The sequence below is a fragment of the Chiloscyllium punctatum genome, chromosome 15, assembly GCF_047496795.1.
Source record: "Chiloscyllium punctatum isolate Juve2018m chromosome 15, sChiPun1.3, whole genome shotgun sequence".
Taxonomy (NCBI): domain Eukaryota; kingdom Metazoa; phylum Chordata; class Chondrichthyes; order Orectolobiformes; family Hemiscylliidae; genus Chiloscyllium; species Chiloscyllium punctatum.
In genome coordinates, this window is record NC_092753.1 from 56,088,286 (window position 1) to 56,197,013 (window position 108,728).

At 41.5% G+C, this 108,728-nt stretch overlaps 2 protein-coding genes across 4 annotated transcripts; one reads left to right on the forward strand and one right to left on the reverse strand.

The window, feature by feature from the left end:
* Positions 1-17,527: 17,527 nt before the first annotated feature.
* slc35a5 (solute carrier family 35 member A5) lies at positions 17,528-46,167 on the reverse strand. Of its 3 annotated transcripts, none has more exons than XM_072585175.1 (7): positions 46,079-46,167; positions 41,028-41,174; positions 35,740-35,838; positions 30,795-30,928; positions 28,823-28,890; positions 21,965-22,751; positions 17,528-19,390 (listed from the first exon to the last, which is right to left on the reverse strand). In XM_072585175.1, exons 2-7 carry the CDS (start codon positions 41,149-41,151, stop codon positions 19,322-19,324), a joined length of 1,281 nt encoding a protein of 426 aa, XP_072441276.1. In that variant the 5' UTR covers positions 41,152-41,174; positions 46,079-46,167; the 3' UTR covers positions 17,528-19,321. The 3 variants fall into 3 exon arrangements, with proteins under 3 accessions (XP_072441276.1, XP_072441277.1, XP_072441278.1); XM_072585176.1 differs by lacking the exon at positions 46,079-46,167 and adding an exon at positions 45,952-46,065; XM_072585177.1 differs by lacking the exons at positions 41,028-41,174; positions 46,079-46,167 and adding an exon at positions 38,611-39,213.
* Positions 46,168-46,246: 79 nt separating this feature from the next.
* atg3 (autophagy related 3) lies at positions 46,247-83,021 on the forward strand. Its single transcript, XM_072585178.1, has 11 exons — positions 46,247-46,440; positions 53,663-53,704; positions 59,214-59,263; positions 62,468-62,538; positions 62,808-62,915; positions 64,315-64,449; positions 68,331-68,368; positions 73,446-73,598; positions 74,006-74,133; positions 78,171-78,239; positions 82,559-83,021. Exons 1-11 carry the CDS (start codon positions 46,369-46,371, stop codon positions 82,638-82,640), a joined length of 948 nt encoding a protein of 315 aa, XP_072441279.1. The 5' UTR covers positions 46,247-46,368; the 3' UTR covers positions 82,641-83,021.
* Positions 83,022-108,728: the final 25,707 nt, after the last annotated feature.

Genomic DNA, 108,728 nt, shown 5'->3' on the forward strand with positions numbered 1-108,728 from the left:
AATTGTACCAGCCTCCACCACATCCTCTGGCAGCTCATTCCATGCACGTACCACCCTCTGTGTGAAAAAGTTGCCCCTTAGGTCTCTTTTATATCTTTCCCCTCTCACCCTAAACCTAATGCCCTCTAGTTCTGGACTCCCAACCCCGGGAAACGACTTTGTCTATTTATACTATCCGTGCCCCTCATAATTCGTAAACCTCTATAAGGTCACCCCTCAGCCTCCGACGCTCCAGGGAAAACAGCCCCAGCCTGTTCAGCTTCTCCCTATAGCTCAGATCCTCCAACCCTGGCAACATCCTTGTAAATCTGCCTAAGGAAGAAAATGGGACAGCAAACAATAGGACAGCAGAAAATAGCTGCAAAACCGGTGCCGAAAATAATGAGCCTCAGTGTTAGTCACTTTTTAAATTTATTCATTCTATACTTGAAGCAATGAATTGTCCCATCCCTGCACCCTACAGAAACAATAAAGTAGGGTTAACTTAAAAACAGTATTCTTGAGCTTCCTATGTATTGACTACTGAAGTTTGATGAAAGATTTGCAAGGACCGCAGTGTATACCCAGCATTTCACCAGTCTTAACTGAAGTTATAGCAGCTTCCTTTGCTTTGCTTCTGTCATTTTTACCCTGAGAAAAGCTATTAATGGATTGAATTGTCTATTGATATTTTCTATTGTTTTTTCTGAAACTTATCCCTTGTTATGACACTCCCCTTTGATGGTTTTTTTTAATAATTACCATTTTCAGCTCAATGCATGCTAAAACTGGCTGACTATCTGTGCTAATATGCTGCCCTAGAAAACTGGAAGGAGATCCACTTGTTGACATTTTCTCAAACTTGCAAAATATCACTGTTGTCAAAATTACTGTTGTTATCATTGTTGCTGAATCCCCTAGGACTTCATGTTCTTTGAAGTATTGTTGAAGATTTTTCAACTTGTTTCCTGAAGTCAAATGTGTCAGCCTTCTGTTATTGAAACCTCCTTGAAGTGGTAACATCTCTGGGTTAGCAATCCAGATGCCCAACATCTGGGAACACAGGTGCAAAACCTGCTGGTACACCATCCTCTCACTTCCATTCGGGGCTTCAAACAGTCCTTCCAGGTGAGACAGAGGTTCACCTGCTTTTCCTCCAACCTGGTTTACTCTACCTGGTACTCCCAACGTGATCTTCTCTACAGCGGGGAGACCAAAAGTAAACTAAGGGAGCACTTCACTGAGCATCTCAGCTGGGCCCACAGGGGCTGACCTGATCTCATAGTCACTGCCCATTTTAATTCCCCTTCCCACTTCCTTTCTGACATGACCATCCTAGGCCTCCTCCATTGCCACAACCAATTCAAACCGCAAATTGGAGGAACAACACCTCATCTTCCTCCTGGGCAGTCTACAACCCTGAGGACTCAACATTGAGTTCTCCAATTTCAAATAACCTCCCTTCCCATCCCCCAAGTCCCTTCCCTGTTCCTCCTCCTCCCTTCCATTCCTCTCACCCAACTACTGGATTCATTCCTCTCATCAGCCAACCAGGTCGTACCCTCTACTTGTCTCCACCTATCCCCACTTCACCACCCTGCCCCCCCCACCCCCTTTATCTGCAGCTCCCCTTACACCCACCCGCAGTCCTGAAGAAGGGTTACACCCAAAACATCAACTTCTCCACCTCCTAACGCTGCCTGGCTTGCTGTGTTCACCCAGCCTCCTGCTTGTCTACCTCAAATCCCACCTCAGCAATAGGTGAAATTTACAATTATTAAAATCTAGTAACCATGGCAAGTATCACTAATTGTTGTAGAAACTCATCTGATGCCCTTTAGAGAGGGAAATCTGCCATCCTTTCCTGGTCTGGCCTGGTTGTGACTCCATGCCCACAGTAATATAGTTTATTTTAACTTCTCTCTGAAATATCATAGCAAGTGACTTAAATCAAGGGGAATTAGGAGTAGACAATAAATGCCAGTCTTGCAGATGACACTCATATCCCATGAAACATTAAATTAAACTGATGAAAATCAGAGTGCTTTTCAATGAGTGGCCGATTCACAAGGGCAGAATTACACCAGGTGACAAGTTGTTGTTTTAGATCCAGTGAACAATCACTGAGGTAAAATGGTCATAATGAAACAAAGTACCAACTAACTAAGAATTCTGCGCCAAACATTTCAGTAGTTCACATGAAAAGCTGACTCTGTTCACCTGATTTAAGATACATTTATTCCCTAGTAAACAGGTCAATCTTATATAAAAGAACTCCACACCAAGTCACCCTTTATTTACATGTGGAGAGTCCTGTCAAGTTCTGTTCACGCTGAGGGCCAGCTGATAGAGTGAACAGAACTTTTTTAATAAATATTTTTATTGAAAACCTTTACAAAACATTTATGTACAAATTTTAAAAAAGCAGTACAAGCAAGGCTATAACACAATATCATTGTTAGTAAATAACCTACTATTCTACCAAAACAAACATAGCTACTTAACTTAAACTGCAAATATATTAAATAAGTACTAACTTAAACTGAATTTAAATAAATTAAATAATATCTCATTACTTTATTCTATCTCACTCGTCACTCTTCCAGTGAGGCTCCCATCCCTGGGAGCACCATCTACAATACCAGTATTCTTTATCCCCCAGTCTCCTCCTCCCAGAGCCCCACAGGCACCCACACTGATTCCTACAGCTATTCCACTGCCCTAATTAATATTGCTGATAAATCTGCATAAATATAATTTAAAAAGGACACCATGTCTTGTAAAACTGCTCCATTTTGTGGTGCACCATGTTTGTGAGGTAGTCTTGGGGTAGATGCTCCATCACCAGCCTACGCCACCCCATAAGACCTGGGGGGTTTTCTGATGTCCAGCTCACCAGAATGTTCTTCCTCACAGAGGGGGTGGGAATATTACAGAGAGAGGGCAAATTTGGCAACTCCAGAAGAAGAAATACCTAATCCATGTTAATTTCAATGCCCAGATAGCCTTCAGCTCCCTTACTCTAGCATTCCATTATCTCTGGATCTTACACCAAGACCAGTAGCAGTGTGTGAGCGTGTCTATACTAATTTTACATTGGGGACACCCTGATGATTCTCCTCTCTTGAACTTGGCTAGCCTCGCTGGCAACATATGAGCCCTGTGCAAGCTCTTCAATTGCATGACCTGCACTCTGTTACGTACTGAGATTTTCCTTACATTCTCTCATACCTCAGATGAAATATCCTCTCCTAACTCTCAATTCCACATCCTACAGTGTCCCTCCATGTCCCCCAGGGTGCGACCTTTCTGTAAATGATATAAAGTACTGAGTGAAAGAGCACCTGTATACCGGAGTATTCTTTTCTGCACATCTGATTTGTAACACTGGACCAGGAGCGTGGTCTTCATCTGTATATGGTCCCTTATCTGGAAATATCGGAAAAGGTCCCTATTAGGCAATCCATATTTCTGACTTAACTAACTAAATTACATCAGGACCTCCCCCTCAAATAAGTCTCCCACACAGAAAATTGAACAGAACTTTTGATGCTCCTGTTTATATCTGTCAGGCAGGGCACCCTGATTAGAACAGGTTAACAGCCCCAGTCAGGGAACTCATACACTTTGAGGTCCACCTGGCTGACCTCATTACAATCACTATGTTGAGAGCTCAATTTGCAAAAAAGATACCAATAGCACATTTCAGAATGACTCTTGAACATATGCAGTAGAATTTTGTCCTGCGATATACTGACAACAGATGACTACTTGAAAATAAGCTCATTGCATTGAGTCCTTCTGTCAATTTGTTCAATTTTTGGCCTTTTACAGCAAACCAAATTTGTTTCCATTTCAAATCACAATTCCCTACAATTTATAAAGACTTCAATAAGTGAAAGAGAGCATGAAGAAAGCTATGTTGCAATTGTTTAAACCATAGCTCACTAGAGCTACTTAAATAGCTCACTATTACACCTGTTATATGTAAATGTTTCTGGATTGAAGATGCAAGGTAGAATCCAGTCAACTGAACATGTTGTGAAGCATAATTATATTACTCAGTGCAATATTCTCATATTCAGTTCAGTCTAATTACTTCTTTTCACTTAAGATAGCTTTTCAAGTTAGTATAATTCTTCAAATCACCCTGAGATCAATCCAGTTAATAAAAGGGTTGGAATTTGGTTAATGCGTGATGTAATCATACAAATAACTTTGACTGAAAAAGTGATACAAATCAAATCTTCTGTGTTTTACATCAGATTCATGAAAGTTAAGACAAGTAATCTGTCTAAATTTAATCCAGGTTGTTACTTGCATTGTTAGTAATGGCAGCATAGTGTGAAATATATGATGATCATAAATCATTGTAAAATTATTTCTAACATTTATACAAATGTACACATGGAAATTAATCTTGTGAACTGCCTACATTATTACCCTGTTCTAGAATTGTAATGCAAATTCCAAAGAGAGTGAGATTGTCAATTTGCAATGGTCTTACATCTCTGACTTAAACATGCCTGCCAATCAGACTGCAGATTCTAGAGTTACACAGTCTCTCTTATATTCATGTGTATTTGAAAATTCTTCAGAAATAGTATATCTTAACAGTCACACCATAGATGCTATGTTTTACCAGTGTAGCCATTTTCAAACAATGTTTTATACTTGTTTAAATAAACCTCACAGGTTATTGTCCAAAGAGCTAAAATGGAGGCCACCATTCAGTAAACAGTGTTTTATTTCGGCAACCTGCTGCACTTTGTACTGACGTCTATCATAGAACATTTCTGTTATTCTATTCTAAGGTTAAGGTATAGGCTATTTAAAAATATTTTCACCCAGAGAGTGGTGAGCATGTGGAATTCTCTGCTACAGACAGCAGTTGAGGCCAAAACATTTAATGTTTTCATGAAGGAATTAGATATAGTTCTTAGGACTAAAAGGATCAAAGGGTATGAGGTGAAAGGGTATGAGGTGAAAGCAGAAACAGGGTACTGAGTTGAGCTATCAGTCAAGATCACGTTGAAAGGCAGAGCAGACTCAAAGGATCTAATGGACTACTCCTGCTTCTTTGTTAGAAGTTTCCATTTCATCTCGACAAACCATCTGATTCATAGCTTTGCTCCCCCCCCCCTCCAATACCAAGTGCAATCTGACCATCTGCTGCCTCATGCAAACTCTGATACTGTTATCATCTTCCAAATCCAACTTCATGACAGACGTTAAGTTCCAATAAAGTAAAACAATTAACTATTGGTACTAGAAATCTGAAACGTACAAAAATGGACATTGCTGGAGAAATTCATCAGGTCTGGCAGCATCTGTGCAGAGAAAGCAGAGCTAACATTTCGAGTCCTGGTCTGTTCTGAAGGTTCACAGTACACAAAACATAAACTGCTTTCTCTCCACAGATTCTGCCAGACTTGCTGAGTTTTTCTAGCAATTTCCATTTTTCTTTGTTTTGTCCCAGTGTCTGTTTAGAAATCAAAAAGTGAATCACTTTAACAAATTGAGCTTTGTTTCACGTTTGTGCAATGTTTCTTTGATTTGTAGTGTATTCTAAAAGGATGGTTAGTTGTCTGTTTTATTTACAAATATTATCAAGGGAATATTAAAAAGAATAAAGGAACGGCCAACTTCAAGGAGAGAATACCTGCAAAGACTGTCCCACGAATAGAAGGAAGAGGAAAGTTCTGACTATAAAGTCCTTAAATTAAACAGGTTATATGTCTTACATTTGCAAAGGTGATTTATATGTGGAGCGAAATAGATTGGTTTAATACTTCTGCAATCGTTTTTTTGGTTCTTATTAATCTGTTACCCTGATGACAAGAATCTGCTAGTTTGATAACTAATACAGTCTGCAGAGAATGAAAGTTGTCCTTAATTGCACTTGATTGATGCCTGGGTAAGAAAGCAGATTTGAAATAGTCATTGCAGGAGCTCATTGTAGAATATTCATTGGAACCATGTAGAGGAGAGAACTAAAGGACAGTACTTATAATTACCAAGGAGAGGCAGGTTTGGGTGCTTGTTAAATCTCCTCAGAGTCTAGCCTAATAAAGAACCTGATATCATCCCATCCTTTCAGTGTTTCACCAGGCAAATTAGAAAGAGATTGGCAATAGCCTTGAAGCAGTCAGGAAGGTAAATAGATTATACGAACAAATATCACTTCAAACCTAATTTCTGGTTTCAACAGTCAGCAAAACAAACTCTGGAGCTGTCAGTAACTCCATAGTTGCAGCTAGGTGAATGCACTACAGGGAGTGCTTCTTCATTCAAACCAGCAAGATGAAAGGGTTGGCTTAATCAGACTGAAGAACTCGGCATGCCCAAGTGAGAGGCTACTGTGTTTGTAGCAATCCTTCTCAGACGTGCTTATCACTGCTTGGCATACCCACTTCTGATTGTCACCCTGTTTTACACGTGACTCAGTTACAGATCAGCTTTCTGTATGACATTGAGAGCAGCACAACCTCACATCTCTGATGAAGAGCAAAGCGATCCGGAACACCAGTACCAACAGTACCAGAGATAAGAGGAGCGATGTCAATTCCGGCACCAGGTACATTCTCCTCAGCCATTTTCTGTTCCATTTAATAAGACTGTAGAAACATAGAAAATACAAGCAAGGGAAGGCCATTCAGCCCATTATGTTTACTCCACCATTCAATATGGTCACAACTGATTATGTATCCCTATACTCCCTGTGTTCTTCCCAAACCCTTCTATACCTTTAGTGCCTAGAAATTGGTGTATATTTTTAAAATAGTGATATGGCCTCCACAGCTTTCTGGGCAAGGGAATTCCATCCTGTAGGTGAAGAGATTCCTCCATATCTCAATCCTAAATGGGCTTCCCCATACCCTGAGACTGTGATCCCTTATTCTATCCCTGCATCTAGTTTATTCAGCACTGTAAGGATTTTGTGTGTTTCAGTGAGACCTCCTCTCATTCTTCTTAGCTACAGGTCAAGCTGACCAAATCTCCCCACACACGACAAACTTGTTATTCAAGCCTGGTAAACGTTCGCTCTATCTCAGGTGTACCTTTCAAAGAGTCATAGAGATGTACAGCATGGAAAAAGACCCTTCGGTCCAACCCATCCATGCCAACCAGATATCCCAACCCAATCTAGTCCCACCTGCCAGCATCCGGCCCATATCCCTCCAAACCCTTCCTATTCATATACCCATCCAAATGCCTCTTAAATGTTGGAATTCTACCAGCCTCCACCACTTCCTCTGACAGCTCATTCCATACATGTGCCACCCTCTGTGTGAAAAAATTGCCCTTTAGGTCTCTTTTGTATCTTGTTCCTGTCACCCTAAACCTATGCCCTCTAGTTCTGAACTCCCCGACCCCAGGGAAAAGACTTTGCCTATTTACCCTATCCATGCCCCTCATGATTTTATAAACCTCTATAAGGTCACACCTCAGCCTCTGATGCTTCAGGGAAAACAGCCCTGGCCCACTCAACCTCACCCTATAGGTCAAATCCTCCAATCCTAGCAACATCCTTGTAAATCTTTTCTGAACCCTTTCAAGTCTCACAACATCTTTTCGATAGGAAGGAGACCAGAATTGCACGCAATATTCCAACAGTGGCCTAACCAATGTCCTGTACAGCCTCAACATGACCTCCTAACTCCTGTACTCAATACTCTGACCAATAAAGGAAAGCTTACCAAATGCCTTCTTCACTATCCTATCTACCTGCGACTCCACTTTCAAGGAGCTATGAACATGCACTTTGTTCAGCAACACTCCCTAGGACCTTACCATTAAGTGTATAAATCCTGCTAAGGTTTGCTTTCCCAAAATGCAGCACCTCGCATTTATCTGAGTTAAACTCCATCTGCCACTTCTCAGCCCATTGGCCCATCTGGTCAAGATCCTGTTGTAATCTGAGGTAACCCTCTTCGCTGTTCACTACACCTCCAATTTTGGTGTCATCTGCAAACTTACTAACTGTACCTCTTATGCTCACAAACTTAGGTAAGGAGACTAAAACTGCACACAATACTCTGTGCATTCTCACCAATGTCCTTTATAACTGCAGTGCGATTGCCTTGCTCCTCTACTCACATCCTCTTGCAATGAAGACCAACATACCAGATTCCTATCTAGCTGCTTGCTGCACCTGTATGCTTGCTTTCAGCAACTGGTGTACAAGGAAACTTGCCTTTGTATATCAACATTTCTCAATCTGCCACCATTCAAACAACACCATATCATTGTTTTTTTCCCTTCAGAATGGACTTGACACACCCATATAGTTGACATCTCAACTTGTCTAAAGTTTCTTTAAATCCTGCTCTCCACTTACAGTTTCTCCAAGTTTTATGTTGTCAGCAAATCTGGAAATATTTGGAAATGAATCCCTTATCTAAAAGATTATGATATATTGTGAATACCTGGGGTCCAAGCACTGATTCTGTGGTGCCCCCCCCCCCCCCCCCCCCCCATAGGTACTGCCTTCCAGTCTGACAAAGAACCATTATTCCTACTGTTTCTTGTCTCTAACCAATTCTCAATCCATGTCAGTGTTTTGTTATTAATCCCATATGCTTTAATTTTGCCCACTAATCTTGTTTTTGACTTTGTCAAGAGCTTCCTAAAAATCCAAAGGCCCAATATTCCTCATCTATTCTGAGTTATATCCTCAGGAAGTTCGAATAGGTTTGACAAACCCATTTCATAAATCCAAGTTGACTAAATCTCATCTTGTTGATAGCTTCTAACTATTGCATCCTTTATAACAAACATCTGTCTCTGATATTAGGCTAACCAAGTGTGTAATTCCCTGTTTTCACCCTCTCTTTTTAAATAATGAGGTAATATTTACCACCATCTAAACTATTGGAACTGTACCAGGATCTACAGATCATGGCTGACCTTATTTGTCACTTTAAATCTACATCCCATTCCTACTCCTGATAACCTTTTGCGATGTTGTTTATCAAGAATCCATACCTTTGCCTTAAAAATACTCAGACTCTGCTTTCCCCACCTTTTCAGGAAGAGTTCCAAAGACACAGAAAATAGTTTTCTAAATCGTGGGCCGAAGGGCCTGTTCTGTGCTGTACCTTTCTATGTTCTAAATGGATGACTGTTTATTTTTAAACAATGACACTTACTTATGGATTCCTTCACAAGAGGAACCCCCCCTCCACGGTCAACTTGTCAAGATCCTTCAGACTTCAATCAAGTTGTTTCTTACTCTTACTCAGGCTCAGCACAAACCTAGCCTGACCAAACTTTCAAAGTATTAGTCTAATAAACCTTCCGTGAACTGCTTTCAATACGTTTGAACCCTTTTTCATAGTTACTTTACCAAGTAAAATGCTGCGATTGACAAGAATGTGAAGTGATAGCTTTTCCTGGTCATGGTCACACAGGTTATCATTTGGGACTTTGATTAGAACAATTTCAGAACTGTTGCAGGAAGAGAAATCTTACCAGCAGGATTCGGACGTGAAAGTTCTGGAAAACGTGGGCACAGACTTTAACAATGCCTTTCTGTTGGCTGACTGTAACTAATGCAAGATTAATGGTTAGATTGTTCTCTGCCTGAAAAAGGTATGACAAGGTATGTTGAAAATAGGAATGGCTGTATTAATATTGAATTACTTTGAAGCAAAGGATTATTTCAGCTAATAAATAGGTAGGAAGATCTATCAACATTTAATCTGTTATGATGGGGTTCACCGAAGGAAGAATGTTAGCTAGAACAAGAGCCAAACTCCCCATTCTTTGAACATTGCCATGGAAACCCCATGGTAGGCTTATGCAGAAAGTCAGGAGGCATGGGATAGAGGGAAATTTGGCCAATTGGATAGAAAACTGGCTAACCGGTCGAAGTCAGAGAGTGGTGGTAGATGGTAAATATTCAGCCTGGAGCCCAGTTACAAGTGGAGTTCCGCAGGGTTCAGTTCTGGGTCCTCTGCTGTTTGTAATTTTTATTAATGACTTAGATGAGGGAGTCGAAGGGTGGGTCAGTAAATTTGCAGACGATACGAAGATAGGTGGAGTTGTGGACAGTGAGGAGGGCTGTTGTCGGCTGCAGAGGGACTTAGATATGATGCAGAGCTGGGCTGAGGAGTGGCAGATGGAGTTCAACCCTGCCAAGTGTGAGGTTGTCCATTTTGGAAGAACAAATAAGAATACGGAATACAGGGTTAATGGTAGGTTTCTTAGTCAGGTGGAGGAACAGAGGGATCTTGGGGTCTATGTACATAGATCTTTGAAGGTTGCCACTCAGGTGGATAGAGTTTGTAAGAAGGCCTATGGAGTATTATCGTTCATTAGCAGAGGGATTGAATTCAAGAGTCGTGAAGTGATGTTGCAGCTGTACAAGACTTTGGTTAGGCCACAGTTGGAGTACTGTGTGCAGTTGGATTACTGTGTGCAGTTCTGGTCGCCTCACTTTAGGGAAGATGTGGAAGCTTTGGAGAGGGTGCAGAGAAGATTTACCAGGATGTTGCCTGGAATGGAGAGTAGGTCGTACGAGGATAGGTTGAGAGTTCTCAGCCTTTTCTCGTTGGAACGGCGAAGGATGAGGGGTGACTTGATAGAGGTTTATAAGATGATCAGAGGAATAGATAGAGTAGACAGTCAGAAACTTTTTCCCCGGGTACAACAGAGTGTTACAAGGGGACATAAATTTAAGGTGAAGGGTGGAAGGTATAGGGGAGATGTCAGGGGTGGGTTCTTTACCCAGAGAGTAGTGGGGGCATGGAATGCGCTGCCCGTGGGAGTGGTAGAGTCAGAATCATTGGCGACCTTTAAGCGGCATTTGGATAGGTACATGGATGGGTGCTTAATCTAGGTTAGAAGTTCGGCACAACATCGTGGGCCGAAGGGCCTGTTCTGTGCTGTATTGTTCTATGTTCTATGTTCTATGTTCTATGTTCTATGAAACGTTATTAACAATCTGAACAGCTCAAGTATGACAATTTAACATGTTCTCTGAAACCAGCATAGAACACTTCCGTACAACTTTAAATTGATTGAAGACATTTTTTTAAGGAGCTGTCAGGAATGGCTAAAGATAATAAAGGACAACATAGTGGCAGCAATAGCATTGCAACAGATAAGGCCGACCTCCTTTTATACCAAAATTGGTTTTACAGCCAAACCAAAACTAATTCCAAAGCAAATCCTGATAAATGCAATATAATAAAAGTTAAAAATCTCACAACACCAGGTTATAGTCCAACAAGTTTATTTGGAAGCACTAGCTTTTGGAGCACTGCTCCTTCATCAGGTGGTTGTGGAGAATAAGATCGTAAGACACAGAATTTATAGCAAAAGTTTGCAGTGTGTTGTAAATGAAATTATATGTTGAAAAAGATCTGAATTGTTTGTTAAGTTTCTCACCTTTCAGAATGAACATGTTGGTTTCAGTTCTTTCATATGTAAATCCTAGAACTTTCCTAAAGTTACATTCTCAAGTGAACTTTAACAATTGGTGTCATGGCAGCCCAGATGATGAATTGAAGGTGTGAGGTGCCCTGTGTGAGACTGCCTGTGCCACAATGTTCAGACAGATTCTAATCTAAAAAACGGATTTACAGAATCTTACATGGATTCCTACAGTTTTTGAGCAAAATAAAATGTAATTCTGCAAGTACCAATTCACCCCACAAACTTATATATGTGGGTGTATACATGTGTGGCTGTGTGTGTGTGTGTGTCTGTGTTGGGGGGATGGGGTGGTTAAGAGTGTCTGTGAGAGAGTATGTGTATGTGTGAGAGTGTGAGTGTAAAGGGGTATAAGTCTGTAAGTGGCCAAGCAGAGGTTGGTGGCCAAGTTCGGTACCCTTGGGAATGGCCTCAACCTGGACTTTGCATTCAGGTCATACTACAGGTGACCCCACTGCACTACACATACACAGACACAGACACAGACACACAAACACTCCGACACACACTCCTACAGGCCCATAAATTCATACAGACCCTCTCTCATACACACACATACATTCCCACACTTCTATGCACACTCTCACAGACCTCACAGACTTATATCCCTTTACACTCACACTTATAACCGCTACCCTGCCCCCCCCCCCCCCCCCCCCCCCCCCAACACACACACACACACACACACACATATATATATGTATAAGTTTGTGGGGTGAATTTGTACTTGCAGAATTAATTTTATTTTGCTCAAAAACTGCATGAATTCACGTAAGATTCTGTAAATCTGTTTTTTAGATTAGAATCAGTCTGACCATTGTGGAACAGACAATCTCACACAGGGCACATCACACCCTAAATGCATTATCTGAACTGACATGACACCAATTGTTAACGTGCACTTGTAAATGTAAATTTTAAAAAGTTCTGCAATTTGCAGAGAAAGAACTGAAACCAACATGTTCATTCTGAAAGATGAGAGATTCAACAAACAATCCAGGTCTTTTTCAATATATAATTTCAGTTACATCACACTGTGAACTTTTGCTATAAATTCTGTGTCTTTACGATCTTATACTCCACAACCACCCATTGAAGGAGCAGTGCTCCGAAAGCTAGTGCTTCCAACTAAACCTGTTGGACTATAACCTGGTGTTGTGTGATTCTTAACTTTGTACACTCCAGTCCAATACTGGCATGTCCAAATCGATATAATAAGTTTTATTTAACAGAATAAACTGAATGATTTAGAAGTGTTATTTAGTGCCATCTACTGGATTTTACAGTATTACAATTCACCATGAATGAACTTTTACACACGTTTTGTTGAATTGTATCAAAGTGGATATTATTAGTGGTTAATGGTTGCCAAGATTTCAAAGTGATTAGTTTGAATTTCATGGAAAATCTAAATCCTTTTATTCCTCATCAATGCTACATTCATCCCTTTGAAGGCAACCTCCCAAAAGGCTCCCAAAGTACAGAAGCTTTCCAGCCCTATGTCCCATTAAACCATTAGCTCAATAATGCTGCCTGTCCACATGGCAATCCTAGAAACTGCAACATAACATCAAGAGTTGGTGCATGTGGGTCTTGATAAAATATGCTATGAATGATGTTTATCCAATCATCTTTTCTGGTTGAAGTTGGATGCTGGGTTCTGTCAAATCCATAAGACCATTAGACACAGAAGCAGAAGCAGGTCATTGAGTCTACTCTGCAATTCAATGAGTTCATGACTGATCTGATCAATTCCACTTTCTTTCCTTAGTCCCATAACTCTTGATTCCGATAGATTAAAAATCTGTTTATCTGAGCCTTGGCTGTACTTAATAACCCAGCCACAACAGCCTACTGTGGTAAAGAATTCCAGAGATTCACAACCCTCAGTGAAGAATTTCCTCCTCACGGCCTTCACTCTATCTCAAATAAAAGGCCCCCTATTCTGAGATTGTGCCCTTTGGTCCTAGATTCTCCCACAAGAGGAAACAACTATTTGACAGCTACCCTGTCTAGTCCTCTAAGAACCTTGTGTGCTTCAATAAGGTCACTTCTTGTTCTGCTGTATTCCAATGAGCATAGGTCCAACTTACTCAACCTCAGCTCATACAGCCATTCATCCATAACTGGTTTCAGCCTCATGGACTTTCTTTGGACTGCTTCCAATGCTAGTACTGTAAATCTATCCTTAGATAAGGGAACTGATGAAAATGGGTGCCGTGATGGCTCAGTAGTCAGCACTTCTGCCTCACAGTGCCAGGGACCTGAGTTAAATTCCACTCTTGGCAGACTGTATAGCGTTTTCACATTTTCCCTATGACTGTGTGAGTTTCCTGTCTGCTCTGGTTTCTCCCACAGTCCAAAGACATGCAGGTTAAGTGAATTGGCTGTGCTAAATTATGCAGGCTACATAGGTTCGCCATGGGAAATGCAGGGTTATAGCTTGGGTGGATCGCTCTTCAGCAGGTCAGTGTGGACCTAAAGGGCTGAATGGACTATTTTCCCACTGTAGGGATTCTATGGTCCTATTTAAGGACCCTCTTACTCCTGATTGTTTAACATTTTTCACAAGCATTTCACAAAATGGCAATGTTTTCAAACAATCCCAAAACATATGCTTGAAATGTGAAATAGAGAGTTTCAGGTTGGTGACCTTTCTGTATTTCGCAATGCCAGAACAGCTGAGTATTGAGTATTTCTAGCAAGTTTTGTTTTTACTCTACTTGAAGTTGGTTGAAGGATTGCTTAGTTTTTGTCTGTGGCAATGTTACTTCCATTGTTTAGCACGCATACAATTCTGTGTAATAAATATAGAACATTTATTTTGATGTAAGAGGCCTGATAGGTAAGGCAGATAAACTGACAACATTGATGGGAACATGGAACTGGAATATCATAATTAAACATGACTAAGAGAGGGACAGAACTGGCAGCTTAATGTTCTGGGGTATCGATGCTATAGGAAGGATAGAAGAGGAGGCAAGAGAGGAGGAAGAGTGGTTTTTTTGATTAGGGAAAACATCTTGGCAGTACTTAGGATATTGCTGAGGGAGCATTCAGTGAAGCTATATGGGTGAAACCGAGAAATAAAGGGGGGATCACTTTGATGGGATTATACTGTAGGCCTCCCCAATAGTCAGTGGGAAATTAAGGAGCAAAACTGTAGAGAGATTGCACTCAGCTGTAAGAATAAGAGTTATAATAGTAGAGGTTTTTAACTTTCCAAACATAGACTAGGACTGCCATAGTGTTAAGGGTTTGGATGGGGAGGAATTAAGTGTGTGAAAAGAAAACTTTCTCAATCAACATGTAGATTAGCCCTACTAGAGAAGGGGCAAAATTCGACCTCCTCTTGGTAAATGAAGTAGGGCAAATGACTGAGGTGTTAGTCAAGGAGTACTTTGGGACTGGTGACCACAACTCTATTAGTCTAACATAGTTATGGAAAAGGATGGCCACAAGTTAAGGTTCCAAATTGGGGCAGGGCCAATTTTGATGGTATTAAGACATGAACTTTCAAAAATTGATTGGAGGAGGCTACTCCCAGGTAAAGAGACAGTTGGAATCAGATAACAAGAATTCAGAGATAGTACGTTCTTGTTAATGTGAAGAACAATGCTGACAGGAGTAGGGAACACTGGATGACTTGAGACATTGAGGCTCTAAAATTGAGGTCAAGAAATAGGAGGCATATGTCAGGTTTAGACAGCTGGGATCAAGTGAATCCCTTAAGGATAGGGAATGTAGGAGTACACTTCAGGGAAATCAGGCAGGTTAAAAGTGGACATGAGATTGGATTTTCTTTTACCTTATCCACCAAAGAGATTCTGCAAGTACATTACAGGCTAAAGAATGACTAGGGAGACAAATACATGGAGCGACAGCAGATTGCTGAGATCTTGAACAAATATTTCTAGTCAGTATTTACCATGGAATTCATAGAAGCTTGGAAACTTGGCAAAATAGTGATATCTTGAAAAAAGGAGTCCACATTGCAGAAGAGATGGTGCTGGAGGTCTCAAAATGCATATATTTAACTTGGTACCTGATTAAGCATATCCCAGGACATTTTGGGAAATTAGAGAAGAAATTGCGAGGCCCTTAGCAGAGGTATTTGCATCAACAGCCACAATTCAGGTCCTGGAAAACTGGAGGGTAGTGAATGTTGTGCCATTATTAAGAAAGGCTGCATGGAAAAGCCAGGAAACTACACTAGCGATTCTAATGTCAGTAATGAGTTAAGTTGTTAGAGGGGATTCTGAGAGACAGAATCTACATGCATTTGGAAAGGTAAGGACTGATCAGGGATAGTCAGCATGGCTTTGTGCATAGGAAATAGTGTCTCACAAATTTGATTGAGTTTTTTTTTGGAAGAGGTGACCAAAAAGATAAAGGCAGAGCAGTAGACATTGTCCAGGTGGACTTTAGCAAGGCCTTAGTCAAGGTTCTGCATAGTAGACTAGTTAGTAAAGTTAGATCATATGGGATCCAGAGAAAGCTAACTAACTAGATACAAAATTAGCTTGCTGGAAGGAGACAGAGTACGGTGGTAGAGGGTTGTTGTACAGACAGGAGGTCCGTGATCAGCAATGTGTTGTGAGGAATGGTGCTGGGTCCACTTTTTTATTGTCATTAATAAAGATGGCTTGGATGAGAATATAGGAGGTATGGTTAGTAAGTTTGTAAATGACAACAAAATTGGTGGTATCGTAGACAGTATAGCACAATGAATCTTGATCAACTGGGCCAAGAAATGGCACATGGAGTTTAATTCTGATAAATGCAAGGTGCTACATTTTGGTAACTCAAACCAGGGCACAACTTAGTAAATGGTAGGTCTCTGTGGACTGTTGTTGAACAGAGAAACCTAGGGATTCAGGTACATAGTTCCTTGAAAATGGTATCACAAGTAGACAGAATGGTGAAGAAACAGTTGGCACATTTGCCTTCCTCAGTCAGGGCACTGAGTACAGGAATTGAGACATCATGTTGTGGCTACATAATACATTGGTAAGGCAACATTTGGCATACAGTGTACAATTCTGGTCAGCCTGCTATAGGAGGGAAGTTATTAAACTGGAAAGGGTGTGAAAAAGATTTACAAGGATACTACCGGGACTGGAGGGTTTGAGTTATAAGGAGAGGCTAGATTGTTGGAACTTTTTCCCCAGAGCATACGAGTCGGAGCGGTGAAAAGAGGTTTATAAAATCACAGGGGGCATTGGGCTTATGTCAATTCTCCTGCTCCGGAGATGCTGCCTGACCTGCTGTGCTTTTCCAGTGCCACATGTTTTGACCATGAGAGGCTTATTGTAAGATGTACAACCAAGGTAATTTCTCTAAGGTAGGAGAGTCCAAAACTAGAGGGCATAGGGTTAAGGTGAAAGGAGAAAGAGTCAAGACTCCTGAGGGGCAATTTTTTTTTCTTACACAGAGGATCTTGCATATGTGGAACAAGTTGCCAGAGGTAGTGGTAGAGGCTGGGACAATTTCAACATTTAAGTGACATTTGGACATGTATGTGCATAGGAAGGACTTAGAGGAATGTGGGCCAAATGCAGACAAATGGGACTAGTTTGATTTAGGAACCTGGTTGACATGGATTATTTGGACTAAAGGGCCTGATTCCAAGGTGTATGACTCTATGCTGGTTCCTTCTCTCTCCATATAAGCGAACATTTCATGAAATCACTTCAGAACCGAATTCTATGTCATGGTTTAACGAGATCATTTTTACGAATGTTTGGTGCTGCTCCTCATTGAACAATGTGATTTGATGGTCATGATGTTAAGGGCATGCCTGATTATGCTGGTATACAATTTTGCCCCTGCTGATCACCAAAATGTAAAGAATTCCCAGTTTTGAACTGCTAGTTCTATTATTCTGTCCCACAGAGTGGTTGTGACACATAGCTCAGTGTGAAGTTGGATTGTCGATGGTAGAAATGTCAATTTCACCCAAGCTTTTATAAGAAACAAAGATCTTCCAGTAAGACAAAACACTGATCATTGTAATTAAAGACAAAAAAAACAACGTAACCTTAGTCATTTTATTACAAAATAAGTAATTTAAGAAACAATTTTGTTAGAAAACTTATTGATTCATGCCTATTTAATATTTTTGAGAAGGTAAAATAACTGTTAAAACCATTTCAGAAACAAAAATCAGAGTAATTGATTGTCTTCATTTCGTTTTCTTTTATAGTTAACCTTATACTTTGCATTATTTTCTGTTAATTTGTTCCTGTTGTATACAACCGTATAGTTTCTAACACAATAACGAGAAATACTTTTGATACCATTCCAAAGACCCTATCAATCATACTGAATATTTCCAACATTGTCTTTATTTTAGCATCCAGTACTTGCTTTAGTATTTTTTCAGATCAAAATTTAGAAAATGTTTGAACTGCTGTTTACTGTCAGAAATTTTTACTAAATACAAATGGTTAACACACATTTTTAGAACTCTTTGAACATTTAAGCACTATAATAAAAATTCACAGAATCCATACAGTCTCATGTATATTAACTAAAAATGTTTTTAACAAGGTACATTGCTTTATAAAGTTCATTTAATTGTCATTCATCTAATCTTTTAATTCAGTTTATACGCACTAATTAAATCAAGTACTTTTAATTTTACTTTTCATCTACAATTTAATCCAGAGTTAATGCTTAACAAAACATTCTGGAACTAGTCAACACGGTGGCACATTCCATTAACAAAAACTGCATTATTTTTAATGAACTCAGGGATTGTACCTCCCAAATTATTACTCCACACATAATTACAAGTATTAGAACTGACCTCATTTGGAAATGCTATAAAGCTATACAGAAACAAGACCAACCAAGATATCAGTCTCCTGAAATAGGCATTAAACACTTTGGAGTACTACTTTACAACAGTATATTTGCACAAATCAAGTACAGTTATTTCAATGTCATGTCACAGAGCCAGACAAAGTACTTGTTCAGTTACTTTCATTATTTGTTTTCATGGTAAGAGATTTTCAAGTAATCGTTACTATAATAAGAAATGCTATTACTGAAATACAATAGAATAGAAGCAATAGAATAAATGAGGATATGTAATGGTTGAGATTTTACTCAGGATTAACGGGAAGATTATCAGTGCATGAACAGTAAAACACAGAAACCTGGAGGTTGCTGTCAGAGATGCTCTGCTCCTTAATACGCAGTACCCAGAGGATGTAAAGTTACAGTACCGGTCACTAGTTACCAAGTAAATACACCAGAAAAGGTTCAGGCTTTCACACTCTGGTGTGACATTTTGAACAGTGTAATAAATTTAATGCCAAACAAACTATGAATTTAGTCATCAAAGAATTTTTAAAAAATTAATACTTCCCTTTATTTCAATTCCATGTTAACTATCAAACTCAGTTTTTTTTTCAGCTTTTAGAAGATAATCTTACATTGAATTAAATTTGTATGAAAATACTGTCTGGTTAAAGCTGTGTCTCTCCATAAAGATTTTTCAATCTGGTCTGTTGATGATGTAGTGTTGCTAATCCTGCTCCTTATAGGTCTCAGATCCTTTATAGAGGTCCCTCGCTGATGAGTCTTTAGTAACCATAAGTTGCTATTCAAAGGTCCACAAACAGACCAAGGCAGCCGTAAGATTGAGTGCTGTTCCTTTGGCATCAATTGCGAAATCTGAGTTTGTGCAATTTAACCATAAGATTTTTAGGAGTTAGCTTAATTTAAAGCCAAATCAGTCATTCCGGGATTATTACTTGAAAAGGCTGGGATTGCACAATGCTGATAATGGCCATGGAAGAATGGCTGACTTACACTTTCAAGTCAATGCAAGTTAAGTACTAATTCACATTCATTAAAAACGGAATCATTTGTGATTGTAAACTAAAAACAATTTTTAGAAGGAATCTTCATCTGTTTCTGAATCAGTGTTTGGTTTGGTCAATCTCTCCAACTCCTCACCATCCTAAAAGTTAAAACAACGAAGGAGGGAGAGAAAAAAAATCAGCCTTTATAGTTTAAATAAAATCAAGAGGCAAAAACAAAAAATGCTGGAAATATTCAGTTCTAGCAACATACGTGGAGACAGGAAGAGAGGTAATGTTTCAGTTTTGGCAAAAGGTCATCAATCTGGAATGTTAATAAATGTTAGCTGCTCCACAGATGCTGCCACACCTACCAAGTACTTCCACCATCTGTTGTCATTCAGATTTCCAACATATGTAGAATTTCACTTCTCAAAATGCATTATGTTAACTTCACATTACAATTGCCTCATTACATTTACTGATGACACTCGTATAAACTCTGCAGTTCATGCACAATAGCTAAGAAAAACAATAGGGCATCGATTCATAAGCCCAGGAGATGTCAACTGTTTGTAGTTATGTGTGTTAGCAAGTCTTATTTTTACATGAATGGGACAATGTGAACTCCCAGTTAAAGTGGTGAATCGGAGGAGGATTCTGGAATTGTCAGAGCTAATGGGATGCAGTAGGAGGTTTTGAAGGCAATTTTGGTGTTATTTTGAAAATTAAACTAAGATGGTGAAAAACAGTTCCAATATTACCAAAATGAGAGCATAGGCATTTTTGAATTTAATTTTCAACTTTTGAAGGATAAATTGTATTATTATTCAAAGATCTAATTTTAAAAAAAGTATAACTTGGCAGGCCAAATGTATTGCAAGTTTCTATGAAAAGATACAAAAGGTATCTAGTTACAAATAAAACTATTCTTGCAACAAGTAAAATGCTGAACACTCCTCTGCTTCTGTGAAGTGTTTCTAAATGTCATGCCTCTTTTGCAAAACTTCAGCAAATTAACTGCCATTTTTCAATGCAATTCTTTGGTATGGTTTAGGTTTCACATGAGTGAATAATTTTGTGTGTTCTTGAAACTGAAGCACTACCTTCTGAACTTGCAGATGGAGATTTTACACGAGGGGCTTAAAAATAAGATGCATCCGTATGTATGGTGGCATTGTGAGGTTAAAATTGTTAAGGGAAACCTTTTGCTGCAGTCATAACTGAAGATTCGTCATGTTTACAAAAACACAGGTAAAATGAGCAACACAGAAGCACAGGACAGATTTGTGGCATTGCTGCAGAGGTAATAAGAACCAGTTGGTTCATTTCAATCTCAGGCAGCTAATGCATGATTAAGCAGTCAACTGTCAGAAGTCCCCAGAAAGAATTCTTGCTTGGTTAAAGAATGATATGACATGCAGCAATGTGATAAAAACAATGACTGCAGATGCTGGAAACCAGATTCTGGATTAGTGGTGCTGGGAGAGCACAGCAGTTCAGGCAGCATCCAAGTAGCTTTGAAATCGACGTTTCGGGCAAAAGCCCTTTATCAGGAATAAAGGCAGTGAGCCTGAAGCGTGGAGAGATAAGCTGGAGGAGGGTGGGGGTGGGGAGAAAGTGTGCTAAGTATTCCTACTGTTACTACTAATGTGTTTGGTCTGCAAACCTCGTCAAATTCTATTTGCATTGTATATATTGGAGAACCACAAAAGCTATGCATTGCTGATAAATAAATTCTGTCCTCTTAGTAGCCAACTGAAGTCATTCAGGACACCAGTGAAGACTAGAAGTACTTTCCATTCTGTACCACCATCTAATTCTATTCTATGCTCAACCTGCCTGTGGTTTCACTCATGAAACACAAATCTTGGAAATATGAAAGAAGTTAGTCAGCCTCAATGTAAATGGTTAATGTTTCTGGTAAAACACTTCATTAGAAATAGCAAATAAAAGATAAGCATCTGTAGCTGAAAAAGGAATGTGAGATAGGGAAATAACAGATGATCACAAAGAACATTAATGGGTTTAATGAATTGCAACACTTAAGAGAAAACCATTAGAGATAAAAGACTTTTTTATTGTAATATTTTTCTAATTCTTGAGAAGTTATAATGTATAAAGGAAAAAGGGGCAAAATCTAAATGAGAAAGGTTTTAAAGAGAACACAATGGGAACAAACTGTAGGTTCCCTACATTCTGTCTTGATGTGCATTTCTAGCATTTTGCTGTTTTAGTTTCAGACTGACGTTATCTACAGTTCTTTTTTATTTCTGACCTGTAACTTTTCATAATTAAATACCAAAAACTGATGAGTGAATTTGTTTTAATCTCACTTTCATTTGTGACAGTATCATATGATGGCACCTTGTTTTTTACGTGACTCAATTTATCAAATTTCTGGCCATGTATGAAATCTAACAACTTCAGCAGAGGTCTTGGAGAACATTAAAGTTAACCCTGACCAAAGAAGAGCAAGTTTAAAAAAAAACCCACAAACAAAATTGCTAATGAGTGCATAAAATACATCCATCTTCAGCTTGTATCGCAATATGCATGCAAATACTTCTTACTAACTTCACATTGTAAATCATCAACAGTAACATGAAAGTGAAAGAATTTCTAAGTTTGGTTAGCATATATTAATGCATAAAAAATATAATTAATACGATGGTGAAGATTGGTTTTGTTTCTTTTGTGATTACTTTGAGCAATAGAACATAGGGACTACTTACCCCACTGGAACGTTCCAGAAGTTCACCATTTATAACCTTGAATCTTTCTTGCTGTAGCATGTATGCAGGGTCATTTATTCTGCTGGCATTGTATATAAATATTGTCAGCAATATCACCGGGACTTCTAAGAAGAAGCTCAAGGAAGGTGTAAAATCAAATGTAAAGATAGATACTGCAGTAATAATGAGAGTTATTATTTGGGCAGTGAGGACATGAAACATGTTGTCTTTGAATTTCAGAATAAAAGCCACAGACAATCCAAAGGCAGCAGTAATAAAAATTAAAGCCACAGAAAACATATTGTGTCCATAGAAGAAGCCGCAGTTCTGGATGTGGACACGGGATTTAGATCGAAGTAGTAACAGCAGGCTATTAAATATAACTCCAAAAAGGTACAGTTTACTATTCTGGATAAAAATACTTTCAGTCAGCTGATCTCCTTCTTTCAGCATTTTCTCATTGTAGATGTTAGCCATGGAAGAGATAAAACACTGAATAATTATGAAGAGATGGCCAAATCCAAGGTTAAAGCTTTTTAGTGAACTTATGTTCCATTTCAAAGCTGGTAATAAAATTAGCGTGGAATTGACCTCCAACTGATGCTGTGAATATTTATCCCGCGATGAAACAAATGGAATGCAGCTATTCGAAGCATTAAAGTGCATCGTGTGATTAAATGTGTGCTTTGCCACAACATTTTGGGTTACTCCAGACCCTGCTACGAGAGCTACGATGGAAAGGAATAAAATCACGAGTGATGCCCACTGCACTGAGGACAGGCGCCGCCTATTGGAAAATAGAAGCACATTATTATTACATGCTTAGTTTGCAAGATGTGGATGAAAGAACATAATTAAGGGATGCAAAAAGCCATTTAGTCTCCCGTCACTATCACAAAAAGCAAAATACTTTTACCTCAAAAAACACCAGAATTTTGGAATAACTTAACAATTTGTTTTTAATATAGCCAGACTCTATGACTATGATTTGATAAAAAAATTATCATTTGCGAAGCAAAGACATTTTTAAAAGACTCCAGAATGACTTCAGGGAGCTGGTATGGCACCCACACAATGCAATATTAGATTCTTGTGAATACAATAACTCACCACGGGAGCAGAGCAAAAATGCATAACCAGACTGGTATAAGCAGTGGGTAATAAAGTCACAGCAGTTTTACCAGACCATTGGGCTGGTCTCTCATTACAGAGAGATGACTAGTGGTGGTTCAACCTGAGAGTCACCACACCTAGGGTGAGGGGAGAGGATGAGAAAGAGAATCCTTCATGGTAACCTCAGCGAGTATGGAATTGAACTCACACCATTGGTGTCATTCTGCATCTCAAACCAGCCAGCCATCCAGCCAACTGAGCTAAATCAACCCCCACATTATGCAAAGTAACAGTTTCATTTTTAACGTTAGCAGTCATAATAAAATCCACAAAATAAATACGCCCTGAGGCGATAGAATATAAAGAAAACTTGAGACTATTCAAAACATAAAACTGGTGGATTAAGTTGTTAACTCTTAACTACTACAATCAATTATTACTTTGTAAAAGGTAGAAACTTTAATAAGCTTAATTCAAAATGCAATTTACCAAATATTAATTAAACATGTATCCTTATTCCTTAATTTCTTGAATAATTTTCAACTTTCACGTGTCTATTTTATTGAAATAGCTTGTATCATTCTAAAGTGGCTTTTTAATGACTTGATTTTGTATGTACTCAAACTATTTAAAATTGATTTGTACTCATTTCTCAACAGAATTCTTTGGGAAGGAAAACTAATTTTATTTACATAAAATTAATTTAGGTTCAAATCTAGTTGGTCGATTTACAACTGGATCACGTGCCCCAAAATCGTGTTTAAAGCAAATAATACACAGAACAACCTCAGTTATCCGAATGTCAATTATACGAATTTCGGATTATCCGAACAAGATCTCAAGGTCCTGGAAAAAACATCATCTGTTATCCAAACAATCAGTTTTCTGAAAAGTTCTCTGACTAAAATACATCCCACCTGTCTCGTTCAGATAATTGAGGTCATTCTGGGTATATCAGAATTCATGGTTCACTAACAAAACAACAGCAAAGACCGGTTTAAAGTGTGGCTTGTTAGAGCGCAATAGCCAAAGCAGATTAAACAATGTACCTTTGTTTTATATGGAGAAATTTCAGCCTATAGCATCCAATTTTTGACATGGATTAACTAAACAATGCATGAACCCAGCGTGACTTTCTTTTCTATTGAAGTCATTTACAGGATAGTCAGTGGTATAATGAAAGGTAATGTTACGGGGCTAGTCATCCAGAGCCTGAACCTAATGCTGTGGCTACCATGTAATCACTGTCAGTTGTCAGTAAACCCCATCTAGTTCACTAATGTCACTAATGGAAATCTGCCATCCCTACTTGGTCTGGACTGTATGTGAATCCAGATCCACAGTGGACTGATTCATAACTCCCACTGAAATGGTGTAAGCAATTAAGCAAATCAGTTGTTTCAATCTCGATACAATGTCTTATGCACTGAATGCATCTGGACCAACCATCGATATCAACCTAGGCAAAGGAAACAATGACAGAAAAACCCTGTGCTGTCAAACCTGCAAAGTCCTCCTTATTAAAGTCTGGATGCTTGTGCCAAAATGGAGAGAGCAGTCCAAAAGCTTGACATTGGAAGTCATGATTCTGAGAGTGAGAGTATGGCCCAGATACCACGAACCCGGAGTATGTCCTGTCCCACAATCAGACCAGATCCACCAGAGGTAGTGACACAGTGGTGTACAATTAGGAGGAAGGTTGCCCTGGGAGTCCTCAGTATTGACTCTAGATCTGCTGAAGTATTATAGCATCCAGTCAAACATGCACAAGGAAGCCTTCTGCTGATTATTACCTAATGCTTCCCTCTTGGCTGATGTGACATGGCATTTGGAAGAAAAGGATGGCAAGGACACACAATGTACACTGGTGGGCGGCTTCAATATCCATGATCAGAAGTGGATTGGTAGCACCATTACTAACTGAGCTGCCAGACTGGGCTGATGACAAGTGATGAGGGCATTGAGGGGAAAATCCCACTTAACCTCATCCTCACCAATCAACCTGTTGCAGATAGCCCGGCAGGAATGACAAACACACAGTTATTACGGAGATAAATACTCAGCGTATTCAAAAAGAACAGGTACCCTATGAATAAAGTCCACCGATTAGACACAAACACAAACAAGTAGACAAAACACATCTAGAAACCCTAGCCACTCTCCCCTACATCAATGACACCTCGGAAATGACTGGCAGACTACTCAGACCCATTGGCATCATGGTAGCCTACAAACCCACCAACACACTAAAACAGCAGCTAATGAACTTGAAAGACCCTATACAGACAACAAGCAAAACTAATGTCATTCACAAAGTACCTTGCAAGAACTGTAACAAACACTATGTTGGACTAAGGCAGAAAAGCAGCCATCAGGATACATGAACATCAACTAGCCACAAAAAGACATGACACTCTCTCACTAGTATCCTGACATTCAGATGAGAAAGGACACCACTTTGACTGGGACAACACATCCATCCTAGGACAAGCCAAACAGAGACATGCACGAAAATTCCTAGAAGCACGGCATTCCAACTGGAACTCTATCAATAAACACATTGACTTGGACACCATTTACCACCAGGAGAAAAACAACAGGAAATGACATCACCAACCCAAGGAAACATAGACACATAAATAGAAAGCCGGTCACTAACACCAGTGCTTCACCGGAGGCTCGATGATGATGTTAGGAGAAAGTGAGTACTGCAGATGCTAGAAATCAGGGTTGAGAGTGTATGCTGGAAAAGTACAGCAGGTCAGTCAGCATCTGAGGAGGAGAATTGACATTTCAGGCATAAGCCCTTCATTAGGAATGAGGCTTGTGGGCTGGGGGAAGCTGAGAGATAATTGGAAGGGGGCTTTTGGGGAGGGGTGGAGGATGTTAGCTGAGAATGTAATAGGTAGATGAGGGTGAGAGAAAAGGTGATAGGTCGGAGAGGAGGGTGGAGTGCAAGATGGGAAATGTGATGGTTCGGTCAGGAGGGTGGTGCCAAGTTGGAAACTTGGGACTAGGATAATGTTGGGGGAAGGGAAATGAGGGAACTGGTGAAATCCACATTGATCTGGTGTGGTTGCAGGGTCCCAAGGTGGAAACATGAGGCGTTCTTCGTCCAGGTGGGTGGTGAGGGTTTGGCGAAGGAAAAGGCACAGGACCTGCATGTCCTTGGCAGAGTAGGAGGGGGACTTGAAGTGTTCAGCCACGGGGCGGTAAGATCGGTTGGTGTGGGTGTCCCAGAGATGTTCCCCGAAATGATTTGCAAGTATGCATCCTGTTTCCCTGATTGGACCCCACCATGAGATATATTTTTCCCTCCCCACCCCTATCAGTGTTCCAGAGAGACCATTCCACCTGTGACTCCCTCGTCAGATCCACCCCCCCGCAACCCCCCTCCCCACACCTGACTCCCAGCACCTTACCCTGTCACTGTAGGAAGTGCAAAACCTGCACCCACACCACTCCCCTCACCTCCATCCAAGGCACCAAAGGATTCTTCTACATCTGACAGAAATTTGCGTGTACCTCCACCAATGTCATCTACTGCATCTGTTCCACTCGACGTGGTTTCCTCTACATCGGGAAGACAGGATGCCTACTTGCAGCACATTTACTGGAATTTACCCATGTTGGTACCCACGCTGTAATAGGTCAGGTTCTGAGCACTCTTGGCTGGATCCAAACTGATCAGTAGTGATCCAGATACTGCTGAACAAGTGCCACTTAAAAGCATTAACCAACATTCCCACTAAGCTATGCAGCTGCATGTGTGCACAGTCACTCCTCTGTTCCGTGCACAGGGATCAGTGTTAGCCTGCCTTGGAGGCCCATGCAGCCCAGTCAAGAATATTAGAGGGAATTCAGCTGTGCCCTGATCCAAGTTGCTCCAGTCCAGCTGCAACACTACCATCTACCTGGCACTGTGGAAAATTTCCCATGTCCTGTCAACAAAAAGCAGGACAAACCCAAGCCGGCAATTCATCGCTCAATCAGTTTACTCCTGATCATCAGCAAAGTGCAGGAAAGAGTGTTCACAGTGGTTTTAAGTGGCACTCGTTCAGCAATATCTGGATCACTACTGATCAGTTTGAATCCAGCCAAGAGCATTCAGAACCTGTCCTTATTACAGTGTGAATACAAACGTGGGCAAGAGAGGTAAATTCCAGAGATGAGAGGAGTGATTGCCCTTGCCATCAGGGAAATATTTTACTGGGTGTGGCATCAAGGGGCCCTAGCAAAACTTGAGTCAATGGGAATCATCAGAAAATCTTTCCATAGCACAAGGAAAATGGTTTCACTTGTTGGTGGTCAATCACATCAGTCCCAAGGTATCTCTGCAGGAGTTCCTTCAGTAATTCCTTGAAGCTCTACGGTACTATCACTGAACTGGACCAGCTACATAAATGCTGTAGCTTGGAAGCAGCTCAAAGGCAAGCAGTTCTTCACTTCCTGACTCCACAATCCTGTCAAACATCTATAAAGTCAGGAATACAATGGAATACTTTTCACTTGCAATTTCAACAACATTCAACGCTTAACACCATCCAGGACAAATTTCCACCAAATTTCACATTCACTCCCCTTACCACTAATATAAAGAGTGGCCGTTATGTGTACAATCTGTACTATGCACTGCAAAACTTCAAAACCTGCAATTTATACCACCTAGAAGGACAGCAGCAGCACAGGAACATCACTACCTACAAGTTCCCCACCAAGCCACCCTGTCTTGGTATTATATTCCTTCATTATTGCTCAGTCTAAATCCTGGAATTCCCTGCCAAACAGCACTGAGGGTACACCCACACCAAATGGACTGCAGTGATTCAGGAAGGCATCTCACAGTCACCTTCTCAAAGGCAATTAGTGATGAGAATAAATGCTAGCTTAGCCAGTGATGCAGGTCCCATGAATGAATTTTATAAAAGATTACTATAATTTGTCACAGCCCTGAGGATTAGTTCTTGGCTCTTTCCTATTTCTCATCAACATGCTGCCCCTCGACGACCTCATCCAAAAGCACAGTGTAAGTTTCCATGTTCCCTGATGGCATCCAACCCTAATTCATCATCACCTCTCTTTCAACTTCCCACTGCTGTTATAATATCAGACTGCTTACCATATAGCTTGTACTGGAGAAGCCAAAACATTCTCCAATTAGATCTAGTGATGACCGAAGTCATTATTTTCAGGCTCCATGTCAAACTCTTGTTCCCTAGTTTCCTTCAGTTACTTAGGCCTCATGTTCCAAAGTTCCTTCTAAACTCCTCTACCTGGCTTTCCCTAATTTTTCTGTAAAACATGCCTTTTTGACCAAGATTTTAATCACCTTATCTAATATCTTCTTGTGTGACTCAGTGGAACATTGTCGAACAATTTATTCTGTTAAAGGCACTATACAAACATGCTGTTATTGTTGCTGTTCTACAATGGATTTCATGTTAGGACAAAGCAAAATTACTGCAACACCAAGTTCATCTGTTCCGTTCTCGATCTCGTAATTACATTACCATTAATGTGGAGTTCGTAATTGTGTAATCTAAGAAGAAAGTAATTATAGTTTTAAATTAACTCCAGTGAAAGTCAACAACGGGTTTACTGAAGTCTTACAACAAAGATTTATGTAGATTCAGCCAACCTCTTTGCAGTATAAATAGATATTAGTTTTCTGTTCTACTTCAAGGAAATGTGTTAATCTCTCCCTTTAAATAGCAAGTTGCTACATGAATTAACCAGTTAACTTACTTTAGAACAATCCTGAACAGGAGAGCTGTTGTGATGATAACAAAATTTGACAACAAGACAGCCATCGCCTAAAATCATAAAAAAAGACAAGTTAGCCATTAACACTTTAGCCCAACTCAATCAAATTGCAGTATTTTAAAATAAACTATTATTTCAGTGCTTGAATGAAAGCTGGTTCTTAATCCCATATATATAGTTTATAAAATGTAGAGCTTAAATAAAAACATTAAAAAAGTTACTCGTCCAAAAGTGCTAAATGATATAAAATTTCAACTGGATATTTATGCTAGAATTATAATCACGGAATAAAATGAAAATATTTCATAGCTACATAGGAATAGATACATCATGACAATCTTCAATGGGAAAAGATTTTCAGAAATCATCTAAATAACAAACTGGTCTCACATGAAGTCACACAGTCAAACCAAATCACCCCCTATATTTGCAAGACAGTAAAATTAAAACCTTCAAAGGCCTTCAAAATTGACCACAATGGTTTCTAACCAGAGTTCTTGAATAACTATTCTCAGACTTTGCGAATTATCAATTCTCAATACTGGGCATGTAGCTTACACAAAAGATTTAATATTTATTCCTCCATAATTATGAAATATTTTAATTTTATTCTGTGATTATAACTCTAGTATAAATATACAGTTGAAATTTTATATCATTTAACACTTTTGGATTAGTAACATTTTAAACTTTTTATTTAAGCTCCATATTTGATAATTAGTAATTTATTAAACGTACAGTTACTTAAGTAGAGTAAAAATTAAACAAAATAATCTAATTGGTCCACGTTTTCAACCGACTGCATTGTTTCCAGCTCTATTCATACAAAAGATAGATAAAATAAAACCACAGTTAAGGGATAAATGAAAGAAAATAACAAAACTGGAGGAAAATAACAAAACTGGCCAAATCACTTCAATAGTTTTACGATGCATTATTTCACAGACATGGATAATTTGTTGTTTTACTGAAGATCTCAAACAGGGTCACTCTTTCAGTTCATTCCGATAAAAGCAGTAATACTTCTAACCTGGTTCTCTAGTCTCTGAGCTTCCAAGAGCTAATTAGGGAGGTTACAATCATAGAATCCCTACAGTGTGGCAACAGGCCATGTGGCCTAACCATTCCACATGGACTCTCTGAAGAGTATCCCACCCAGACCCGATCCCCTACCCTAGAACTCTACATTTCCCCTAACTAATGCACCTACCTTACACATCCCTGAACACTATGGGCAATTTAGCATGGCCAATTCACCTAACCTGCACATCTTTGGAGTGAGGGAGGAAACCAGAGCCCCCGGAGTAAACTTACGTAGATACAGAAAGAACGTGCAAATTCCACGCAGACAGTTGCCCAAGGCTGGAATCAAACTCGGGCCCCTAGTGCTATGAGGCAGCAATGCTAACCACTGAGCCACGGTGTTACCCCTACCACTGAGCCACCATGCCACCGGTTAGACAGTTTTTCTTACTGCTGTAGCATCAACAGCCAGATTCCGTTTCTCCCCCCCACTGAAAACAGTCCAAAACCCAATGCAAATCCTCCATTCCTGAAGGACCTACCATATCCTCCACAAAGTCCAAGTTACATTATGTCTACAGTTACCATGCAACACTTGGGGGGTGGATGGAACAGTGTTGGATGGGGTTGGGGGCAGGGCGAACAGGGAGGGTGGGGGCTGCACGGGATGTGCTGTGTGTCTCCTGAATGAGGAGCAGACTTAACAGAAAACTTCGAGCTCCAGAGGAAAGGCATTGAATCAATTAACCAAATAATCAATTATCCGAACGAAATAGTGCCCGCCCATCTCGTTCGGATAATCGAGGTTCCTCTGTAGTTTACTTTGTTTCCAGTAAACGTGAGGAAGTTCTATGTTTAGCGGGCCATATTTTCATTATGAATGCAGGGGGTCACATTTTTGTGCTGATGGCATTTTAAAATAAATACTTACTGGTTGGAGGTAGATCAGCACATAAAAGGTAATTAAATTATCCACAAAGTAGAGAAACCCTGGAACAGACCATTTCATAAATCGAAGAAAACTCCGACAGGAAGAGTATCCCAAACTCTTGCACTTCTGTCCCTCTGAGGAGAAAGAATGTATCAGTATTTGTTAAAAGAATTTTATAAAGATAACGTGTTAAGATTTAAGATACAATATATTCCTAAAGTAGCTTATTGGCGCAGAAGTACACTTTAAAAAGTTTGTGCTTGTTTGTCACACAGTGAGATCTTGATCTCAACTAAATGCTAGGATAAGTAAGCTCTTCCCGAAAGTAAGAGTGTATGAAATTAAAATAAAGTATTGGTTACCATTTTCCGACTGATCAATTTTAAATCAGTATTAGTGGAAAACAGAGACTTCGACCCAGATTTTACTGAGCGTCTCCATAAGGGCAAACATGCCAGAAGACATTTGGATCCCCAAACCAGGCAATTCTAATGTTCATGGGTTCAGTGCGCACTGCGTGTATGTGGAGACAGGTGACCATTTAAATGATTCATTGGTTCCATTCCATTCAGATTTCGCGGCTGAAACTTGGAATATGGAGATCAGTCTATAGAAGAGCCGGATTGTTCTCAGCATATCTTTTTCTGAATAGCCAAGATACTGTTTTGGAGATCTGAGGTACACCTGTGGATATGGTCTTAGGACTACTTGGGGTCCAGGGATCCTTTGAGAATTAAGAGGTCAGGGGCTTTTAAGATTATTAACAGTGAAGCAGATTTTCTGCAAAAATTACATAAATCTTTTGGAATTGTCCAACGAGTCACATCCTGTCCAGACATGTCAACCTGTCAGGAAATGTCAAAATCTGCTTTTATGAGTGAAAGCACTTTTTTTCTTAGTGTCATCTGCAAAGTAGAGTTTTAAGTAATAAAACTTGTATTTTTTAAAATCCTGTATGCATGAGTACTTACAAATACTGGGTGAATTGACATAGTAGGTGAAGGGGAAAGGTTGGTTGGTAGAAAAATGCATGAAGTTTGTATGAGAGTTTGGGGGTCCATGGTGAATGGGCCATAGGACTGAGGGGTAGTGACAGAAGCGTGATAGCTGGAGCAATATTTTACATTTATCCTTTTATTCTAATATCTGTGCACAGCTTTCACCCAAACTGCCTTGGGAACTTGTAGCCTCCTCAACTCTTTCTGGGTCACCTGGCCTGACTTCCAAACCAGCCCACCTCCCCGGATTACAAATGCAAAGCGCGGGTGACCATTTTTAAAGATCGGGTTCACATGAATTATCCAACCTATTTTCTGAGAATTTGATGTGCAAATCCCACTATGGCGGATGGAGATACTTTCGTTTAATTAATAAATTACATTTAATTAATTACAAGATAGTCCATTGGCAATCCTGAGACCATTATTGATTGCCAATAAAAATCTACCTCATTCACTGATGTTCTCTAGAGAAGGTAATCTTTTATCTTTACTTCGTCTGGACTACATGTGACTCCAGACCTACAACAATGTGCAAGACTCCTAAATACCATTTGAAATGGCCTAGCAAGCCAATCAATTGTATAACAAGTGCTGAAAAGTCTAAAGAAATGATTTAAACCAGATGGACCACCCAGCTTAAACCTTGGCACCAGAAATGAAAAATGTAAACCTAGTCCTGCAGGCGCCTCCTTGCTAATATTTGGGGTAGTGCCAAATTTGGGAGAGCTGCTCCACAGACAAGTCAAGCAAGAGTCTAACATAGTTTTACACACAAAATCACACCTTACAGGCAAATTCCCTCACACCACCATCACGCCTGGATTTGTCCTCTCCCAACACCGGAACAAAATGCCTAACTAACTCAAAATGTTCCATTTTAATCAAAGGGATAGGAGTGAACATTTTAAGATAATGTAGAGTAGTAATACAATGAAAATCTTTCAAAAATCACTGGAGTCAGGGAAAGTCCCAGATGATTGGAAAATTGTTGTTGTAACCCCTTTGTTCAAGAAAGGATCAAGTCAAAAGGTTAGCCTAACCTCGGTGGTAGGTAAAGTTCTAGAATCCATCATTAAGGATGAGATTTCTATATTCTTGGAAGTGCAGGGTCGGATTAGAACAAGTCAGCATGGATTTAGTAAGGGATAGTCGGGCCTGACAAACCTGTTCGAATTCTTTGAAGAGGTAATAAGTAGGTTAGACCAGGGAAACCTGGTGGATGTTATCTATCTAGACTTCTAAAAGGCCTTTGATAAGGTGCCTCATGGGAGGCTGCTGAGTAAGGTGAGTGCCAATGGTGTTTGAGGTGAGCTACTGGCATGGAATGAGGATTGGCTGTTTGACAGAAGGCAGAGAATTAGGATAAAAGGTTCTTTTTCAGAATGGCAGCTAGTGACAAGAGGTGTCCCGCAGGGTTCAGTATTGGGGGCCACAGCTGTTCACTTTATATATTAATGATCTGGTTGAAGGGACTGAGGCATATTGGCAAAGTTTGCCAATGATATGAAGTTAGGTGGACCGACAGGTAGTTCTGAGGTGGTGGGGAGGCTGCAGAAAGATTTAAGGTAAGCATCTGCAGTCATTGTTTTTACCTTGTTGATTTTAACCCTACTGCGAATCCTCTTGCAAGGATGCCTGCCTTGAAGAAGTTTTCCTCCTCTCTCTACAAGAATCTCAGGGAGTCCCTCTCCCACTGCAACTCCCAGGTCATTTGCTCTGCTCTGAAGCTCTTCAACCATGTTCTGAAACAAACTCGGTACCACAGCCACATTTGCTTCAACCCCAGGGCATCAATGTGGACTTCAACAGCTTCCTCATTTCCCCTTCCCCCACCTCATCCTAGTTTCAAACTTCCAGCTCACTTACTGTCTCCTTGACTTGTCCGACCTGCCTATCTTCTTTTCCACCTATCCACTCCACCCTCTTCTCTTTGACCTATCACCTTCATCCCCTCCTCCACTCACCCATTGTACTCTATGCTACTCTCTCCCCACCCCCACCCTCCTCTAGCTTATCTCTCCATGCTGCAGGCTCACTGCCTTTATTCCTGATGAAGGGCTTTTGCCTGAAACGTTGATTTCGCTGCTCGCTGGATGCTGCCTGAACTGCTGTGCTCTTCCAGCACAACTAATCCAGTATGCAGAAAGATTTAGACAGTTTAGGAGAGTGGTCCAAGAAATGGCTGATGAAATTCAACATGAGCAAATGCGAGGTCTTGCACTTCGGAAAAACGAATATAGGGACAGACTATTTTCTATAAAGTGAGAAAATTCAGAAAGCCAAAGTAAAAAAGGGATCTGAGAGTGCTAGTCCAAGATTCTCTAGTGGCAAATGGAGTTTAATGTGGAAAAGTGTGAGGTAGTTCACTTCAGAAATAGTAACAGGAATGCAGAGTACTGGACTAATGGTAAAATTCTTAGCAGTGTAGATGAACAGAGAGATCTCTGTGTCAAGGTACATAAATCCCTGAAAGTTGTCACCCAGATTGATGGAGTTGTTAAGAAGGCATATGGTGTGTTGGCATTTATTGTTAGGGGGATTGAGTTTCGGAGCAACAAGGTTATGCTTCAGCTGTACAAGACACTGGTAAGGCCGCACCTGGAATAATACTGGTCACCGCATTATTAGAAGGATGTGGAAGCTTTGGAGAGAAGAAGGTTGAGAGGTGACTTAATCGAGACTTATAACATAATCAGAGTAGATAGGATGCTACCACTACAAGGGGACATAGCTTCAAATTGAAGGGTGATAGATTTAGAACAGATATCAGGGGTAGTTTCTTTACTCAGAGTGGTAGGGCTGTGGAACGGCCTGTTTGCAACTCACCAATGTTAAGGGCACTTTGGACTTACATATGGATAATAATGGAATGGGTTAGGTTAGATCGGCATCAGATTAATTTCACAGGTCCGCAACATCGAGGGCCGAAGGGCCTGTACTGTGCTGTAACGTTCTATGTTCTATGCTCTAAGGGTTAACTTTCAGGTTGAGTCCGTGGTTAAGAAAGCAAATCTAATGTTGTCATTTATCTCAAGAGGACTGGAATGTAAAAGCAGTGATGTGCTACTGAGACTTTATAAAGCTCTGGTTAGGCCCCATTTAGAATACTGTGTCCAGTTTTGGGCCCTACACCTCAGGAAGGACATGCTGGCACTGGAGCGTGTCCCAGATGATCCCTGGAATGGTAGGCCTAACATACGATGAACAGCTGAGGATCCTGGGATTGTATTCATTAGAGTTTAGAAGGTTATGGGGAGATCCAATAGAAACTTACAAAGATAATGCATGGCTTAGAAAGGGTGGAGGCTGGGAATTTGTTTCTGTCAGGCGGGGATACTAGGATCCGTGGGCACAGCCTTAGAATTAGAGGGGGTTCAATTTAAAACAGAAATGAGGAAACATTTCTTCAGCCAGAGATTGGTGGGCCTGTGGAATTCATTGCTACGGAGTGAAGTGGAGGCCGGCACGTTAAATGTCTTCAAGGCAGAGATTAATAAATTCTTAATCTCGCAAGGAATTAAAGGCTACGGGGAGAGTGTGGGTAAGTGGCGTTGAAATGCCCATCAGCCATGATTAAATGGCAGAGTAGACTCGATGGGCTGAATGGCCTTACTTCCACTCCTATGTCTTATAGTCTTAAAACCTCCAAAGAAGCAATTTTATTTATATATGAATTAAACTGTAACAAACAGCCATACTAATTCCCCTGGTAGGTTTTATATTAGAATGTTACACCTTAGAATGTTAAGAATATAACGTGTAACTGCCTTCTCTTTCGGTACAAAGCCAGCCAGCTCATTACCAAACAAGATAATCGAGTCAATCTGACACACACCAATCACGGATATTAATTTAATCTTTCATTCTCACTAGATGCCATATATAACCAACATCACTAAAACTGCTCAGAACTCTAGTAATAAGGAGTAAAAGTTTGAACTCACCTTGTATCAGAACCCTTATTGCTAGAATGCTACAAAACACCAGTTTTACTGTCTCTGCACAAACATTCACTGTAGCTGGTAGATAGTCATATTCATTATCTGTGAAATATAATAAAAAGTTTTTAGTTTGTTATCCCTGACTGCAGATGATGAAAAGCTTTAAACTACAAGAATTTCACAAGAAATTGCCCTGCTCAAAATAAATCTCCAAACAATTAACCATTAAAGCTAAACACCAGGGACAAACAATATTTGCATATTTTTGGTAGATTTCAAACCATGGATCTCGCTAGTTCCTACTAAAATGCTCCTCTTTACTGTATAGTAGTTTATTTTAAGCTAGTGTTAACATAGAAATATTAAGAAATAACTACAAACTGGTGGTCAATGCTTTATATCATATCTGTGATTTTTTGCTGTCAAGATATGTGAATATCTAGCTCTACTTGCATTCCCATTCCCATTCCCTTCTCTGAGCAATGCATCATACCTAAATTGGACATGCACAGGCTTCCAGATATTTTAGAATTAACCTGTTCAGAGATGTTGTTTCACACCTCTGGATCAGGTGGGACTTGAATCCCAGTCTCCTGACTCAGAGGTAGGTACACCACCAGGACACCACAGGCCACCAAAGCTACAGACTTCCTTTTTTAAATATAATCAACCTGTTCTGAGATGTTATTACACCCCGGAGCACATGGGACTTGACCTCAGACCTCCCAGTCCTGGGGTAGAGATGCTACCATTACACCACAAGGAGACCTCAAACACAGACTCCTTTCAATTAATTTAACCTAATTTTCTAATCAATCTATTCAGAAATGTAATTACACGCCTCTGGAGCAGATTGGACTTGAGCCCAGGTCTCTCTATCCAAGTGCAGGAACACTACCCCTGTGCTACAAGAGGGTCCCGCCTGGATCTACTTTTTTATACTACCACTGATCCAAAAGATGACCCTAGCCCATTCTATTTTTTCATTATTAATCTATTTTTTGAATCAACCTGTTCAGAAACATTATTAAACACCTTTGGAGCAGGTGGGTCTTGAACCCAGGCTTCCAGTCTAGGTGTAGGGACACTACCTCTTTGCCATAAGAGATGCCCAGCCACAGACATTTTAAAAAAATTTAACCTATTTTTCTAATCGATCTGTTCAGAGATATTATTACAAACCTCTGGATCAGATGGGACTTAAGCCCAGGCCTTTCAGTCCAGGGATAGGGACACTATCTCTGTGCCATAAGAGGGCTCCAGGCATGGACTTCCAAGGTCTCTGCAAGTATTGCTTACAGCTGCAATAGTAGCTAATTATAACCAATGAAACGAGTACACTTGAGTTCTGCAGTCATTGAAATTTAAAACAAAACTACTCCCACTTTAACAAGGTTTCTATTATTTAAGTAATGCTGAGCAAGCTTTGTGATCTCAGGAAGTCTGGTGTGAACAAGATATCATGGAGGATTGGATATTAAATGCCTTGACAACAATGCTAGGAGCCAAATGAAGTAGTATTTCCTTCTATTATGGTCTATGCAAATTCCCATCTCCATGATATCTGCCAGCCTGATCCTCCCTCACTCATCGATCACCAGCTTCCAAACAGTTACAAACCCTGTGATCAAACTCTACCCAGCTGCAACAACTATCCTGCCTTAACCACAATCTCACCAACCCCGCGAGCCAGGTGCCACACACCTATCACTAACATCTCAAAGCCTCCCACCAAATTATGGTCAATATTTTGTGAATACACCAGGCTGGGATGATTTGAAACTCCAGAGCATCTATTATGTTGGCTGACAAGTAAGAAATCTGTAGAAAGGTTTTTGAAAACACTTTGTTGCTTGAGTCTGGTTATTCCTGCTTGGTTGCCCATATGACTTCTCTCCCCCTCAATCAGCACATGGTTCAATAAATATTGGGGCCATTCTATCAACAAAGTGATAGCATTGCTCATGCAAACTTCCTATCTGTAACAGAAGCATTTTGTAACATAATTTTATATACAATGAAATGTATGCCCTTTTCCAATAGTCTTAAAGAAATTGACTTGAAGAAAGTACAACTGCTGTTTTTGATGTAGTTATGTTAAATGCAACCAGGCCGAAAGTCACACAAATTTGAGGCTGCTTGCTACTGCAACAAAAGATTTGCAATCAATGGGTTGTTCCTAAAAGTATAAGGAAAGTAATAAGCAAATTGTAATTGCTGAGGAATTTTGTTTTTGAAAGTATTTTTGTCTGAGCATATCTTGATGTACAAACCAATGTCAACACTACTACCTTTAACAGTAATTTAATGCAGCTTCATTACCTAGCTCTGCCCTTTCACACAGTTCACCATCTGGAACTTTTCATCAGAGGTTCCAGCATACATCTGATGTATTAATGCCTCAGAAGAGCCTTAGTTATATTTCACATTCAGATACACACTAAAGTGATGATTTTAGCAAAGAAGATCTAACTTTGGTGGCCATAATAAACTGCCGAGTGTGGAAGTTTCGGATATGTCAATAAAACTACATTATTTTGACAGAATTAGCTGCTGTAAAAAAAATATTAACTGCCATCAGTACAAGGATGCAATTTAGATGTTATGCCAGTTAGTATCTGAAAACAGTTTTATTAACAGAACCCACATAATTTAACCAAACTCCATAACATAACACCAAACATTTGTGCGAATTAAATCTTTTTCAAATAGGCTCACTAACAAAAAATGATTTCCTCAATGAAAGTTTGAGTTAATGATCAACAATGGAAGAAATCTTTATAATAGTTAATGAGTGTAGACACAAAAATACATTTTTCGCTAAGTTTTCAAAATCCTGGAATTCCCTGCAAACAGCATTGTGGGTGTACTTACACATCTAATGGATTGCCATGGTTCAAACAGGCTTCTTATCACCACTTTCTGAAAGACAATGAGGGGAGGGCAATAAATGCTGGCCCAGCAAATAACACTCAGATCCCATGAGTGAATTTAGTGGACTCATTCAAGAGCAGTTCTGGTCACCCTGGTAGAGGAAGGATGTTATTAAACTGGAGATGGTTCAGAAAAGATTTATCAGGTTGTTGCCAGGAATAGAGATTTTGAGATATGACTGGATAGGCTGGGACTTTTTTCACTTGACCATAGAGGTTGAGGGGTGACCTTATTGAGGTTTATAAAATCATGAGGGGCATAGATAAGGTGAATGGGGGAGGATGGGGGATGGGGGAGTTCAAAACTGGGGGCATATGTTTAAGGTGAGAGGAGCAAGGTTTCATGAGGGCAACTTTTTTTTATTTTTACAGAGTGGTTTGTGTGTGGAATGAACAGCCAGAGAAAGTGGAGGATGCAGGTACACTGATAACATTTAGAAGACAGTTGGATATGTTCACAAACAGAAAAGATTTGGAGGGATATGGGCCAAGCGCAGACAGGTTGGACCAGTTTAGTTTGGGAACATAGTCAGTGTGGACTGGTTGGACTGAAGGGTTTGCTTCCATGCTGTATGACTCTAAGAGTTTAATGTCTGAATAATGCAGCATGTGTTTTTCCTTGTTGTCTGCAGGAAAGGTAGTTCCAGACATAAGAATTTAAAATCTTCCTCAGTGTAAGGAGGTTAAGAATCCTGCAGCAAGTAACTCACTGCCTGACTTTACCTGTCCACCATCTACAGGGGATAAGTCAGGGTGTGCTGGGAGACTCCACATCTTCTTAAATGGGTGGAGTTCCAACAATACTCAAGAAGTTCGACTGGTATACATCTACAAACATCCACTCCCTCTATCATCAATGTTCGGTGTCAGCAGTGTATATACTGCCTGCAAAATGTAATCCAGACATTTCCCAGTGCCCTTAAGTGACTGGTGTAATGTTACGGAGGTAGGCTAATTACCTAGGCTCTATTAATAAAACTATTTTCAGCTACTAGCTGACTTAAGATCTGAAACTGCATCCCTGTAATGATGGTGGTTTATTTCTTTCATAGCAGCTAGTTTTGTCAAAGTAATGTGGCATAATGAACATATGATCCAAAATCTCCACACTCAACAATTTCTTATGGTGATCACCAAAATTACATCAAATATAATTTTCTCCTTTGCTAAAATCCTCACTTTGGTGTCTATCTTAACGTGAAATACAATGAAGACTCTTTGAGGCATTAATACTGCCAAACCAAAGGCCAATAGCAGGACAAGAGAAAACCACCATTTTATAAGTTCCTATCCAAGCTATTGACCATCCTGACTTGGAAATATATCATCATTCCTTCAGTGTTGTTGAATCACAATCTTGGAATTCCCTCGCTAACAGCACCGTAGGTGTACTCACACCAAATGGAATGCCACTGTTCAAACAGGCAACATACCACCGCCTTCCGAAGAGCTCCAAGGGAAGAGCAATAAATACTGGCCCAGCCACTGGGACTCAAATTCCATGAGTGAGCTGAGAAAAAAATTCTATAGCTAAGAGGTCAGAACTAAAAGTCACGCTCATACACTAGAAATAATTATATTATAATAATGAAGCTATTGTAGTTTTCTACTATTTTTCTTACACAAATTTTAAATTTGAATATTGGCTGACAGTAAATGCATTTAAAAGTTTCATATGTAAACTAGATCAACAGGGTGCAACTGAAGGAAACTGGTGAAATGTAGCAAGGATTGTAATTGCAAGAAGTTGTTAAAGAAAGCTGGAGTGAATAAATTTCCAATTATCAATAGCAGGAAGAAAGGAAATTTTGAGAGTATAAGATCTGTAACTTCTTTCTGATTGCTAGTCTGATTCCATCCAACAGTCCAACAATCTTTTCTTCCCTCCACAGACCAGCCTCATCCCCACATTACATCAATTTTTCCTTTCCTATTCATTGCTATACCCCAACCCTGTCCCCTCTCCTCATGTGCCAAGAGTACACTGTTCCTCCTGGTTTCTGCATTTTGAGCCTGGATTTCCAGGACCTATTTCTGTAATCTTGAATTGTATGCTTCTGTCACTGTCTTCCTCTTGACAGCGCTGGATTGAGAGATTGGCAGAGAACAAACAACGGCCCTCTCAACCCAACAGGCCTTCAGACAGAAAGCAGAATAAAAATAAATAATATGCTTTTACAAACATTTCCATTATTACCAGATCTCCTCCCCTGCACACAAGTGTTCCTTTTCCATCCCTGTGAATATCAAGGACCATAACATTAAAATAATTAAAGTTATCAGACTACAAATAAAACGTGGAAGATTAAATTTCAAAATATTGTGTTTAGTGATTAAGTGCAGAGCAGATAATTGCACCTTCATTAGCAGAAAGCTTCATTAGAAGAATCCGACTGCATCCGAGTATGATGTATAGTGCACCCAACACCAACGTATATACTAACGAACGGGAACAAAGGGAAGCAAAGGATTTGGAGATCATCTCCAACTTCAGTACTTGAGCATCTGCCAAAAAATTACACAAGGAAAAATAATTAGAGATCTAAACTACCTAAAGTAGCTGCCAAAAATACTCAACGAAAATCATAATATTACAATTCTAATGTTTTTCAAGCAAATTTGGAAATACCACAATGTTCAGTGAGTTCTTTGTACAATCATAGAATAACAATACAGAACAAGCCCATCAGCTCATAAAATACACTACTACCTACACTAGTCCTACTGTCCACCACTAGGCCTAAATCTTTGAATGTTATGATATTTGACATGATCACCAAGTACTTTTTAAAGAGTGTGAGGTTTCCCACCTGAACTACTCTCCCAGGCAGTGCATTCCAGACCCCCACCATCTCTGGATTAAAACACTTTTCCTCAAATGCCCTCTACATCTCCTGCCTTTTACCTTAAAGAAATGCTCATTTGCTATTCATCCTTCAACTAGCAGCTTTCTGTTCTCCTATCCATGCTCCTTAATCTTATACACCTCTATCAGGTTCCCCTCAACATTTTTGCTCCAAACAAAAACTTGAGTTCATCCATCCTCTCTTCATAGCTGAAATGCTCCAGGCCAGGAAAAATCTTGGTGGATCTCCTTTGCAACCTCTCCAACGCAATCACATCCTTTCCAACAGTATGGTGACTAGAACGGTACACGGTACTCTTGCTGTGGCCTAAACAAAATTCTGTGTCAGCTACAACACAATTTCCCTGCTATTACATCTATGTCATGACTAATAAAGGCAACAATTTTGCCTATGCCTTAACTACCCGAGTAACCTGCCTTGTCACCTTCTAGGATCTGTGGACAAAGACCCCAAGATCCCTGTTTTTCTGCGTAACCTAGTATTATTAAGTACTCCCTTGTATTGCTGCTTCTTCCAAAGTGTATCATCTCATACTTGTCAAGATTAAATTCCATCTGCCGTTGATCTGCCTATCTGACCAATCCATTTACATCTTTCTGTAACCTAACACTTTCCTCCTCACTGTCATCCACCTGGCCAAGCATTTTAACATCTGTAAACTTATCATTTCCCTTCACCCAAAATTCTCACCAATATCATTTATGAATGTCATTAACAATAAAGAACCCAGCACGGTGGCACAGTGGTTAGCACTGCTGCCTCACAGCGCCAGAGTCCCGGGTTCAATTCCCGCCTCAGGCGACTGTCTGTGTGGAGTTTGCACATTCTCCCGTGTCTGCGTGGGTTTCCTCCGGGTGCTCCGGTTTCCTCCCACAGTCCAAAAATGTGCAGGTCAGGTGAATTGGCCGTGCTAAATTGCCCGTAGTGTTAGGTAAGGGGTAAATGCAGGGGTATGGGTGGGTTGCGCTTCGGCAGAGCGGTGTGGACTTGTTGGGCCGAAGGGCCTGTTTCCACACTGTAAGTAATCTAATCTAATCTAATCTAATCTAATCCGTGTGATATGCCACTGTACACCAGGTTCCAATAACCCCAAACAGCTTTCTCCCATTACCTTCTGTCTCCTGTCACAAAGCAAATTTTGGATCTATCTTGCCAAGTTGCCCTGGATCTCATGAGCTGTTATCTTCTTTACCAGTTTCCCACGATGAACCTTGCCAAAAGCCTTCATGAAATCCATGCAGACTACATCAACTGCCCTACCCTCATCTAAATGTTTAGTCACCTCCTTGAAAATTGCACTAGATTTGGTAAGAATGACCTCCCTCTGACAAAGGCACACTGATTATACCTGCCACTCTAAATGGAGATTAATTTTATCTTTCACTATTTTCTCCAATAATTAAGGATTTGGGAAAAGTGGGAAGTTTTAAACTTGACCCTAACAGTTGAATAAGGATCATCATAAGGAATGTGCAACTGTGAGGAGCCCTGATCAGTGACAGCACTGACTACATAGTCAATGTAGTTCTCCACTCAGTAATTCTTCAACTCTGCTGATGGGCTCACACGCAAGTAAGAACAATCATAAAAAATTCCTTCACCAAACGTAAATGCAATGTATTCCAAGCAAGACATGCTGTTCATGTCTGCGTTACATGCTGCAGGCATGCAAGGTGTGGGTTATCATTGCACTGCTCCGCCATCATTTAGTTGACCACTCAAATCATAATTTAACATCGTCAATGAAAAAAAAGATTAATTTTCTACATGTTCGAAAAGAGTTAGTTAAAGGGAAATTTATCCTTCCTTCTTTTGCATTCAACATTCCCATACTGCTGGGCTCACTGTAACTTTGCAGCCAAGCCAATAAATGCTGGGTATTTATACAGTGGCTCAGTTAGTATTTGAAACGGCAGCTCAATCTTTATGTCAAAACTCTTCTAGAGTTTTTCTATGATCTTGCTTCACATTCAATTCAGATTATGTCATATATTTCATATCATTATCTTGCAAATTGCGGAGGCCCCAAATCAAACCTTTTTGAATGAGCCCCCACAAGGCAAACACTGATAATGAATGGGATATTCTAATCTCCTACACAAGCCACCTTACAATCTTTGAACATAACTACTAAACATATGAATTGATTCATTCTTTTTTTAAAATTCATTCATAGATTGTGGTTTTTGTTGGTTAAGCTGGCATTTATTGTCCAAACCTAACTGCTTAGGATGATGAGCTGCCTTCTTGAACTACTTCAGTACTTCACATGCAAGAACACTTGCAATGCTTGCAAGACAGCTTGCAGGTGCTGATGTTCCTATACATCTGCTGCCTCGTTTTTACGTATCTGGTAGAAATAACAAATACAAGCTATTTTACTCTACTCTACCTTGCCATCTAGAAAGTAGGGTTCGCAGGTTTGGGAAGTGCTATTGAGGGAGTGTTGTTGAGCTGTTGCTGTACATTTTTTAATGAAAAAATGGCGATGAAGGAAGTTAATGTTGATGGCAGTGGATGATGTGGCAATCAAGCATCCGCTTTGTCCTCGAGGATGTCAAGCTTCTTGAGTATCCAGTGCCTTCAGCCATTTATTGATATCACTTGGAGTTAAGCAAATAGGTTGAAGACTGGCATCTGTGATGCTGGGGACCTCGAACTGAGTCAAAGATGATCATCTACTTGGTATTACTGGTTGAAGACTGATGCAAACATTTCAGCCTGGTCTATTACACTGACATGCTGAGTTTCCCCATTGTTGAGAATGAGGGTATTTTTATATCCTCCAGTGAATTGATTAACTATTCACCACCATTCACAATTGAATGTAGCATAACTTTGGAGCTTAGATCTGATCTGTTGGGATTCCCTTAGCACCTATCTAATGCATGGTGCTTCCTCTGTTGGGCATAAAAATAGTCGTGTGTTGCACCTTCACCAGGTTGATGCCTCATTTTTAGATGTGCTGCTCCTTCATGCCTTCCTGCATTCTTCAGTGAAAGAAGGTTGATCTTCCAGCTTCATGATAATGTAATGGGGGGATATATGTGCAATAAGATTACAGACTACGATACTAGTTCTGCTGCAACTGATGGCTCACAGTGCCTCATGGATGTCCAGCTTCAATTTACTAATTCTGTTCACATTTTGTCCCATTTAGTATGGATAAGCCACAAAACATGATAGAAGGTATCCTAAATGTCAAAATGGGACTGTCTCCACAAAATCCTTGTTGGTCTGGATTTCGAAGCTACTTGGATGCTGCCTGAACTGCTGTGCTCTTCCAGCACCACTAATCCAGAATCTGGTTTACAGCATCTGCAGTCATTGTTTTTACCTCTCTTATAAATATGGTCATGGGCAAATGCATCTGCACAGGGAGAACATGTGAGGACAGTGTTGTGGGAGTATATATACCAACTAAGGGTTAGGGTTAGGCAGCACTCACCACATGTTGAAATTCAGTCAGAGATGGGCAATAATTACCAAACTAGCCAGCAATGCTCACATCACACAAACAAATGAAAAAAAATCGGATTACAAATGTTATCTACGCTCTTCTGATTCTTTAGCATATCTGATATCAATCACTCGATCACTGCAGCCTTTAGCTGACTAGATCCTATCTGAAATTCCCTTTCTACAACTCTCCACCTCAATTTCTCCTTCTAAGGCACTCCTTAAAACCTAACTGGTCAAACCTCTTTTTATGGATCAGCATCATGTTGTGTTGTAATGCTCCTTTAATACATTTGATTATCATTTACATTAATATATGTTGTTTTGAGGTAGAATTTTGGTACTCAGGCAGTGATGGGAATCTGGAATTCAGTGAAATGATGGTAGGGACAGAAACCCTCATTGCATTTAAAAATTAGACACGAAAGCTGAAGCTAGGATCAAATGGATAACTCTTTAGCCTTAGCTAATGAGCCGAAAGGCTTATTTTAGTATAAAAATAATTAACGTTTCACATGGCTGATTAAACCACGTACAGACTAACCCATTTCTTGAGGAGGTTGGTGGCACAGTATCAAGGTTAGAATGACCGTGTTATATAACATATGGAATGGACTGGTGACAACGGACAGAAGCAAGTATCTGGTGCCCGACAGCAATAACAAACCAAGAGGCAGTAATCCACGTGAACTACAAAGACAACCTGTTTCCAAGACAATGCACCAACAACCTTTACTCTCAGGAGCAATCCTAAACAGAACAGCTGCCACAAGAAACTCTCACAACTTTGAGGTCTTCCACACCCACCTATAAAAGCTATTACCACCCCAGCGGGTCATGCCAGGTTGACCATGCGCGGCCCACGTTATGGGTTTACCATGTTAAACCTGTCACGTTAACACACCTAAACCAGGTGAGAGACGCAAACACAACAACCCACAGCATTTAACTAGCACCTGGACAGGGAAGCTGCCATCACCGAGTCTGCCGCACTGGCTGCTGTTTGCCAGCCTGACTCCTCTGGACTGAAGCCGATACAGAGACAAGCCCAGTTACCGGCCTGGCCTGCCCCATCGCCTGTACCTGAGAGTTCGATGGCGGGCTCCGAGGGGCTGCGTCCTCCCCGAGCGATGTCTCACGACGCTCCAGCCGGCCCGGGCACTGCGCCTGCGCCTGCGCTTGCGACGCATGCCCTCAGTGACATCATCACGCAGGGCCCGCGTTGAGCCTCGAGACTTGCGTCGGCCGCGCATGTGCGGGCGTAGTTGCGGAACTTGAGCTGGGAGTGGAGGGAGAGTCAGTGAGTGAGCTCCTGGAGCAGAGCTGCTGACGCTCACTGACTGCTGCATGCTCAAACCGAGAGGGGAGGCGACATGCAGAACGTCATTAACACCGTCAAAGGGACTGCACTCGGTGTGGCAGAGTTCCTCACGCCCGTACTTAAGGTAAGTGTTGTTTGTTCAGGCCTGTCACGACCATATTGCGAGTGACAGGATTGACTCTCCATCCAGCACTGAGGGCTGTGGAGGGGAGAATAGTGAGAGCTGGGGAGTGGGAAGATTAAGGCTGGAGGGGAAATAATGAGGGGCTGGGGGGGTTCTGGGGACTCGAAGCATTGAGGGGTGCTGGGGGCTCAGAATTGTAACTCAACGCACTAAATGACCAGCCAGCTCATGACTTTGAAGGCTTTGTCTTGTTGGCCAGGTGCTTACTGAATGACAGAATATATGAACAGCTCATGTCACCACTTAATGTTTAGACTCCACTCACCTTTGTGATTGCAGACTCTGATTGTCCTGGCTTGAATTAACCAACAATTCAAGACTCTTTGATTCTTAGCAAACATCATTGTCATTCTGCTGTAACCCACGTAAATTTATGTGGCTTTAAAATCAAAAATACAGTGTAAACAAGCAAAGCATGCTGCAAAGGCTGATTGTTAAGTTGAACATTTGGGGAGTGAAGTTGTACAAGTGTTTGGTTAATCAATCAAGATAGTTTTGTAACTGTGAATTGAAGAGGAAATCTCAGTACATCAAGCTTTTGCTACATTGAGGTGGTTCTGAGTAGATGGCCCAGGATTTCAGCAGCAAGTTCTTGACCCTGAAATCTATGTTCAATATCAATCACTATTATAATAACAATAAAGATACTGTTTTTGTTTTCACTTATGGGTTATAACTGGTATTATTTAAGTTGTATGTGGCTGTTATGAAGGAAATTGCCAGGCATAGAATAATGCAGCTCAGAAGGTGAGCATTCATCTCATTTGTGTGTATTTGCACTTTTAAAAAATATACCAATTAATGAAAATACTGTGTTTTGACCTGAAGTCTTTCAGTTTCTCCTTTTTTTAGTACATTATCAATTTTCTTTTGTGATTTTTAGAAATTGTAAATGTTTTGAAGAGTTTTCTTCTGCCAGAACTTGGGGTGTAAAATTTTGTTCTGTTTTGTAAAGTGGTTTCCTATTCATTTGAGATGTGGGCATAACAGGCTGCTTAGCAAGAAGGTGAGTTACCTTCTTGGATCTCTTCATAGTTTTAGGAATAGAGACACCCACATGTTGTTAGAGTTCCATCATTTTAATCCATCAACAATCAAGTAAGAGCGATATAGTTCTAAGTTAGGGTAGTGTGTGACTTGGCGAGGAACTTGAAGGTGATGGTATCCCATACTTCTGCCCCTGTCTCTCCAGAAAACTTGAATGATGCTGTCAGAATAGTCTTAGTGAGTTACTGCTGTGCATTTCGTGGATGCGATCAAATGAAATAAGAGCAGAAGTTGATAATTCAGACCCTCAATCCTGCTATGCCCTTGTTTAATATCCTGGATGATCTGTTTGTGTTTCAAATTCCACATCTCCATTTATTGCAATAATCTATGATTCCCATACCTAACACAAATCTATCTACGTTGCATTCCTGACGAAGGGTTTAAGCCTAAAACATTGATTCTCGTGCTCCATGGATGCTGCCTGACCTGCTGTTCTTTTCCAGCACCACACTCTCGATTCTGATCTCCAGCATCTGCAGTCCTCATTTTCACCAAGAATCTATCTACCTCTTCCTTAGAAATATTCCATGTTCCCACTTCTGCTACTTTTCAAAGTTACATAAACCCCTCTGTCAGGAAAAAAAAGTCTGCTCACTTCTGTCCTGAAATGTGATCTCTAATTTTTAAGAGGTATCCCCAAGTTCTGGACCTAACCATGAAAAGAAACATTTTTCCACATTCCCTTTATCAAGATAATTTAGCATCTTGTACAGTTCAGTCAAGTCACTTCCCGCTCTTGTAAATTCCAGTGGAAACAAGTTCACTTTTCAAACTTCAATACAGGTATCAATGTAGTAAACTTCCTTTCAAATTCTTCCAACACTTTCAATTCATTTCTTAAGGAGACCAAGCTGCACCATACTTGAAATGTTGTCTCATCAGTACCCTGTATAACTGAAGCATAATAGTGTGATACCATTTGCTGCCAGTGTTGATGATGTAGGAGTGAATGTTGAAGGTGCTGATCAAATGGGCTGCTTTATCTTGGCTGATTGGCACCCCATCCACTATCTTCAACATTGAAGTGTAAAGTGAAGTCATTCCTCAAACATTATCACTATCTGTGCACTATTATAAATTCTAACCTCTGCAAACATATCGTGAAGATATGGCCTCAAATTATTTCACTTTAAAACAGTTTAAATGTTTGAAATGAACTGCTTCTGGAAAGGGGAGCAAAGGGACATGAGAAAGCACACAGGTCATGTCTGGAAGATAGATATGATCTTTAAAGTAAGATTGGACTTTGTGTGTATAAATTATATGTTGTCAGAATTCAGGAAAAATAAGGGTGGACCAAAAAGGCCATTAAGCCTGCTCCACCTTGCAATAGAATAATGGCTGATCTTCATCTTCGACTCCACTTTCCTGCCAACCTCACTTTTTCCTGTCTTCCATGAAATGCCAACAATCTTAACACAATCAGCATATTCTCTATTCCTTTTGCTCATGTTGCTGATTTAGCTTACCCTGAAAAAATGTTATTTTTCACAGTTACTCTTTGTAGTACTGATTTACACTGTCTAACATCACTCCGTGTAAAAATAAGGGTCATAATGTACTAAAACACCAACTACAATTATCATTGCTATGATTTGCTTGTCATGGGCTTGGCACTCCTCTGTGCCATGCATTGAGTATAAGAGTTGGGAGATCATGTTGCAGCTGTACAAGATAATTGTTAGGCCACTTTTGGCATACTACGTTCAATTCTGATCTCCCTAATGTAGGAAACATTTTGTCAAACATGAAAAGGTGCAGAGAAGATTTTCTAGGGCTGGAGGGTTTGAACTATAGGGCGAGGCTGAGTAGGCTGAGGCTATTCTCTCTGGAGCTGAGGGGTGACCTTAGAGAGGTTTATAAAACCATGAGGTTTAGGGTGAGAGAGAAAAGATTTCAAAGGGACCTAAGGGAGTAATTTTGACATAATGAGGGTGGTGCATGTAAGAAATGAGCTGGCAGAGGAAATGGTGGAGGTTGGTACAATGACAGCATTTATAGACATTTGGATAGATACATGAATAGGAAAGTTTTGGAGGCTTATGGGCAGGCAGGTGGAGCTAGTTTAGTTTGGGATTATGTTTGGCATGGACTGATTGGACCAAAGGGTCTGTTTCTATGCTGTATGACTCTAAAAGGCATCTGGATGTGCACATGAAGGGTTTGGAGGGATATGGGCCAAATGCTGGCAAATGGGACTGGATTAATTTAGGATATCTGGTTGGCATGGACAGGTTGGACTGAAGGGTCTCTTTCCATGCAGTACAATTCTGACTGACTGTATGACCTCTTTTTGTTTTACTTGTTACTGGTTGCACTCTGATCATATTGTTTTCATATCAGATAGTCCGTTTCACCTGCCTTCTAATTAATGGTTTAATTGCATTGAAGTTTATTTTTAAATGTCACATTGGTACCCCATCTTTGGTGAAAACTAAAGTGTATTTGAATCATTTGAGGAATATTTGCTCCAATGTACACTATTACATCCAGCATATCTGTTCTATCAAATAATAAAACAATGCTGGTGTACTTTACTGAACACTCACTTGGCATTCATATCAATTCAGTTTTAAACTTAATCACTAAATTGTCTCCAGTATTCAAAAAAATACACTCAATCATGTGTCCCCTTTTTCCTAATAGTTAATAGCTAAGCTTGTGTAGACCTAAGTGTGTTGTGGTCACACCATGTGAAGCGATCAAACTTTCTGGTTGGTAGCTGCCTGTTCCTCTACAACGCACTCAGGCAGTGCATTCTAGATCCTGATCATTTACTACGTGGAAAAAGCTATTTTGTTGCTTTTGCCTATTACTTTAAATACGTGCCCTATTGTTCTTAATCTTACTGTGAGTGGCAACTGTTTCTCCTTATCTATGCTATCCAGACCTCTCATTTTTAATTTGATATGCCTCCCCGTTCTCCCCTCAGCTTGCTCTTCTAAGCAGCGCACAGTGCTAGTTTCTCCAATCTATATTCATAACGTGAAGTTTCTCGTCCTTGGCAGCATTCTCATAAATCTCTTTGTCCAATGCTCATACAGATTTCCTAAAGTATGGTATTCAGAACTGGATGCAGTACTCCAGCAGAGGTCAAACTGGTATCTTTTACAAGTTTAGTATAGCTTTCTTTCTCAATGTCTAGGTATATTTTATTACCCATGCTCTCAACCTCATCCTTAATGACTTGTTCACTCAGTTCCTGCACCTCCTTTTGAATTGTACCCTTTCATTTATTTGTCTCTCTATTTTTTTATATAAAAATGCAACATCATTCACTTTTCTATATTGAACTGTTGTCTATTCCATCAACTTGTCTGTCTTTTCGAAGTTTTACACTTTCCTGATCTCATTTCACAATGTTTCCAAGTTTCAAATATTCTGCAAATTTTGATTTGTGACCTGTATGTCCATGCCATTTATATGTATCAGGAAATGCAAGCGCCCTGCAGATTTGCAGCACAGACCTTCTCCAGTCCAAAGAATATCTATTAACTCCCACTTTGTGTCTTGGCACTCAGCCCATCTATCTCCATGTTAAAACTGACCTTTTTATTCCCTGAGTTATCACTTTGCTTATAATTGTTGTGTGGCACCCTTTTATAGGTTCGCTAACATCTTATCAACATCATTATCCTCATCAACACTGTTACATCTTCAAAACAAAAAGTCACATCATTTGTGTATGATTTCCTCTTAGGAAGTCCATACTGGTTTTCCTTCATTAACACTTTTCGGTGTGGTCATTGATTTTATCCGCAATTATTATTTGCAGAAGTTTCTGTACAGCTGACATTAGACTGTTTTGTAGTTTTTGGACTTCTCTTTACATCTTTGTTTGAATAAGGATGTGATACTTGCTGTTCTCCAATCCTCTGGTACCACCCCTGAATCTAAGGAAAACTGAAAATCTATGACAAGTGCATCTGGACTTTGCACTTACATCCATGGGTACAGAGGGAATTGCATCTCATCCAGTCTTGTTGATTTATCAGCTGTTAGCTCAGACAGCCCATCCAATATCTTTTCATTATCAACTGTAATTTCTTGTAGTGACTGAATTAACCCATTTTTCTCCATAGCCTGTGCAACGTCATTTCCTTGGTAAAATTGAAAAGTAATCAGTAACTCTTTAACCATACCCCACCTCGAGACATAAATTTTTAATCCTTAACTGGCACTGAGACCGTTTTATTATTTTATGACCCTTTTATTACTTATCTGCCGAGTTTTGAAATTGTTGGATTTCCTTTTATGTTGGCTGCCATGTTCTTTTCATACACACTGTAGGGATTCTACGATTCTAAAAGAGCAGTAAACAATGTGGAAACAGGCCATTGGCTCAACAAGTCCACACTGACCTTCTGAAGAATAACCCACCTAGATCCATTCTCCTAGCCTATTACTCTACATTTAACCCTGACTAATGCACTGCATCTACACATTCCTGGAGGTGACCCACAGCAGCAGAATCTGACTGTTGGGAGCGCTGGTGCCCCTGCTGGTGTTTCTGCAAACTGCAGGACGATGTGAACCTCCACCTGTACTCTAGGCAGGCGAATGGCCTCTCCCCGGTATGGACCCACTGGTGCTTCAGCAGCTTGGAGGAATTGCTGAACCCCTTCCTGCACTTGAGGCAGGGGAAGGGCTTCTCTCTGGTGTGGGCCCGCTGGTGCTTCAGCAGGGAGTAGGAATCACTGAAGGCCTCCCCGCGTTCGAAACAGCTGAAAGGTTGCTCCCCAGTGTGGGCATACTGTTGGCAGTAGGAAGGAGGAATTGCTGAATGCCTTCCCACATTTGAGGTAGGGGGAGGGCTTCTTGCCGGTATGGACCTGCCGGTGGTCCGGCAGGTGGGAGGAACGAGTGAAATCCTTCCCACACTGAAGGTAGCTGAAAGGCCTGTCAGCCGTGTGGACCTGCTGGTGCCTCCGCAGGGAGTGAGAATCGCAGAGGGCGTTTCTGCACTCGGGGCAGCTGAAGAGCTTCTAGCCAGTGTGACTGCGCTGATGAGTCTCCAGGGCAGATGGGACACTGAAGCCGTTCCCGCAGTTGCCACACGTCTGCGGTTTCTCCACGGGGTAGGATTCCTGGGGTTTCTCCATGGCCATAGCTTCAACTGTGCACAAACGTTCTTTGAGTTTTCACTTTCCTTCTGGACCTTCAATAGTCAGCATGATCTCGGTTGTATTTTCTACTTGTTGGTTATTAGCAATTTTATTTTTTTAAAGTGTCATCTTAATTACAGTGTCTTTTATCATCCAGGGACTGTTGAATTTGGCTTCCGTACCTCCTTGTATGAGGAAAGTACCTTGACTGTATGCATATGATTTCAACCTTGAATTTTGCCCATTGTTCTCTGTAACATTTCCTGTTGATCTTTAGCTCCCATGTATTCAACTGAACTCTATTCTTCTCCCATTGAAATAAAAAGAAATTACTGATGCCGCAAGAGATTTGAAATAACATCAGAGGCCAGTGTCTGCTAACACTCGGAGTCATTTACAGCTGTGCATGTGGAACAGCGGAGGGGGTGAGGATGGGCAGACTGATGGAGAGATCAGCACAGGCACGGGCAGGGAGATGATTGGGAGGGAGAGGGGACACCACCCCTGTCTCCTTCACCACCTTCCATCATCCTTCACGTGTGTCCTGCCCTCACCTCTCCCTTCTCTCCCTTATCACTCTCCACATCTGAGGGCCCTCGCATCAATCACCTCCCGCTGCCCCTACCCTGCAATCACTTTTGACTACCCCCGGCCCTCTCACCTGCACTTCGCCCACCGGAACTCTGCCCTCATTCAGCTGCCCTCCTCTCCCACCCCACCGGCCCCCTCTCCCCCACACCCAACCCCAGAACACTACTTTCAAATGTACTTTCTACAACTTGGCTTTCCGTTTCTCCAGGCTGTAAAACCTGCAATTACGCACTGTTGTGATTTATCTCCAGTTCTTTTGAAATGGGTATTATTTCAGTCATTCTGCTATCCAGTAAGCTGAGGCATTGGAACTTTAACCACCTCGAGTTAGTCACAGCACTAATTAAGAAATAGTTTGAATAATGTGCGAGGACTCTCCTATCATTAATGAATGTGTTCTTCCATTTTCAATGCAGGAATCAAAGTTTAAAGAGACTGGAGTAATTACCCCAGAGGAGGTAAGTCTGAAGAATTTGTTTAACCAAGCTGTTTAGAAGAGGAAGCCCTTTCTCTTCATTTTTATTTGAGTGGATGATCTTGACTGTAATAAGTGTTGATTCTAAGTAAAGAACAAGCTGAATCATGGACCACTTTGATTCAAGTGACTTTTGGTCAAAATTCCCAACCTGTGCTCAATGTTATTATATATAATAGAACTTCCCTTCCTCAGTCCACATGCTGGCAACAAACTTGTTATCCTAATTTTAAACTAACTCCAAACTTTGCTGTTTGACAGAATATTTAATGAAACCTTGAATTAAAAATATATTCTTTTGATACAGGTGTGATTATGAAAATATACCTGGAAAATGTGGTGAAAATCTAGACTATATATAACACGCACACATACTAGAACACAAATGGTACCTGTTGACTGGAGGATAGCTAGCTATTTTGTTAGTTAAAAAGAAAACAACCAGGAAACTTTAATCTGGTTATTTTAGTGCCTCTTATTCCTGGTAATAAAACAAAGTGGAATCTTTTTCTCAAAGTTGTAACCGATAAACACACAGTATAAACACACTCAAAGTATAAAACATTTCAATAGCACAGATATCAAAACTGAAAGTCATGCTTGACCAACCTTTTTAAATAATTTTGAAGGAGTAATAAAGGTGGTACAGAACTATGATCTAGTTTGATTTTCAAACATCCTTGATAAGATGCTTTGCAGTTAATTCTTGATTAAGATCAAGACATCTGGATTTAGACAAAGATAGGATAGATCCGCAAAATAGAAACACGATAGAAGTTCACAGTATTCACTCATGCAAAAGGTGGGAAGTGTCGTTGTACAAGGATTTGCATAGATATCATATATTTTGTACTAATGATTTACATGGGAATTTTCCTCAATATCTTGGACAACATCAAATCATAGTTACTGTGTTGTGATGAGGATTCATAACATATTGTTTAGGAACTTGAGTTCTAAAGTGGAGGCAAATGACTTTTAAAAGATTGCAAGAAATCATGTTACTTCAGATGAATGAATAGTGAGCCAACTGTTAAGATAACTTAGAATGTTTACTGACTTAGGTTTTACAACTGAGAGAAAGAGAAATGAGTCCAGAAGCAATTTCATTCAGAGAGAAGCAAGGTGCATTAGAAAGAAGAGGTCCTTCACAGTAGAGATGCTGTTTATTGGCAGTAAATGCAATTAGGGCTAGGGAAAAGGTCCTGAGAGGCTTAGAGAGCCAGAAGTACAAGAATGTGTTTGTACCTTAGATATCTTATAGAGCTGCTGAAGATATGAGATTAAAGAACCCATATGGGCTGAGTTAACTGCTTATTTTAGAGGTCTTGGGAAAAGGCATTTTTTTAAAAGTGCATAAATTTAACAAAAATAAACTTTTCGGGATAAACACTCACTGAAGCTTAGGTGTCTAAGATTGTTGTGATAAAAAGGTTGAATCTTTTTAATATTTCTGATAAGAGTTTCAAAATAATAGGATAGGATAACATAGTTTGACTATTTCTCTTTTGTGTAATAAACATCTTTTGTTTTTTAATTAAACATACATTGGCAGCTTCTCATGAATATGTTCAGGATCTGACCTCCACAGTGAACATAAGTAAAAATTCAACTTATGTCCCTTAAAATTAAAGTCAGTTCTCGTTCTGGGATATTACTTGTTTAGTATTGCCATCAGCTGGGATCATATCAAACGTGAGCTTTTTATAGAATCAAATTTTTTTGAAATCAGAAAGGGATCCATGAATCTTTGGGAACAAGTGCTTGGAGATACTGGGCATCAAAATAGGAATTATTGTGAAGTTCTTTACATGGGTTGGAATTTAAAAATGGCCTTGGTTTACTGCAGGTACATGGTATAACAGTGGATTATTTGAAGTCTTTAACGAGGGCTAGTCTAAGAACAGGTGAGTTGCAAGTAGAAATAAAATCAGGTCCTTGAAAGGGTTAGATGCTTAAAGTAATTGCTCATTATTTTGAATTAAGAGGAGGGAAACTTGAAAGTGGCGTATCACTACAAGAATTAGCTGCGATTCAGTTAGAAATGAAAAAAAATGTATCAAGAGAAATTAGCCTTAAATTGGAATTGAAATGAAGAGAGGACAAGAAAAAAGAATTAGAATTACTAACCAGCTTGAGCTCCAGAGAGAGAGGGAGAACTAAGACAAAGTGACAACAGAAAAAAAATACTATAGACTAGGAGTTCCGAGGAAGGGTCACTGAACCTGAAAAGTTAACTGTGATTTCTCTCCATAGTTGCTGCCAGTGCTGATAAGACTTTCAATCATCCACAGTTTTTTTCAGTTTTGTATGACTAAACTAAAGCTTGGAGCAAAGGAACAAAATAAAATGTAGTCCCACTGATTCCAATGGCAGATTTGATTTAATAAGAAATCTGTGTTTTTGCCTCAATTTACAAAGGGAGGAGTTAAAAGCTATTTCATTTCATTTGAAAAGATAGTTGTGAATTTGTTGGTGGGCAAAAAATGCTTGGGTTTTAATTTGTGTCCTGCAAAGTATAGCAGTGAATGTATACTTCTGTGTGTGAGAAGACCAGTCTGCAGACAATGAAGCTGTTAAAAGGGCTATACTTAATGCTTGCGAGCGTGTTTTTGAAGCATATCAGTTAAAGCTGGAGATAATTAAGTAACCTAATCAGGCCTTTGTGCAATTTTCAAGAGAAGGAAATGCCAAAGAAGTCTCTTCAGATTATCAAAGTGTTTGATTAGAAGATAGGAGAATATTTCCACTTGTAGCGAAGCCAGAACTAAGGGTGAAAAGAATAAATGGATATTGTGGATTGTATAGAGAATAAAACCGAAAATTGAAGAGCAAAAGGGAGCATGAAAGAATGTTGATGGGCAAGATTATGGAGGATCTCACGATACTTTTTTTTAAGTTTTAAGGGGAAGAGAAGAACTAGGCAAAGAGTAGGACCCATTATTGACCAAGGGGCAATATGTGCGTGAAGCTGGAGGGTATTAGTAGAGTGTTAAATGAGTACTTCATATCTGTCTTTACTCAGGAGAAGGATGCAAATGCAGACTTTGAAAAGATGGACAGTGAAGTTTCTGAGCAGATTGATGGAAGAAGTGAGGAGATGTGGGAGGTTGTGCCAGGTTTGGATGAGTTGGATCCTGCTGTGGGAGATGAGGGACGTAATAATAAGAGCCCTGATCCAAAATTTTAAATCATCTCTGGCCACAGGGGAATGTGTCTGAGGATTGCAGACTGTTCCTTTGTCTGTTTCGAACTATAAACCAGTGGCGGTCATATCAGTGGCAGGGCAATGTTTGGAGAAAATGCTAAAAGACAAAATTTAGTGTGGAGAGATAAACTTGATCAGAGCATGATTCTGTTAGAGGGAGATCATGTTTAACAAATCTGGTTGAACTTTTTGAGGAGATGGCCAAGTGTGTAGATGAGATTAGATTAGATTACTTACAGTGTGGAAACAGGCCCTTCGGCCCAACAAGTCCACACCGCCCCGCCAAAGCGCAACCCACCCATACCCCTACATCTACCCCTTACCTAACACTACGGGCAATTTAGCATAGCCAATTCACCTGACCTGCACATCTTTGGACTGTGGGAGGAAACCGGAGCACCCGGAGGAAACCCACGCAGACACGGGGAGAATGTGCAAACTCCACACAGTCAGTCGCCTGAGGCGGGAATTGAACCCGGGTCTCTAGCGCTGTGAGGTAGCAGTGCTAACCACTGTGCCACCGTGCCACCCAAAAGATGAGGATAGGACAGCTGATGTAGACCATTATAGATTTCAGAAAAACAGTTGATGCAGTCCTGCATGGGAAGCTGATTTGGTAACAGCACATGGAATCCAGGGTAATTTGGCAAGTTTGCTCCAAAATAGGCTTAGTGGCAAGAGACAGAAGTTGGTGGTAGAAGGTTGTTTCTGTAATTGGAGCTTGGTGTACAGAACTTTGGTTTGAGCACAGCTGGAGGACGGTATGCAGTTCTGATCACCAGACGATAGGAAGATGTGATTGCCTTGGAAAGGGTGCAGAGGACATCCACTGGAGTGTTGCGTTGGATGGAGCATTTCAACTATGAAGACAGGCTGGTAGGTTTGGGTTGTTTACTTCAGAGCAGAGAAGATTGAGGGGGGGGACCTGACAAAAAGTATACAAGATTGAGGAGCATGGACACAGGGAATAGAATACAACTGTTGACCTTATTTGAGAGGTCAAGACTAAGGAGGCATACTTTTAAAGTGAAAGACAGGAGGTATAGAGGGGATTTGATGAAAAATCCCAGAGGGTAGTGGAAGTCTTGAATGCACTGACCTGGGAGGGTGACCTCACAACCTTTAAAAATTACCTGGATAAACATTTGAAGGATCTTAACATTCAAAGTCGTGGGTCTAGTGGGGGAAAGTGGGACTAAGGTGGTAGTAGTGTTTTTATTGCAGCACAGACTCGATGGGCTGAATGGCCTCTTCTGTACAGTATGATTCTATGATCATTTGAAATAGTGGTTTGTTTCTGTGCTGTAGATTCAATGTCACCTCCTTTAACCTGATGTAGAATATTTTCCTAGTGTATCTTGGATAGTGTAGCTTTGGACGAGATATTTCAGTAGTTAGTGAGTTTTAAGAAGATTTGTAGCTTAGGTTGAGGTTCTGGATGTAGGTTTGCTCACTGAGTTGGAAGGTTCATTTTCAGACGTTTCGTCACCAGTCTAGGTAACATTCGTCCGGAGGCTCGCTGAGGATGTTACCTGGTATGGTGACGAGATGTCTGAAAGTGAGCCTTCCAGCTCAGCAAGCAAACGTGCATCCATATTTCAGTAGTCATATAACAAATTATAGAGGTTATTCACCTTCAAAGGGAAATCTATAAGTTTATTTCTAAAATGTTGTTAGTGGAATATTTTGTGCTGAAGATTGCTTATGTACTTCTCGGTATTTCTTTGATAGTCAGATAAAGTAAGGGATTACTAAATTCCTCTTCTATTGTTACAAATCTTAAAACATTCAGGAAGTTAGCACTTAAGTTTGTAACCTCTCTTGGTTGAGTTATTTGGAAAAACAAAACTCTTTTTCTAATACACAACCAGAAATTACTGGTGAAACTCAACATTTCCTTTTCTAATATACTGATTAGAATGCTTTGGGCATTTGCCTTATACCTTGAAACTTTTGTGAAATGATTAATACTTGTTATCCTCTGGACATTTGCTTCTGACTGTGTTCCAACAGGCTATTAAGTTTAATCCTTGAAGGAGAGTACATTTGTGACAGTTTTCCAAAAAATGACTCTAAATTCAAATCTCTCTCATGGAAGCATTGTTTTAAAGAATTTTGCATGTCACCTTTCAATTGGTCAGAGTGCTCCTTAGTTATTCAAACAAATGACTGTGTAGAAAAATGCAGACATTCTCAAAATACTGTAGAACAAAGCATGATTTTCTTTTTCCCAGTTAAATGTACTTTAATTTTGTGGATATCCACTTTCTTTTTATCTTTGCAGTTTGTGGTAGCTGGAGATCACCTGGTCCATCACTGTCCCACTTGGCAATGGTGAGTGAATAATGGATTGTGAAAATTTAAAGTAATAAATGAAAATTGAAACCTACATCTAGAACAAATGAATCTCTTTGAGTCTGTGTAATTCTGCATAACATGTACAGTAAAATTTGTGATATGCAACATTTACCTGGAACGGGGTCGGGTGGTGGTGAGAGGTGTGTGGTTCGAGTAAATCTAAATGCCTGTCACTGGATGGAACACTACCTAATGTTATGTATTATGGATAATCAGATAGAGCTTAATGATGTACCATTGTCACTACCAGAATTGAGAACCACACGTGCATGATTGTGGTGCCAGCATCACTAATAATTTCAGTTTTAGCTAGTCAAGCTAACTGTACTAACATGATTGTTCCAAATTATATTAATGATCTGTTAGAATACAGATTCAGGAAATCAGAATAGAGAATATTGCCATACAATGTGTATGTTAGAGGTTATTCACCTTTAAAGGGAAACCTATAAGTTTATTTCTAAAATGTTGTTAGTGGAAGATTGTTTAGGTATTTCTCAGTATTTCTTTGATAGTCAGATGAAGTAAGGGATTGTTAAATTCCTCTTCTTTTGTTACAAATCTTAATACATTCAAGAAGTTATCACTTAAGTTTGTAACCTCTCTTGATTGAGTTACATGGGAAAATAAAACTCATCAATGGCCAAATGAAGCTTGTCACAGGGAGATAATTGGAAATACCAGTTAGGAGAACAATCTAGTTGATACAGTGCTGAATAGCACAAATTTGACTACAACTTGCAGCATGAAACGTCTGTTTAATCGAATGGATGAGCTTATGCTGTGTTAAAAGCCTTCTCTCGCATCCTTTCTCTAACCTGATAAATGTAATCCATTCTCAGTCATGTTTATCTAATTTTCCTGAAATGCATCTATACTAGCAACCTTTACTGCTCCTTGTTGTAAGGCATTCTGTGTTTAAGTATTCTTTCGGTAAAGAAGTTTCTCCTGAACTTCCCATGAGTTTATTAGTGACTGTCCTTAATCTTTGACCTTACTCTGGTTTCACCCTGTCAGTGAAACCTTCCTCTTATTGTAGAACTTTTGACAATCCAAACATATTATATCTTTATCTAATCTTCATGGTACTGCTTTAGGTTGAGCAAGCATTGTCATCCATTTTAGATTCCGTGCTGATTTTAAACTTTGTTTCCAGATGTTTTTCTGTTAAACCTTTTGAAGATTCTATTATCGTTCATACCACTGACTAAACTAATTACTTTGGTTCCCGAGATTGTTCCATCTCCCCTCCAATCATAGGCATCTTACAGTTTTCTGGTGCTGTTTCTTTTCTAATAAGTATGGTAGTGTAAACATGAGCTGGTGCTTCTGCTGTACTTCTCCTAACTTTCCAATATATCTGGATGCGATCCATCTAGACCAAGGGTTTTTATCATCTCTGTTTGATTATTTCATCAACTATCTCTGCTTTTTTTGTTTTAAATGTCTTATTTTTTTTTCCCCTAACCTCCTATATCCCAATTTAGTTCCCCGGCTAAACAATGAGACAAATTTTGATAATGCTGCCCGTTTTGCTAGAATTATGAGAGTCTATCCCTGTCCCTTTTTTGTTTGCTGTTGGTGATTTGAAGATTACTAATTTTTATTTTCAAAGCTAATTTTACTTTTCATTTCCCGCTGTTTCTTTAGTTTTATAGAATTATAGAATCCTTACAATGTGGAAACAGGCCATTTGGCCCAACAAGTCCACATCGATCCTCCGAAGAGTATCCCACCCACACCCATTCCCTTGCCACTCTATATTTCCCCAGACTAATGCATCTAACTTACACATCCATGGACACTGTGGGCAATTTAGCTCAGCCAATTCACCTAACCTGGACATCTTTGGACTGAGAAAGGAAACTGGAGCACCTGGAGGAAACCCACGCTGACACTGGGAGAATGTGCAAACTCCACACAGACGAGTCGCCCGAGGCTGGAATCAAACTAAAGTTCCAAGCACTGTGAGGCAGCACTGAGCCACTGTGCCACATCTCTCTCTAGCCTTTCTTTTGTCAGCTTCTCATTTGTTGTCTTGCACAGACTATGATAATAACTTAAATGAAGGGACTAAGTGGCATCTATTCAAACTTGCTGAATATACAAAACTAATTGCAAAAATAAGCTGTGAGGAAATCATAGTGTATAAAGCAATATAATGTTTTCATTGGGGCCTCTTTCCACTTTTTTTCCCATGTCCTTCGTCCTTTTCCAAGTTCCTTTCCACTTGCTTTGAGATACCCTTTGAGATACTCTTATTTTCTAGCACATAGGCAAAACATCCTTCTGGACTCCTGGATGCAACTGTATAGAGAACATAGGACAAAATCTAAAACACTACTGATTGAATTTACTCTTTCCCCATTTGAACTGCATCCCATTCTATAATTCCATGGTTAGTATTCTTGCCTGTATAATAAGCAATGTTTATCTTTGTCCTTGCATGTAGCAAATACAATGTATCTGTTGCACAGGACCAGTGTCTGCACAATCTCCTTCTCTATGGCACCGTATCTTTCCTTACCCTGTTGAATACCAGTCACACACTCCTCTTCCTGCACGTCTGGGGAAAACCGTCCAAAGATTCCTCTCTTTCCCTTATCATCACAGTGTCTCTAACTTCTATTGCAGGTCAACAACTCTGAGTTGCTTCTTGAGTGTCATTGTTATACTCTGATGATTTCTTGGATTTTTGGGTCACAAATCCAGGGAGCCAGCATCAGATCTCTAAGTTAGGGTTGATCCACTGAGAATCCTGTGTGACCCTGCCATGATTATTTAGGAAGGGGAGGATCAATGGTTTAAACATATCTAATGGGTGTATCTAAGGAGCTGGAAGAAATGGCATTGGCTTGTCACTCAGGTTAAAATGGAAAACTCTGATCCAACAATAAAACTTTGAGTGGTTTCACGAAGGAGCTAATAAGCAATCAGGCCACTGGTCAACTGAAGTAATTTGAGACCAAATCGCAGGGATGAATCTTTAGCATCCCACTTCTGTCAAAGAGGAGGCCATTTTCATTTGCAATAGAACAGAAAAACCTAGTTTGCCTTCAAAAAGTATGTAGCCCAATGGAAGTGTTAATGCAAATTGTCATTTTAATTGATAAATATAAAATGATAAAAGACAATTTAAAATGAAATGATTGTTATCTGTATGCTATTGTTTTTTTGCAGGGGAACTGGGGAGGATGCCAAAGTCAAACCATACTTGCCCAAGGATAAACAGTTTATGGTGACAAGAAATGGTACCACTGTTTTCATACTGAATCAATTAATTATACCTTTTTCACTCAGTCATAATACATTAGTGTGAATTAGTGTATCTTTTCAGTTTAAAATATTGCTGAACATCAAGTGGTTTAGTTGTTCACTGAGCAAATTATACTTTATATTTTAATATGGTTAAATGGGCTACATTTTAATAAATAAAGCTATAATCTTGTGTAGCTTTAAGTAGAGGAAATCTACAGTGCTGCTTGTAATGTTTCACAAAGTTTTTTCTATTCCCATATAGTTCCTTGCTATAAGCGTTGCAAACAGATGGAATATTCTGATGAATTTGAAGCAGTCATTGAAGAGGATGATGGTGATGGGGGATGGGTGGATACTTACCACAATTCAGGTATCAGAATAAAAAAATCAAAAAAGGACCTTTAATTCTAAAATTGTCAAGAAATGTTACTCTTCTAATTTATTAAATGGTTTTGAAAAATAAATATAGATCAGAGCCAACTGAGTAAATTCTAGACCGTTTCTGTGGTATTTAGGCTGGGCATATTTATTTATATTCACAAAGTAGTAAGATTTCTGGAAAATATACTTTTCAGCTAATTTTGCACAAAATTATAAAAGAATTGGTAAATCGCAATTTCTTGAATTACTCTATAGCCACTTGTTTTCCTTGCTTGTAAACTGTGACTTAATCATTTACCTTAGAATTTAAAGATATTTGTGCCTTTATTTGTTTGTACATTGGGTTTCCTTTACTGACAGGTTTTGCAGTACTGGGATTATGTACCAGGATTTGAACTAATTAGTTTTTCTGAGGATTTGTTATGTTTTTAAGAGCAAGGATAATGAGGATGGTTGAAAATGCTACCTGAAAAAGTCAGGTGACCTGAATTTTATACAGTAAATGGCAGAACCTTAAGAAGCATTGACATACAGAGGCATCTGGATGTACAGGTCCACAGATCCCTGAAAGGGGCAACACAGGTGGATAAGGCAGTCACGGCATACAGAATGCTTGACTTCATCAGCATTGAATATAATGCAATTTATGTTACATCTGTATAAAATTTCAATTAGACCACATTTGGAATATTGTGTGCAGTTCTGGTTGCCACGCTACCATAAGGACATGGATTCTTTAGACCGGTTGTGGAGAAGTTTTATCAGGTTGTTGCCTGGTCTAGAGGATTTTAGTTATGAAGAGAGGTTGGATAAATTCTGATTGCTTTCACTGAAAGGATTGAGGCTGAAAAGTGACCTGAAAGATGTCAACAACATTTATGACAGGCATAGTTAGGGTGGATAGTCAAAGGCTTTTTTTTTCCAGGGCAGAAGGGTCAACTACAAGAAGGCACAGGGTCAAAGTGCAAGAGGTAAAGTTGAGGAGAGAATTATGGGGAAAACCTTTTCATGCAAAGGGTGATGAGTACCTAGAATGCACTGTCTGTGGAGGTGATGGAAGCAGACACATTCGTAAGATTTAAGGCATATCATGGTAGACACATGAATGGGAGGTGAACAGAAGGATAGAAACCACATGGGGCAATAAGTAGTTGGTCTAAATCACCACAGGCTTGGTGGGCTGAAGGGCCTGTTCCATTGCTATAATGTATTGTATAATCCTCATGTCTGAATTCTCATTGAGACAATTGTAATAACTCTAAACCTGTCTGTTTGTCTTCATGTATAACCAGACTTAATATAAAGTAAATATTTTAGAAATTATATGGTTCTTATGCATTGCAAATGTCGATAGACATTTCATAACTGCATTTTCCTGGCATTGACAGGTGTTGCTGGATTGACAGATTCTGTCACAGAGATTACTCTAGAAAGCAAAGACAACTCAAAGTGTATAGGCAGCAGCACAGCCTGTATGGATGATAATGATGAAGATGATGATGGAGAAGCTGCTGATATGGAAGGTAATAGCACTGCTATACTCTTAGTTCTCAGTAACAGTCCATTTGAAATACTCTGATCTTTCTGGGTTCCCTGACCTCTCATTCATTCCCTCTGTATGAATCACATTCTGACTTAAATATACTCATTTGCTGAGCCTTCCTGGCTCTCTAGAGAAATGTCCCTTTGTTTCATTTCAGACTGTCGCCCGTTTTTTCTCGACCCTTCAGCCAATGAGCGTACTGCCACAGGGAGTGGTTGAAGTGAATAGTATAGATGCATTAAGGGGAAATTAGTATAAAATAGTAATTTATTGTAACTTATACTTTCACACAAAAACAGTGAAAAATGTTTAAATCACCATACAATGACGCTTATATTAATAACAAAACAAAGATAAGATAAGCTGATGGCGAAAGAAAGGAATGGATTTGGATGAGATCAGATGGAAAAAGGCTTGGTGAATCATAAAGATTGACATGGATTGGTTGGGCTGAATGGCCTGTGTCTCTGCCATGTAGCTTACAAAATGTGATATAAAATCTACCCTATCAAGTCCCTTAAACTTGTGTCTCAATGAGAAACATTTCTTATTATTCTTAACTTGAGGGATTTTGGGGCCAGCATGTGGGATTGCCCAATCTGTTTTCATTGGATAATCTTCACACTCGGACCAAGTATTTGTTTCACTCCCTCTAAGATCGGTATGGCATGCATTGCGTAAGGAAACCTAAATTGTACACAAGCTCTGGATGTGGTCCTCCCAAGACCTTGAGAGAATACAAATGAGAGTTATGCCTCATGTACACTAATAATTTTGGAACAAAGTCCAATGTGCCATTTGTTTCTGTAACTGTTTGATAGAAGGTCTCTAATATGAATGAGTTGGAAAGCATTGATGGAGAAAGAATATTTCGGGAATTTAAAGCCAAGAGCCATTATTTGAAGATAGTCATACAGCTCGGAAACAGCTCAGGTCCAACTCATCTGAGCTAACCAGATCTCCCAATCTGACCTAGTCCCATTTGCCAGCATTTGACCCATATCACTCTAAACCCTTCCTAACCATATACCCATCCAGATGCCTTTTAAATGTTGTAATTGTGCTCAACTACCACTTCCTCGGGCAGCTTGTTCCAGAAGTGTACCACTCTCTTTTTCTTCTGCATGAAAAAGCTACTCCTTGCATTCTTTTTAAATTTTTCCCCTCTCATCTTAAACCTATGCCTTCTCTAAGTTTGGAGCCCCTCCCCCAACCCACCCTGGGAAGAAGACCTAGGCTATTCACCCTATCCATGCTCCTCATGATTTTATAAACCTCTATTAGGTCACCCCTCAGTCTCTAATACTCCAGGGAAATTAGCCCCAGCCAGTTCAGCCTCTCACATAACTTAAATCTCCCAATCTCAGCAATATTCTTGTAGATCTTTTCACGTTTCACAATGTCCTTCCTAAAGAAGGGTGACCAGAATTGTACATAGTCCTATACAGCTGCAAAATGACATCCCAGCTCCTGTACGCAATGCACGGACCAATAAAGGCAGGTGTGACATATGCTTTCGCCACCCTGCTACCTGAGACTCCACTTTCAAAGAACTATGCACCTGCACCCTCAGGTATCTTTGTTTGACAACACTCCCCTGGGACTGTACCATTTTTACTGTGTAAGTCCTGCCCTGATTTGCCTTTCCAAAATGCAATGCCTCACATTTATCTAAATTAAACTCCATTGGCCACTCCTTGGCCCATCTGATCAAACTCCCATTGTACTCTGAGATAACCTTTTTCACAATCCACTACACCACCAATTTTGGTGTCATTTGCAAATTTACCTCCTATATTCACACCCAAATCATTTATATATGACGAAAAGCAGTAGACACAGCACCAGTTCTTGTGGAACTCCACAGGTCACAGGCCCTTTGTCTGCTACCTTCACGCCAATTTCAAATCCAATTAACAATCTCTAAATTCAAAAGAGAAATGAGGGAAAATGTATTTACTCAGCAACCAGTTTTTAATTTGCTCGTGGGACATAGGTGTCACTGGCTGGGTAGGCGTTTATTGCCCATCCCTAGTTGCCTTTGAGAAGGTGGTGGTGAGCTGTGGGACTGTGGAACTTGCCCTCACGTAAACTTGTTGAGACAAATAACTTGGGTGTTTTCAAAAAGAAAATAGATGAGTACTGGTTGGGAAAGGGAAGTGAAACATATACCGAAATGGAATAGAATGGAACGAGACTTTCCTAAGGTACCAGACTCTTTTGTGGAAACTTATGAATATCTTCTAGAATTCTGTACAAATTAAATTCATAGAAATTCCTTGGTTTACTACTAGTCAATCCTGATATCCATATTTATGCATTTGCAAGCAGGAGCCACTTGTCAACAAACAGACATGTAAACCTATTGAGACCATTGTTTGGTCTCAAGAGATCAGTTAACCAGGCAGGCATCCAAGATCAACCTGGGACTTTTCTAATTGCTCCGTACAATTTATCTTTGTGCTAATACATCAGAGCAGCTTAAATAATGTATTATCTGACTACATTCTTTTGTTAAAAGGGAAACTGATGAATGGGTTCTTATAATACTCCATTGAGACCAAATTTAGCAGCAGTTCAGTTTTGTTATCACTGATTAATAACGACTTGCTTAACTGTAATGGAGTGGAATTTTACTTAGAATCTATAGCTGCTAGGATTTCTTCATTCCTTCTCATTAGGGGAACAGATAACAGTCTGTAGCTGACAAAAACTGGCATTATGATAGCTGAGTTAGAGGGTTATAGAGTCATAGAGATGTACAGCATGGAAACAGACCCTTCGGTCCAACCTGTCCATGCCGACCAGATTTCCCAACCCAATCTAGTCCCACCTGCCAGCACCCGGCCCATATCCCTCCAAACCCTTCCTATTCATATACCCATCCAAATGCCTCCTAAATGTTGCAATTGTACCAGCCTCCACCACATCCTGTGGCAGCTCATTCCATACATGTACCACCCTCTGCATGAAAAAGTTGCCCCTTAGGTCCCTTTGATATCTTTCCCCTCTCACCCTTAACCTATGCCCTCTAGTTCTGGACTCTCCGACCTCAGGGAAAGGACTTTGTCTATTTATCCTATCCATGTCCCTCATAATTTTGTAAACCTCTATAAGGTCACCCCTCAGCCTCCGACTCTCCAGCGAAAACAGCCCCAGCCTGTTCAGCCTCTTCCTGTAGCTCAGATCCTCCAACCCTGGCAATGTCCTTGTAAATCTTTTCTGAACGCTTTCAAGTTTCACAACATCTTTCCGATAGGAAGGAGATCAGAATTGCGGTTGTTAATAAGTTTAACATTACAGTAGATGTTGGTTCTTTCTTTCATACTTTACTCCCTTTGAGATGCTGCTTAAAAGCTATCTCTTTGGCCAAGCTTTGTATCAGTTGCCCTAGTGTATCCTCGTTTAGTTTGATGCCCAGTCTTGTCTGACACACTCCTGGGGTCATTTTGCAATATTAAAGTTTAGCTGCACATTGTTAATGTAGGAGTTAAGACAAACAAAAAATATGGAATTATCTCAAAATTATCGCACTTATCTGATTAAATTCTGTTGCCTGCTCATTACCCTATTATTTGTTGTTACTAATTATCAGCCATATACTATAGCAGTGCTGAGTACTTATCGTTTATTGAACTGTGGCCTGTTATTTGTGGTTCTTATGTTGCTATTTTAGTTTTGGTTTTTGATTGCCCCAACTGACATATAATTTTGAACATAATTCTGTGGGTGAAAATAAAACTTTATCCAGTGATCTATGCTATTACATACCTTCAGTGGCAATTTAATGATTATATTGTTAAATCAGCGTATAGTTTGTTTTCTTGTTCTAGCGTCTTAGTAAATTTTCCTTTCTCGCAGCCTATGAAGAAAGTGGATTGTTGGAAGAGACAGATGATGTAAGTTACAAATTGCTACAATGTTTAAAACAAATTATGTTTTAATTGCCCTCTTCAGTTATTTGCTGTTTGTTTGAACTTAGAATTGATGTTTCAGGAAAAGTAGTTTGGAAACTTCATATTTGTGTTAAATGCAGAAACTTATGCACCTGAGTAATATGGTCTCACTGTTTCATTACACTGAGGAATTTTGAGATGGGTGGCATAAATAGCAATAAAGAAGTCCACTATTTAGTCTTGGTTGATAATTTGGATATTCCAGCATGTACTGCTTCCAGGAGACCCCAACAGTAGAAAGGATTGCAGCACTTGAAACACTTTAGCCTGTGGGATCTCATGACAGTAGTACAGAGAAATATCAGGCCAGCCCAGGAAGACGGTGCAAATATTTTTGTTGAACCTCAAAGGGCCAAGACAATAATAATCTAGTATCTAGTTAACCCAACAACCTTGTATTTTAATCATTCATTCATGAGACGTGAATATTTCTTCCTAGGCCATAGTTTATTGCCCATCCCTGGAGATGGTGGTAGTGAACTTCCCTCTTAAACCCTTGCAGTCTTTCAGATGTAGAGGTATCCGGTGGTGTTAGAAAACAAGTTCCAGATTTTTTGTCCCTGTGATTGTGAAGGCATGGCGATGTAGTTCCAATTCAGGATAGTGTCTGACTTCAAAGGGTGAAGGTGTTTCCATGCAGCTGCTACCATTATCCTTTAGTGGTCACAGTTTTGGAAGGTGTGGTCAAGGGAGACTGGGTGAGTTACTGCAGCGTATCTTGTAGACGGTACCTTGTTGCTGTGTCAGTGCTGGAGACCATGAAAGTTGAAGGTGGTGTACCAATCCAGCTGGCTGCTTTGTACTGGATGGTGGCGAACTTGTTGAATGTAATTGGAGCTTCACCTATCCAAGCAAATGAGTACTCCAACATACTCCAGACTTGTGCCTTGTAGATGGTGGACTAACCTTGGGAAGGCAAAAGATGAATTACTGTCCACGCGATTCTTAGCCTCTGACCTGTTTTTGTAGCCACAGTACATGTGAGGCTGGTTGAGTTCAGATTCTTTTCAATGGTAACAGCCAGGATGTTGATATTGTTTGGATTCAGTGAGCAATTGTTTGGATTAAATGAGCAGTGGTTAGATTCTTTTCTATTGATTTATCATTGCCTACTAGCACTTAGATGGTGCATTGTTACTTGGTAACACATTAGCCCAAGCCTGAATGTTGTCCCAGATCATGTTACATATGCATGTGACTGCATCAATACCCAAAAAGTTGTGAATGGCATTGAGCACAGTGCAATCATCAGTGAGAATTCACACTTCTGACCTTGTGTGGGAAAGAAAGTTGTAACTCAAACATGCAAATATATGAATTTGTTCTTTTGACTGCTCAAGCCTGATCTGCCATTCATTAAGATCATGGCTGACTTGTTTGTGGCCTCAACTCCACATTGACACTTGGTCTCCACAATTGAGTCACAGTGTCTTTCACTTGTGGGAGTTTATCCCATATTTTTACCCTTCTACAAATTATTTCATAAACATGTTGGCGAGCTGTTCCAGAGCACGTCAACTCTGTACAAAAAAAAGCACTAATATGTAACCTAACTGTTTTTTCACTTTGTATTGATGCCCCGACAGGCACAGCCCAGTCCACCAGGCCTATTTGGCTCCAATAACCTAACTTTGACTAATCCAACATCTTTATTATTTTAATGTACGAAATTAATTCCCTTTTGAAATGGTCTTTACTGAACACTTATGAGTTGTGAATATTATATGCAGTACTGATGACATTTCATGCAGGCATAGATTGCTTTATTGTGAGGAGTCGTAAATAGGATCCTGCAAAATAACCATTAAACACAATTTTGAAAATGTACACTCTCAGTCTAAGTTAACTTCCCTGTGCAATTGGCATGTATTGAGAGCAAGTTGAACAAATTAATTATGATTCCAGTGTACAAAACAATTATAGGTTACTGGTTTGCACTTTTGAAAAATGTATTAAACTCTTGAACCGATTGTACTTTTTTTTAAACTATGTGCCATTTTTCACAATAAAATATTTTTTTCATTCCCAAGTGCCATCTAATACCAATGGCTGCATTTAGTAGAAGGCAAGAGGGACAAAAAAAAATTACAATCAGCGGGGATATGATACTGAGTAAATTTTGGAACTGTGGATTGATACGCCATTGGGTCTAGATGGAATTCATCGTAGGGTTATAGAATGAGTGGGTAGTGAGATAGTTGATGTGGGCCACTTGGCTTAACATCTGTCCAAGGATAAATGTTTGAAGCTATTATTGAATATTATAGCAGGGCACTTGCTTAATAATCTTGAATTTATCCAAAGTCAGTATATTTTTGTGAAACTGAAATCATGTTTAACCAATTTATTGGAGATGCTTGAGGAATTAACATTCTGTGGAAATCTGTTCTTAGATTTCCAGAATGCTTTTGGTAAGGGGCCGCATCAAAGATTATTGTGGAAAATAAAGGCATATGGTGCAAGGGATAACATTGGCATAGATAAGAAAATTGAGTAGCTTACAAGAAGCAGAAAGTAGACATGAAAGTGTCTTTATCTGGTTGGCACAATCTAGACTGATGTACTACAGAGAGCCTCAACAATTTACAATTTATATAAATGACCGGAATGAATAAACAGAAGATGTAGTTGTCAGTTTGCTGATAACACAGAAGTAGGTAGAAACTTAAGTTGTGAAGTGGACATAAGATGCCCACAAAAGATGTAGATAGTTATGTCAGTGTGGTAAATAGAAAATAATGTGGGAAAATGTGAACTGGTCCATTTTGATAGGAAGATTTAAAAGAAAGCATTCACTAAATAGTAAGAAATTGTCACTCTGCATACTAGAACATTTAAATCTCTATGCATCTCAAAGGGCAAAAAACTAGTATGGAGGTGTACAGCAAGTAATTAGAAAAGTGAATTTGTATCGTTTATTGTGAAGGTCATTGAATACAAAAGTAGGAAGAATATCCTTCAATCTTACAATGCACTGCTGAGGTACTGTGTGCAGTATTTTTTCCTTTTAAGTTAGCAGAAGGTCTATTAAACTAATAACAAATAGGCAGCTCCACTGATGGGGATAGATTAGACAGACTGGTCTTCCATTGGTTGGAGTTTAACAGTATGGGGGGGATTTGATTGAAACATAAGATTCTGAAAGATCTTGATAGGGTAGATACAGACAGGAGGTTTTGGGAGAGTCTATAACTAGGGGTTACAGTTTAAAAATAAGACGCATTCCTTTAAAACAGTGAATTTTTCTTTAGTCTCTGGAACGCCTTTCCTGAAAAGGATATGAAAGCAGAATCTATGAATTTTTTTTGGACAGAGGCAGATAGATGCTTGGTAAGCAGATGAGTGGGAGGTTATCAAAGCAGATGGGAATGTAGATTTTGAGATTATAAATAGATCCACTATCAGCAGCCAAATGACCACCTTCTGCCCCTTGTTCGTATGTTCATATCATTACTAATCACCATCTAACACTCAAATAGATGATCTTATCGCTGGTCTGTGTGATTGCCAGGCAGTAAAATGTCTCCTGTTCGGATATTTTTCTTGTAAAGGAAGGTTAGAGTTTGCCCTAGCTTAAACCTAGTCATCGAGTCATAGAGATGTACAGCATGGAAATAGACCCTTTGATCCAACCAGTCCATGCGACCAAATATCCCAACCCAATCTAGTCCCACCTGCCAGCACCCGGCCCATATCCCTCTAAACCCTTCCTATTCATGTACCCATCCAAATTCCTCTTAAATGTTGCAATTATACCAGCCTCCACCACATCCTCTGGCAGCTCATTCCATACACGTACCAACCTCTGCATGAAAAAGCTGCCCCTTAGGTCTCTTTTATATCTTTCCCCTCTCACCCTAAACCTACACCTTCTAGTTCTAGACTCTCCGACCCCCGGGAAAAGACTTTGTCTATTTATCCTATCCATGCCCGTCATAATTTTGTAAACTTCTATAAGGTCACCCCTCAGCCTCCGACGCTCCAGGGAAAACAGCCCCAGCCTGTTCAGCCTCTCCCTGTAGCTCAGATCCTCCAACCCTGGCAACGTCCTTGTAAATCTTTTCTGAACCCTTTCAAGTTTCACAACATCTTTCCCACAGGAAGGAGACCAGAATTGCATGCAATATTCCAACAGCGGCCTAACCAATGTCCTGTACCGCTGCGACATGACCTCCCAACTCCTGTACTCAATACTCTGACCAATAAAGGAAAGCATACCAAACACCACCTTCACTATCCTGCAACTCCACTTTCAAGGAACTATGAACCTGCACTCCAAGGTCTCTGTTCAGGAACACTCCCTCGGACCTTACCATGAAGTGTATAAGTCCTGCTAAGATTTGCTTTCCCAAAATGCAGCACCTCGCATTTATCTGAATTAAACTCCATCTGCCATTTCTCAGCCCATTGGCCCATCTGGTCCAGATCCTGTTGTAATCTGAGGTAACCCTCTTCACTGTCCACTACACCTCCAATTTTGGTGTCATCTGCAAACGTATAAGAGTCTCATGCTCTACCGACTGAGCTAGCCGGGCCTCGCACTTGCTAAAGATAAATTAAATTACTTAGTGTGGAAACAGGCCCCCTTCGGCCCAACAAGAACACACCAACCCTCTGATGAGCAACCCACCCAGACCCATTCCCTTACATTTACCCCTTCACCTAACACTACGGGCAGTTTAGCGTGGCCAATTCACCTAACCTGCACATTTTTGGACTATGGAAGAAAACAGGAGCACCTGGAGGAAACCCAGACACTGGGAGAATGTGCAAACTCCACATTGTTGCCTGAGGTGGGAATTGAACCCAGGTCTCTGGCACTGTGAAGCAGCAGTGTTAACCACTGTGCCACCAAGGACTGTTTTCTTTATTAGGGAATGACACGTGACTGTAAAGATTAGGATAATTGAGAAAGCCAGTAAAGTTTAATTTAATTAAAATGCTACTATAGCAGTATTACAATTTGGATTTGAATAAACAATCATTGAAATATGATCTTCTTTTAAACTGTTTGCTCTAGGCAACCCTGGATACTAGCAAGATAGAAGCGAGCAAGCCCAAAGCAGATGCTGTTGGAGAAGATGGAATTCTTCAGACGAGAACTTATGATCTATATATTACTTATGACAAGTATTATCAGACACCCAGGCTTTGGTTGTTTGGTTATGATGAGGTAAACAGGTAGTGTCTTATCAATCATTGTTATGTAAAGGGATTAGTATTTTACAATTGTTTGTGAACTTTACTTTCTTGAACATTATATAGTGTTTAATGGTTATATTTGAGAATGTGATGCTGGAAAAGCACAGCAGGCCAGGCAGCATCCAAGGAGCAGGAGAAGCCTTCATCAGGGGCTTATGCCCGAAACGTCAATTCTCCTGCTCCTCGAATGCTGCCTGGCCTGCTGTGCTTTTCCAGCACCACACTCTCGACTCTGATCTCCAGCATCTGCAGTCCCACACTTTCTCCTAGTATAATGGTTATACCAAACTCTATTATTTTAATTATGATACAGATTTGCCATATGTGATTAATGTATGTAAAACCATAATCAACCATTTGGCATGTTCCTATTTTCAGCAACGACACCCACTGACTGTAGAAGAGATGTATGAAGACATCAGCCAGGACCATGTCAAGAAAACAGTGACAATTGAAAATCATCCCCACTTGCCCCCACCTTCAATGTGTTCTGTTCATCCATGCAGGTATTCATTTGTAATTTTCAACAGTCTGCTAATTAATTTGGGAATTATGGATTTATCAGTGTCGATGAAAATGTAACTTTTAAAACCCCTGATCTTCAACTATATTTATAATCTGAGTTATTCAAGGTTAAAAATAAATATTTAAGATAAACAATCTACTGTACTCGCAGGGCAATATTGGAATACAGGGTGACTTCTAAATATCTTTGTAGTTATGGAAATGTGAATATTTATCAAATGTGTAATGTACAATCAATAGTTGGACTGGCTTAAAATTGAATTGGAGAAAATGGTGGATATTCTGGAATTCATATTTCTCAACTTCTTTTTGATGAATTAATTGTCAAGTAATGTTGGTCATGAATGTAAGCACATCCACAGTAAAATATTCAGTAGATTTGCTTACCCCTTTGGATTTTCCTGAGTACACCTTATTTGCACTTCAAGTACAATCAGTTTATGTATTAATCTCTTCCATTTGAGGAAAAGCGAGGAGGAAGCCATTGTGATTGTAGTTGCAGAGCTAGGCTATTGCTGAATGCACTGAGTTCTAGTCATATCTTTAATGAGGAATGTTATTTACTTTATAAAAACGTCTATGTATGTAGGGACACTCTGGTACAGTTGTAATTTCCCTGCCTGTAAGCCAGGAGGCCTAGATTCAAATCCCACCTATTCCAGAGATGTGTAATAACATTTCTGAACAGATTGATTTGAAAATAAATAAATTAATCTACATTGTATGGGTTTTATGGTGTGGTGGTGTCCCTACCTTTTGAGCCAGCCGATTCAGGTTCAAATCCTAAATGCTTCAGCGATGTGTAATGATATCCCTGAACCGACTTGATTAGAAAATATTGAAATTTACTTAATAGCAGCCTTATGCAGTAGTGGTGGTGTCTCTAACTCTGGGATAGGAGGCCTGAATTAAGTCCCAGCCATTCCAGAGTTGTATGGTAATCTATCTGAACAGGCTGATGAAAAATAGTTAAAGCTACATGAAAGGGTCCCTTGGAGTGCAGTGGTAGTGACCCTAACAGCCCAGAGATATGTCATGAAATCTCTGAGCAGGTTGATTTAAAAATAGCTAAATCTACACACAGGAGGCTATTGTGGCATAGTGGTAATGTCTTTATCTTTGAGCCAAGAGGCCTGTGTTCAAGTCACACCTGCCGAAGTGGGTAATAACATCCTTGAGCAGATTATTTAGAAAATATAAATCAAAATGAAAAGTGCACTGCTGTTCGAATTCTGGTAGTGATTTGCTCATTCTCTGTGGGCATGTCTGATTACTTGCCTCACCTCTTCCTGAGAGTTTTAAGTGTCAGATAAAACCAGCAAAAACTTTCACCCTTCTAGGTACCTTACCAAAGCATTTCAGTGACTAAGAAACTCTCTGTCCATTTCTGGAAAGATTAAAAATTCTGAATTTTTGTTTCAAGCTTGGACTTTGGTATTAAGAGTTTTCAAAGGAATTGTTTCTTACCATCTACTTGTAACTTGACGACCATTATTTCAGGACTGTATCATATCAGAGAATAGATAATCATGGATTGTAAAAGCTAAGGAAAATAGATGCCCTATGTGATAACTTTTAAAGTCAGCAATTTTTAAATTTTGCAAAAGGACAAGCTTTATGCTGGCCAAGTTTATTCACCAAAATGTCAGTATATCTTTCTAAAAGTTTTAAAGCTTCATTATTGGCTATTGTCTCTTAAAGCTAAAGACCCTGGTGTAGTCAGGGTGTAAAGTGACTGTTGTTATTTTCTTAAAGTCAGTTTCTACTAGGAATCCGTGAAACTTAAACTCTAGACAGTTAAATGAAAAGCCAATGGCATGCAGCTACAATGAAGAAGAGTTATCAACTATTGTGGGTAGGGTGTTTGGTTGGTGAGGTTGGGCATCCTAATACAGAGGGTAAGATCAGACACCATGGAAAAGGAAGGGATTAGTGATAGAGCACAACAGTATGTAGACCGAAGGCTGCTTTGAGGCATGTTGGGGGAGGGGCGAGGGTGGAAGAGAGCATGCTGTTGTTCATTCTAGCTCACAAGGAGTGCTGGAAAAGGCATTTAACTTGTGGAGCCAGCAGCTGCTGCGTCTCTTTCACTGCTTTTTCAGTGTGTCCTGTGCTTCCACAGCAGATACTTGTGTTACACAAAGCCCACTGCCATAAAAGTGGGAATGAGCACATAAACTTCAGATTAGAGTTGTGTGGCTGACCATTTTTAACTTTTTCTTGCTGATCGTGGGGGAAAGTGAGGTTTAATGTTGACACCAAAGTACCCTTTAATGAAATAATAGAATAAAGTAATCAAAATACTTCCCAAAAATGCCCTATTGTTAGAAGTTATTTTTCTGTTTATAATCTAACAGTTCTTATTCATTTATTTAAGGTTCCAAAAGCCATGCGTTTTGTAGAAGAATGTGAGAAATAGAAGCAGGGGCCCTAGGTTCAGCTTAATGATCGTACAATTGATCAACCGGGTTTTGAGAAGATTTGTAGCTCAGCTTGAGGTTCTGGATGTAGGTTTCCTCGCTAAGCTGGAAGGTTCATTTCCAGATGTTTCATCACCTAACTAGGTAACTCAGCAAGCAAACTACACCCAGTTGATCAACCTCCATTTCACCTACTACTACCATCTCCGTATCCCTTAACTTTATTAGCATTCATGGAGGCTGGTACATTTACAACATTTAACCGGCATCTGGATGGTTTTATGAATAGGAAGAGTTTAGAGGGACATGAGCCAAATGTTGGCAAATGGAAGTAGATTAGTTTAGGATATATGGTCAGCATGGATGAATTGGACTAAAGACTCTGCTTCCTCTGCAACTTTGACTCGATATGTTTTGAACATATCCATTGCTTGAGCATCAACAGCTCCTTGAGGTAAAGAACTCCACAGGTTTAAAACATTGAGTGAATCTCTTCTCATCTCAGTCCTAAATGCCCAACAGTTTGTTCTGTAGTTGTGTCCTCTAGTTCTCGACTAGTAATCATCAAGAAGTACTAGATGATGGACCCCTTTCAAATTGGATAGTAATTATGGATCCACTCGCTTCTGAGTTAAATCTGTATTGTGAAAAAATTTCATGCAAGAAAACATTTAAATAATGATTTAAATAAGACAGCTATTTACATCCAGATATCTGTGAAGTGGCTACCTGCTTTTCACAGCAGTCTCTCTGTCATTAATGTGATGTTTAACTATCACTGCAGGATTGTACCTTTGTTACCATAGCAAAAACTGGTGTTTCCCCAATGAATGTTGTTGTGAAACAAAGCACGCTTTCACCAATGCAGTCACAGGGCATTTCTGTTTCTGGTTTTCCACGTGAGCAACACGATAGTGAGCAAATGTTGTAAAATAATTTTAACCCAATTGTACTTCTGTTTACATTTTCAAAGTAAATACTCAATTGTGAGGTGAGCAAGGATCCCATATTTTACATGTTGTCTTTACATTTGAAACTCTGCCAGTTGTGGAAATATATCCTATACTCCATTGCTCAATGTAGTTTGTCAAGTTATTTTCTAAATGTTGCAATTTTGTCACTTACTTCCTGTATGACAAATGTGATTGTGTAAGTAATGGTCACCACAATGACGTTTAACTGAGGCTTTCCATGTTGCCAGTTATGGCACATCATGACTTGAGAAGCGCTGTTATAGACTTTCCTTCCTGGTGTTTAGTCTTTTATTTTGTGATAAACCTAGACTTGCATTGGCATTCATACAACATTATCAATCTGATGTCCTACCTTCTTGATGTCCAGTGAATCTGTGCCCCCTATTTCTCTGCTCTTCCATTTAACTGACCTTACAAATATTTGGAGTGCAGTTACTGCTTATGTTTACCAAAAATGGATCATCATATGATTATTTGTAATGAATTCCATAACACGCAATCCCCCATTCCCCATCTTTATTAATATCTGTTTTACAGTGTTCAATGATATACTGGTGATTCTGGCAGGGCTTTGTGTGTATTTGTGAAGAGTAGTTTAAATGTATCCAATGTTTTGTCTTTCAGGCATGCTGAGGTAATGAAGAAAATCATTGAGACAGTTGCAGAAGGTGGAGGTGAACTCGGTGTACACATGTATCCTTGAACATTAGCAAGCAACCAAAATGTTAATGACCATTTAGATTTCAATAGTTTTATTTATTGAGTGACAACTTAACACTCATCTACCCTCTGTTTTTTAAAAAAGCTGATTGCAGTCTTGCTTAAGTTGTCTCCTAATGCACTGTGACACAACTTAATCTTTTAACGTATCTGCAGAAGAGCTGAGCTACATGGATTAGGAAGTAACCTTAGCCAGTCCGAAGTCAACTGATACACAATTAATACTTGATCCTTCAGCGGCAATTTATTTGTTTATCACCAATTGAAGGAAAGCAGCCTCAGCACAGAGTATAATAAACTAACTTCTAAATTCCCTTTGCTATTATTCTGATCCATTGTGCAATCTCTTTTCATAGAATTGTCTACTTGATGCGTGGGTGACTATGGTCTGGCTGCAAAGAGCACATGCAATTTTTAGTTGGATTCTTTCATGCTGTATGCCAATTGGCAAAGTTTATAGCCAGATTGCCCAGTACACTTAGATCCCAATGTGACGCAGCTAACCTCCCGGTTTGGCTGGCTGGATCAATCTTCAAGGTCTTCAACTCTATCCTATACAGTCAGGCCAGGGTTGACCTCCACATTCTTCTGGGTTATATTATTAATTAGCTCTAGCTCTAGCTCCTGCTGACTTGTGTTCTGTGAAATTTCTATGCTTTATCCATTAAACTATGCAGGGTGCCAAATCCTGAGCTGAGGCTTGCTTGCGTTAGCTTTATTTGCAATACAGTAAATCTTTTGGGATTGTGTCCTTTTCCTCCAATCCTGTTGTGCACTCTCTAGTCTCTGGATTTGAGAGAACAATCGTTTGAGCAAGGGTAACCATAGACAGATGAGTGACTGCTGGAAACAGAATTATTTTCTATATTCTGCATAGTGTGAAGATGCATTTCAATGAGAAGACAAAGAGAGTGAGATGCTGAAAAGGCCAGCAGCCATTCTGCAATAAGTTCTCCCAGTTTTAATCTTAATATGTTTATGATTTAAATCTAATAAAGGAGAAGTTTGTGAATCAGGATCTTTTTTATCATAAGACCATAGGATATCAGAGCAGAATTAGGCCATTCAGCCCATTGAGTTGGCTCTGCTATTCTATCATGACTGATAAGTTTCCAAATCCAGCCTTCTCCACATAAACCTTGATCCCCATACTGCTTGAGAATCTGTCTCGCTCTCTTTTAAATGCAGTCAATGGCCTAGAGTCCAGAGTCCTCTGTTGCAAGGAGTTCCACAGAGTTGCCACCCTCTGGCTGAAGAAATTCTTCCTCATCTCAATTCTAAAGGGTTGTCCATCATTCCTGAGGCTGTGTCGCCCAGGTCATAAGTTTCTCCTGTTTATTAGAATCACCTTTTCCATTTCCAAGCTATCCAGACACTCGATATCTATCTTATAAGTTTCATCTGATTCCCTCCTCATCCTTATACACTCCATCGGTACAGACCCAGTGTCTTCAACCACCTCAAATGACACCAAGCTGTTTATCCCTAGGATTATTTTTGTAGACTTCTTTGGACCTCCTCCAATAACAGCACATCTTTCCTTCGATTAGGGGCCCAAAACCACCCACAATATTCCAAATGTGGTCTGGCTAGAGTTTAACAATGTCAGCAGTACATCTCTGTTCTTGTTTCTTGAAATGAATGCTAACATTGCATCGACCTTCCTAACTGCCAATGTGCATGCTTACCTCGAATCCTGAACTGGGACTCTCTTATCCTTTTGTGCTTTGGATTTCTGGAGCCTCTCCTGTTCATAGAATAGCCTATGCCTCTATTCTTCCCATTAAAATGTATAACTTGTCACTTTACCACATACAAACAAGGACAGGACTTATACAATTAATGGCAGGGCCCCAGATAGTATTGTAGAACAGACAGACCTCTGGGTTCAAGTACATAATTCTTTGAAATGTGCACCACAGGTTGACGGGATGGTTAAGAAGGTGTTTAGCATACTTGGCTTCATTGCTTTGACCTTTGAGTATGGGAGTTGGAATGTCATGATGAGGTTGTAGCGGTCTCTTGAGTATACGGTGGCCCAGTGGTTAGCACCACCTCCTCACAGCACCAGAGACCCGGGTTCAATTCCAGCATCGGGTAACTGTCTGTGTGGAGTTTGCACATTCTCCCCGTGTCTGCGTGGGTTTCCTCCGTGTGCTCCGGTTTCCTCCCACAGACCAAAGATGTGCAGGTCAGGTGGATTGTCCCATGCTAAGTTGCTCATATTGTTAGGTACATTAGTCAGAGGGAAAGGAGTCTGGTGGGTTACTCTTCAGAAGACCGGTGTGGACGTGTTGGGCCAAAGGGCCTGTTTCCACACACTGTAGGAAATTTAATCTACTGCATGCAGTTCTGGTTGCCATGTTACAGGAAGGATATTATTAACCTGTAGAGTGTTCAAAAGAGTCTTACCAGGATGCTGCTAGGAATGGAGGGTTTCAGTTATATAAAAATACACTGGAAAGACTAGGACTTTTTCACTGGAGGGTAGGAGGTTGAGGGAGCACCTTATAGAGGTTTATAAAATCTTTATGTAATTGCAAACGTCACAACGATGCCTTCAGTTCCTTCATCCAAGTTGTTAATATATAATGTGAATAGTTACGGTCCAATATTGACCTCTACAGAACTCCACTAGTCACCAGCTGCCATCCTGAAAAAGATCCCTTTATTCATACTGTCTGCTTTCTGCCAGTCAGACAATCCTCTATCCATGCCAGTAACCTGCCCCTAATGCCATGACCTCTTATCCTGTTTAGCAGGCTCTTGTATGGCATCTTGTCAAAGGCCTTCTGGAAGTCTAAATAGATCAAGTCTTCTGACTCCTTTGACCAACTTGCTCTTTAACACCTTAAGAAATTCTAACAGGCTTGTCAGGCATGATCTCCCTTTGACAAAGATATGCTGACCCTGCCCTATTTTACCATGCGCTTCCAAGTACTCTGCAATTTCATCCTTAAAAATTGACTCTTAAAATCTTACCAACGACTGAGGTCAAGTTAACCAGCCTATAGTTTGCTGTCTTCTCCCTTCCCTCCTGCTTAAATGGGGTGTTACATTAGCTATTTTCCAGTCCTCTGGGACCCTCTCTGAATCCAGTGATTCCTAAAAAATCACCAATGCCTCAACAATCTCCTTAGCTATGTCCTCCAGAAATCTGGGGTGTAGTCCATCTAGGCCGTCTGCTTTCAGACTCTTCAGCTTCCCCACCACTTTCTCCTTAGTAATGGCCACAGCACCAACCTCTGCTCCTGACACTCTTGAAGCTCTGGTATGTTATTGTTGTCTTCCACTGTGAAAACTGATACAAAGTACCATTTTAGTCCCTCTGACATTTCTTTGTTCCCCATTACTACTTTGCCAGCATCGTTATTCAGCGGTCCAATGTCCAAACTTGCCCCTCTGTCATCTTTAATATATCTAAAAAAAATTCTTGCAATCTTCTTTTACATTTCTAGCTAGTTTACTATCATCTCCCCCTTTTTGCTTTCTTTTTAGTTATCCTCTGCTCATTCTTAATCTTCCTAAGTCTCTGCCTTCTCACTAATCTTCACCATATTCTCTTTTTTTGTCTTTATGCTGTCTCTGACCTCCCTTGTCAGCCAATGTTGCCTCATCCTCCCCTTTGTATGCTTTTACTTCCTTGGAATGAATTTCTGCTGTGCCTCCCTAATTACCCAAAAACCCCTGCCATTGCTGCTCCAATGTCATCCCTGCTAGGTTTCCCTTCCAATCAATTCTGGTCAGTTCCTCCCTCGTGTCTTTATGATTACCTTATACTCAATTGTTATACCGTTCCATCTAATACAATCTTCTCTCTTACTGCAGGGTGAACTCTATCGTATTATGGTCACTGCCCCCTAGTGGATCCTTCACGTTCAGTTCCCTAATCAAGTCTGTCTCCTTACATATCACTAACTCCAGAACTGCATGTTCTGCACCCCAACTGGGCTCTACCTAAAAGTCATCTCAAGACCTTCTACAAATTCATTTTCTTGAGTTCTGCTACCAGCCTGAGTTTTGATTGCGTTTAAAATTATATGGCAATACATAGTTCTCCTTTAGTCCAATTTCCATTCTATTTCTAATTTCAGTTCCTTCTCCCTTGTGGTAGTAAGAACACTTAATTGAAAGTGTATTATTTATTACTAACCTCTTTGGCCACTAAGGACTTCCAGAGGCCACTTTAGGCACACAGGAATTTTTGTAATGTTAAAGATTTTGGTCTCAAAGTACTGCAGTATTTATTGTTTTAATTAATGATGCTGTTTCCTTAACTTACTGATTTTCAGGTATCTTCTTATTTTTTTGAAATTTGTTCAAGCAGTCATTCCAACAATTGAATATGATTACACAAGACACTTTACCATGTAACTCGAGTTTACACAATCACAATATTATCAGAATTTGTTCTGAGCTGACAAAATGCTGCTGCCTTTCAATTGTAACTAATAATTCGTCAGCATAATTCTGACTATTGTTCAGGTTCAGTTCCTTTTCAGAGGTTCTGTAATGAGATTGGCAAGAGCTTGTCTGTTTATCCATACAAAGAAGCTGAATTCAATTACAAAACGTATCTGCTTTTTTTCTATGAGCTCTCCATTTTGTGTTCCCTGGTCTACTTTTGAGTAAACAACTAAAGCAAATACATTCTCTCTAATTCATGTTTCATTGCATTTTGAAAGTAAGATGTATTGACTTCTATTAAACTGATTTATATTTGCAGTATACAAATAAATAAAAATGTCTGACAAAGGTTTTCTTTAAATGCTCTTTTTTCTTGCAAGTGGTCTTGTAGCACATTGTCAGGTTTTTTTGCTTGAATGGATAAAAGACATTTTTAGCATTTAACTAGAAAATAGGAAAAACAACTAATGTTACACAAGCAAGAAGGCAGGCTAAACTTGGAACAAGATTGAGAAAGGAAACTATAATTCTATTCTTTTGGTACTATGAGCTGTTATTATCTTGTTTTGTTACTAATTTGTTCTTTGATAAGGTTCCCCATGAGAGGCTATTGCAGAAAATACGGAGGCATGGGATTGAGGGTGATTTAGCAGTTTGGCTCAGAAATTGGCTAGCTGAAAGAAGACAGGGTGGTTGATGGGAAATGTTCATCCTGGAGTTCAGTTACTAGTGGTGTATCGCAAGGGTCTGTTTTAGGTTCACTGCTGTTGGTCATTTTTTATAAATGCTCTGGATGAGGACGTGGAACAACTCATTAGTAAATTTGCGGATGACACTAAAGTCGGTGGAGTTGTGGATAGTGAAGAAGGATGTTGTAGTTTACAGAGGGACATAGATAAGCTGCAGAGCTGGGCTGAGAGGTGGCAAATGGAGTTTAATGAGGAAAAGTGTGAGGTGATTCACTTTGGAAGGAATAGATAGGCTAATGGTAAGATTCTTGGCAGTGTGGATGAGCAGAGAGATCTCTGTCTATATACATAGATCTCTGAAAGTTGCCATGCAGGTTGATAGGGTTGTGAAGAAGTTGTATGGTGTGTTAGCTTTTATTGGTAGAGGTCATGAGGTCATGTTGCAGCTGTACAAAACTCTGGTGCAGCTGCACTTAGAATATTGCGTACAGTTCTGGTCACCGCATTATAGGAAGGTTGTGGAAGCATTAGAAAGGGTGCAAAGGACAATTACCAGGATATTGCCTGGTATGGAGGGAAGGTCTTATGAAGAAAGGATGAGGGACTTGAGGCTGTTTTCATTGGAGCAAAGAAGGTTGTGAGGTGACTTAATAGAGATATACAAGATGATCAGAGGATAGATAGAGTAGACAGTGAGCCTTTTTTCTCTGATGGCTAGCAGGGGGATCATAGCTTTAAATTGAGGGGTGATAGATCTAGGACAGATGTCAAAGGTAGGTTCTTGACTCCGAGTAGTAAGGGTGTGGAATGCACTGCCTGCAACAGTAGTAAGCTCACCAACTTTAAAGTAATTTAAATGGTCATTCCATAATCGTATGGATGGTAATGGAATAGTGTAGGTTAGATGGGCTTCAGATTGGTTTTACAGGTCAGTGCAACATCAAGGCCGAAGAGCCTGTACTGTGCTGTAATATTCTATGTCTGTTATAAGGCTTGGTAATAACACCCAGCAGTACATTAATTGCTTGATATTTTTTAAATGCAACCCATATTGTGGATAGTGGACAGTTCAAGACATTGATAAATTGTGAATTAGAAGCCAAAAAACTCTACAACATGCTTTCTTCTTTTTTTTACTGCTTTTAAAATGTAGCACTATAAATTGCATTTTACTGTTCTGAACAATATGACTTCATAAGGTTCATGCTCGGGACCATCATAGCATTGATGTACAACAATTCATTTCTCAGCAAGAGACAATCTTTGTAAACTTCAGTTTATAGTTTTTGGTAAACTTGCATTTATTTAAGAGGGAAACACAAGATTTTGTTTTCCAGTGTTGGTATTAATTGCTTCCTGATCAAACCAAATGTAAAATTTTATTTTTTGCATTAAAAATATATTTAGTATTAAATTTCAGTGAAGGGGAGGGGGTGAATCTTCGACTGCACTAGTTCAATATTTCTGTTTCCTACACAAAACATTCTTTGGCATTCTATGTCTGAGATTTCCAATTTAGTACCAGTCTATGACAATATTTCATTGTATATAGATTAGTAAATTTCCAACGACACGTTCAAGGCCTGCAACAACATAGTCATAGAATCCCTACAGTGCAGATAGAGACCATTTGACCCATTGAATCTGCTCAAAAGAGCATCCGATCCAGACTCTCACCCCCCCACTCTGTCCCAGTAACATTTACCATGGCTAATCTACCTGGCCTACATAATCTTGGACATTATGAATAACGTGGCATGGCCAATCCACCTAACCAGAGCACCCTGTGGAAATCCACTCAGACTTGGGGTAAAGGTGGAATCAAGCCTGTGTCCTTGGTGCTGTGAGGCAGCAGTGCTCACTACTGTGCCATCCCATGATAGTATTAAATTATTTATTAATAAAATGGAGTGCATTAAATGCAAAGGTAATTCATGAAGAAAAATATTTGTCTAAGTGTTGGGCATATAAAAATAGTCAGCAGTGAAATGATGAAAAAAAATTCAATTTTATTTTAATATTACTGCAAGTATGTGAACATTGAAGAGTTGCACCTTCTACAGTTTGTCTCCCAACCTTTGTCATTCTTTGACCCCAAGCTCATCATTTCCATAGAGTTCACCACCTCCTCCATTGACAATGTACCCACTAAAACAGCTGACCACCCAAAGTCTCCCCCTCCCCGACCCATATATTTCTTAACTATTGGTAATATTAAGGTGAGAAATGAAACTGATGAAGGCTATTCATTGTCTAAATATGTAAAAGTATTACAGCTGGGACCGGGAGACAGAACTTTTGAACTGGTATATTTTAACCCTCTGCATAAAGTCTCTTGGCTGAACCTTGTCCATTTTTTTTTTGCAAGTGCGCATTAGATTAAGGTTTTACATTGTGAGGTCTAGTGGGTTTTCTCTTATCTTCCTAAACGCCCCTCTAGCTACCTCCATTGCCTCCGTCGCATCTCTCCTGTCTACTTCCAGCCCCATCTTGCCACATGTAATTTGCCAAACAGTGCACCATTCAGCTATCCTCAAAGATCAGCATCCCCTGGGCTTACATCATCTGTAAAAGGCTGCTGTGCACTGAGATGAACATTGGCAGTCTGACATCGCACCTCACCGTTGCAGGCACGTAATCAGCAGAGCTGCCACTCCCCTACCACCCTCAACACTGTTAAACCACTGGACTCACACTTTACCACTCTGGCAACATTCCATGTGAAAACCCTGTCCAGCTCATCTCTCCCTTATCCCCAAGTGCCTAGTGGAGATCTGCAGCGATTCATTGATTAGTAGGGAACCTCCCATATAGGCAGACAATGAGACAATCCCACACGAGGAAGAGCGTCCAGCCTGCAGGATCCTCTGAGTCGATTACTTTCCAGGCCCTGGTGAATGAGCTCGTGTAATCTTGCGAGATGTTGGGGAAACAAATAGAAGAGAAGCTGGCTCCAATCTCTCTCATGCTGTAGAAGCATGAGCCGCAGCTGGGAGACTTGGAGAAGAGGATGGATGAGGTGGAGCACGGGTTCACAGTGGTGGAAGCTGATGCCAGTTCATCCAAGGATAGGATCCAAGTCCTGGAGACGCAGGTCTGCAATTTGCGGAAGCAAGTGGATGATCTTGAGAACACGGGTAGGAGAAAAAAATATTCGATCATCGGTCTGCCTGAAGGTAAGGAAGGAGAGCGGCCTGCGAAATTTATTGAGAAATCCCTTGACTTGGAGGCTGGCATGAGAGGATTGAAGATAGAGAGGACGGAGATCGGATCTAGGTCAATGTCATCGTCCTTTCCTTGTGGGGTTCCAGCACTATAGGCAGAAGGACAGAATCATGGAAGCTTCCAGGATGCAAGGGAAGCATCCGAAGGTCCTAATTTATGAGGGCTCTAAAATCATGTTCTTCCAGGACTTCTCAGCGGCGGTGATCCAGAAATGAAAATCTCATGACAGTGTCAAGAGAAGACTAAGAGAACTTGGGATTTGGTACTCTGAGGTATTTGGTGGTACTCCAATTTGCCCTAGATGGTGGAATGGTTAGATGCCTACCTATGGGCAGTTTGGGCTGGGTAGTTGCCCCCTCTGGGCAAGGAGTGAGCTCCCCTACTCAGCGCCATTTGCATTTTATATGTTGGTTTGTGTTTTTTTTTGTTTTTGTTATTTTTAATTTTTAATAGTTTTGTAGGTTTGTTTAATGTAGCGGTCTTAGTTTCTGTGTTTGGTGGATCATGTGACACTAAGACTCAGTGATTTGTGGTTTGAGTTCCTCTTGTCTGGAATTTAAATATTACTGCATAAGATTATGGCTAATGACTTGATTAAATGGTGTACCTGGAACATCAGGGGAAGTCACTCACCAATTAAGAGGAAGAAGGTACTCTTGAGTCTTAGTAGGAAAAAGGTGGATATTGCTTTATTACATGAGACACACTTCGATGACAAGGAGCATCTGAAATTACAGCAGAATAACTTTGACCGAGTTTATTTTTCATCATTTAATACCAGAAGTAGAGGAGTGGCTATATTGGTTTAGAAGAATCTCCCATATAAATTCCTAGAGTGTGTTAAAGACGCACATGGGAGGTTTGTAATTCTTCAAGCTTTGATAATTGGAAAGAATATGGTGTTTTAAATATTTGTAGCCCTCCAGCTCATCCCCTTAAGTTTTTGGTAGATGTGTTTTCTAAACTAATAAGTCTCTAGTTCTGATGCATCATTATAGGGAGAGATTTTAACTCTTGTGGATCCCACAGTAGACAGGTTGCTCAAGGGTGCCCCAGTACCCTCTGTACAAACTAAACGATTAGTGAATCTATATGTGGAGTTAAGGTTGGTGAACGTCTGGAGGCATCTTCACCCTACATTGCAGGCATGATTTGGAGATGCCTGTATTGGACTGGGGTGTACAAAGTTAAAAATCACACAACACCAGGTTATAGTCCAACAGATTTAATTGGAAGCACAGTAGCTTTTGGAGCATCGATCCTTCATCAGGTGATAGTCCTGATGAAGGAGCGATGTTCCGAAAGCTAGTGTGCTTCCAATTAAACCTGTTGGTCTATAACCTGGTGTTGTGATTTTTAACTACACTGCAGGGATTTTGTTTTCCTCCAATCCGCACAAATGTCACACCAGGATTGATTTTTTTTTTGACTCCCGTGACAACCCTGGGCTTAGTGGCATCTTTGTTCGATTGGTAATATTACAATGTCCGATCGTGCTCCAGTGTACCTGTTAGTTAAGATTAAGCATGCTATAATGGGACCATGGCTCTGGTGAATGGATCCCTTTATCCTTAAGGGTAATAGGTTAGTGGAGTATTTCTCTAAGGAATTTTGGGCATTCTTAGGCATTAACTCAGGCTCGGTTAGTAGTCCATACATCCTTTGGGAAACTGCCAAAGCCTATGCCGGGGGTTAGTTATTTCCTACTCTGCCAGTAGGAAGCAGCAGAAGGGTGAGCAGCAACGTCTCCTCGAAGCACGGTTGAAGGCAGCCGAGAAGGCTTACTCTGACAGGCCCTTGATGGTCAAGCTACAGGGGATTATAGCACTGTGGTCTGCATTGCTGTCTGTGTGAGAACGGAATTCAAAGAAAGAACTTGCTTTTGCAAAACAAAGATTATATGAGCATGGTGACAAACCTAGCATATCTCACCAGGAAGAGAAGTGCCCTACAAACCATTACAGTGATTAGGGAAGGGTCTGGGAACCTAACATGTGACTCTAAAAAGATTAATATGGCATTCCAGAGATTTTACTCTATAATTTATACTAATCTGAGGGTTGTTAGGAGGCATGTGTCAAAATGGAATATTTTTTCAAGGATCTGAAAACTCCTGGACGTGACCCCCGAACAAGAAACCTTTCTTAATGCCCTCTTATCAGAGCAAGAAGTGCAGGAAGCTGTGAGGCAGCTTCAGAGTGGACAGGCGCCTGGTCCTGACAGACTTCCCAGCAAAACCTATAAGGAATTTATAAGTATACCGTCAGACTTGATGCTCAAGATGTTTAATGATTCATACAGTCATGATTGTCTCCCGCCCATCTCTGAGAGAGGCCAATATTTCACTTTTTTTTAAAAAGAGAAGGTCTCGGACGACTGTACTTCATACAGGGTCATCTCGCTCTTAGATGTGGACTTTAAAATCCTCTCCTAAGACTCTCGCGTTAAGGCTGGAGGTTGTGTTACCTTCTATTATTAAAGAGGGCTTCATAAAGAGCCGCAGATCCTCCAATAATGTTAGGAGGCTGCTTAATGTAATTCAAGCATATCAACATAGGGATTGGTGATTTCTCTAGATGCAGAAAAGGCATTTGACCAAGTTGAGTGGCCGTACCTTTTCTATACTTTGGAGTTATTTGGCTTGGGTGAAGTCTTTATAGGATGGGGAAAGGTTCTCTCCAGTGGCCCCTCTTGCTGTGGTCGTCACCAGTGGGGTAAGATCAAGCAATTTTAACATTTTCAGGGGCAGCCAGCAGGGCTATCCCCTCTCCCCACTGCTTTTTACGTTGGTGATTGAACCATTGGCGGAGGCCATTCATGGGGATCCTAATATACCAGCTTCAGAAGTGGGGTCAAAATTACATAAGATTTCATTGTATGTGGATGATGTCTGCATTTGTTTGTCAAATTCCAGCAGTTTCAGTGCCTTGTCTGATACAATGCATTCGCGTGTTTGGCAATTTTTTGGGGTACAAGATTAATTTTGCAAAATCAGAGGCTATGCCTGTGGGTGGTCTTACAAAGGTGCTAGGTCTTGAGGGTTAATATCGATACCCACTCAGGTGGTCACGGGGAGAAGGTTTTGTGTATTTGGGCATATTCATTACGCCAGTTCTGGATCAGTTGTTCATAGCCAATTTTGTTCAATTATTTGACAAAATCATGCAAGACCTTCAAAGATGGGAGGCGCTTCCAGTCTCATGGTTGGATCAGATAGCAATGACTAAGATGAATATTCTCCCCGGTTTGGTCTACCCGAAATGGATACTCCCACTGATTTTCAAAAAGCAAACATCCAGGAGGCCGAATGGCTGGTTCAGCTCCTTTATTTGACATCGTAAGCAGCCCCTCATTAAATTAGCTAAACTGCTATTGCCTCACAGATTGGGGGGAGTGGATCTTCCAGACACTAAAAACTACGAACTAAGCTCACTTTTGTTTTATGTGGGTGATTGGGTTTGTGGGGACCCTCTTTCAATATGGCTAGATATCGAAGTCTCCCAGGCAAGGTGCCCCCTTACCAGTTTGCTGTTTTTGGACAAAATGAGGACAGGGAATATTACCATAACCCAATCATCATCAATACTGTTAAAGCATGGAAGGCAATTAGCAGAGGGAAGGCAATATTGGCAAAACATCTTTGTTTACACCTTTAGTGGGTATGTCAGATTTTCAACCAGGGATAATAGATTCAAGATTTAAACATTGGGCAGCCCAGGGGTGTGTCTTGCATAGGCGATTTATTTGAGGGAGACGGAATGATGTTCTTCGATCAGTTAGTACCGAAATACAAGCTGTCTAATGGACAGCTTTCGTTTTTTTTCCAAATTAGGTATTTTATTTTAAAAAAAGACTATATTTTTGACCCCTAAGAATACGGCATAGAAAGCAGGGTGCTCAATGCTAAGAGTACACATTCTGTCAGCACTTAATATCATCAACTGGGGAGCGGCCCCTCAGATGAGTTCGATCGACTCTGCAGGGTGTGGGAGAGAGCTAGGCGTTGAGGTCTTCTCAGAGGCATGGGACGATACTTGGAAAAATGCGGGAAAATATCAATTTGCAATAGGATCCATGCTTTACAGTTGAAAATTCTCCACAGGGTCCACTTGGCTCTGGACTGTTTGTCAAAATTTAAACCCAGGGATATCTTCAGCATGTCCCAAGTGCAAGGTCTGCACGAGCACTCTTACCCATTGTCTCTGGTCTTGTTGTAGGCTTCAAACGTACTGGAGTGCTGTGGCAGGTGCGATGGAGAAGGGCCCTATCTCTCTCTCCTTCTGGACCTACCCACTGTATTTCCTGCAACGTGCATAAGAAAAAACTTTTCCGTATCCTCTCTTTCTGCGCAAAAAAGAATATCTTGCTAGGTTAGGTATCCAAAAACCCCCTGGGCCTGTTGGGTCGATGGAAGATTGTTATTGCGCATATTCCCCTGGATTTTCTCACAAATATGATCCACCGCAAAACTGAGAATTTTTATGAGACATGGTAGCCCTTTTTGGAATACCTTGACATTGATGTATCTGCCGCACTAATAAGGGCTTTTATACAGCCGTAAAAATTGTGTTTTACAAATCCAAGGTCTGGGGAGGAGAAGCTGTGAACATATGAGTGCCTTGTTTGGCTGAGCTGAGTTATTACTATTTATTAGTTTGTTAGTTATTTATTTATTTAGTTAACTAGCGAGTTTGTTTTATTTTGTCCTATATTTTTCTATATATGTTCATATGTTTGTACAGGAGGGTGGGTTGGGTTTTTAACTTTTTTTTGTACTGTTTTGTTATAATATAACAAACACAAAATAATTTTTAAAAATCTAATTTTTCAATAAAAATATATTAAGAAAAATATTTAGAGGGGGTTTGGTCTGGTCCATAACACCGTGCAGCTCAGCATAACTTCAGGTACTGCACCACACCTTTCATTAGAAATTTTACAGCCTTTTGAACTCCATATTGACTTCAATAAGTTCGGATCATAACCTCTTCTCCCACATTTTTCAGACAGCTGTTGGTAATCCTGCTTTTCTCACTTTTGGATTATCTTGTCCATCTAAAATCTGAAACACAAAACAAAATACTGTGGAGCAAAAAAATCAAAATACAGCCCTAGGTCATTCTTCAATTACCCCTCCCCTTCGAGCAGCCTCTTTTCACGTGAGCACGGTGATGTAACACTTGCAGTTCTATTCTCTCACTCATCATAATCCAAGACTTGAAATGCTCCTTAGTGAAACACTAACATACGTTTGTTTTCAATGTATTTGCAGCTCTTAATGAACCTTGCTGTGCAGTGGGGAGGTAAAATGCAAATTGATTGACTGCAGAACACCTAGATTCAACCCACAATCCTGACCCCAGGCTTGCAATTGTATATCGTTAATTCTCCATATTCTCATAATGATGTTTCTGATCTCAGCCTCCTGTAATGATTGAATGAGGCTCAAAGAGCAACACCTCATCTTTCAACTAACACTTTTCAGATCATTATCTCTGCCCCCATTTTGCTTCAAATTTCTTAGCTCAACTTGGTTAAATTCTTCTGTTTTTGCTTTTGGATGATAAGTATTCCTTATTCTGCCATTCACCCTGCTCAAGGCATTTTTAAATCTCTCCCATTACCATTCTATTTCAGCTTACAACACCAATCCTTTTGTCATTTAATAGCCCCCTGCCTTTTACCCTATCACAGACTTCCCTTTTACTCTTTTTCTCAGCCCCCTCCTTATCACTTAAAACTGATTATATTTCTAAACTTACCCTCTTCTGAAGAAAGGTCATAGACATGAAACATTTAACGGTGCTTTTGTCTCTGGATTTCCAGCAATAGCTGTATTTTGTTGGAGAAAGTGAGGAGATTTTCAAATAAAGCTTTACATTTAAAACTTGACAAAACTATTTTGCGGATGTCCTATAGTGAAATGGTAGCCTGCCTGACAAGATGCCACAATTTCAGTCCTATTCCATACGATGAAGGTGCAATTGTAATATGGCAAAAGAAGTTGATGAGCAACCACAAATCCTTCCAACATAAGTCAGTGACAGCTGGTGAGAGGGGTCTCTCTTCTCTGATGGAACCATACGAAGTAGGAGCACGTCCGGGCCATTTGGCCCCTTGAGTCTACTCCACTATTCAATAAGACCGTGGTTGATGTGACTTTGCTCACATCCACTTTCCTACATTTTCCCCATTTACATTTGATTCTCATACTGATCAAGAATCTATCTGTCTCAGCCTTAAATATACACAAGGACTGTTGGGAAAAAATTGAAATCTCTACCCTTAGTAACTATGACTCCAGGCTACAACACTTGTAAAATGTATGTAGCCAAAGCAACTTGGATCTCTGTGGATCTGGTCAGCTGGCTGGCCAGGGTTGTTTAGATTAGTGCCAGCAGTAGTTGGGTTGAGTCCTGTTCTGGCTGGGGTGCATTTGGCCCCTGCTTCCTTGTCCTAGCTGTGCTGGAGATGGTTATGCTGTCGGTCAGATCTGTCTTGCCCGAAATGCCGATTTCGAAACTACTTGGATGCTGCCTGAACTGCTGTGCTCTTCCAACACCACTAATCCAGTATTTGGTTTTCAGCATCTGCAGTCATTGTTTTTACCTTGTTGATTTTAACCCTACTGCGAATCCTCTTGCAAGGATGCCTGCCTTGAAGAAGTTTTCCTCCTCTCTCTACAAGAATCTCAGGGAGTCCCTCTCCCACTGCAACTCCCAGGTCATTTCCTCTGCCCTGAAGCTCTTCAACCATGTCCTGAAACAAACTCGCTACCACAGCCACGTTTGCTTCCTCAGTGCCTGCCTCCGTAACCAACTCATCCCACACGGACTCCGGACCACCTTTAAACCAGCAGGGTTCGGACCCGAACAGGACAAACAGTACAGACTACAGATTCAAAAACACCAGCAACAGTTCTCCTTCAAGATCCTCCGCTCCACGCTTGCAGCAATGCACCAGCACCTAACCTCTCTCCAGTCAGCCCTACTGCAGCTGAGGGCCACACTCTCTCAGAATTGCAAAGGACCCACTCTGTACTACATCCTCAGGAGAATTCATACTCTCAACAAACAGTATTTCAATTCCAACTCAAACATCAAAAACTAAGTACAACAAACTTTTATCCACCCACCTCCATAACCAGCGCTCCTCAAACATTCCAGAACATTCCCCTGGCTCGGAACCTATTCCACCATTAGCCATGCGGCTGATGCAGCTACCACCCCATGCTGATCGATGATGTCACTTCTGCCCCCAGCATAGCCACTTCCACCCCTCACAATTCCTCATGCATCACACCTGACATCACTTCTGCCCTTCACATCATCGCTGATGCCACATGCTCAGTGACTCCCGCCAGCCCTACTGCCGTGGTCATCACCATTTCCGCCCCCACCAGTGCCACTCACCTGCATTCTGCTGACATGCCCCTCACAGACCCCACTGTCACTATCCCCACCCCCCAGAACCCCAAGGGGAACACTACCCCTGCTCATGACTCCACCCCCATTCCCCCCACCATCACGCCCACTCCAGTTACAGGTTCCACCCCCACTCCCAGCTCTACACCCACACCAGATCCCAGATCCCAGCCCTGCCGAGTTTTCACCATCCCCACAGACCTCCCCCTCACTGAGGACGAACGATCAGTCCTCAGCAAAGGACTCATCTTCATCCCCCTCCATCCACACATCAATGAATTTAATAAACGCCGTGATGTCGAACAATTCTTCCGTCGCCTCCGCCTCCGAGCTTACTTTCACAATCAGGACTCCCGCCCACCTTCCGAGGACCCCTTCGCCCACCTCCAACACACTGCATCCACCTGGACACCCCGCGCTGGCCTATTACCTGTCCTCAACCTCTTCATTTCCAACTGCCGCCGGGACATTAACCGCCTCAACCTGTCTACCCCCCTCCCCCACTCCAACCTCTCACCCTCACAACACGCAGCCCTCCAATCCCTCTGCTCCAATCCCAACCTCACCATCAAGCCAGCAGATAAAGGGGGCGCAGTGGTAGTCTGGCGCACTGACCTCTACACCGCTGAAGTCAAACGTCAACTCGAGGACACCTCTTCCTACTGCCCCCTCGACCATGACCCCACCCCCATCACCAAACCATCATCTCCCAGAACATACAGAACCTCATCACCTCAGGAGATCTCCCACCCACAGTTTCCAACCTCATAGTCCAGGAACCCCGCACTGCCCGGTTCTACCTTCTTCCCAAGATCCACAAGCCTGACCACCCTGGCCAACTCATTGTCTCAGCATGCTCCTGCCCCACTGAACTCATCTCTACCTACCTCGACACTGTCCTATCCCCCCTAGTCCAGGAACTCCCCACATACGTTCGAGACACCACCCACGCCCTCCACCTCCTCCAAGACTTCCGTTTCCCTGGCCCCCAACACCTCATCTTCACCATGGATATCCAATCCCTCTACACCTCCATCCGCTATGACAAGGGCCTCCAAGCCCTCCGTTTTTTCCTCTCCAGACGTCCCCAACAGTACCCTTCCACCGACACTCTCATTCGTTTGGCCGAACTGGTCCTCACCCTTAACAATTTCTCCTTTGAATCCTCCCACTTCCTCCAGACCAAAGGGGTAGCCATGGGCACACGTATGGGCCCCAGCTATGCCTGTCTCTTTGTTGGCTACGTAGAGCAGTTGATCTTCCGTAATTACACCCGCACCACTCCCCACCTCTTCCTCCGCTACATTGATGACTGCATTGGCGCCACCCCGTGCTCCCGCGAGGAGGTTGAGCAATTCATCAACTCCACCAACACATTCCACCCTGACCTTAAATTTACCTGGACCATCTCTGACACCTCCGTCCCCTTCCTGGACCTCTCCAGCTCCATTAATGATGACCGACTTGACACTGACAGTTTTTACAAACCCACCGACTCCCACAGCTACCTGGATTACACCTCTTCCCACCCTATCTTTGGCAAAAATGCCATCCCGTATTCCCAATTCCTCCGCTTCCACCGGATCTGCTCCCAGGAGGACCAGTTCCACCACAGAACACACCAGATGGCCTCCTTCTTTAGAGACCGCAATTTCCCTTCCCACGTGGTTAAAGATGCCCTCCAACGCATCTCGTCCACATCCCGCACCTCCGCCCTCAGACCCCACCCCTCCAACCGTAACAAGGACAGAACACCCCTGGTGCTCACCTTCCACCCTACCAACCTTCGCATAAACCAAATCATCCGCCGACATTTCCGCCACCTCCAAACAGACCCCACTACCAGGGATATATTTCCCTCCCCACCCCTTTCCGCCTTCCGCAAAGACCGTTCCCTCCGCAACTACCTGGTCAGGTCCATGCCCCCAAACAAGCCACCCTCCAATCCTGGCACTTTCCTCTGCCACCGCAGGAACTGTAAAACCTGTGCCCACACCTCCTCCCTCACCTCTATCCAAGGCCCTAAAGGAGCCTTCCACATCCATCAAAGTTTTACTTGCACATCCACTAATATCATTTATTGTATCCGTTGCTCCCAATGCGGTCTCCTCTACACTGGGGAGACTGGGCGCCTCCTAGCAGAGCGCTTTAGGGAACATCTCTGGGACACCCGCACCAATCAACCACACCGCCCCGTGGCCCAACATTTTAACTCCCCCTCCCACTCTGCCGAGGACATGGAGGTCCTGGGCCTCCTTCACCGCCGCTCCTCCACCACCAGACGCCTGGAGGGAAATGCCTCATCTTCCACCTCAGAACACTTCAACCCCAGGGCATCATTCTGGACTTCAACAGTTTCCTCATTTCCCCTTCCCCCACCTCACCCTAGTTCTAAACTTCAGCTCAGTAACTGTCACCATGACTTGTCCAGACTTGTCCTACCTGCCTATCTTCTTTTCCACCTATCCACTCCACCCTCTCCTCCTTGACCTATCACCTTCATCCCCTCCCCCACTCACCCATTGTACACCATGCTACTCTCTCCCCACCCCCACCCTCCTCTAGCTTATCTCTCCATGCTTCAGGCTCACTGCCTTTATTCCTGATGAAGGGCTTTTGCCCGAAACGTCGATTTCGCTGCTCGTTGGATGCTGCCTGAACTGCTGTGCTCTTCCAGCACAACTAATCCAGAATCCAAGCAGAGGACTTGAAAGGAAAAGAGCATTTTGAATTGAGCAAGACTGCGAAGTGAAAAGAGAGAGATAAACCAACAGACTCAATCAACTTTATGTTTACAATTCAGACAAATTTGTGTTTTGCAAATTAACTTTGAGCTTCCATAACACTTAACTGAAACTGTTCTGCTGACTGGTGATGAATTCATTTCAGCAAATGGCTTATCATAACCTAAAATACCACACTTTGTACAGGTAAAGTTGCCATAGTCTGACTAGACCACAGGGCTCATTAAGAGAGACAACTGGTGGTGGTTTAACCTATGGGTCACCGCACCTCAGACAAGGGGAGAGGTTGAGAAGGAGAGTCCTTCATTGTAACCTCAGTCAGTGCCAGAATTGAATCCAAACTGTTGGCATTCCTCCCCATCACGAGCCTGCCAACTGAGCTAACCGACCCTCACTCTAGAAGTGTGCTGGAAGCACCGAAGTAGGATTTTAATCTTCAAATCCTTTGGAAAGCAAAATGTTCTTTTATTTGCACAGCTGCAGTGGGTAAGTTAAACATTAATTGAATGTTTAATTTTGAATGAAAAAAACTTTAAGCATATGATGTAACTCTTTCCCTACAATCTATAATATAAAACAAGAACTTGCTTCCTCCAAAACGACTGCTTAGTCCTGTTACGTGCCCAACAAACGCACATTTCCCAAAGAAAGATGGGGCCCCATGTTGCATACCAGGTGTTAGCATCTTTTATATTGTTTGGACATAGCTGTGGTTTACTTAAGGGATTGGTGCAGGAGCCTGCTAGCAGCCACAGGGGCTCATAAAAGAACAATGTGTGTTTCCCACAATATTTCACAGTCTTTGTAATGGGCTAAAGCTCACACTTTAAAACTCCAATATTCAACCAAGAACTGCTGCAAGAATACTCAGCTGCTCAGTGGACATGTGTGGGGAGAGAAAGAGATAACGTTTCAGGTTCCTCCCCTCACCAACACTGGGAAACCCATAACTAAAACAGAAATTCCTGGAAAAACTCAATAGATCTGAGAGAGAATAACAGTTAATGTTATGAGCCCAGTGTCCCGTCAGAATGCAAAATGTCAACTCTGTTTATCTTTCCACAGACGCTACCAGATCTGTTGAGATTCTGTTCTGGTTTGTTTCAGATCTCCAGTATCTGCAGTTCTCTGTTTTACTACATGGCTGTGCTAAAATTATGATTGTCACAGCCCTACCTGAGTTGCATGCTGGTGGGGTTTTTTTGCACCATTTCTGGTTATAGGTTGTTGTATAAAGCTTGTTTTGGCAGTGCGAATTGGCTATGATATTGCTGAAGAATTAGGGAATGGTATTTTCGAGAACGCTTACATCTGTTAGCAGTAGCACGATTCCAGAGGTGATTGTTTTGTACGCTTCATTCTGCATGTGTGTCGATGTCAGTGCTGAAGTTTCCGTGTCGTTCCTCACATGTGTCGATGTCTGTGCTGAAGTATCTGTGTTGTTCCTCGCGTGTGTCGATGTCAATGCTGAAGTGTCCGTGTCATTCCGCACGTGTGTCGATGGCAGTGCTGAAGTATCTGTGTCGTTCCTCACATGTGTCGATGTCTGTGCTGAAGTATCTGTGTCGTTCCTCACGTGTGTCGATGTCAGTGCTGAAGTTTCCGTGTCGTTCTGCACGTGAGTCGATGACAGTGCTGAACTTTCCGTGCCATTGTGCACGTGTGTCCATGTCTGTGCTAACGTTTCTGTGCCGTTCTGCACATGCGTCGATGTCACTGCTGAAGTTTCCGTGTCGTTCTGCATGTGTGTCGATGTCAGTGCTGAAGACTCTGCGCCGTTCTGCACGTGTGACAATGTCACTGCTGGAGGTTCCGTGTCATTCTGCACGTGTGTCGATGTCAGTGCTGAAGTTTCCATGTCGTTTCGCATGTGTGTCGATGTCTGTGCTGAAGTTTCCGTGTCGTTCTGCACATGTATCGATGTCAGTGCTGAAGTTTCTGTGTCGTTCCTCACATGTGTCGATGTCTGTGCTGATGTTTCCGTGTCGTTCTGCACGTGTGTAGATGTCAGTGCTGAAGTGTCCGTGTCATACTGCACATGTGTCGATGTCAGTGCTCAGGTTTCTGTGTCGTTCTGCACTTGTGTAGATGTCAGTGCTGAAGTGTCCATGTCGTTCCACACTTGTGTCCATGTCAGTGCTGAAGTTTCTGTGTCGTTCTTCACATGTGTCGATGTCTGTGCTGATGTTTCTGTGTCGTTCAGCATGTGTGTCGATGTCTGTGCTGAAGTTTCCATGTTGTTTCACATGTGTGTCGATGTCTGTGCTGAAGTTTCCGTGTCGTTCTGCACATGTGTCGATGTCAGTGCTGAAGTTTCTGTGTCGTTCCTCACATGTGTCGATGTCTGTGCTGATGTTTCCGTGTCGTTCAGCATGTGTGTCGATGTCTGTGCTGAAGTTTCTGTGTCGTTCTGCACGTGTGTAGATATCAGTGCTAAAGTTTCTGTCTCGTTCTGCACGTGTGTAGATGTCAGTGCTGAAGTGTCCGTGTCGTTCTGCACATGTGTCGATGTCAGTGCTCAGGTTTCTGTGTCTTTCTGCACGTGTGTCAATGTCAGTGCTGAAGTGTCCATGTCGTTCCACACTTGTGTCCATGTCAGTGCTGAAGTATCTGTGTCGTTCCTCACGTGTCGATGTCAGTGCTGAAGTTTACGTGTCGTTCTGCACGTGTGTTGATGCCAGTGCTCAAGTATCCATGTCGTTCTGCACGTGTGTCGGTGTCAGTGCTGAAGTATCTGTGTCGTTCCTCACGTGTGTCGATGTCAGTGCTGAAGTTTCCGTGTCGTTCAGCACATGTGACGATGTCAATGCTGAAGTTTCCGTGTCGTCCTGCACGTGTGTCAATATCAGTGCTCAAGTATCCATGTCGTTCTGCACGTGTGACGATGTCTGTGCTGAAGTTTCTGTGCCGTGCACGTGTGTAGATGTCACTGCTGAAGTTTCCATGTTGTTTCACATGTGTGTCGATGTCTGTGCTGAAGTTTCCGTGTCGTTCCTCACATGTGTCGATGTCTGTGCTGATGTTTCCGTGTCGTTCAGCATGTGTGTCGATGTCTGTGCTGAAGTTTCTGTGTCGTTCTGCACGTGTGTAGATGTCAATGCTAAAGTTTCTGTGTCGTTCTGCACGTGTGTAGATGTCAGTGCTGAAGTGTCCGTGTCGTTCTGCACATGTGTCGATGTCAGTGCTCAGGTTTCTGTGTCGTTCTGCACGTGTGTCAATGTCAGTGCTGAAGTGTCCATGTCGTTCCACACTTGTGTCCATGTCAGTGCTGAAGTTTCCATGTCATTCTGCACGTGTGTCGGTGTCAGTGCTGAAGTTTCTGTGTCGTTCTGCACATGTGTCGATGTCAGTGCTGAAGTTTCCGTGTCGTTCTGCACGTGTGTCGGTGTCAGTGCTGAAGGTTCCGTGTCGTTCCTCACGTGTATCGATGTCTATGCTGAAGTTTCTGTGTCGTTCTGCACGTGTGCCGATGTCACTGCTGAAGTTTCTGTGTCGTTCTGCACGTGTGTCGATGTCTGTGCTGAAGTTTCCGTGTCATTCCTCACGTGTGTCTATGTCACTGCAAAAGTTTCCATGTCGTTCTGCACATGCGTCGATGTCAATGCTGAAGTTTCCGTCTCGTTCTGCACGTGTATCTATGTCAGTGCAAAAGTTTCCATGTCGTTCTGCACATACGTCGATTTTAATGCAGAAGTTACCGTGTCGTTCTGCACGTGCGTCGATGTCACTGCTGAAGTTTCCGTGTCGTTCTGCACATGTGTCGATGTCAGTGCTGAAGGTTCCGTGTCGTTCTGCACGTGTGTCGATTTCAGTGCTGAAGTTTCCGTGTCGTTCTGCACGTGTGTCGATGTCAGTGCTCAAGTATCCGTGTCGTTATGCACGTGTGTCGGTGTCAGTGCTGAAGGTTCCGTGTCATTCCTCACGTGTATCGATGTCTATGCTGAAGTTTCTGTGTCGTTCTGTACATGTGCCGATGTCACTGCTGAAGTTTCCGTCTCGTTCTGCACGTGTGTCGATGTCTGTGCTGAAGTTTCCGTGTCATTGCTCACGTGTGTCTATGTCAGTGCAAAAGTTTCCATGTCGTTGTGCACATGCCTCGATGTCACTGCTGAAGTTTCCATCTCGTTCTGCACATGTGTCAATGTCAGTGCTGAAGGTTCCGTGTCGTTCTGCACATGTGTCGATGTCTGTGCTGAAGTTTCTGTGTCATTCTGCACGTGTGTTGATGTCAGTGCTGAAGTATCTGTGTCGTTCCTCACGTGTGTCAATGTCAGTGCTGAAGTTTCCGTGTCGTTCTGCACATGTGACGATGTCAATGCTGAAGTTTCCGTGTCGTTATGCACGTGTGTCGGTGTCAGTGCTGAAGGTTCCGTGTCGTTCCTCACGTGTATCGATGTCTATGCTGAAGTTTCTGTGTCGTTCTGCACGTGTGTCGATGTCTGTGCTGAAGTTTCCGTGTCATTCCTCACGTGTGTCTATGTCACTGCAAAAGTTTCCATGTCGTTCTGCACATGCGTCGATGTCAACGCTGAAGTTTCCGTCTCGTTCTGCACGTGTATCTATGTCAGTGCAAAAGTTTCCATGTCGTTCTGCACATACGTCGATTTTAATGCAGAAGTTACCGTGTCGTTCTGCACGTGCGTCGATGTCACTGCTGAAGTTTCCGTGTCGTTCTGCACATGTGTCGATGTCAGTGCTGAAGGTTCCGTGTCGTTCTGCACGTGTGTCGATTTCAGTGCTGAAGTTTCCGTGTCGTTCTGCACATGTGTCGATGTCAGTGCTGAAGTTTCCGTGTCGTTCTGCACGTGTGTCGATGTCAGTGCTCAAGTATCTGTGTCGTTATGCACGTGTGTCGGTGTCAGTGCTGAAGGTTCCGTGTCATTCCTCACGTGTATCGATGTCTATGCTGAAGTTTCTGTGTCGTTCTGTACGTGTGCCGATGTCACTGCTGAAGTTTCCGTCTCGTTCTGCACGTGTGTCGATGTCTGTGCTGAAGTTTCCGTGTCATTGCTCACGTGTGTCTATGTCAGTGCAAAAGTTTCCATGTCATTGTGCACATGCGTCGATGTCACTGCTGAAGTTTCCGTCTCGTTCTGCACATGTGTCGATGTCAGTGCTGAAGGTTCCGTGTCGTTCTGCACGTGTGTCGATTTCAGTGCTGAAGTTTCCGTGTCGTTCTGCACATGTGTCGATGTCAGTGCTGAAGTTTCCATGTCGTTCTGCACGTGTGTCGATGTCAGTGCTGAAGGTTCCGTGTCGTTCTGCACGTGTGTCGATGTCACTGCTGAAGTTTCCATCTCGTTCTGCACGTGTATCTAAGTCAGTGCAAACGTTTCCATGTCATTCTGCACATGTGTCGATTTCAATGCTGAAGTTTCCGTGTCGTTCTGCACGTGCGTCAATGTCAGTGGTCAAGTTTCCGTGCCGTTCTGCACGTGTGTCGATTTCAGTGCTGAAGGTTCCGTGTCGTTCTGCACATGCGTCGTTTCCAATGCTGAAGTTTACGTGTCGTTCTGCACGTGTGTCGATGTCACTGCTGAAGTTTACGTGTCGTTCTGCATGTGTGTCGATGTCACTGCTGAGGTTTCTGTATCGTTCTGCACATGTGTCGATGTCAGTGCTGAGGTTTCCATGTCATTCCGCACGTGTGACAATGTCTGTGCTGAAGTTTCCGTGTCATTCTGCACATGTGCCGATGTCAGTGCTCAGAGTTTCTGTGTCGTTCTGCACGTGTGTCGATGTCAGTGCTGAAGTGACCATGTCGTTCCACACGTGTGTCGATGTCAATGCTGAAGTTTCCGTTTCATCCTGCACGTGTGTCAATGTCAGTGCTCAAGTATCCATGTCGTTCTGCACGTGTGACGATGTCTGTGCTGAAGTTTCCATGTCATTCTGCACGTGTGTAGATGTCAGTGCTGAAGTCTCCGTGCCGTTCCGAACGTGTGTAGATGGCAGTGCTGAAATTTCTGTGTCGTTCTGCACGTGTGTCGATGTCAGTGCTGAAGTTTCCGTGCTGTTCTGCACGTGTGTCAATGTCAGCGCTGAAGTTTCCGTGTCGTTCTTGCGGTGTGCCGATGTCACTGCTGAAGTTTCTGTGTCGTTCCACACGTGTGTCCATGTCACTGCTGAAGTATCTGTGTTGTTCTGCACGTGTGTCGATGTCTGTGCTGAAGTGTCTGTGTCGTCCTGCACGTGTGCCGATGTCACTGCTGAAGTTTACGTGTCGTTCTGCACGTGTGCCGATGTCACTGCTGAAGTTTACGTGTCATTCTGCATGTGTGTCTATGTCACTGCTGAAGTCTCCGTGCCATTCTGCACGTGTGTCGATGTCTGTGCTGAAGTTTTCGTGTCGTTCTGCACGTGTGTCGATGTCAGTGCTGAAGTGTCCGTGTCATTCTGCACATGTGTCGATGTCAGTGCTAAAGTTTCCGTGTCGTTCTGCACGTGTGTCGATGTCAGTGCTGAAGTTTCCGTGTCGTTCTGCACGTGTGTCGATGTCAGTGCTGACGTTTCTGTGTTGTTGTGCACGTGTGTCGATGTCAGTGCTGAGGTTTCCGTGTCGTTCTGCACGTGTGTCGATGGCAGTGCTGAAGTTTCCGTGTCGTCCTGCACGTGTGTCAATGTCAGTGCTCAAGTATCCGTGTCGTTCTGCACGTGTGTAGATGTCAGCGCTGAGGTTTCCGTGTCGTCCTGCACGTGTGCCGATGTCACTGCTGAAGTTTACGTGTCGTTCTGCACGTGTGCCGATGTCACTGCTGAAGTTTATGTGTCATTCTGCATGTGTGTCTATGTCACTGCTGAAGTCTCCGTGCCATTCTGCACGTGTGTCGATGTCTGTGCTGAAGTTTTCGTGTCGTTCTGCACGTGTGTCGATGTCAGTGCTGAAGTGTCCGTGTCATTCTGCACATGTGTCGATGTCAGTGCTAAAGTTTCCGTGTCGTTCTGCACGTGTGTCGATGTCAGTGCTGAAGTTTCCGTGTCGTTCTGCACGTGTGTCGATGTCAGTGCTGAAGTTTCTGTGTTGTTGTGCACGTGTGTCGATGTCAGTGCTGAGGTTTCCGTGTCGTTCTGCACGTGTGTCGATGGCAGTGCTGAAGTTTCCGTGTCGTCCTGCACGTGTGTCAATGTCAGTGCTCAAGTATCCGTGTCGTTCTGCACGTGTGTAGATGTCAGCGCTGAGGTTTCCGTGTCGTTCTTGCGGTGTGCCGATTTCACTGCTGAAGTTTCTGTGTCGTTCCACACGTGTGTCCATGTCACTGCTGAAGTATCTGTGTCGTTCTGCACGTGTGTCAGTGTCTGTGCTGAAGTTTCTGTGTCATCCTGCACGTGTGTAGATGTCACTGCTGAAGTTTCTGTGTCGTTCTGCACGTGTGTCGATGTCAGTGCTGAAGTCTCCGTGCCGTTCCGCACGTGTGTAGATGTCTGTGCTGAAGTTTCTGTGTCGTTCTGCACGTGTGTTGATGTCACTGCTGAAGTTTCTGTGTCATTCTGCACGTGTGTCGATGTCAGTGCTGAAGTTTCTGTGTCGTTCTGCACGTGTGTTGATGTCACTGCTGAAGTTTCTGTGTCGTTCCACACGTGTGTCCATGTCACTGCTGAAGTATCTGTGTCGTTCTGCACGTGTGTCAGTGTCTGTGCTGAAGTTTCTGTGTCATCCTGCACGTGTGTAGATGTCACTGCTGAAGTTTCTGTGTCGTTCTGCACGTGTGTTGATGTCACTGCTGAAGTTTCTGTGTCGTTCTGCACGTGTGTCGATGTCTGTGCTGAAGTTTCCGTGTCGTTCTGCACGTGTGTTGATGTCAGTGCTCACGTTTCTGTGTCGTTCTGCACGTGTGTCGATGTCAGTGCTAAGGTTCCGTGTCATTCCTCACGTGTGTCGATGTCTGTGCTGAAGTTTCCATGTCGTTCCACACTTGTGTCCATGTCAGTGCTGAAGTTTCCGTGTCGTTCTGCACGTGTGTCGATGTCTGTGCTGAAGTTTCCGTGTCGTTCTGCACGTGTGTTGATGTCAGTGCTGAAGTTTCCATGTCATTCTGCACGTGTGTCGATGTCAGTGCTGAAGCCTCCGTGCCATTCTGCACGTGTGTAGATGGCACTGCTGAAGTTTCCGTGTCGTTCTGCACGTGTGTTGATGTCAGTGCTGAAGTTTCTGTGTTGTTGTGCACGTGTGTCGATGTCAGTGCTGAGGTTTCCGTGTCGTTCTGCACGTGTGTCGATGGCAGTGCTGAAGTTTCCGTGTCGTCCTGCACGTGTGTCAATGTCAGTGCTCAAGTATCCGTGTCGTTCTGCACGTGTGTAGATGTCAGCACTGAGGTTTCCGTGTCGTTCTTGCGGTGTGCCGATTTCACTGCTGAAGTTTCTGTGTCGTTCCACACGTGTGTCCATGTCACTGCTGAAGTATCTGTGTCGTTCTGCACGTGTGTCAGTGTCTGTGCTGAAGTTTCTGTGTCATCCTGCACGTGTGTAGATGTCACTGCTGAAGTTTCTGTGTCGTTCTGCACGTGTGTCGATGTCAGTGCTGAAGTCTCCGTGCCGTTCCGCACGTGTGTAGATGTCTGTGCTGAAGTTTCTGTGTCGTTCTGCACGTGTGTTGATGTCACTGCTGAAGTTTCTGTGTCATTCTGCACGTGTGTCGATGTCAGTGCTGAAGTTTCTGTGTCGTTCTGCATGTGTGTTGATGTCACTGCTGAAGTTTCCGTGTCATTCCTCACGTGTGTCGATGTCTGTGCTGAAGTTTCCGTGTCATTCCTCACGTGTGTCGATGTCTGTGCTGAAGTTTCTGTGTCGTTCTTGCGGTGTGTCCATGTCTGTGCTGAAGTTTCTGTGTCGTTCTGCACGTGTGTTGATGTCACTGCTGAAGTTTCTGTGTCGTTCTGCACGTGTGTCGATGTCTGTGCTGAAGTTTCCAAGTTGTTCCTCACGTGTGTCGATGTCAGTGCTGAAGTTTCCGTGCTGTTCTGCACGTGTGTCAATGTCAGCGCTGAAGTTTCCGTGTCGTTCTTGCGGTGTGCCGATGTCACTGCTGAAGTTTCTGTGTCGTTCCACACGTGTGTCCATGTCACTGCTGATGTATCTGTGTTGTTCTGCACGTGTGTCAGTGTCTGTGCTGAAGTTTCTGTGTTGTCCTGCACGTGTGTCGATGTCAGTGCTGAAGTTTTCGTGTCATTCTGCACGTGTGTCGATGTCTGTGCTGAAGTGTCTGTGTCGTCCTGCACGTGTGCCGATGTCACTGCTGAAGTTTACGTGTCGTTCTGCACGTGTGCCGATGTCACTGCTGAAGTTTACGTGTCATTCTGCATGTGTGTCTATGTCACTGCTGAAGTCTCCGTGCCATTCTGCACGTGTGTCGATGTCTGTGCTGAAGTTTTCGTGTCGTTCTGCACGTGTGTCGATGTCAGTGCTGAAGTGTCCGTGTCATTCTGCACATGTGTCGATGTCAGTGCTAAAGTTTCCGTGTCGTTCTGCACGTGTGTCGATGTCAGTGCTGAAGTTTCCGTGTCGTTCTGCACGTGTGTCGATGTCAGTGCTGACGTTTCTGTGTCGTTCCTCACATGTGTCGATGTCTGTGCTGAAGTATCTGTGTCGTTCCTCACGTGTGTCAATGTCAGTGCTGAAGTTTCCGTGTCGTTCTGCACGTGAGTCGATGACAGTGCTGAACTTTCCGTGCCATTGTGCATGTGTGTCCATGTCTATGCTAACGTTTTTGTGCCATTCTGCACATGCGTCAATGTCACTGCTGAAGTTTCCGTGTCGTTCTGCATGTGTGTCGATGTCAGTGCTGAGGATTCTGCGTCGTTCTGCACGTGTGACGATGTCACTGCTGGAGGTTCCGTGTCGTTCTGCACGTGTGTCCATCTCTGTGCTCAAGTTTCCATGTCGTACCTCACGTGTGTCAATGTCAGTGCTGAAGTTTCTGTGTCGTTCTGCACGTGTGTCGATGTCAGTGCTGAAGTTTCCATGTCGTTTCGCATGTGTGTCGATGTCTGTGCTGAAGTTTCCGTGTCGTTCTGCACATGTGTCGATGTCAGTGCTGAAGTGACCATGTCGTTCCACACGTGTGTCGATGTCAATGCTGAAGTTTCCGTGTCGTTCTGCACGTGTGTCGATGTCAGTGCTGAAGTTTCCGTGTCGTTCTGCACGTGTCGATGTCAGTGCTGAAGTTTCTGTGTCGTTCTGCACGTGTGTCGATGTCAGTGCTGAAGTTTCCATGTCGTTTCGCATGTGTGTCGATGTCTGTGCTGAAGTTTCCGTGTCGTTCTGCACATGTGTCGATGTCAGTGCTGAAGTTTCTGTGTCGTTCTGCACGTGTGTAGATGTCAGTGCTGAAGTTTCTGTGTCGTTCTGCACGTGTGTCAATGTCAGTGCTGAAGTGTCCATGTCGTTCCACACTTGGGTCCATGTCAGTGCTGAAGTTTCCGTGTCGTTCTGCACATGTGTCAATGTCAATGCTGAAGTTTACGTGTCGTTCTGCACGTTTGACGATGTCTGTGCTGAAGTTTCCATGTCGTTCCACATGTGTGTCGATGTCAGTGCTGAAGTATCTGTGTCGTTCCTCACGTGTGTCGATGTCAATGCTGAAGTTTCCGTGTCGTCCTGCACGTGTGTCAATGTCAGTGCTCAAGTATCCGGGTCGTTATGCACGTGTGTCGGTGTCAGTGCTGAAGGTTCCGTGTCGTTCCTCACGTGTATCGATGTCTATGCTGAAGTTTCCATGTCGTTCTGCACATGCATCGATGTCACTGCTGAAGTTTCCGTCTCGTTCTGCACGTATATCTATGTCAGTGCAAAAGTTTCCATCTCGTTCTGCACGTGTGTCGATGTCAGTGCTGAAGTATCTGTGTCGTTCCTCACGTGTGTCGATGTCAGTGCTGAAGTTTCCGTGTCGTTCTGCACGTGCGTCGATGTCACTGTTGAAGTTTCCGTGTCATTCTGCACATGTGTCGATGTCAGTGCTGAAGGTTCCGTGTCGTTCTGCACGTGTGTCGATTTCAGTGCTGAAGTTTCCGTGTCGTTCTGCACATGTCTCGATGTCAGTGCTGAAGTTTCCGTGTCGTTCTGCACATGTGTCGATGTCAGTGCTGAAGGTTCCGTGTCGTTCTGCACGTGTGTCGATGTCACTGCTGAATTTTCCATCTCGTTCTGCACGTGTATCTAAGTCAGTGCAAACGTTTCCATGTCATTCTGCACATGTGTCGATTTCAATGCTGAAGTTTACGTGTCGTTCTGCACGTGTGTCGATGTCACTGCTGAAGTTTCCGTGTCGTTCTGCATGTGTGTCGATGTCACTGCTGAGGTTTCTGTAATGTTCTGCACGTGTGTCGATGTCAGTGCTGAGGTTTCCGTGTCGTTCCGCACGTGTGACGATGTCTGTGCTGAAGTTTCCGTGTCATTCTGGACATGTGCCGATGTCAGTGCTCAAGTTTCTATGTCGTTCTGCACGTGTGTCGATGTCAGTGCTGAAGTGACCATGTCATTCCACACGTGTGTCGATGTCAGTGCTGAAGTTTCCGTGTCGTTCTGCACATGTGTCGATGTCAGTGCTGAAGTGACCATGTCGTTCCACACGTGTGTCGATGTCAATGCTGAAGTTTCCGTTTCATCCTGCACGTGTGTCAATGTCTGTGCTGAAGTTTCCGTGTCGTTCCGCACGTGTGTCGATGTCTGTGCTGAAGTTTCTGTGTCGTTCTGCACGTGTGTCGATGTCAGTGCTGAAGTTTCCGTGTCATTCTGCACGTGCGTCGTTGTCAGTGCTGAAGTTTCTGTGTCGTTCTGCACTTGTGTCGATGTCTCTGCTGAAGTTTCCGTCTCGTTCTGCACGTGTGTCGATGTCAGCGATGAAGTTTCCGTGTCGTTCTGCACGTGTGTCGATGTCACTGCTGAAGTCTCCGTGCTGTTCTGCACGTGTGTCGATTTCAGTGCTGAAGTTTCCATGTCGTTCTGCACGTGCGTTGATGTCACTGCTGAAGTTTCCGT

What these genes read in the sequence shown, in the direction of transcription:
- slc35a5 (XM_072585175.1), bottom strand. Translation starts at nt 41,151, where the DNA reads ATGATCTCCAAATCCTTTGCTTCCCTTTGTTCCCGTTCGTTAGTATAT. An exon ending in AATAAGGGTTCTGATACAAG is followed by an intron (nt 30,929 to 35,739) that starts GTGAGTTCAAAC and finishes CTTTCTCCTCAG; the next exon opens with AGGGACAGAAGTGCAAGAGT. An exon ending in CTGTTCAGGATTGTTCTAAA is followed by an intron (nt 22,752 to 28,822) that starts GTAAGTTAACTG and finishes ATTTTCCAATAG; the next exon opens with GCGGCGCCTGTCCTCAGTGC.
- atg3 (XM_072585178.1), top strand. Translation starts at nt 46,369, where the DNA reads ATGCAGAACGTCATTAACACCGTCAAAGGGACTGCACTCGGTGTGGCA. An exon ending in GAGTAATTACCCCAGAGGAG is followed by an intron (nt 53,705 to 59,213) that starts GTAAGTCTGAAG and finishes TTATCTTTGCAG; the next exon opens with TTTGTGGTAGCTGGAGATCA. An exon ending in GTTTATGGTGACAAGAAATG is followed by an intron (nt 62,539 to 62,807) that starts GTACCACTGTTT and finishes ATTCCCATATAG; the next exon opens with TTCCTTGCTATAAGCGTTGC.